Source organism: Tyto alba, unplaced genomic scaffold, assembly GCF_018691265.1.
Source record: "Tyto alba isolate M040663 unplaced genomic scaffold, T.alba_DEE_v4.0 Super-Scaffold_5, whole genome shotgun sequence".
NCBI lineage: Eukaryota > Metazoa > Chordata > Aves > Strigiformes > Tytonidae > Tyto > Tyto alba.
Genome location: NW_024881326.1, coordinates 13,216,625 through 13,359,045, shown reverse-complemented (window position 1 = coordinate 13,359,045; position 142,421 = coordinate 13,216,625). Strand labels below are relative to the sequence as shown.

The 142,421-nt window shown below is 48.0% G+C and overlaps 2 protein-coding genes and 1 long non-coding RNA gene across 4 annotated transcripts in view; 2 read left to right on the top strand and 1 right to left on the bottom strand.

The window, feature by feature from the left end:
• OPHN1 (oligophrenin 1) overlaps positions 1-47,235 on the top strand; it is a 67,314-nt gene extending 20,079 nt beyond the window's left edge. Inside the window, exons 2-24 of one of the 2 annotated variants that reach the window (XM_042807084.1) lie at positions 1,086-1,181; positions 5,537-5,598; positions 8,038-8,109; positions 17,023-17,124; positions 18,131-18,241; positions 18,977-19,081; positions 20,081-20,210; positions 21,588-21,688; positions 23,839-23,930; positions 24,054-24,132; positions 25,413-25,446; positions 27,140-27,202; positions 27,644-27,718; positions 30,038-30,122; positions 30,475-30,533; positions 31,616-31,721; positions 33,523-33,682; positions 37,807-37,954; positions 39,146-39,442; positions 41,932-42,097; positions 43,606-43,656; positions 44,464-44,514; positions 44,891-47,235. In XM_042807084.1, coding sequence (XP_042663018.1) covers positions 1,086-1,181; positions 5,537-5,598; positions 8,038-8,109; positions 17,023-17,124; positions 18,131-18,241; positions 18,977-19,081; positions 20,081-20,210; positions 21,588-21,688; positions 23,839-23,930; positions 24,054-24,132; positions 25,413-25,446; positions 27,140-27,202; positions 27,644-27,718; positions 30,038-30,122; positions 30,475-30,533; positions 31,616-31,721; positions 33,523-33,682; positions 37,807-37,954; positions 39,146-39,442; positions 41,932-42,097; positions 43,606-43,656; positions 44,464-44,506 — 2,237 coding nt within the window. In that variant the 3' untranslated portion in view covers positions 44,507-44,514; positions 44,891-47,235. Of the gene's footprint in view, positions 1-1,085; positions 1,182-5,536; positions 5,599-8,037; positions 8,110-17,022; positions 17,125-18,130; positions 18,242-18,976; positions 19,082-20,080; positions 20,211-21,587; positions 21,689-23,838; positions 23,931-24,053; positions 24,133-25,412; positions 25,447-27,139; positions 27,203-27,643; positions 27,719-30,037; positions 30,123-30,474; positions 30,534-31,615; positions 31,722-33,522; positions 33,683-37,806; positions 37,955-39,142; positions 39,443-41,931; positions 42,098-43,605; positions 43,657-44,463; positions 44,515-44,890 lie in introns of both variants that reach the window. The other variant, XM_032995913.2, reaches the window with a different exon arrangement.
• A 7,712-nt stretch (positions 47,236-54,947) lies between these two features.
• AR (androgen receptor) lies at positions 54,948-113,673 on the bottom strand. Its single transcript, XM_032996115.2, has 8 exons — positions 112,552-113,673; positions 89,359-89,510; positions 79,324-79,440; positions 71,846-72,133; positions 64,824-64,968; positions 63,827-63,957; positions 63,125-63,282; positions 54,948-62,113 (listed from the first exon to the last, which is right to left on the bottom strand). Exons 1-8 carry the CDS (start codon positions 113,553-113,555, stop codon positions 61,958-61,960), a joined length of 2,151 nt encoding a protein of 716 aa, XP_032852006.2. The 5' UTR covers positions 113,556-113,673; the 3' UTR covers positions 54,948-61,957.
• Positions 112,073-119,242, top strand: LOC122154840. The gene is made up of 2 exons (XR_006166969.1): positions 112,073-112,322; positions 115,636-119,242. It is a non-coding gene; the product is annotated as an uncharacterized LOC122154840 (long non-coding RNA).
• The last annotated feature ends 23,179 nt before the right edge of the window (positions 119,243-142,421 follow it).

Below are 142,421 nucleotides of genomic sequence, written 5' to 3'. Positions count from 1 at the left end.
ACTGACCTTCATAAAAAGCGTGTAACTTTGTGCAGGAAGATGTAGTTGATGTGAGGCTGACAAATCCAGCACATCTCCCTCTTTTGCTCTGCCAGCAAGAGAAGGACTTAGTTTCTCCTGAGGTGAAGTGTTATTACCTATGGCTGCCAAGACATGGGTGATTTTGGAGTTGGGGTCTGCTGCATTGCCTCTGCCTTGTCCCGGCTGCAGCTCCCCTGCCAGTGTCAGCAGACGCCTTCACAACAACGGAGCCACTGACCAAGCTGTGAAGCAGCCTCACAGGATGCAAAGAATCAAAGGATCCTTTTGGCTAGAAACTTCTCTGCAAAGTCCAAAAATAATTTGGGCTGAGCTACCAACCACTATCAGGAAGTGTCTTTGCTTCAAGACTGAAAGTTTCTTCACCAGCGGGCCAGGAGCAGGTCCCGGGGCCATCTGCAGACATTGTGATGAGCACAGCTTGAGCCCTCCGGCTTGCTGCACTCAGCTGCAGCACTCCTGTACTTCTTTTAGGGCCTGTTTGTGTCTGTGACCTCCTAAAGAAGGGCAGTTATTTTGAGTCTGATCTTTTCCCCCACATTTATTTTCTGACTCTACAGATTTTTCTCGATATAACGAAAAAATTACTTTGAACAGTGACAAGCCTGTCTGAAGGCCTTCGTGCTCTGAGGAGCTGTGCTGATGCATGCATGACAACAGGGGTATCTGCTTCTCTGAAAACATTCCTGCAGCGGTGGTGAATGCTGCGTTTGAAACTGCATACTTTCCTGCAGGGGAAATGTGTCAGTGTCCCTTCCTGTATGTAGCAGGACAGGAGGCTATTGATCCGTTGTCTGTACAGTTTGGTGCATCCATTAGTATTGCAGAAACATTTTCAACAACACTGAGAAAGAAAAAGAAAACAAGTGCGCTCTGCAGCCTCTAATAGTTATTAACATTTCTGAAGTGCTTAAATTCATGATGCCTATGGATTTTTCTAACAACCTCACTATAGTGTTGTTCCATTCAGGCTAAATTTCTAAGACTTACTGCTTCTGTGTAACAGTTGCAAAAATACACAGCCTTATTGCTCTGTCCTTTTCCAGGTTATTCATCGGCAGTACAGAAATTCTCCCAGACATTGCAGTCCTTTCAGTTTGACTTTATTGGTGACACACTAACGGATGATGAGATTAATATTGGTAAGTTTTCTTCTTTTTGTCACAAGCTTTCAGTAACTGAGAAAGTCTCTCCTTCTCTAGGAATTTGCCTGCACTGATGTTTTTCAAACAGCATCAGGAGCTGGGTTCCTCAGATGTCATTCAGCTTATTCCATAGTGTATTTTACAAAGTTGGACTATCATGGGTAGAGTTTCACATTCCCAGTTCAGTGGATAATTTGCAGAGGTTTCCCACAGCTCCAGCCCTGCTCTGTGCTGTCAGGCGCTGGGCAGGACGGTGGAGCGGTGCTGGCCTCCCAGCAAGTCCCACTTCCCCGTGCCACAGGTGGAGTGGGAGCACACGTGGCGCTGGGCATTGGCCACATCTCCCAATCCAGGCAGGCGCTGCTCCTACAGCTGCCTTTGCTCTGCTGAAAACACCTTACAGAAACAAAGCTGCCCCATGCTACCCTGAAAAAGGGGCCAGGCTGCAAACTGCTGGGAAAAATGAATTGCTGGATGTGTTGTCAAATGGAAAAAAATTGCCGGTCTCTGCCTTCGCAGCAGAGGAGCCTGTGGCATGAGTGTCATACTACTCCCTGTGCATCTGTTTCGGGATTAACAGTCTTGAAGCCATTTTACATCCCTGCCAGCCGGGTGCAACTGTGCAGGTTGCACAGCTGCCAGCTGCACCCCGGGAGCTAAACCAAGCAGCCTAAGTGCGCTAAACCCAGTGCTTTTCAAATTAATCCTGCTCTTGGCTTAGCTAGCACTGTTGAATGGCTGGTGCAGGGCTGTGGGTGCTGCGGTGGTGGCAGCCAGCAGGAGGGACAATGGGAGATCCTCCAGCTCCAGAGCATCTGACCCTGGTCCATGGGACAAAATCCTGGGGGTGCCTGCCTGGGCTGAGGGGATGGGGCTGCCCGTGGCGGGGGGCACAGGGCATTAGCCAGGCTGCTCCTGGGGGCTAAACATAGCAAAAAAGAACAGAAAAAAAAAGCTTTTGTCAGGCTGTTGTTGGAGAGCTGCTGCAAGCATGACATTGCTGATGTCAGGTCTCTTGGTGATTCCTGAAAGAGGAAGGAAGTAAAGCCTGTTCTTTGGGTTGTTTTACTTAAAGCAGTTTAAAGCAGATTACAGCTTGCCCTTCAAAATCTGATTTCCTTTATGGAAAGTTGCTAGTTGAAACCCACTGGAAATGAATCGGCCTCCAAATCTAATGACAATAGAAGTGCTGAATTTCCAAACGCATCTGAATAAGAGAGGGAAAAACATGGCTTGTAAATGCCCCTCCTGGAAGCAGAGGGATCTGAAGCAAACGGCTGCCCAAAGAAAGGAGTGTCCCTTCTCTGAGCTGGAAGGGACAAAGCTCTGACATCCTGTACCTCTGCGCTGCCTCTGCTCCTGCCTCTGGTCGTGGGAGGGGAACAGAGCCCAACAGCGGTGAGCTGGGGTGGTGGGGCCGCAGCACTCAGTGCTTGAAAAGGCAGAGGTTGAATGGGAGTGGATTGTGGGCAGAGGAGATCAAAAAGAGATCACAGCAAATGTAAAACACTCCATGGTGAAACAAGCATGTTTCCCTACTTCTGTTTTTGCTAGGGAATATTTGTTTTGCTTTTTCAAGAAGAGGTCCCTGGTTTCCCCTGTGAAAAAGCCTGAGCTGTGTTCCTCCTCCTACACCAAAGCCTGCAGTGCCTGCTGGGGCTGAGCCACTTTGCAAGGCTCTCTTATTCCTGAAGCAGCAGCAGGGCGTTGACATCTCCTTAGCAGCTTCCAGAGATCTGCGTAGGAGCTCATTTGATGTGCAGGATATGGGAATGAAGCAAAACATTCACAAGCACTTCTCATTGTACTTCAGGGAATGTATTTGATCTGTAAATATAACTAGTGGCACAATTCTTTCTTTTTATGCAGGCAGACAGCAGACTGACACCCCTGCACGTCAGGTGGTGGCTTTGAACGCTGCAAGTGTGAGTCAGGACACAGACGCTGGGTTGATGTTGTCTGTCGTGAGCAGCGCTTTTCCCTGGGGATGTTAATAGTTACAGATACACCCACGTTACACAGCGGCTGGGATCCTTCTGCCGCTCACCCATGCAGGACCTGAATCAGCAGCTCCTTCAGAGGTGAATGGAGCAATGAAATCAGATGGTGTGTTCTTCCCTCTCAGGCACAAGAACCTGAAATCCCCAGTTTTTAGGCAGCTGACGTTCCTGGTGTGCTTCTGGCGGTGGCCAGCTGAGTCACTCGCAGGCAGCTCCCAGGTGAGGCTTGGCAGGCAGCCTCCCTGCTCTGCAAGGGTTTGCAGGTGTCCACCCAGGCCAGTAGCGTGGGTCCACCCCAGTGCTCCTGGACACTGCTGGTCTGGCAGCGTGCTGTAGCCTGAGCCACGCGTTTGTAGTTCAGGGACAAATTCAGTGGGTTGCTCTCTGACTGCATCCAGGAAGTGTGTGCCTAGACTCTTCCTGTAGAACATGAAAAAAAGAAAATCCAGTGAAAATTTTAGGCACTGGTATTTTCCCTTTAAGTTCAAGGCTGGATTCTCTTTCTCCTCTTGATAATTCCTGGCTCAGGCTCCCGGTATCTGTGCCCACTTCAGGTTTCACATCGTCCTGAGTAACCACAGTGAAAGTCAGCATGTCAGCCCTGTGGTCGAGGACAGTAAACTATTAGGACGTTGCATGCACCAGGCTCTGAAACCCTCACTCTGGAAGAGAACTCAGAAGTTACTGACTCATCAATAAGGTTATGTTTTGATGATGCCAGCTGAGGGACTGTGTCATGAGACTGTGGGTTTTCCCCTTTGTGTCTGTCTCAGCAACTGCAGAGTGAATCCTCTAACACTGGAAGCTCGTACTCGCTGGCTGTGCAGCAGCATTACAGCTGGTTTTTAGCAGGACAGGTGCTTCTCCTGAGGTACTGCCTATGGATGAGGGGGGAGGGCTCTCACCTTGCAGATAGAGCACAAATGCATCTTCTCCCCTTATCCGTGGGATGAGCTATTCCTGTATGTGCCTCGCTGTAGGACACGTTTGTTCCCTCATGTGTTACCCTTGCCAAGCCAGGCATGCCAGAGCTCTGGATGCCGCCCTGCTCAAGAGCTCTGGTGTCAGCCAGGCACTTCTGAGGTTCTTTGGGTCATTCTCAGACAGTCTTTAAATTGCTCAGCAATCGTCAAGTGCCTCCGTGTGCTCTGCAGTGAATGCAGGGTCTGAACTGCAAACACAAGAACTCCTGTAGGTTTTACAACACAAACCATTCTGTGCTTTACACACGGGGAGCACGAGGCCTGCCCGCCCTGTCCCCAGTGCTGCTCCCACAGCTGCAAAGTGGCACCCGGGGAACCTTTCCCAGCCAACTCCCAGGTAGTTCCCAGGTACACAGGAGCAATCAGATTATTCCCTGCAGACATTCAGCACACAGCCAAGCTGTGTGCGTAGGCAGATGTTTGCCCAGCCTTGTCTTACAGCCTCATGGAGAACCGAGATTTTTGCAGTGGTTCCCGTTTCAGTGCTGTGAGTGCTCTTGTGAGAGAGATTTTATCCCTTGCTACAAATTCAGCTCTTTCCCTTGTTCTTATCCGGTGGGCAGAGAGAAGGGCTGTGTTCCCTCTTGGTGATAACCCTGTTGGTGTGGGGAAAATCAACTACTACCTAGTCTCTTTTTTATTCCCCAGACTGACTAAAAAAACCTTATTGTTTCAGTTTGTTAAAGGAAAAGTTTCATGTTATTTTTGTTGTAGTTAGGCTCCAAGAAAAGTGCTCATTAATGAGATTTTTGTTTAATTTTTAACATTTTGGGGAGTGATGTCAATGTCTATGGCAGTTTCTACACCTGCTGCCTTTCCTTCATAGTTACATGGACTTTGTGCTTCTTGTCGCTGAAGGTAATCTTTGTCATTTCAGGTGGTTTTCATTTTGCAGGCTTGTCTTGGCCCTGGAAAGCACCTGCAGCTCTTCCCAGCTCAGACCGAGGTGCCGGGCCCGTGGCAGGACATGCAGCCCCATCCTGCCCGCACCCCCACACTGTGGCAGAGCCCGTCCCGCTGCCATCCCTGCTGACAGTGGCAGCCCCTTCCCTGCTGCCTGCCTTACCTGCTTTGCAGTACAATTCCTAATGAAAGCTAATTAATGTCATCTTCCCTTCCCAAGGTGTTATTTCCCTCATGCTCCAAGGAGGAGGCCTTCCTTTCTGGTGCAGAAATAAATACCCCTCATGTCCAGCCTTTACCGATGGCCTTGGCTAGCTCAGTTTCTGCCAAAAGGGTTTCTCTGTTTTTTGGCAAGTGTTTAAACAGCGGTGCTGGGGGTCCAGCCAGATTCAGGTACCCCAATGTCTGTCCTGTGCTCTGGTACCACATCCCAACTCCACCAACCAGCCTTTTCTTTTCTTTACAGCCGAGTCCTTTAAGGAGTTCGCAGAGCTGCTGCATGAGGTAGAGCTGGAGAGGTCCATGATGGTAAGATGATCTGAACTGTGCTCTGGTAATTGCTGCCTCATCTCAATGATTAAATGCTAAATCATGGCCAAACAGCACCACGTATCTTGGTGTGAAACTTCCCGTTGGAGGGAAGCCAGAAGCACAAGGAACATCATACTTTGTATCACGTCTGGTCCATGATGCCATCGCTGTGGGCCCTGAGCAGCAAAGGGGAGGTGCTGGGCAGGGAGGAGGAGAGGTTGTCCCACACAGTGTCCAAAACCTTTCCTGCGTGCCAGGCAGCCATGGAGCCCCAGGACCCTGCCATCTGCAGCAGGTTTGCTCTGCAGAGCCAGGTATGTCCAACCTGGTAACAAGCTGGTTTTGTGGTGAAACAAAGTGTTAAGGAAGCAAGATGTATTTTTAGATTCAATTTTGCTGGGTGTGAGCATGCAGGTCCCCCTGTGCCCCTGCCCTGGCCGGCACAGCTCCTGCAGAGCAATGCGCTGCCTTTGGTTTCCCGCTGCGTTGTGCCCTCTGCCTCTCCAGAGCTCCTCCAGAGCGAGCGCTGGCTTCCCGTTTCACTCCTAATTCCAGGAAAAACACGAAGGTTAGGCTCAGTAGAGTGCTTTTACAGCATGCCAGGAATGTGCTGCTTGGCTCTGCTTTCCTCTGCCTCGTGCAGCAGTGAGAGCTCGTGCCAGGCTGCTGGCTGGGACAGCACCGCAGGGGTGGCTGCGCCGGCGGGATGCCACCACCCGCTCTGCGGGTCCACAGGCAGGCAGGGAACGGGAAGAAACCCGTAAGAAGCTGGAGGAAAGCAGTAAGGTATTTCTTTATTCATTATATCCCAGGTACAATGGCTCCTTTGGCAGTAAGTGCATGGAACAGATTGTTTCAGGGATCATGGATGCTTTAAGAGATGCTGTCCAACTGTTCTAAATCTTTTTTTTTTCTTTGCCCTCCACTTGTAGGACCAGTCCTTTACTCAGAAGGTTTCATACTCTCACTATGTTCACTAGCTTTAAATTACCTGAAAGGGCTGTGGCAGTGTAGTGTCGTATCCCCTTCTCTTGTCCTCTATCCTTCTCTGGAGCTTGTGAGGTAGCCTGTCCCAGTAGAAGTGGGGGTGGGAAGAGATGGAAAGTTGAGTCCCAGTGCCAGGGTTGAGCTGGAACCAGTGATACAAACTAGGTTGAGTTTGCCTGTGGATTCATGGAGAGGGAGTGCAGTGCATTTCCCAGAAAAGCATCTTTCAGACATCCGACAGGACTGGAAGAGACACGGGCAGGCTTTCATTTTTCCCTAGCTATTGGTATTATTGTTATTCTCTCATTGTGACAGAGAACCTGCTGTCATTTATCTTCTGGCTGAATCTCAGGAGAAGGACAGTCTGTCATTTATTAGAAAGCCATGTTGTTAGAGCCATCAAGCCCAGCGCTGTCTGTGGTGAGAAATGCCAGACCATGAGAAAGCCGCGGCAGGGAGCCAGCCCCAGTCTGCCCCAGCCCTGCCTTCTGCTCACGTGAGCCTGGGGCCTTCATCACACCTTCTCTGAGAAGCAGCTGCTGCCTGCAGGGCCTTGCTGAGCTCTCATAGGTTGTTTCTCCTCCGAAAACAGCTCGTTTCAGGGCTGCAGCAGCCACTTTCCAGCAGCGCACTCACCAGTACGAGCGCCTGCTGTGTTCAGTGGGAGATGCTAGTGACTCGACATGTCCCTGCTTCTGGGGTCTTACCCATCATGGCTTTGCATTAAAGACTGGCATGGATGCTGTTGTGGAAAGCAGGGCTAGTGCACAGCATGCCTGGGTGGCAGGAGGGAGCTTGGCGAGCTTGTCCAGAGCAGAGGAGCTGATGGCAGCAGGGAAGCAACTGCAGCAGCACGTCTTCTCTGCTCCTTTCCCTCCTATTAGAGCAGGCAGAGCAGCTCACTGCAGGCAGGGACCGAGCTGAGATGAAGTAAGTAGCAGTCTCCAGTGTGCTTTGAGAATATATTTGTTCTGGTTTGCACTTCTGGGAGAGATAAACAAACAGCCTTGCCTCCTGGGGCTGCTCCTAGTTACAGCTCACCCAGCGGCCAGCATACTTTGAACATCCAGTTCTCCCAGCCTTTTCATGTCTGACAAGGAAAGCCGTTTTCTTAAAACATGACAGGTGGCGGGTGCTGTCACTGATGGGCTTGTCCTGCCTGAGCACAGCCTGTGTCACAGGGCTGGTGGCAGGCTGGGAGAAACCCATCTGTCATTTACAGGATGTTCCTGAAGCCTCATGTGCCGTGACTGGGGGTTTCTGTGTATTACAAGTGGGGAAACATGGATACAGATGGGTTAAGGGACTTCACTTATGGACAAAGAATAAGTTTGCAAGTCACAGACATTAAAATCTAAGAGTTCTTGGCTTCTAGCCCTGTTTAGCCTCTACTTAGGACAAAATGAATCCATCTCCTGTAACTAAACTGCTTCTTTCTTTGTGCTGTAGGTACAAAACGCTAGTGACTTGCTGATCAAACCTTTGGAAAACTTTCGGAAGGAGCAAATAGGATTCACCAAGGTAAGGCTTTATTGTTTGTTTATTTATTTAAAATTCAAACAGATTTGTTTTCTGTGTTTGAATTCAGCTTTTTTCTCCTGGTTTTCGTTGTCTTTAAGAAGTAGACAATCGTTGTACTCCATTTCAACTTCATGCTTTCAGAAACTTCCTCATCTAATCCTGGCTTTCAGCTGCTGGCGCAAGAGACTCCGTGCTGTGACTTTTAGTCTGATTTTTCAATCATAAGAGGCTCCAAAACCTTTTCCTGAATTCTTTGGGTTCTCTTCTGGCCTAATTCCAGCACTGTCTCTATCCTGAGCAAGGAGTGCTTGTTTCGACTGCTGATCAAGAAATACTCCTTGCTTCTTTCTCTCTTCTCCCATTTGTTCATTCAGTGCTGTTGAGAATAAAATACTTTCTTTGGATAAGCATATGTTAGAGCAGGAGGGATAGAGAGCAACAGAGGCCAGCAGTCAGAACTTGATTGTAGTCACAGGGCTTTTGTTATGAAGTATTTAAATAAAGCATCTAATGAGTCTTTCAGATGGACCAAACCTTTAAAGAAACAAACTATAAAAAGCAATCCTGCATATGTTGAGCAGAAAAGATTATTTTTCCCTTGTTTGCTGTCAAGAAGTCCAGGTTCTACTTTACTCAGCGGCAGTTTGAAATGGGGCTGGCTCTGAACCAGCTCAGAAATGGAGATGTTTTGGAGAGCGCTCAGGGCTTGGATTCAGCCCAGCCCATCTGGAGTCTTTGACGTTTAATAAATACAGGATTTCAGAAACGATACTTGATCACCATCCTGCCCTTCAGAATCCCCCTGTACCACGGTGTGTGTAGGACGCCTCTCTGAGACGCCACAGCAGCGTGAGCGTGGCGAAGGTGGCGGCTGTGGTCGTCAGTCCTGTGCTGGCAAAGTTGCCTGCGTTTCCCTGCCCGGTGCAGGGGGAAAGCTCCTCGCCTCCTTGCCAGCAGGTTTTGCAGCAGACCCCTGTGCTACAAGCATGTGGACGTGCCCAGGGCTGAGAGAAAACTCCCTCCTGATTGATCTGTCCACATTAACAATAGGACCAGCACATGTTTAGAGAAGAGTCATGGGGACAAGGTCAAGCTTATTTTTCCCTCTGTGTTTATGGAACACTTAAGTCAAGAGGGCAACGGTCTGCAAATGTTAACATGACAGCATTAAAGTGTCCTTCAGGCTGTTTTCTTCTCGGGTAGCCCTTAAGGTGTGTAAGCATTACTTTGTCTACAGCCTGGAGCGTGATCTGCTCTGTCAGCTGTGCTGCCTGCCGCCTGCATGTCCTGTACCCTGCCTCCTGTTTTGGAGCTGCCCAGTGCCATCTCAGTATAGTCGGTGCTGTAGCCCCAGCAGTGGGGAGCTCTGAGTACTGGCATCGATTCACCCAGCAGCTTACTCCGTCTGGAGGTGTCAGGCAGTGACCATGGCAGGACGCTGTTCTGAAGCAGTTAAGAGAGGTGGCAGGGGGTAGGGATTTGTTGCAGGTGGCTTGGAGGTCTTTGTGGTTTGGTTTTGTTTTTTGTTTCTTAGGAACACAAACTGCAAAGGTGTCAGGGGCACCTCGGTGGGAAGATGGCTCTGCCGTGGCTCAGCAGAAGTGCTCGCACACAGGAGCTTGCAGGGCAGCACTTTGCACCCCTCTGCATTTGCAGGTGCACCCACACTGTCAGGGGACACACAGGGAGGTGACACTTTCTCCGAGAACACCCTGCAGCCTTGAGTGGGTGTGAGCTTCAGAGCGAGCCCCAGCCTGCTCTACACCCTTGCCCTCACCTCCGATGCTTTCCTGACAGGAGCCTGGGTCCCGCTGGGCTGCATCCTCTGGGTATCACCTCGGCCACAAAGCCTTCCTTCACTTGCCAGCCTGCAGAGCTCCGGGTCATTCGCATCCCTCAGCAGAAGGCATGAAATACAAATGAGGACTCCTCACAATAGTGCTCTGTCAGTGAGAGGTCCCTCTCCATTTCTGCCGTGCCTCCACTGACTGGCATCACCCGAGTAGATCCTTCCTGATTTACACCATGGAGAGAAAGGCCAGGGCCAGGCTGTGGAGCAGACCGGAGACATGACACAGAGAATTTGTGCCCTCTGCTTCGTTTCCCATATTTTGGCAGAGTCGCCTTCTGTGAGATGTTTTCTGTTCTCTTCGCAAGATGCTGAAGCCAGATAGGAAGAGCCTTTGAATTGGGTCTTTGTGATGACTCTGGCTGGAGAGCAGCCAGTCAGTCTGACTAAGACATCTGAGTCTGCATTAACCCGTTTTCCCGGGGATGAATGGAGTCTCCTCGGTCAGATGGTGTGCTCCCACACAGGGGAGGCCCCAGGGTGTCACTAGGACCTGCCGCAGCCGCTCCCCTCCAGCCACCTTCCCCTGCTAGCCACAGACCCGTGGGATTGTTGCTTTTCCTGTGCCTTGTTGGTAAATGTTTGTGCGTGTAGACATCAAGAATAAAAGCAGAGGACCCAGGATCCCCTGAACTGACCCATTTTTCATCCTGGCCCTGGCACCTTACTCTGCTCTAAAGCTAAAGAGCTGGTGAGAGTTCAGGGCTGAGGGTGCAGCACTGATTCAGTGAGCGCATAAAGGGACCAGTGTAATCAAGACTGCTGCAAGCGCTGGGAGAGGCACGGATGGTATCGAGGAGGTGCAGGCGTTACTCAAGGGAGAGAATGCGTGGGGTGATCTGTTTTTTCATTTCATGCTAGATCATATTCAAGGAGGCTAGACTGTGTGCTCGGCCCACACAGGCTACAGACTCGGTGGATTTTGTGCCATGTGCCATCTCTGTTCTGTAGAAGCTGTCTGAGCCCCAGGTGTGCCTGGTGAAGCCCTGCCTGACCTGAGGCTTGAAGACAAGCAGAGTAGCACATGGGGTGGTGGAGTTCTTGATTAGCAGGGGAGGGAGGGGTAACTAATGGGATGTGTGAAGCAAGATGGTGGGGCTGGTTGTGGCTTGGAGCCCCAAATGAGTGTGGTGTTGCTTAGCACACATTCCTCTTGATCCACAGAGCTGTACAGCAGAGTAACATAAGTGTTTCGCAGCAGATGTGGATCTGCAGCAGCCTGAGGAAAGCAGCTCCTTGCCCTCACGCAGGGCAGATCCCCTCGGCATGGTGGGGCTGAGCTTAGGGTGCTGTGTGGGGGTCCTGCACACAGACAGTGCCTGTCGCTGCCAGCAGCCTCCCAGCAAAGCCTGGGCGCTCAGCTCACACGCTGGGGTGGGCTCTGTGCTGGGGTTGGGGCACTGTCATTAAAATCCTTGCTGCAGTCGTTAAGTTTAGGAGGATTTGAATAGAAAAATTTCCATTTCAATTCCACTTGGAAGGAGACAGCTTTTTTTTTTTTTTTAAAAAAAAAAAATGAAAACACAAAGCAAAGCAAAAAAGTCAGAGGGGAAAAACTTGTTTGGACTCATTGTAAGCTGCAGGAGGAATGTTTACTATGCTCTGAGATGCTGAATAAATCCTGTGTTTTTCAAAAAGTTCTTACATAGCAGATAACACATATTCCTAAAAGCACTTGGTTAATTCTTTTATTAATGTTTCATTAATAATAGTTTTAAAAGAAAGGGAGGACAGTAACTTCTACTTGTTTTCATCTCTGTGGGAGCAAGATGTAAGGAGCATTTGAGAGAGTGCTCTGGATGAGGGGATAAAAACAGGTTAAATTGAGTATGGTTTTACAGAAATGCTCTTTCTACACCATTCAAGAGCACTTTACTTTTTGGAAGTTATCTTTTTTTATATTAACTGCTGATGCATCATAAAAATTAGTTAAACTCAGGCATGAAGTATTTTTTTCCATATGAACATATTTCTCCTTTTCCTACTTCTCACCACCATTTGCCAGATGAGTCTGCAAGCTGAAGCAGAACCTGCTGCCCATCTCGCACCTTCAGCTGCTCTTCAGCAACAGCTTGCGACTTCCCCAAACCTATTTGGGGTTTGAATTTATTTAGTGCTCTCTTCTTTATCAAGTGATGATGAACACATCACCATTTATGTTGATTACTGGGCGTCCATGTCACGAGTGCAGTAGCTCTGCTGTGATTTCAGTAGGATTATTGTGGCCTTCATCAAAACAGGGCACACTGGGGCGGGAAGTGCAGCAGAAGCAGGCTCATTGAATTTTTGCAGGCTTTTGACTCGCAGTGTTTCCCAGGCTCTGCTCAGAGGCACACTGCAGTTTTGCGCTGAGGAGGCAGCAGGGACAGGGACGTGAGGGCGGGGGGGAGCCCGGGAGCACCCGGCGCTGGCTGTGCACCCATCTCCCATTCGTGGCCAGCTGCACGTCCTGCTGGGTGCCAGTCCTCCACCCGAACCTCTGCAGGTGTGGTCAGAGGTGGAGGCTCCCAGCAAGCAAAGTGTGTTTCGTTTCATTTTGTTTTGTTGTTCTTTATGAAGACAAGTAGCCACATGAGCTGGGCTCCTTGCTTGCAGCTTGTTCTGCCTCTTCTTGGATGGGAATTTCAGAGGATCCTAATTTGCAACTAATGGTTAAGGGATAGTTTTGGCAAGTCAGTTTGCCCCTTTATGCCCCTAGTAAAGGACCTAGGGCAGGACCCTGCACGCACAGGGCTAGCTGAAGTTAGTGGTGGATCCACCACTGGACTGGGCAGCCTGTGCTTTTCTGAGGACCCCTGTTCATTTCTGCTTAAAGCAGCATCTGCTGAAGCTTAGAGGGTGAAGCTTTCGAAGAGCACCCTCCTTCACTTCTGTGCAACTCTGCCAGCATTCAGGTGAAATCGCCTCGGTTTCTCTTGGTGAGCAAATAAATGGAAGTTGGGTGGCTTCTTGGACTTGGCAAATCTTAATGGGAAGGTAGTGCTGTCTTTCTCTGAATATTCATGAGGAACTAATTTGTGCTCATGTTTCCAGATTGTATTTCAGTCTGGGTGGTTTTTTTTGTTGTTTTTTGTCTTGGCTTGCTCTGTTCAGCAGCCAGCAAGCTGTTAGAAGCCTTGGCTTGACAATCAGGAGGGATCTGTAGTTCATCCTTCTGCTTTCCAGTTATATGTTAATTAGCCAGAGTGGGAAATGATTGGAAAGCCCCTTTTTAGTGGCCAAAAATGCCATTCTGTACTGCGCTCCTTTCCACACAGCAGCAGTTCTCTTGCAGGAGCGAGCCATGCTCTGTGCACCCGTGTCCTTCTCGGCCATTTGTCCCTGATCCCCTCAATCCCAGGGGACAGCTCGGTGCTCCGCACCCCTGGCGTGGCTGTGTGCCTCTGCCTGCCCGTGGGCGCTGGCGGAGGAGGATGCACTCCCTGAAGGAGTTGCTGTCAGGCCTCTGAGCTCCTGCTGCAGAAAAAAAGGTCTTCCATTGTTCCACCAGGCTTTTTCTTTCTTCTCACCTACCTTTTCTACTGCAGAGATGACCCTCTGCCGCAGAACAGGGGTCATGTCTTCCTGCAGGGTGCTGCCCGTGCAAGCTAGAGGCAGACCTGCTGTGTGGATCCCAGCTCGAGGTCTCCCCTGCAGCTGTGGTCCTGTGGCCATCTGCATGGGCACCACGGCCACCCACAGCTCGTGGTCTCCTCATGGGCTCTTGGTCTTGCAGCTGCCTGCACAGGCACCACGGCCGCCTGCAGCTCGTGTTCCCCCCATGGGCTCGTGGTCCTGTGGCCATCCACACAGGCACCATGGCCACACACAGCAACATCACCTCTCCTGGGGACAAGACGCTCATCTCGCCAGGAGTCAAGCTCTCCCAGGCTGCAGCATCCAGAGGTGTGTCCCCCTGCCCTGCCTGGCACCGCTCCCCTGCCCCTGGGCTGTGCCATGCCCGGCCGCGGCAGCACCCAGCTCCAGTGCTGTTCCCTGCTCCCTCGCCCTGCGCTTTCCTGCAGCTCCTGGGGCAGCCGAGCAGCCACCCAGCCGAAGGGCAGGAGAGGTTGGTCCCTGCTCTGTGCTGGAGCGTGGCTGCCATCCCTCGTGGGTGGCTCCACCGGGGTGGGGACAGCTGGGTCACCCTACATGTGCTGCTCGCCGGCATTGAGAGGCAGGTCAGGACACGGGGAGCGGCTCCTCGAGCGTGGGAGCACGCTTCAGCCCCTCTCCTGCTGCACCTTCACTGCTCACCTGTGGCTCCCCTAAGGAGTGGGGCTGGCACCATCCTTTGCTGTGTTGAGAGACCACCTCTGCGTGCCACATTCGTGGGGATAGCTGGGCTCTTGTTGGGTGGGTTTGGAGCTAGCTTACCATCACCGGGGGATTTGGGGACCTGCTGCCAGCGTGGCCATCCTCTCCGAGATGCAAGAAGGCGGCAGCAGGAGAGGTGTGAGCTGCAGACCCGCAGCTCTGCCAGCTGCCAGTGCTCTCAGTACAGCTGTGTTTCACTGCACTTCTATGGCCTTGGGGTTTGGTGACTCCTCATTACAGAAATGAAAACAAGCCTAGGTTCCTGGCTGCGTTACACTTGGCATCTAATGGCACAGACAGACCATCTAAAGTGTGACCTTACAGACATGGTAATTGCGGCTTCGCAAATGCTTTTGCTTCTCTGAGTTTGGGTTTACTTATCAAGGGTGTTAGTCACGAGGGTGGTGTTTTGTTTTGACAGTCCTTCCTGGCTTTGGCTTCGCAGCTGCAGTTCTGCTTAAATTAGGTTTCACCCTTGGAGGGCTCTCTGCTCCTCTGGATTTGATAGGGATCGCTTTTTATTCCAAGGCATGAATTTGCCAACAGAGTTACAGTATCCCTGATATTGCAGAGGATGATATCAGAAGACATACTTGTCTTCAGGGGTCTTGTAATTACAGGGTCTCTGTAGGGCAGTAAGTGTAATTAGTTGTAAAAAGGTCTGCTGGTCTAAGCCTGCCCCACTCCAGGCAGTTAAACGTAAGCAGGGATAGTAGAGTTGGTGCCTCTGGATTTTTCTGTAGTAACTGTGCTTTCACAATAGCAGTGTGCAAGGATTAGAGAAACTGGACTCTCTTGGAGGGTGAGAAATCCTTTTTATAGGAAGGCAGCTGGCAGTAACGCTTGTCTGCCCTTTGTCTGAGGTGTCTCCAAGGAACCAGTATCCACCAACACGTGCCCGGGTGCTGGTGGCAAGCTGCTCCTCCAGCAAAGGCTGGGATGGCTCTTGCCAGGAGATCACATGTAGCTGTTGAATGTGAGTGCCCTTGCCTTTCTCTGATAGATGCTACCCACGTTGGTAATGAGGGGAGCTGTGCAAGCTTCATGTGCTCCAGTAAACAACCTACAAGTGTCTCCCTGTGTGTGCCCACCAGAAAATAACCTTTCTTCTTCCAGATGCAATATGGCAATATCCGCTATGAGCAAGGGGCTGAGAAGAAACCAGACAGGTGGGGGCTAACTGTGCTGAGACAAGGTACCAGTTTTGGGAGCCTCTAGGCATCCTGTTGCACAGGACATCCCGTTAGACAGACTGAATGGTCCATGCAAGTGGAACAGAAGCAAAACTTCGTGGCAGGAGAACTGACTATAGAAAGAGAAAGGACTGTATTTAGGAAATGCAGCTTCAAACTTTGTGGTCACTACTGGATTCACAAGCAAAATAACTAATATCCACCAGTTTTGCAGAGTCCATCTGCTCTGTTCCACGGTGGCACTGGTGTGTGTTTGATCATCCATGAAATTCTGAATGGAGGCAAGAGAACAGGATTTCAGGGCTTTTAGGAGATAATTGTTGAAAGGTGCCATTAATTCCACAGAAGGCTGGGATTTCCAAACTCCGCTTTCTACTTTCTTGAGCTTTCAAAAGCTAGACAAGGGATTTGGGCATCCTATACATACCCCATAATATGTATGCGCTAGTTATTGCTGCTTGGATCTGGTATTGAGGCTGCTGACAGGCTGGAATTTCCTTACTTTAGCAATTTAACTGCCTCTCAGCAATCACCAATGGCTCAGTTACCATCTGATGTGGGTATTTGTCAACCTGGCTTCTACTCATGGTTGTTTCTTGATTGCCACAGTAATTGTAAGGCATAAACAAACAGCCTGGTCATTAGCTCAGATCCTCCCTGTGTTCTCTGGGTTTCATTCCTAAATGTCTCTTTTTGCTCTCGTTCTAGACTTTTACCCTTTCAGGTTTGCCAGTGCAAACAACTCTGTTATAGTAGTTCCTTCACAAAGTCTTCTTTTCTTAACAAACCAGTCCACATTTTGTGTTTGCATGCCTGTGGCAGGCATGTTTGAGATGCACACTAGGTCAGTAAGAACCAGACCATCTGCAGGGGACCCCTGAGAGCTGAAGTCTTCATGTTGTGTATTGTAAAACAGCTCTGTTTGAGGCAGCATTCTGCTGGGCTGTATTCAGGCTGGGCACTGTGCAGTAAAACTTGTGTAAGTTTTGATTGCAAGGTTTGTGATCTCCCTTTCCACCACTGCTAGTAAAGAGATGATGACTTCCCTCCCACGTTTTGCCCTTCCAAGTCTTCTGCTTTCATTCCAATACTTTTAAGAAACATGATAAAAGCTTCAAAACAGAAAATTGCCAAGCTCCTAACAAATCTTTTCTTATCTCAGACACGTCTTTGATGTTAAAGTGTTTGCCCAGTTGTTTCTGAATTATGCGAACAGCACATTAGCAAACGGTGAATAGGTTTTTGATGTATTAGTATGTCTCGAGTTTACTTGACATTTAAGAGATTGAGAGGGGGAACAATACATTTTCGCTGGGGCTTCTCCCACAATGCTAACATGACAGAATATTTCAAGTGCCACAAGGTATTGCCAGAGTCGGTCTTGAGGCGTAACTAAACCCAGTGTAGGCAATGGACTGTAAAAGCAGAGGAAATGGAAAGTGGCCTCCTGTTCTGGTGGGTCAACCAGAATTTTTCCATGTAAATACTGAATTGCAGAAAAGATCTTGGCGTTGTTGCATGTTGTGATCTGGAAAATGCCAATAACTGGTCCTGCTTCAACTCTTGCATCTACAGGAAAGAAAGAAAAAGTTTGAGAAAGATGGTGAGAAGTTTTATTCTATGCTGGATCGCCATTTGCATTTGTCTTCGAAAAAGAAGGAATCTCAATTACAGGAGGTGTGTATGGAGTTTTCTTCAGAGTTGGGTCCAGAAGCAATATCATCAACTGCTCTAGCTCTTTAAAAATGGGGGAAAATCATCCCTTTCAGTAACCAGTTGAAGTTGATAAGCAATTAAATCTACCTAAAGCCTAGATTCTCTGGATGAGACCAGAGAAATTGAGACTATATTTCTTCTTAGTATGTTGAACAGTAGTAGTGGCTTTATGCATTGTCATCGCTCGTTCTCACTTGTCATCTCTCTAGTATAGGGCTGTGACCAGTTATACTGGTACAGCTGGGGCTTGGCCACCCTTTCACCTGGCTTGGGGAACTGATCTGGCTGACAAATAACTGGTTATTATTATTTTTGCCAGCCTAGTTTCCTGCCTATCTCCTGATGTTTGCAGGGGTAGTTGTGGCAGTGAGCAGCAGACCAAGGGGGGTGCCCCTTTCAGTTCGTGCTGCTGCCAAATACATGGCAGCAAGAAAGGAAAGCCCCAGCTGCTCCAGCCCACATCAGAGTAGCTGGATCAAATCAAATCTGTCAAACCAGTTGTCAGATCAACCTACAAGCATATTTACGTAAGCTGTGGTAGCACGGCATGCCACGTTGTCCTGCCTGGTGCTGCAGCTCTGGGACTGTTGGTTTTGGGTTGCAGCTGGAGTCAGGCGAGAGGATCGTGACAGTGGCCTTGTCCTCACTAGTGCAGGGCTACGGGTGGAGAAGGAGCTTGTGCTAAAATAACAAGTACGCTTTGGGAAAGCCTTATCCTTGCAGAGTGGGTGAGGTTCTGGATATGTAAATAGAAGGGAGCCAGAAAAGGGCAGACCTGAGAAGGATGGCTGATTTTCCAGTCTTCTGTTTCTGCACAAAGTGTTCAAACCCTGGGCTGGACACCTTTGGCAGGCTTTTTCTTAAGTGAAGACAAAACTATTTGTGGGCTGACAGGCAAATGCTAGTCAAATATTGTCAAGCTAGATGTGATGTATTTTCTTTTTTCACCTCCCCCTCTTTCTTCCAGGCTGACCTTCAGGTTGACAAAGAGAGACACAATTTCTTTGAGTCCTCCCTCGAGTATGTGTACCAGATCCAGGAAGTACAAGAAAGCAAGAAATTCAGTATTGTTGAACCAGTAGGAGCTTCCTTTTCTTTTAGACCTTTTTGTTTGATGCTCAGATATCTTGACTTGGTGACAGTCACAGGAGGGGATGAGTTGCTAGGCTGGATTCAATCCTGGGGAGTGTTATGATGGGGCAGGAGTTAACCTTGCACACTTGGAATGCTGCAGCTTAACAGCCTTAGTGGTGTTTGCTGGAGCACCATGAAGCCACAGACATGCTTCTCACGTCTGTAAGTTGATCCTGAAGAACAGGCTGGACTCTATAGGTAGCTAGAGTTCTTGTTATGAATTATGTTGGGCACCTTGTGTTTGGTAAGCATTAGCTGTGTTCAGAGAGAAAGATTTGTTATCTGGCCCGCTTACCTGTCATGGCACAGACTGCAGTGGTACCAGCTCGTGGCTGTGTGTGGGGACCCTGCCCTGTGTGGGTGGCTCTGCCCTGGCGCCAGACATGGTTGAGCGTGGGATCGTGCAGGTCTCATGGACAAGGAATCTACAGATCTGCTCTTGTTCTCCCAGCAGGGTCTTTCATTTTGGGTATGTTTTAATAAGACAGATGTGTGGGTGGTAGACCTGGCCTTTAGGGACATTGTGGTGGATAAGTCATACAAAGACTTGCATCACTCCAAAAGTGTAAGAAAATAAAAATTGTATATGTATTTTATGAAACCCTGCTTCCTGTCTATCTTTCTTTTGATTAAAAATATAGAAGAGAAGTTTGATCTGTGTCCTTTCCCTCCTTTGCAGGTGCTGGCTTTTCTCCACAGCCTCTTTACTTACAACAACCTGACAGTTGAACTCACGCAGGATTTCCTTCCTTATAAACAGCAGCTTCAGCTCAGCCTGCAGAATGTGAGTTCCTGCCCAGCTGAAGTATTTTTTGCATGTGACTTCTATTCTCATCTGTATTTAAACGCCTCTGGTGGCAATGATTTTCCATGCAAAACAGACTGTCTATGTTTGCATTGTGGAAGCTGCAGATAAAGTTATTTCCTTCTCAGTTCACGTGTACTTTCCCCTTTCCTGCACAAGAAAGCGTGCAGGTGCTATTATAGTGGTTTTCTCTGTCTAGAAGGGACTATTGCAACTGTATCATTTAACTTTGTACATAAACAAGCCTGAGAATTTCTTCAATTTCATGAGATTGAAATTGTACACATCTTCTAAAAAGGCCTCCAATCTTGATCTTAATGGTATCAGCTTACTGCATTCTCTGGTAAGCTTCTCTGCTGACTAAGTATACTCATGGGGTAAAATACCTGTGTCCTGTTTCTTTTATACTCAGTCTTTCATGGCTGGCTCTCATTCCCGTGGAACAGCAGCCATAAATCTGTGCCAAGCTGAGTTTGCTGCTGGCTCATTAATTGGTCTAAGTGGTGTTCTATAAAAATGCCTTGATTTTTGTTACCCGTGTTGATGTGACTCTTTAAAAACTATTTCATGCCAAGCAGTATAGCATGATCTTTTGAGGAATCAATGTCTTAGTTTTGTAAGCGAATACGCCTGTTACCTAAACAATGGTACAGAGTGGAGTTACCGTGCTTCCTTCTGCTCCACCTAGCCTTAAAATGTGCTAAGTTCCTTTTATTGAAAGAACAAGTGTCCTCCCAGTCATGACTCCTCAGCACCATTTCCATATATGGTGTGTTAAACATTGCCCCTTCAATCATCTTTAAGAGTCCATTTGTTCTTATAGGTGGAGTTTTCGTGTGAATTTATGGAGTGGCTTCCGAATTTTGTGCATTGGGGATCTATTCATTTCTGCTAGAGCACCTAAAATTTAACCAGGAGTAGCTGAAGCTCACTCTTTGCTCATGTTCAAATGTGCTTCTTTTTGTTTTCTCTTAACAGACAAGGAATCATTTTTCCAGCACACGGGAGGAGCTGGAAGACCTAAAGAAGAGGATGAAGGAAGCCCCCCTAACCTGCAAGCTACCTGGACAGCCGACCATTGAGGGCTATCTGTACACTCAGGAGAAATGTAATGGCTTTCATATGTACCTGAATGCGCTAAGGAACGTGTAAGCTGGGGCTGCCCTGCTCAGAGCCCTGCTCTGTGGGCTGCGCTCGACTCCCGTGGCCAGGCCAGCTTCAGCCACGGTGTCACTGTGGGCTCTGCTGCACGGCCTGTCACTGCCTGCCCATGCCCGGGGAATCACCAGCAGCTTCAGCTGCCAGTTTTCTTGGGGGTGGCACAGAGCTTTCTCTGGTTTACATGATCTGTGTGAGCAAGGAACTAATTGCCCTGCAGTCAAATTAGATGAGATTTATTACCCTGTTGTAGCACTGGAGAGACCAGAGCTCTGGCAGATTGCACCTTGGCTGCATTTTATCGGAGTGAATCTGGTGTCCTGCCCAGTTTCCCTCTTGCAGCATCTCTGAGGGCATCTGAGCACAGCTGAAGCATTAACCAGCACTGAGAGTTAAGCTACTGAGAGTGAAACTTATTGTGATTCTGTGCAGAATCAAATCAAACCAAATTAATTCTTTTACAAATACTCACTGAAGCTTTCCACGGTCATGCAAGCATGAACACTCAGGAAACAAAAGAGCTGTAGCCTCTGAGTCTACAGACAACTTACTTTGTGAGCAGCTAATTTTTGGATTATATATACAAATGTATTGATACATATATTTGTATGTATGTTTATCAGGCTTTTGAAAGAAAACACATAGACAGTAATTTTAGACCACAAACAGATGTTGCATGTTTCTGCATACCAATAACTGTTTGCTGCCTCTATTTATGAGTATAAATTGAGTACAAAGAGAGTTGTTCCTTCTGACATTGCAACTTAAGTAAAATTACAGAATAAATATCAGTTGAAGTATTTCATATAAAGGGGTTCAGGTAAGACAACAAAGAAAAGTGATAATACATCTAGTGTGATATAAATAGGAACTTTAGAGTGTTTTAAAGTTGCTGTTGTCTTTACTGCCAAGTTTTCATCAAAAAGAAAAAATAGTGGTCTGTGTGTGAAACAAGTATTCAAGACACGTAGGATCCTGCCAGTGTAGGTCTTGGCTGGACTTGGCCAAACCAGCTTGGCTTGCAACCAGAGTCCCATAAACGCCCTTTCACCAGCAGCGTTTTGGGAGGGTACTGGAAGCAGCCGCTGCCCTGTGCTCTCCTCCTCCTCCTCTCCCTCCTCCTCCTCCTCTCCCTCCTCTTCCTCCTCTCCCTCCTCCTCCTCCTGGCTCTTGCCCATGGATACGCCGCCGAGGGAGGTGTCCCTGCCTGGCTAGCAGTGTCCATCCCCAGAGAAGCGCAGACATGTGGGAAACCCTGGCCATGCCTTGCTGGCCGCATCTAGCTAAGGCGCTGCCTCTGACTCCAGCTCCCCATGTGTTTCTGCAGGGGCGCTGGGCATCTCCTGGGTGAAATATTACTGCCAGTACGAAAAAGAGGCAAAAACCTTACGGATGACACCCATGGACCAGAAGCCTGGAGCCAAGCAAGTGAGTTGGTTTCTTGGAGAGTTGTCTGCAGACATTGACCCGGCCGTCAGGTCTCACCTTCAGTCCACCCATGTCATCTCTTTCCATAAGCAAATAGATGTCCAAATAGATGGCCAGCCCTACTGTCAGAAGCATTTGTCTGGCAGTGCCAGTCCCCAGGACTTTCCAGCAGTGGGCTGGGTCCTGTGGCTGCGGCTGTGGAAGGGCTCCTGGCCACGGAGCAGAGCGGTGGGCTTCATGTCCCCACCCTGTCTGGCCACGGAGGCAAGTGGTTTGGTGCGACCCGAAAGAAGCATCTTTGTGAAGAGAAGTTTCTCCTCCCTCTCTCCCAAATGACCCAAAGCCCTGCAGGCTTTGTCAACGGAGATGCAGGTTCATGTAACACAAGCGTTATTTGAGCAGTGGTGACTTGCAGGTTTGGTCTAGTGTGAAATTTCTGCCTTTCTAGACAAGCTAATTTTTATATTTATCTGTACAAATGGGCAGTGAACCTGCAGCCTGGTTTGCACGTATGCCTCTGGCAGTGATTGCAAGTACTTGAATTACTGGAGTTATTAGACATATGCTTCCAAAAGCAGCACTTCTCTGCGTTTGTATGTTCGCATAGTCACTGGTTTATGATTTTGATTTCTGTTCTCAGAACTGGTGTGATTGGGACCAGTGTGAGGAGAGGAGGAGAAGGCAGCAGTTGCAGCTCTAAACCATGCAATAAGGCAGTGATTTGGGGAACTGCTTCTTTCACAAAATGCTTTGGTTTTTACCAGTGAGTGATGTCTGGGAGTTCCGTGCAGTTCCTCAGAGTGACAAGAGGGCTAGGATGCAGGCGTGGATGATGGACTGTGGCTCAGAGTACAGCAAGTGCGTCCAGCTGAGTCCACCCGCCCTCCTCTGCCATGGAGCAACATCCCCTGGGGACTTCCCAGTCAGGCGTGCTGTTCTCCAGTTCCTGATCTCACGGTCTGTTCTTTGGCAGCCCTCTGCACACTGCAGCAATAAAATAAAATGTAATTTTTTGGAAGATCTTGGCAGAGACCTTGGCAAAGAAATGTCCAGAACATTGACTGGGGAGATCTATTGTCAACTCTGCCATAAACATGTCTAGTAAGGCAGATTCATGAAGGTAGTGGCTTGCACAAATGTAAATTAGTCCCCTTCCCAACCTCTTGCAGACTGATAATCTACACCTTTGGGTCCCAGCTGGCCACACAGCTTCAAATGCCACAATTACAAGGAGTGCTCTTAAAAGCCCCAAATGACCAGCACATGCACAAAGCACAGCCAGGAGTTTATCATCACGGCATGTAAACTGGACATAATCTTGGAGGAGGCTGTCCTTGCCACCGGGCTGTCCTGGATCTGCTTGATCCGCTTCTGCCAGAGGTCTTGCAGGTGCTGCGGCAGTGGCAGTCGGGGTGATGAATGCATTCCAGGTTTGCAGACTCAGCCCTAGGGTCTAGTTGGTTGTAAGTTCTCCTGGGTGTGTCTTCAGATTTCTTGCAAAGTTGTGGAGATTTCACGATCATGTTCCAAACTGACTCTGCTGTAGAATTAGTTAATGCCCCTTTATTAAGGGGCACGAGCGCAAAGGGCCAGAGCTCAGCCCCGCAGTGCTGGCCTTTCGTCAGAGTGCATCTACTCTGGATTTGGTCAGTTAACGTTCTTTTTCTACAAGGTATTTTGTGTAAAGCTGTTTAGACCACGAATGCTATGGACAATCGGTAGCACTGATCAGCCCTGATAAAAATTAGGACCCAACCGTGTCAGGTAAGACAAGCATGGTCCTGGCCTCAAAGACCAAGCAACTGCCTCAAGAGGTTTGTTTATAGCAGTCTTCCTTCTCTGCAGAGGCATATTGCTTGTTGCTGAGATATTCAGTGCTTGTTTGCAGGGTAGTGCCATAAAATCTAGAACATTTTCTGGCTGAGGGGAGGAAGCCTGGCTCCCAGAGCCTCTGATCTCCATCTTTGTTGATGGTGGGAAGGACTGTCAGTGCTTCTGGTACCGATGCCATCTGATTGGCATGGCATCCACTGGGAGCCTGGTGCCCTGTGAGCAGTGCCGGGCCGGGCTGCAGCCTAAGGGTGCTGAGGAACCCAAAATCTTCTCCTGCATTTCTTTCTGCTAACCTTGGCTTTCCTGTTCTCTCCTAGGGCACCTTAGACCTGACTCTGAAATCCTGCGTAAGGAGAAAGACTGACTCTATAGACAAAAGGTTTTGTTTTGACATTGAAACTAATGAAAGGTGAGATGCTTAGTGTACAGATGGCCTCCAAACCCTCTAAACCTGGATGAAATCTCTCTTTGTGTTTATTAAAAACAACTTTTGCTTCATTTTCCTGCCCGTCGCTGGGTGTATTCTGCACAGGTCTGGGACCATCACGCTGCAAGCACTCTCAGAAGCCAATCGAAGGCTGTGGATGGAAGCCATGGACGGGAAGGAGCCGGTAGGTGTTCCAGGAGCTGCTCCCCAGCCACGAATATGCTGCCGAGCAGTGTCCTCTGCCGGCAGCTCCTGGGAAAGAGCAGTGACATGGCCACTGTCAGGCTCCTTTTTACAGCTCTTGCTTCACTGCTGCTGCTTATCCGTAATTCAGGCATTGGCTCCACTCTGGTTTGGGGCTTTGTGCTGTTCCACTCGTAGCACAGCTTGAAATGGGGATTTTAGTTTTCCCCCTTTAAAGCTCTAGTGCATTCCCTAGTTGTGCCAGACTGCCTAAGGACCGTGGCATTGCTGCATCAGGAACGCTCCATATCTCTGTTGCTCACAACTTGCTTTCCAACCTGAGGGAGGTGATTTTTGTGTCCATCCCTGCTCTGAGCAGCGTTTGGAAAGTCTGTTCCATGAGAGCGGCCACCCTGCACCAGTGTTCACACACCTTTACGTGCCTGCTGGTGTTCCCTTCCTTCAATCTAAGCAAAGCCCAGGCTCCTGAACTTCACAGAATACCCTCTAAATGGGCAGCCTGATCTGTAGTGAGGGAAAATCCATTTATGGCAGCTCCCCTTGTCCTTGGAGAGCTGCCTTTCCCTCCATGGGCTCAGTGAAGGTTGGCAGTGAGCATGCTTGCTGACCTGCTTGGGGCTGTGTGGCTGCTAATGCGGAGGTGGGACGTGGGACATGGGCTCCCTCCGCAGCAATTTTCTCCTACTCATTTAAAGAGGAAAAGACATGGGATAGCGTGGAGGGTCAGTGTGCTTGTGCTGGGCAGCCAGTCGCTTAGGGGATGTCTGGGGCTCGCTCAGTTTGCATGACATTATTATGTATAAAGGATTTTTTATTTTCTATTAAGAATGGCACCTGGTGTTTACTATTAACAAAAAAATCAAAAATGTGTTGTTGTATGGGATGAAGGAATGTCTTGATACTTGGATTTTTAAAATCAAGCAAGCAAACAACAAAACCACACCCCTGTGTGCCAGCCTGTTCAGCTGCCGTTTTTACAGAGCACCTAAAGCACAAAGTTTCCTGTTCAGTTTTGGGAATACCTCTTTCATAAAAATAGGTGCTCTGGTGAAATGTAGGAAGTCAGCAAAAACTCATTTATTGTGTAAAAAATGGTATCTTGCTTAATTATAAAATGCTACTTCTTTGGGAGATTGACTTACTGTTTGTGATTGACTTTGGGTGATTTATGGTGTGCTGCATTTTCTCTTGAAAATAAATATCAAATCACGTTGCATGATGTTTTTATTTCTTCCTTTTCCATTCATTCTTCTTTTTCAGATCTACCACAGTCCCATCACGAAACAGGAAGAAAGTGAGTCATTTCTGTTGCTGTTCCTCTGAGCTGTCGAAGCTGTCTGGAGGTCGGGCAGTGTATTTCCTTGCAGATACACTCGTCCACAATTTCTGCTGAATAGACTGTGTATTCCCTCCGTGGCAGCAGTGTAACTTCTTTCCTTTCCATCACAGTGTCTGATACTGAGGCGAGATAAGAATGAGCTGCAAATGGTAAAAGTTATCGATTGCAATGTGCAGTTTTTATTTAGCCAGAACTAGGAAGATGCAGAGTTCAATTTGCACCTCTAAACCCCAAAATAACAAAGGGGAAAAAAGATCAGTGAGAGTTTTTGAGGACGTTTCCCTTTGCAAAGATTATAATAAGAAAGTAGAGGTGGCATTTAGTTCCTTGGAGCTCCCATCCCACCACCTTGTCCCATGTCTCCCCTTTCACAAGCAGCCCCAGCATGGCTGAGCGTGCTGCTGTGGAAAACTGGGGCTTCATTAGCTGGGTAAAAACTTGCATTCTGTATTTTAGAGCTTCCTCTTATCAGCACTTTAATGATCACAGAGGTAGCATTATGAGAGGGATAAGCATGAAACCTGTTGCTTGACTGTGTTTACGTTACACGCCTGGAAAGAACGTGGCTCAGTGTTTCACAAAAGTAAATGCACTTTATTTTTAATAGATTAGAGCTAGGAAAACTTCAGGTCATATCATACCACTTAGTACTTGTTGCTGAGTGGATCTGTCCTTAATTGTGTCTTTACTCCTTCCTATGTTAGATCTAAGATACATCTGAGTTTTTCATCGCCGTTGTGTTGTTATAAACGACCTGCTGAAAGTACAGTGTTTTCATAGGATTTGCCAACATGGCCTGTGCTGTGGCTGGAGTTGGTCCAGATGTGGCCGGTGGCTGTTTTTTCCAGTAAAACGTTGGTTTGCGTTAAAAAGATAAATAAAAAACCAAACACCCTCACTGCCCCCAAATAACCCAAACCCCCAAAATTCCAAACCAACAACAGTCATTTAGGAGAAATTCAATATAAAAGTTTGTACTGAACAGAAAGATATTTTACATTATAACTTGGACAATCCTTCCATATATCCCAGACAAAATAGCAGAAGTAGCAGTGTGATTACAGAAGTTGAAATATGTATATAGAAAAAAATCCCGACTTTCTACCTGCTTCATGATGCCTGCAAGACAGGCACAAAGATAGTCTGTGGTTAATTGCCTGGAAGAAAAACCTGTGTTCTGCTTCACTCAGCATATCAAACCGTATTGTTTTTGCTTTTTAATCTAGTCAAGTAGATAAGCAGAAATTACACGATCCTATGATGTGGAAGAGCTTTAACTGCAGATTTTGCAGTGCTCTGGAAATGATTAATCAACTCCTTATCAGACACAAATTCACATGTGGCAGGACTCTAATTTATGCTTTTATGATTAAAGACAGAAAGGCGGTAGGGGAGCAATGCTGTAACTCAAAATAAATTCAAGGGAAAATGGAGAACATATGGAACTAATAATTCCTTGTCAGGACTTAAAGAGTGCCTGTGTTTTCGTGGAGGGATGCAGATGCACATGTGAACCCGGCTGTGTGCTGGGGCACTGCAGCTTTGTGTGCCGAGCCGGGGCTGGGGCTGGGCCTTTCCCAGGAATTTTCCACAGGGAGCCGTGAGCTGGTGCTCAGGCAGCTAACGCCGCTTCCCTTGTTTGAAACAGTGGAGCTCAACGAGGTCGGCTTCAAGTTTGTACGGAAGTGCATCAACGCAGTGGAAACTAAAGGTAAAGTGCTCACCCTGGCGTCAGGAGGTGCTGCCGTCCTCGCGTTGCTTCCCACGGCCTTGAATTGTATTGTATTTTCAGCAGCGTAGTGTTGCTAGTCAATGAAACAAGACTGACTTTTAACTGAAGAACGCATGTCAGAGGAGCAGAAATCCTGTGTGGTCCAGAATGGTGTTATGCCAGATTTGGTTAGGACTGAATTTTCACCTTTATGTTGTTTTCATGCATCGGTTTCTCATCTTTGGCTCTGAGAAAACTCATTTTGGGGGAGGGGGGGGGACACACGGACGGGACAGAGGCCAGGGGTTGCCTGGGCAGAAGCATTTCTGTGAAACCAGCACCCTGGCAGCTGGGAGAGGAGTTCCACTAGATGGGGCTTTGGGGCTTCCCACCAGCCAGGCAGGGCTCTTGGCTGATGCTCTTTGGCTTTCTCCTCCTTAGGGATTGCTACGGAGGGCGTCTACCGGACAGTTGGCAGCAATATTCAGGTGCAGAAGTTGCTGAATGCCTTTTTTGGTAAGAATTAATTGTTCCATGCAACTAGATTGCCCTGGTTTTGTGTTGTTCAAGAGGGACAGAGAGGATCAGGTTTCACAGTGAGAAATCTCCAACGTGGTTTTTGGTCCCTGTGGCCACTACAAGGCACACCTTCTCCTTTTTTGGGCTTTGTTATGCAACCCGCTCTAGAGCTTTCCACCTTAAACTGCATTTATTAGTCGGTGGTGCAAACTGCATTTTAAGCTAAGTGAGCAGCAGCAAGATGAAGGGAGGCAGACGCTGGAGCAGTGGGGACAAGCCTTCTTCCACTGTGTGCTAAAAATATTCAGGCATTTTGGAGTCACGTGCTGGGGACACATTCCTGCCACCAGCCCAGGGTGCAGGATGTCAGCCAAGGGGACATGAGCCCTCACCCTCTCCTCCACTGCCTGTGTGGACAGCAGCTCCCAGCCCGGGTTTGCCAGCATCACCCGACAGTCAAGCAATGGCAAGAATCATTGCTCACCCAGCCATCGCGACTCCTTTCCCTTAATAACAGCCTGTGTCCAGATTATCACTTAGGCAGTGCCAGTAAGAACCAGACCTGAAGGTCAGTGCTCGTTAACTAGCGTGCAGGATCCCCAGGACCTTGGCGTTCAGGCAGCCCCTCCTGCAGCGCAGCTGCAGGATCTTACCTGGCCAATGCTCTTCATGGGGAGGTGCCTCGTCCCACAGGTCCAGCCACCTCCTAAACCAGTGCCCGCAGATGAGCTCAGGGGGACCCTTTTCCTCCGTGGGGTGTCACGGAGAGCTGTACCAGGAAGATGATCTCTGCGGGGAGGCCATTACCCTGGTGTAAGGTTTTCACCCAGAAGGACTGGGTTACCTCGCTGTATGCAGTGTGCACGTTGCTAAGTCAATGTATGCATTTCTGTTGTAAGCCTTTCTGTGCACTGGATCTTGTGTTTCCTACAAGCATGTAAATTGGTGGGTTGTCTTTATACAAGCAACAGTTGAATTCCCTGCAGCAGGGGCTGAGCGGGGCTCAGCAGCGTTGCTCTGTGCCAGGCTGGGCACTCGTGGGCTGGGAGCTGGCTGGGGCCATCGTGGCCCTGCCCTGTGGTATGCATGGGCCAAGGCAGGCTGCGAGCCCCGGAGGTGACTCCAAGAGTCGATCTCCCACATGCCCGACGGCTGAGCCCTTCTCACCGTCCCTGCCCGAGGGGCTGGAGCATGGGACAGAAAGTACACTGACATTGATGCCTACATGTTTCGAGCTCACACCAGCTTCCTGCACAGACATCTGATATTAATGTAGTATTCAAAGGCTTTTACTATTACTTTTTACTATTGTTTACTATTGCTTTTATTATTGTTATTGTTTATTAAAATAGCTGGTCTGTGCTGACGTATAGCTGTATCCAATTCCATGGAGCCACGACTTCAGACAGCTATCTGGTTACTCTTGCCTGATGACTAGTTACTTAGCCTAAGTTTTTATTGCTTCTTGATTCTCATCTGCCCTGTGAGTAGCTCTGTGGTTTTCTTCTCTGAATCCCACCAGTGAGTGGCTTTTTGTTTTGTTTATATGCATTGGTCTGCTTGACCACTTGCCACTCCACTGTGTATGAACTCACAATGGGAAGTACAACAACACGGAAATAACTGCTGCAGAAAGATTTCATCCTGAACTTCAGTAAGGAGATAGATTTTTTTTTACTATATATTATTTATTTATTTATTGTCTCTAGTCCTATTTCTTTTTTAAAATAAGTCATGCAGTTTATTTCTTTAGTCCAGCTGTCCCCCATCCTCCAACCGTGTCCTTTACATCATCATACCACAGAAATGCTGTGGCTGATCGGTGAGGGTAGGCAGGAGCAAAGTGTACTTCCACACTGCTGGGCCTCCTCCTCTGAGCTCCCTCCTCTACGTGCAGCAAGAGGGAGTGTTTCCTGAACAGCCTTCAGGGGAGTAGCTGCGAAGGAGGGATTGGAGCTGGACACTTAGATGACTTTGAGTATCAGAAAGTTTGTCTTGGATCTGTTGAAATGTGTCATTTCTGCCAGTCTTGGCTGTGCTGCGAAAAAACAAACTGTAGAGGACATACCCTCACTAACTTTTCATCACTGCTCAAATGTTACCTTCTCTTTTGTCCCTAGTCAGTACTGCGCCTCAGCCTTTCTAAAATACTGCCACTGGTACTGTTCTGCTTTGCCCAACCATGCTAATCAGCAACTTTCTTCATGTGCTGCTGTACCTTCCTTCGTCTCGAGAGCATACCCTCCCTGAGAGCGTGTTATTTATTAACAGACTCAAAATGGACCTTATTTTAAAGCCATTTTGTTCTTCCTCCAGATCCAAAATGTCCAGGGGATGTGGATCTTCAAAGCGGCGACTGGGACATCAAGACAATTACCAGCTCACTGAAGTTTTATCTCAGGTAGCACTGCAGGTCACACCTGCCCTGAGTGGGCCAAGGAGCTTGGGGCTGATCCAGGCGAAAAGCAAAGTGAACTACCAGATGTTAACATCTGGCTGTGGAAAAGGATAAAGACGTGATGAAGGCTTTGGGAAGAGGAATGGATTTTATTTTTTTTTGAAAAATGTTTCTGTTGTAGAAATCCCACATCCTATGGGGAAAGCAGTTTAAATAATACTGGCTGGGGTGGGAGATGCCGTCAGGAACCAGTGGTGCTGGAGAGCAAGCAAGTTTGCCCATTGGTCCTTCAAGATCAGTCATGAGTGGGTCATGCTGCCCTGCCAGAGCTCAATTTTCTTTCTGGTTATTGCAGGAACCTGTCTGAACCTGTCATGACGTACAAGCTCCACAAAGAGTTGGTCCTGGCTGCCAGTAAGTCCCACAGCTGCCCTGTTGACAGTCCCTCACCCTGCCCTCCCCAGCCAGTCTACATCAAAATTGCCTGACAGAGCTCTGCCAGCCTGACACTGGGGTGTCCGGCCGCTTCCCCCTGAATGCCCCCCTCTTCTGAGTGCTTAATTGTGCCATGGAGGTGGTGATATTTCTTCCCTTCTTCCCTTGGCTATTGCAGTGATCTTTGCTCTAACATGGTTTCATACTCTCTGAGGGTTTGGGGATGCCAACTAACCTGAAATCAGCACAGGTGTCCCAGAAGAATCATTCCTCAATAATATTAATACATTTATTTTAAAACCTGTGAGGGAATGGGATGCACTGTTGTCATGCAGATAGATAGATGCTCCCTTTAGGTTGTGAAGTTTGTCCTGGGATGTTGAATCCAAAGTGTCTATGAGTACATGAAAGGCATTTTTCTGCACAGCTCTTGGGACTTCATTAATTTTCAGAAATGGTTAAACCAGTGATGGCTGGGTATGTGCAAAACCATAATCCCTTCCCTACCCTCCCTCAGAAACTTGCACCATTCAACTTCCCAGCTATCAAGATCGCACACTATTCTTTTCACACTGAGTATTTTATTGTTTCTTGATTATTTATGCTTCTAAGGGTGACCTCTTTGGGTCAGGAACACAGTTTTTTTCACTGCATGACATCTTACCATGTTGTTCAGTGTTACAGCTATCTGGTCTGATAAGATACCCAGCAGAGGGGCTGGGAGTTCCCAAGATGTGCTGATGTGCAGGGCGAGGGTATGAAGGGGGGCACCCGACCATGCCCAGCCTGTTTCCCTGGCTGTGCTCAGAGACAGAGTGCGACCCTGAGCTCCCTTTCAAGCTTCGTTTCTTCCTCTTTCCACTTCATTTTGTTTCTCACAATGATTATCCTGTTGCTATGTAATCTCACTTTCCTTCTGCCTCCCATCGTCGGGTTTGGCCAGCCAGCCCTACGTTGCAGAAGGAACAGCTCCTACAGATTTTCTTTGGCTTTATCTTTCTTCTATGTATTTACTTAGAAAGTGATGGGCACAAACTTTTCTTTGTGTTACTTCTTTCCAGAATCTGAAAACCTGGATTACAGGCTGGGAGCCATTCATGCGCTGGTCTATAAACTACCTGACAAGAACAGAGAGATGTTAGAGCTCCTCATACAACACCTCGTCAAGTAAGCAGACTTTTTTTTCTGAAGCCAAAGTAAGGGGAATAATGGAATCATCAGAACAAGCTTGGTTTTTTGTGGCAGGTTTGCAAAATTGTATCCACCACAGTCACCCTAGGAATTTACATTTAGACTGCACAAATGGTATGATTATCCTTGCTACCCGCTGCATTAAGTAATACTTCTCTTTCTAATTGCCACTTTCATCCCCTTTCTGACAAGCACCAAGCAGGAAATAATTTTAAAAAGAAAATACGCTCTGACAGCAGAGCTATAAATTGTCACCTCTCACTCCAGTTAACAAGAACATTAAGTTTGGGGTTTGGTAACAGCTGTAGGATCAGTGCCCATGGGCTGAACATGAAGAGTGCTTTGGTTTTGTCTTCAGCTCTATGGATTCAGTGTTCTAAGCCTTTAGAGCAGCATGAAGGCTTGAGCATGTCAGTCTCTGCTCTCATAGAGGCAAGTTGGACGCTTGGTGGCAGTGAGCAGCGCTGCTTCCACGTGCTTCCACCAGTGAGCAACTTGGTGAAAACCTCTGTTACTTAATGACAAGGGCACCAGGACTCCATTAGGAAATGGGAATTTTCCTGCCTCCTTGTCACACCGAATGCGAAGGCTCAGTGTGGAAGCTCTGCCCTCTCCACCCCAGGGAGGAGCAGGGGCACAGCAGGGAGAGAGGCTTGTGATGAGCCATGCTGAAGCTCAAAAGCAAGGGATCAGTCTGTGTGCAGATCAGAAAGCACGAGGGCTTGCAGATGCAATGGCTTTTGCATGACAGGGTTTGCTTTGGGCCTTTGGAGAAGTCGTTTGCAGAACTGGACTGTTTCAGAAATAAGCAGGGCTGATCTGGGATTGTCATGCCCTGATACTCGAAGGCGAGTGCTTGGTCCTCAGTGCCATGTCCTCTCTTTGGGGTGAGGAGGCCTGGCTGGGGCATCCTGCCTGCAACTCAATTCCAGCCTTCCATGCACATGTTTGTGTGGTTTTTAGAAACCTTTCTGCCTAAGTGGCAGAGCTGAGAGTGTCTGGCGTGCAGTCTGATGAAGCTAATGCTGTACTTGTGGTCACTGTGTTTATTCCTTAAAGTGTTTATGCTTAAATTCTGTTCCCTCTCCGCTTCGTGCTGACAGAAACCTCTCTAACACCAGAGCTACAGGGCAAACCCAGAATTTATTACATGCCAGCATTGGCATCTCTCTCTTCTGGTCCATTTCTGGAAACAGTTAGTGCCCACCTAGGTAGTTAGTACTTCAGTCAGCAGTTGGTGCTTCTCCTCAGGCTTGCACATTCCTCCAAAGCTTGAAGTCTGCTGGAGAGAGAGCTCTCTGTTCCGTGAAAACGGCCATTCTTTCAGAAAGAAGATGCTGTGTAGAGATTTACTGAAAACCCCTGAAGTGTGGTCCCCATTCAGTCCTCCCGTTTCGGAGAGAGGGAAAATTAAAGCCAAAAGTCAGTTCTGGATAAATAGGATATTCTGATTTAAATGATTCCTTTTGTGTATAGCTTGTGCAAATGGCTTTTGATTGCAGAGTTAAAAGGGGAGCTGGAAGTGGGAAGGGATCAAATAAAAATGCTGTCAGCGTGTTGCTCTCCCAAACAGTTGTCCTAGCCAAACATGCGTGTTATACCACCTAGAGACATGTCTTATCTCTGGTAGGATAAGGAACAAATTCTCCTGAAACAAAATGAAGAAAATTGAATGACTGATTCTTACTGTATCCTTTTTTATTGATTGGAATAAGATCTGTTTGTAAAAAAACTAAACCAAACCAAAACCTATCCCTTCTTTCCCTCCTCTCCGCAGCGTATGTGAGCACAGCCGAGAGAATCTGATGTCACCATCTAACATGGGGGTGATATTTGGACCTACCCTCATGCGAGCACAGGAGGACACCGTGGCAGCAATGATGAACATCAAGTTCCAAAACATAGTAGTTGAGATCCTCATCGAGCACTTTGGGAAGGTACAGGTGGCAGCCCCGGGAGCACCTCCGTGCAGCTCCTGGCTGCTCCATCATGTTCGTGCAAACTGTTGCTGTGGCAACGATGTAGAGCTCTGGCTCCTTTTTCTAGAGTCTCCTTAGGGGCGTGAATTTTTTTTAATATGATATACTGTTCTGAAATGCTTGAGAAGGAAAGAAAAAGTGTAGCAGATATGTTCCTCGCTGTTGCCGTTAGCTAGTTCCAAAGGAAACCCTGGATCTAGGGATTTTTGCTTTTCTTTTTAGATAGGAGGAATGTTCATTGAAAAAAACCCCAATATTCTGTGCCTGGACATTACAGGACTTTATGTTTTCCTTTGCTGAAGACAGGAACTAGACCAGAGCATAACTGGTTTCAACAGGCACAGTCCAAGATGAGACACTATACAACTAATAATGCAAGGGAAAAAAGCCCAAAGCAGACAAGTATTGAAAGGCCGATGAAAATAATTCAGCTGTACATACAATCCATTCAGATCCAGGTGTAGGGATGGTGCGGGCAAGTCTGGAGAGGGAAGCTGCTGCCTGGGCTGGAACTGTCAGAGGAGACTTCAGGAGGCGGCCGGTGCCTGTCGTGTTGGGGCAGTGCTCTCCACAGGTCTGTGCACCCTGGCAAGGGCTCCATGGGATCTTTGCTGAATATTTTTGTCTGAGAACACTGAGTAAATGCACAGCCTGGGTTAGTCTGCTGTGGTGGGTACTGGAGATTCACATGTAGACAACAGTATTTTCTCATGGCATTTTGTCTCCTGATAGAAAGCAGAATATTCCACTGTCTTCTGTATTAGTGCTTTCTCCTTGTGATATCTGATACAATGGGTTAGGGTTTTCAGGGTGGCTGGAGGATGAAAGAGCTGTATGTTAATATTTAAAAGCTTGAGCAACATTTTCATTCAGATCAGTACACCAGGGACCAGATTGCTTTCCTGATAACAACGCTAGGGTTGAAGGAGTGAGTTTGGTCCTTCAGCTTTTCATAATAGTTTACATCACAGAGTGTCCAAACAGTCTCTGATGTAGAAGAGGGGAAAGTTTGAAGCCATCACTTAAAGGATGTTGCTTGGTGTAGGGAGGATGGGGTAGCACTCCCAGCTCACAGACAGTGCAGCACACATGCAGAAGTGAAGCTCCCTTTTCAGGAAAGGAAGAGGAGGCTGAAGCTGGAATAACAGGGTTCTTGCAAAATTGGATGTGGAGTTGGAGCAACTGAACAGGGGCCAGATGGGTGGTGTGGGAGTGGGTTATGGTGCTGAGGATTGAAACCAGAGAAATGTGATGAGAGATCTCAGAGGGACTTTTTGAGTACCTGCACAAGAAGCTCGTGGGTCTCTGTGAACACTTTTAATAAGTTCCCGCAGAAAAACAGTGTATCACTTGTGTGTTGGGATCCTTGCACAACTTGCTCCAGAACTGAGCCTCTGTTCTTGTACAGCCTGTAGTGCAGGCTGAGTCAACACACCATTTACACTGCCACCTCTAAGAGCTGGAATTAAATCTTTAATTAAGCCAGATATCTCTTTGCTTGCTTTTAATTTCTTCAGTGATAAGGTTGTTAGTAACATTTATTAGATTGAGCTTGTAAGTTCAGCATCAGCCTTCAGCTCACACATGAGCAAACACTTTAAATGAGTCTGGAGGAGGAGAGGGGTATGGTTTATATGGTGCAATATGAAGACTCTAAGAACAAAGTAACTATTCATGAAGTCTTTGTGGATAATTACTGTTTCCACAGCTTATATTTCAGTGCCATGGTTAAATAAGTTGATTGCTCTGGAAACACCTTCTTCACTGTACAAACTGTCTAAATATGAGGATCTGTCAATATCTTTGTTCCTTCAAGTTGTTTAACTTAGATTTTCATTTAGAAGGCAGAGGCAGAGGCTGCACCCACGTCTTAGCATGATTTTCAGATGTTGAAAAGCATCTTGCAAAAACAGCATTCTGTGGTTACCTGTATAAGCAGCCATGGGGAACGTAACACTTCTTTTTCTTTAAAAAACAGTATTGGATTCTTGTAAATATGTAGGAATGAGGTTGATGTTTCCAAAAATTTGGCCTGCTGCAGGTAATATTTTGCTATTTTAATACACATGAGTTGTTGCTTTTAATCACAGGCTGTTAATGTCACAGCAAATTCCTCTGAATCCAGGCAGGGGGAATGTACCGGACCTTGTATTCTGGAGTAGAGAAAATGTACTGCCCCTACAAAGGGCAGAGCATCTGTTGACATTAAGCATCAGCAGCCACGCCATGTCACTGAATCGGGGGAGCAAAGCAGCTGAAATGACCCGACTGGAGTTTGGAGCTTGTCTGGGTCTTTGCCCTGAATGTGTTGTTCCTCCTCTCTCTGTGCAGAGTAGGACAGGCTAAGTCAGGAGCAAAGCCCAAGCCTGAGCACATGGTATTTATGCTGAGCCTCCTGAGTGGAAGCCTGGGCAGACGAGGCTAGTGCAGTTCAGGTCCGACCTTGCCCCTGTGCTGCCCAGGTAAGGGAGGTGTGGGGAAGCTCGGCTGCCAGTGCCCACCCTCGCTGTGGTACACACTACCTGGTCTTTGGGAGTCAGGAGGTTAAAGTGGGGTCATTTGTCTCTCTCATCCCCCCATCTTGATTTCCCAGAACTGCTCTTTGGCTCGGAGAAGACAGAATATGTTTTTGGTTTGAATTATAAAAATGACGTACTTAATCAAATCAGAATGTTAAATTTCTTCATTTAAAAATTTTTCTGGGTAACACAATAAAATTGTTCTTCCATAACAACGTGTGTACCGAGGGAGCAGTGACTCTGCTCGTCGATGGGTCTGGCACCAGCTCTCATCCTCTGGGCTTGAGCTGTCTCGTGCCGACAGCCGTGAAGGGCCAGATCCGCGTTCCCCCAGGTCGAGCAGCACAGTCTCGGGTCTCAGCAACTTGTGCCACCCTGCCCATAGTAACTCACTCTTTAAAGCCTGATATAAATTCAATTACTACCCACAGGGAAAACACAAGAGTTTTGGTTCTTAATGCGGTGTTTCAGATCTTCAAGAGACTGCCTGGAAGCTTAATTCTTTTTCAGCTCTTTAAAAAAAAACCACTGATATAAATAAGAACCTCTAAATTAAAGCCAACCAAATAGGTGCCGTATGACCAGTGAGAAAAGGAGATACAACTCCTTAGCAGCATTGTTTTTATGCCAGTATTTCATCCAAGATAATTTCACAGTGCCACACACTTCATTGTAAGCCAAGAGGTGAAGCATTTTTTAATGTTCAATCTAAAACAATGCTGTGGTTTGTTCGGCTGCTTTCTGTAGATTGTATCGCCTCGCTGGTGTGGAAAACTTTATGTTTCTCATAAACTGTCAGTTTCAAAGCTTCCTTCATCTGCTCCAGGATAATTTGCTTGTACATATTTTATCTGTATTTGCGGTTTTGCTGCATTAAATAGTTTCGTGCGTGGGTGTGCAAAGTGCAGAGCAGGCAGCCTGTCCGTAGGAAAGCCCGTGGCAGGACACATCTGCAGAGCCAGAGCTCAAGCACCGGCCCTGCTCCAGCCCCGGCAGCCGGGGCTTTCCCGGGTGCTGCCAACCCTTGAGAGCAGCTGGTGGGCACCGTCCGCCCCTCTCCAGAGAGGCTGGAGGAGCCGGGGTTGAGGGCTGGAGCAAACAGCTGCAAGGGCTCTGCCCTCTGGTCTGGGTGGTTTTGGAGCAGCCCTGGCTTTTCCAGCACCTCCTGCGTCAGTCTGAGGTGACTTGGGCCGTGGACGGTTTCTGTGCCTGCCAGAGAGCGGAGAGGAGCGGGGCAGCCCTTGGCAAAGGCAGTGAGTGGGTGGCCACTTGCCACGCAGGAGCTGAGCCTTTGCTCCTGGCGTGGCTCAACCCCCAAACCCCTTCCCAGAGCCGAGGAACCTGACGGCTGCGAGCACAGCCGTGGCAGGCTGTCCTCAGGGGGCTGCCCGCCATGTCGGCATGGCGCCTGGCCTGCTGGGGGCTGGGCAGGGCCCTGGGGAAGGTGGCGGTGGCGGCCACCATCCACCCACCTCTGTGCTGGGCGGGTGGACCTTCGGCTGGAGGTGAGGCAGCAGCCTCTTCGTGTCGGGCTGGGCCGTCTAAATGTGTCTGCCTTTACAGATCTACTCCGGCCCTCCAGAAGACACCACACCCCCACCGGTGCCTCCTCCCAGGGTGGCTGCCCGGCGGCACAAACCCATCACCATTTCCAAACGTCCTCTGAGGGAAAGACCCGTCTTCTTTGGCGCTTCTGTGGAAGAAAGTGGAGGTCAGTCCAGCTGTTCACCTGCCTCTCACCCCTCCTGTTTCTTTTAACACCTTTCCAGGAGTAATGCAGATAACAACGGCAGGACTGTACTTCCCAGGCTGCGAGCATGGCAGACAGTGAGGTCTTTTGTTCAGTGAGGAAGGAAAGCAAAAAAATACTCGCGCATAGGTTGCATCACCTCACAACTCACACTCCGTGGGGCATTTCTTTTTTTGTAGTGTTTTCCATTAGATAAGCTAAGACCAATTCTTGCGCATGAGAAGCCCAGTGGAAAGGTTTTGCGGCTTCAGAGGCAAAAATGCAAAGTGATGGAAATAAACTGAGTAGCAGAGTTGGTGGGATGGGAGTGAATGTGCCTGGGCTGGGGGTGGGCTGCACACTGCTGGAGTCTTGTCCCCCCAGAGTGCATCAGTCCCAAGAGGGTCTGCAGGGCTGGCTCAGCCACTGGTGATTCTGCATCCACAGGAAGAACACTGGAGCACTTTTTCAGATCTCAGAGATAGTATTTTCTAGGCCAACTACAACTCTGCTGTTAAATTAATTTGATTGTAGGGAAATTCTAAGGCCCTTATTACCATGTTGAAGGGCACATCAATTTAAAATCATGTTTCTCTCTGCACCCAATTTGCTCTAATTGTTGTTGCAAGCTGTGCCCTAGATCACCAAAGAGATGAAAAGTCTTTTTCTCTGTTACGATTTTCAGAGCTTTGATGATGTTTTAGGCTTAATACTACAGGTATACATTTTGGCACTGGGAAAACATGAAATTGCTCTTTAAAATCACAAGACTGCTTGTGTAGTTAGAGAGGGCCTTGCATTTAAATGTTTCTCTGAACTCAAAGCAGAAGCAGTAGCTTTTGACCGCACCAAGGTTGCAGGGTGCAACTAGTTTCATAGGAGTGCTTCTGCATCCTGTGCCTGGGTCTCTAGAACAGCAAGAGGGATGAGGCCAAAGATTTTATCAGTTTTCTTTCTTCCTCAGCATTTGCCCGTGCCACCTGCTATTTGTGTTTTGCTCAGGGTGAGGGTCTGTCGATCCCCCGCTGCACCCCGCAGGCATGCTTGTCCCTCGGTACCGCAGGAGCGGTGCAGCTCTGGGGCAGAGCTCCGCACTGCCGCGGGGCAGAGACCACCACACCTCTGCGATGCTTCCTAACCCGGTGGCTGTCTGTCCCCTTGGCTCCGCAGCAGACCGGCACGCCCAGACCCCCAACGGCAGCGGCGGCACGGAGGCCCCCAAGCCGCTGCACCGCAGCCGCCTGCCCGCACCCCGGCCAGGGGGGGACGAGCCGGGGCGTCCCCCCACCGAGGGCCGGCCTGACCCACGTGCCGAGGCAGAGGTGGGGAAGCTGGTGGCCAGGATGCAGGATGGAGGAGTGAAGCCGGCCAGCAAGGCTGCCAACGGGGTGGTGGCCAGCCCTGCCCTGAGGAACGCCACGCTTCAGGCCAGGAGACCGGCTCCCCGGCCAGGGATCTACAGCAGGGAGGGTGAGTGTGCGCCGGGGTCCCAGCTGAAGCGAGGCAGAGGAGTGCCATTTCCCTGGGGAAGGCTCAAGGTGCCCAAGCCAGCCCTCCCCACTGCGCATCGTGCACTGGGACGGTGGGAGCAGGTGGTGGGCTTCTCACCTCAGTCCTGATGTAGCTCAGCAAGAGGAGCTGGGAGGCCAGAATAGCTGGAGATGTGGGCATGGGCCAGCAGCCCGAGGGTTTGATCCAGCCTTGACTTCCCGAGTTGCCCCTTTTTATTTCAGTGGCTACTTTTGGTCGGTGGCTTCCTGGGGGTGTGGCTGCTGCAGGGTTTTGGAGCAGCCTGCAGAGCCCAGTGCTGGTGCCAGTGCTGCCTCTCCTCTGCTGAGCCAGGCAGGTGCCACAGGTGTCCGATGAAGCAGGCTTTCCGTGCGGTAGCTGAGCCTTTGCATCTGCAGAGCTCGACCTAGCACAGTGGACTCATAAAATACAGGCTCGAGAAGCAATATATAAAGAACATTAAACCTGAAGCAATTTGTACCCAGTCTAAGCAGCTGTAAGCACTCTGGATTGTCAGCGTTCTCCTCATCAGAGACAAGGAAAATGGCACGAGTCACTTATACATTTTAATTTCTGATCATTTTATCTGTCAGGCTGACTGTGACAGGTTCTGGCTTACCAAGGCTTTCCTGGGAACATTTATTTCAACAGTTCATCCGTTGCCATTAGATATAAATAATTGTTATTATTTGTATTCTCATAAGTGTTATACATAAATTTATAATATGTAGAAATAATTAGTTTGGGGCCTGATCTGAGTTGGCGTTGTCCATTTCAGTGGAGGAAGGCAGGTCTATGTGTCTGCAGACATTCTTCCCTACAACACCAGGGAGCAGGCTGCAGGGCAGCACTCGTTGCTGTAACAGCAGGTATTTGGTGCTGAGCTTTATAAAATACTCCAGACAATGGTCATAATAAAAGACATATTGCTTTCTGCAGTTTGCCAGCTTTTCCTATGTACTTTCCAGCACTTTTCACATGCTGTCATACCCTGATGGCTTCACAGTCCTGTATTTAGAAAATAAAAACCAGGCTGCATTCTTGACAAATGACTCCCGTGTGCAATGGAAAGAAGAAAGGCCCGGCTGGGTAGCACAAACATCAAATTAATCTGACTGGTACTACTGGCTTTAATTTAAATTTGTCACATAAATGGTAGGTGGAAATCTGCTTTTGGAAGAATAAGATAGCTTTTAAAATTGGCTTATACATTAACGGCATTTAGTGCTTCCAAGTTTTATGGTTTTGCATTATCACACATAGCGTGCTGACAGCATGTCCTAGAGACACAGCATAATAAAACTGGATGTGTTGATTCTTGGACACATGTATATAAAAGAACACCAAAGTAGTAATAAAGTTGTATTACATCTGTGTTGATACTTGCAAATTAGTGCTAGAACACTGTATTGAGGTTTAAGGTGCACAGTTTGGGGATAATTTGGAAAAACTGGAGAAACCACGAAGTAGCATAGGTGAAAGGATTAGAAAACAGGCCTTTTACTGAGAAATTCAAGTTATACTGCTTACCAGGGAGAAAATTTAGGATCAGAACTTACAAATACAAAATTACAAATTTACAAATTTACTGAAGAGGGTTGGTTAAGGACTAGTGTTTGAGCTAGCACACCAGGGTATAATAAGGTTCAGTAACTAAGGAGTTGACAAAGCCTTGGTTAAGTAGTTGCAGCAATTAATTATCTTACCAAATAGAGAAACATCTTTGACTTATTTCTAATCAGAAACAGGACTCCCTAGCAGTGGAAATGTCTAAACTGGAAGGGCAGGAACCAAGCCGTTAAGTTGGTTTTGAGCCATATAAATGGCCAGATGAGAGGATCACAAGGGTTGCTGTCCTGCAGAAATGCGCCCTGGAGGTCTGGGCACTGGTGGGAAGGTGCGGGGTCACCAAGGCTCGAGCAAGCAAAATCTTCATGGGTTAAGTGAACAGTGAGGTCAAATGGATCTTGGGGAAGAAAAGCAGCCAAGGCAGGAACTCCTGTGAGCAGAGCAGAAAGCTGGGGGAGAGGACAGGTAGTGCCATGGTCCAGGATAAAAGCTCAGAGAAGCAGCAGCCCCAGACTGCAGGGATCGCAAATTTGTGCTATGCCTCTAGCTTTTGAAGAGCAGCACTACACAGGCTTTGCTTAAGAAAACTTGTTGCCAGGCAATATCATCTTTGCAATCAGCAACTATGTCAAGTTTGTCATCCCAGGGTCCAGCATCAGCCCCTCTTTCTAGTGCCAGAAGGCTGTGCTGGAGCTGGCAGAATGGGAACTGCCTTTTCCTAGGACTCTTTCCCTACATTTTGGCTATTGGCCACTCTCAAAGACAGGATATTGGGGCAGACAGGCAGAACTTAGCCCACTAACTTGTTTAATGCCTCTTCCTAAACATCTAGCCCTCCATCGAAGCTTTGTACTCAGTGTTTGTAATCCTTAACTTTGCAGGCGAGTACGATGGTGTCCCTAAGCCACGATCCCATGGCGATAAGCCTGTGATCACGCGTCCCCCCGTGAGACCTCCAGACCCACCATGCAGGACTCCTGTCCCTCCGAGGCTGGAGCAGAGGCCAGACCTGATATCAGGAACAGCAGAAGAAATGCCTTCATCTGTGTAAGTCAGCAGCCCTCGGCGGGCTTGTGGTACCTGGGGTGGGCAGCTCGGCCTGAGGGAGCTGCTGGCACGCGGAGGCTTGGGGAACGTGTGGCGGGACAGGGCCAGCCTGGGTGGCAGGAGTAGGAGCTGGTGTCACCTGCTGGGAGTTTTGGAAGAGGAGGAGGAGAAGTAGCACGTTGGTTTCCCACACGAGTGGCATACAATGGCTGGAGCCCATGGACGTCCCCTTCGACACGGGTGCAAGCGCGGGTTGGAACGTCACACTGAAAAGCTGCTCAGAAGTCATGGCCTGGGAGGAGAGTGTGGCCATAGCAAAGGCAAACACACGCAGGAAAAGCAAAGCTCCAAACCTTCTCAAGTACAGCCCTGAGGCTGAGATTTGTCCCATCACCTTCTCTGTTATTTTTCATGTCAGTGGAGCTGGAGAGCCCCTCCCTGCCTGGCTCTGAGCAAGCCTCTCAAATGAAACACTTCCCAGGGAAGGACAAGATCCAGCTTGGATCTCTCTTAAGGAAACTGGATGGCGTTCAGCTTTATCATCAGATCTCTTTCAGATTTTAAAGAGACAGAAACCCTGCTGGCTTCAATGGGAATTCAAAATAAGAAAGAAAGGGTGACTGAATACACAGGGATCTCAGCCCAGCAGCCAGGGCGGATTGGTGGGGAGGCTGTAACCTGGGTGCTGCCGCGCAGCTCACTGCTGCTGCACATCCACCGAAGACGCGCCTTTCGTTCCCCTGCCCTCCTAGCAAGGCAGCACCCCAAGTCTGCGCTAACGCCCCTGGCCCGGTGCTTTGCCACTGCGCCGCAGCCCTGGGCTGTGCAGGGGCCACCCCCAGGGCCTCACCCTGCCCGTGTAGTGACACGAGGTGCAAAAACACTGGTCGTGAACTGAAGCGTTTCTGTGCTGTGGGAGCCCCACAGCCTGCGAGGGCCGGTGTCCAGCAGCAGTCCCGGGGGAAACGCCTGCCTGGGGGAGCTCCCGCGTTCACTCTGCGGAGAGCCCCCCATACAGCCACGCTGCGCAGCCGATCCACGTCCTGCGTGCTCACTCCTTAGTCCTTGAAAGGCGCCACAAGGTTCAGCTCTGTGCCTGCTGGGCAGGAGCAGGCCTTGCCTTTGCTTGCCTGAATCGCCTCTTAGAACTTTTCTTTCTGTGAGGACAGCTGGAAGCTAAATACGAAGCACATAAAAACTGAAGGAGAGGCCATAAAAAGTGACAGATGCAGGTTTATAAGCCAGCATGTAGGGTTATAAACAAGAGCATGGAAATAAGCAGCTTAGCTAAAAGCAACCAAGGGCTTCCTGGCCAGGGCAGTGTGAAGGCAGAGGGGAATGGAGCTGGCACTGCAAGGAGCACAGCTGCCTTGGCAGAAAAGGTATCATTCAAAAGTGTTTGTCTTCAGTATCTGCTAATGCTACTGCTCTTTTCCGTGGCACAGATGAGATCTAATTAGCAAATTGCCTTATCGGATAGCTGGAGTGACCTCTCGTTCTCTTTGCAGGGTGGCTTCTAGGACAAAGTTCTTTGAGACAGCTTCCCGAAGAACAAGCAAGTAAGTCTGGCACTGGGAAGTTGGCATGTGAATAACAGCAGCCCTGCTGCGTAGGGTGCTCCCTCTGAGGCAGAGCAAGTCACCTCGGGAAGCCCTGGCCCTGACCTTTCTTGCCTCTTGTACTCGTGGGCAGAAGATGGGTCTCAGCTGAAATGCTGGAACTAAACAAAGAGCACAAAGTGTAAAATGTGAATCCAGATACAAACTTGATAAGTTAAATGTAAATCTGCCAAGTACTAAATATATCTATGGATTCCTTTTATCTTGTGTGCGGATCTAAGACAGCGTAGTGCATGTTGTACTTCTCAGCCTTTGTGAAGAGCAGAGGTAAGATAGTGGGAGAGATGAGGAGGACTGGTTAGATCACAGCAGCTGATCAGAGCTGTGAGACCAGAAAGTGGAAGGTCCTACACACAGTGTATGTGGAGGCATAGCTCCTCCACAGAGAGGTACAGTGTGATGGAGTGATAGCTTGGGCACCAAAGCCTTTGGGCTGGGCTGGGATGACAGGGCTTTGAATTGCAAGCATTGTGCCTTGTGGCAGCAGATTTCAATTTTAATATCACCTGCGCAAATAAACTTCAGCTTCCTGCTTTTAAGGTTCACCAACCTCTGCCAAAAGTGCGAGCAGATTTGCATTAAGTCTGATAAATGTTGTCTGCTAGTGTTGACAGCGAGTTCACTTCTTACATTGAAAAATATGTCCCTCACCTGACTGTTACCCAGCCATCTATTTAGATTTGTGGATCTCAGCTTCTTAATGGCATTAATTTTTTTTTCTGTTTTCTTCTACTTCCTTATACACAGTTCTTCATCACCACAAGGCAGGATCCCAGGTGATGAGAGCTGAGGCTAAAGGTACGTGTTTACGACAATAAATCAAATAATAAACCAAAAGTACACATGTAACATAAATTCAGCGCCTATGGGGTGGTGGGTGTCCATTGGAGGCAATGGAAATCTCAAAAGAAAGATGAGGAGAAATGCCCTTCCTGTAGGAGACCCTTGCAGAAGGAATGGTAATGACTAGAGGTGGGCCATGCTCTTTGCTGGGGGTGGTAGTATGGCAGGGTGGAGTAAATCAGCCTGCTCTGCCCTTCCCGAGCCTTCTCAGGGTAAATGTGAGCGCTGTGCAGAGGGTGGTGCCGAGATCAGGGCTTGCTCTGGTGGTGGTTTTGCCATCACTGATGGTTTTACACTGCTGCACAGAGCATGCCTGGTTTTTTTCTTCCAGACTTTGTAACCACCTTTGTCAGCCCAGCCAGACCCAGGACATTTTCTGTGCTTGTGAAACAGACATGTCACAGCTAAGACTTTTCCAGTTCCAGTGTCCCTGGAGAGCAGCTATCTTACCGGACGATAATTTCAGAGCATGCTGTCGTAAGTGGCTCAAGAAATTAGAAGAGAGGGAGATAACAGTGGAGAGAAGACCCTACCCACACGTTTGTGTTGAACTGTCCTTCCGCCGCTCCTCTCTGCGCAGGCTGTGAAGGATGCTCGTGTGTGCCCTTGCAGGTGACCAGAAGCATTTGCAGGGCTGGGTGAGCACTGACAGGCTGTGGAAGGGACAACAGAGGACAGGAGTGGCTGTCTACCTGCTCACTTTTTGGGGTGACCTTGGACAGACATTGGAGTCAAAACACCAGGGGCTGACTCCCTGTGCTTGGATGCCAGGGTAGAGTGAGTCGAGTTTGGGTTGGCCCCCCTTGCCATGAGAAGCTTCTTCCTTTATGTTATGTTTTCCTCGCTCAGTAAGCTATATTGTGTTTTTCAGTGTGTAGGAGAGCAGTGTATGTTACTGGAAATGCTGCTTGTGCTAAGGCAGGCAGGACAGGAATTGGGGGGACCATTGTGCTTAGCTCTGCAGGACATCTCCTCATCTCCTCCCTGGCATCAGCGTGCCCCTGTGCTGGGAAACTGTGCTGGCAGAGGTGGCTGTGCCGGGAGCCGTGCCCGAGCGGGGATGCCCTGGCTGCGGGTCGCCTTCCCAGGCAGTGCCGGTCAGGTCAGCAACCTCTGAGAGTGTGGCTGGGAGAAGGAGGCGGCAAGCGCTCTTCCTCCTTCTCCTCCTCCTCCTCCTTCTCCCATGTGAGCTATCCTCCCACCAGATCCACTTCCCATAGGCCCACCAGAAAGTTTCTGTCCTGGGGTTTTTCTGGTGGACCAACACAGAGGTGGCGAGGAACTGAAACTCACTGAATATGGGTCGAAGCCCACCATTTTTCTAAGAGGCACCCAGTTTCTGGTTTGCTTGTTGCATTAATTTCCAATCCAAGAGATGTCCAGTCTCTTTCCTCAGCAGTGGCCATGTAGATGATGCCCTTTGGTCTGGAAGTTTTCTCCTAGCCAGGACCACCCCAGTACCCCTGATAACAATAGAGGCCTATTTGTGGTTTGAGCTGACACCAGGGCCCCGTTCCTTAGCTGTAAATAGTCAATGAGCAGCTTCCCTGCTTCCTCCCACCAGCCCAAAGGCAGCTTTCCTCTTTTGAATGATTTTCCTTGGGTGCTGGGAGCATTCCCAAACCAGTGACCAAACATCCCCTTTAGCTGCTTCCTGGGTGCTCCATCCTCTCGAGTGTGCTTTGTGTCCTGCCTGGTGCAGGTTTGCCGGCGGGGTGCTGTGGTCCTTCCCGTGCTGTCTCCTGATGCTTGCCTTGTGTGTGCATCCAGCGCCCGTCTGCTTTAGTGCTGAATGTAATTCTGGCGTTCGCTGGGCGCTCACGTGTCGTGTCAGTGGTGCTTCTGCTCCTTTGGGCTTTGGCGGTGCCCCAGCTGCTCGCTCCTGTACTCCTGCTTTGAACAGTGGCACATAAAAATCGCTTTAAAAAAAAAAAAAAAAAAAATTGAGTGATATCAACACCTAGACTGTATTACACACACCGGCATCTCAGGGCTTTTCAAAGCTACGGTGAGCCCTTTCTGCTGCACCCTCTTGTGAGCAACGGGGAGGTGTGAGCAGCACCGAAACAGAGTGCATCGCGTTTTTCTGATCAGGTATCGAAAAGAGCAGGTAAGAGGGAGCTGCGAGCCAGCGAGTCTGAAGGTAGGAGAGGGGTGCCCTGACCAGCCCAGAGTGGTTGGGAGGCCTCTCCCGCAGCCCCGCATGGAGCCGATTGCCTGCAGCACCCAGTCAGCCCCGGGTTCCTGCTGTGCCCACGCCTGCCCTTTGGTGGCCTCGTTACCTTTTGGGGTGGCTGCCCCAGAGGTGTCACACCAGCGGTTCCTCCACAGAAGGCCAACGTTTCCCAAAACGCCTTCCCCTCCCCGGGCTGGGCTTTGAGCACCCACCGAGGCTGTCGGTTTGGGGAGTGCCTGGGTTTGCGTGGACACGGGTGGCTGTGGTGGTGGCCCCCCAACACCGCCCATGGACACTGCGCAGCGCTGGCACCCGCAGCGCCCGTCCTGCAGGACACGGTGGCTGTGGCAGTGCACAGCCCACCTCGTGCTCGCTGCCCTGCGGGACAGAGCGGGGCTCCGTGGGCAGAAAAATCCAACGGGGTTTGGTTTTAAGTCTGACATTGTGAACAATGGAAGGAAGCAGCTTATTAGAAATATATTTCATTGTGTCCTTTTAAAGTCATTTGTCACATTTGTGTCTGTGCTGGGTTTTTTTTGTCCTCCCTGAGCGCAGCTGGGGACCAGCGGTGGAGCGGCGGTCCGGTGGTGGGTTGTGCTGGTGGAGGGCTGTGGGGCACAATCCTGCTGCAATGCCACAGGAGTGACGGCCAGGAACACGGGATTCACCCCGTGCAGTGTGGCAGGGCCCCCGGCATCAGCTGTCAGAGCTGTTTTGTCATGTAAAAGCATAGATTACTTCAAGTGTTTATAAAGTTTCCATGAAGTAAAAAAAAAAAAAGTCCAAGTGTGTTTTTTTCTTCTTTAAGCAATGCCCAGTGTTGCACATGCTGCAGCCATCCTCTCTCAGGTCCCACGGACAGTGCAGGATCCATCCCAGCACCCTGGGGACGCAGCCGACCCTCCTGGCCAGAGCACACGAGCATGGCTCAGGGCAACAGGTTGAGCACAAACTCCCTTGTTCTGCCTGCTACAGAGAGGCATGTTTGACAGTATGTGTTTTTTGAGTGTTTTCTTATTTTTAACTTCATCTGCCTCTGTCAGCATAAACACCATTCTACTTACTGCAGACATAGCACCAGCTTCTTTCCATCTATCTGGCATCTTTTTCCCCTCCTTATATCTGTTTTCCCATCCCTCTCAACTCTGATCTTGTGACATGCCTTAGCATTCTTTTCAGACTTCTTATTTTTATTTAACAAAAGGCCTCTCGCAGGTCTCTCTCTTAAATGAGTCTTGCAACCTGCTTTTGAGCCTGAATTTACAGAGAATTGCCCAGCCGAGGCGGCCACACGGGAGCCCGCAGCAGCGCGAGGTGCCAGGAGCAGGGGGGTGTTCCTGGAGGATGTGTGGGGTGGGCGAGTTGCCCCCACCGCTCGGCAGCCCGCACGCTGTGCAGGTGGATCATGCTGTGAGATTGTGTGCTGGCCCAAAGAGCCGTGGCAGGATTTACTGCAGCTCTGTGCATTTTGAGAGTCTTAGTTTTTCTTTTCTTACCAAAGAAGAAAATCACCCTCCTGGCAGGGAGCATGAGTGAAAGGCCGATTTCTTCATAGCTAGTGGTGGGCGAGCGCTGGCCGAATCGCACAGTTCATGCATGAGGCCCATGGCATGTGATGTGCAGTGCTTCCTTTGCTCCCTTTTTGATCTTCCTTGTCTCTTCGGCTGGAAAGACTAATCCCAATAACGTAAACTGGCAAGAGCCCATAGTCCCAATCAAATTACTCAGCGCACGACAGGCCAGAGAGCCTGGCAGGCAGCTCTTCCTCAGCTCCTCCAGCCTAACGTGAGTGCTCGCAGGGCTCGAGTGGAGAAACCACTCCCTCGCGAGGACTCAGATCAAATCCATCATTAGGGGAGCTTGGCATGTAGGCAGATGCTCAAACCAGGGGCTGTCAGCTTGGCTGTGGGGTGCCCGGTCTGGCACGGGGGCAGGAGAGGGGCCGGGGGGGTCAGGAGCGGGCAAGCGGCTCTGGCTGGTGCTGGGATTTCTCCTGGAGGTGCTCCATGGCCCCATGTGTCCTGCCTGACACCGGCACGGGCAAAGACATGACCGTGCATGTGTGTGTGACTTTATAAATTAACCTAATCCCATCTTAACCACAGCTAAATTTTGATTAACCTCACAAGCAAGAGTACAGACTGCAAAATCTCATTTCTCTCGTGATTAGAAACCTTCTCCCATTTTTCATCCCAAGAGTATTTGGGGCTGTTATTTCTGAGTTACCTTCGGGGTACTGAAGGACAGGGTGAAGGTCTGTCAGCAATAATTTGGGGAGGGAAATGGTGATAGTTAGCTGGGAACTGCTTACAGGACTGCAGTCGCAGCCAGGAGTGGGAGGTGAAGAGCGAGGCCAGGGCAGTGTGCTGGGAGTGGTGTGGGATGCAAGGAAAGGCTGGATAAAGTGGGCAGGGGCGGGTGGGCTCGGGAGCAGCCCCTGGCTGCCCTGCCATCACCAGACGAGCCGCTTGTCTGGGTCTCGCTGCCGCTGAGGTACCGACCTGCGCCCAAAGGGTCCGGCTGCGGCCGTGGCGGGTACCGTGGGGCCGGCAGACCGTCTCACAGCGTGATCCACCCAGAGTCACCCGGGCTCCGGGCTTGCTGGGTGAGCATAAAATGCTCCAGACCCAGAACTACCAAAAGAGCCTTGTTAAAACTGGAGAAAACCAAGGGCAGCGCTGCAGAGCAGCGGCCGCAGCCCCACGCGTGACATCCCCCTCCGGGAACCTGCCGGGGGGCCACATCCCACCCCCATCCCACCCCACTCCCGTGTCCCGGAGCATCCCCTGCCTGGGACGGACGCCAGGTCTCCATGCCCAGGTGGCACGAGCCGAAAAAGCAGCTTGAGGGCTTTTTTCTTTACATTCTGGCTCCTTGTTCCTCTGAAAAGTTTCCTTTTGGGACTGCAATTTTTCTAGGGATGGATGCCTTCAAAACAACTGTGTTTCAGGGAAAGAAACTGTTTTCTTTTCCCATTAGCCCTTGTATTAAACGATTACAAATTAGAATGATCACCAAGGCACTATCCCAACTATTCTGGTGTCCCAACCCACAGGTGCATGGTTTGCTTTCTCAAGGAAAACATTTTGATTTCATCTGACCGAGAAAAATATTTTCCAGCATAAGTAAAACCTTGTAGGTTCTTATACAGAGAAAAGATATCAAAACAAGAAGTTTCAAAGCTTAAGACTGGGCCTCACTGAAGACTTCCCAGAGGAAGAATTTGGAGAGGTTAAAGGCACACTTCAGTAGACACATCTATATGATAAATTTAGAATTGAAATATACTAAGTGGAGCACTGACATCTTAAATTTATGTGTTGCACAGAGACCCATAAAGGCGCAGGAATCCACCCACACAGGACTTCTTGCAAGATCAGAGTCTTAGTTTTAAGCTCTGTAATTCTCTCTGGCCCAACTCACTGCACAATTAACCAGCTGAATGCTCTGATTTAGGACCAGCTTTCTACACCGGACGTTTTCTTGGCAACTGTCAGCAGCATTACTCGGCCTATACCTCCATAAATCAAGAGTCGGGCCACCAAAAAATATCCTGCGATTGGCTTAAAAAATCAGGAGATGCTTTGAGCCAGTAAAAGCTGCAATGTTTTTTATTGTCATATTTTCAGAAGTTCAGGGAAGAAGCGCGTTCACAGCCTCTGTGAGAGGCAGAAGTTTTGAAGAGTTGTGAAATCATACATAAAATGTTGCCATTCTCGCCGAGGCTGAGAGAAACATACCCCCTTCACGTCCCCCCCAACACGTTGCTCCCCAGGACCTCCATCCTCCTGCGCGTCCGGCACCCTGTGCTCCGTGTCCTGCACACCCCGGTCCCCCCCCGGTGCCCCCGCCCCGCGGGCTCATCCCGGCACCGCTCTGCCGCTCTGCTCCGGCGGGGACGGGGCAGGCAGGGCCCTGCTCGCCCTCTCCTTGGCGTCTACCCGCCGGCAGCGATTTGGGGTAAGGCGCTCCTCATGTCAAGAGCGGACGAGTCGGCGTGACCCCGCTGAGGCCTGCGGCGGCTGCGCGGGGTGCCGGGGTCCGGCACACACAAGGTCTCGACGCTGCTGGCTCGAGCCAGGCGGGACACCAGAGGTGCTGAGTGTGCTGAGACACGAGCTTCAGCGTTCGCGAGGAAAAATCCACGCCAGTCGGTGAATGAGCGGGTTTCCGGCAGCTCTTGCATTACCCCCTCTCTGCCCCGGTGAAGCGGCAGCGCCTTCGCCACGCTGGCTGCTCCTCGGCTGGTGCGTCGCAGAAGGGATCTCCGGAGGGGTAACCTCACGGAAAGCAGCCCCTGCCCCCTCCCTGCTGCTCCCCGGGCAGGGATGGGGTGAGCTGCCCCGCGGAAGGGGCAGGTACAAAAGGGGAGCTGGTGAACGGAGCGCAGGCGTCCCCCCCGGAGCAGCGGGACTGGGCAGGTCACGCGTCTCCCCATTCACCTGGGTGAACCTGACGACTTTGCCCCGGCTCAGCAACACATGCTGACGATGCCTGCTGCCAGCCTCGTTACTCGTCACGCTCTTCCTGACATTAAGGATGAGTTCCGTGTGAAGCTGGTGTGTGTGCACGTGCTAAAAAAAAAGAACAAAACCACCACCCTAAAAGCCTTGGACCAGAGGCAGCGTTTTGCTGCACTCCCACTCCCGTGCTGGCTGTAAGCGGCTCTCCTGTTAAAACCTGCAGCTCAGAGCATTTCGTGGTGCTCCCGCAGGGGTTCGCTCAGGCTGGGCACTCAGTGAGCTGCAGGAGCCCAGCGGCACCTTCGCTGGGGCCAAACACAGCCCAGGTACCGGCGCGGGGGCAGCAGCAGCCAAACTCTCTGCGGGCTCCAGGTGAAGCCTGGAGTTCTAATTAGGCTGTCCCGGGGGGAGCTGCAAAAGCTTATGTCACACAAAGTGAAGAAACTAAACTAAATTTAAAAGACTTTCATAATAAACACCTAATCTGCTAGTTATCAGGCACTGTGGCCTCAGGCACATGGTCCACTCAGCTCCTCACAGCTGGGAGTCCTGTTGTATAAAAGGCAGTCTCTAGCCATTGTCTGCAATTGCTTTGTTTAAATAGTCTGTAGGCGTTTTTTGACCCATGGAAGGCCAGCATCCTGGTGGCTCCTGGTCCTGCTTCTGCTCTTTGACTGGAATAAGTAAGTGCTGTAAGATATTTTCAGCCACAGGACAGTCCAACAGCTGGATCCTGGCCGATGCAGAGACCCAGGCTGTGTGTGCAGGGGAATCCCCTGTCGATGTGGGGCTTCAGCAGCAGGTGGGGGTCCCTGCGGTTGGAATGGGTTTGGGCTGTGCTGCTGACTGAGGTCTGTCCCCATCTCCTGAAATAATCCAATGTGCAGAGCAAGTCCCTCCATTCTGGTGCAGCCAGAGAGGGTCAGTGCAGCCGAAACCCTGACAGGACTGGAAGGCAGACGAGCCGCCGGTTGTCAGTGCAGCTGTGTCGGTGTGTGCAGCGCTCCCAGGGCCCTTGGGGAGGTAAACCACTGCCGAAGGGTGTGTTTAAAGCAACTCATTATCGGTTTAGGAAATGGAACATTTTTTCTGTTTTCCCACTGGCTGTTCTAAGGAATAAAGCTAGCAAACTGTTTTAAACTTTAAAGCACGGAGCCATTTTAGGGCTGCTTGACATGAGATGTTTTCAGCAAAAAGAAAAAAAAAAAAAAAAAAAAAAAAAAGCAAGATTGATGCCTCACGATTTCTGCTGTCTGAGCCCGTCCTGCAGCCGACAGGCCCCCCTGCCAGGCTCAGCCTGCTGCACACTGTGCGCTGCCATCTCCCCGAGCAGCCCCGCGTGCTCAGCTGACAGAGCCCTTCAGAAAAGGTCCCACAGCATTTGTTATCACAGGGGGCCAGGAAGAGCACCCGGCAGCCTGCCTGGGACAGGGGCTGTTTGCTAACTGGGCCAGGAGGGTTAGGGCCATGAGTCTGCAGAGACCTACAGAAAAACGAACCTGGCAGCATGAAGTGAGGCTCTGCAGCCCTCTCAGACCTCCCAGTAAGTCCTCCTCCCTGCTGGGAAGTGTTGTTTTTTCTAAATTGAATGGTTATGGTGGATATTAAGTGGGTTTGTGCTCCAGAGCAAGACCACTGCCAAGAACAGAGCACTTGGCCTGGGCGTTTCTCCCTTCTGTCTGGAGGCTGGGCTGCACTGAGCCCCCCGAGCCCCCCGGCTCCACCGGGATGGAGGGCTGGGGTGGCTCTTGCGCGGGTCAGGGGAGTGTGGCTTTGCCGGGCAGGAGCTGCACATCCTGCATCCCTTTGGTGTGTCCAAGCCCTGGTTCTGCCCACACAATGCTCAAGGGGGAGTGGGGGTGGGGTGGGGGGCTTGGGCTTTGCCCGTGGTCCCTGGCCCCTGCTTGGCTCGCACAGAGCCTCCCAGCTTTGGCTGGAGGCGATGCCGTGGGGCAGAGCTGGGGCAGCTCTGCCAGCGCCAGTGGCGGGGAGCTCGCAGCCTCCCGACCAAGGGGCTGGGTGCCTTGCAGCCTCATCACCTCCCTGCCGGCCCCACTGGGAACGGGGCTGTGCTGTGGGCTGCAGAGAGTGTTGGTTTTGCATGACCATCTTCATGAGATTTCACAGGCATTCTTGTGTGTCTACGGGTTTCACCGTGTGTAGAAATGTTGCCCCAAGACACCCCTCACCAATATAAGTGGTCCTGGGCTCTTCACTTTCCTGCCCTGGAGCCCTTCCACGCCTGCAACCACCATGTGTCCCTTGCCTGGTCTTTTTCCTCTGGCTGGGGGATGATGAACCCATCAGAGCTGATGGGGCTATGTCCCCACAACCTGGTTAGGAGCTAAACAATCCCTGGAGCCCTTGCTTGTGTGTATGTGTCTGTGAGCAATCACAGGGACTTCCCAAAAGCCAAAGTGTCACCAAAGTGACACTAGCAGCTTCATCTGAACACCTTGTGCTCTGAAATCAGACCCAGAGCAGAGAGTTGACCAGTTCTACAGTTATTATTATCAGAAACTGTCCCTGCCAGACATTCACTGGTTCTGTATTACCCAGGTGTGCTTGGCTTTTGGCAGAGAGTAATGAGGTAAGAAGGAAGATGTTGACTGAACCTGTCCTGGACTTGAACACCATGATTACCACCTTCTTCCTTGGCTGAACCTAGCCGGGACTTGCACACCATTACCTTCACAGTAACTGGACTGGGTTTGGAGTGCTCGGTGCCGCTCAGCTGGAGATCAGAGGCTTCTCCAAGGGCTGCTCTGGAGCCTCCGGGCACCCGGCTCAGCACAAGCACTGGCACCGTGCCGTGCCGGCACGGCAGCAGTCACCAGCTCTGCCAGACTGCACGGCTTGCGCGCTGTTGGAAACGGTCAGGGGTATCAGCAATTTTGAAGTAATTGTAAGGTCATGGTGAACATCGTGGTGGATGGATGCTCGACGTGCAGCAGAAACGGCTGGAGTGTAACAGAGCAAGACTAGTTCAGATGAAGTGAAGTTGCCCTTCAGGCCAGACCCAACCCTCTACAGACACCCAGACTGACGTCCTTACTGTTCTCACATGGGCAGATATGTGCAAGCCACACAGGGAGGGCTGGAGCCCATTGCGAGGCCAGAGGCCGGCCCAAAAGCAGGAGATGCGCAGCCACATGAAAGACTGGGTCCAGCACCCCGTGATGTGTTGGACTGGTGGCTCCTGAATGTCCCAGGGGACTTTGGTGGCCAAGTCAAGGTCTGACAGGGGACACTGGGACTAACGTGTTGACAGGTATCTGAGCAGGTACCACAGCCCCTGAACAGCTGTGGATTTTTCAATGTCAATTAAGGGTGAATTTTGAAACACATTCATTTTTAACTGTGATGCCAAAAAGGGATGGGGCCAGATTTTCTGCAGATGACTAAACATGACACTGCTCTACCTGGGCAAGGCTTTTTGTGCTGCTAACTACATTTTACTTTCAGCTTGTGGGGTATTGGTACACGTACTGCTGCTGTGCAATTATACACCAGACATTGCCAGCTATTTATGGACTGATGAAGGATTATTTTTTTTTCCGAGCTCTTTGGTTTGTTTCACAGCGAATAAAATCTTGACCCTGTGCAGTATTCACATCTGTGCCTTGAATTAAAAAGTGCACCGATAAGCAGTCTTTTTTATTACTTAGAGATCACAGGTCAATTTTATAAAGAAGTTCCAGCAGAATGGATTTACAACTGCTCATAAAGATACTGAAAACAACAACAAAGAGAGGAGGACACTGGCCTTTATTAGCTCCTTGCTTTGAGAAATACATTAATCAAATGAAATTCAATTTAAAAGACCCAGAGAGGCATATATGAAAGGATTAGTCAATTGATGCCTAAATGAATTAACAGTTCAGACATTTGATTAATAGCAAAATCTGACTGTGGAAAATAGCCTATGAATGACCCAACATACAGCCTCATCCACTGAAAAACGACCCACTTATTCCTGGCATCGTCAATAGCTAATATTCATCACACTGGATAACATTTTTCATGCACATAACTGAAACAAAAGCCAATTACACGCCTAGAGCAGCGTTCCAACAAACAAGATTCTGCCTTTATTGTACTTAGAACAACAACAGGTTTTAAGATTACAAAAAAGAGCTGAACACCAAGCGTGAAGGTCTGCCCTGTGGCACAGCACAAGCTGAGGTCTTGCATGGGACACAAGCATGGACGAAAACAGTCAAAAAGTGAGTATTTTAATTTCCCCTAGTGTAGTGTCATTGATTTTGTCTTTATCCCAGATGTCAGACAGGCTTCTCTTTGTTTACGAGAATAAACGTCCCTCAGTCCCATATTGTGACTTCTGAGTCATGGATATCTCGTGTTCATCTTCCACTGCTTCTCGCTGGCCAAGGCAGCGGATGTCACTGCTCTCCAGTCTTGACGGCGTCACAACATTGTAGGTCTCTATTTTCCTTACTCAGTGTATTCAATTCCAATTCGGAAAAAAAAAAAAAAAAAAAAAAAAAAGGAGCAGTGCCAACAAACCAACTAATGTCCTTCTCTAGAAGCAGAATTTGGCCTCAGGTGTTATTAATTCAGGGAAAATGCTGCCATTTCTGAAAGGTGACTGAAAAAGCCTATAGCATTGCAACCGTAACACAATTGCAACCATAATAAAATTATATGTGTATGCTTTGACCTCATTGTACATCTTGCAGAGGATAAAGGTTCTCAACACAGCAGCAAAGTCCCACCGAGACAGGGCAAAGGATTTTCCCATGTCATGCGCAAGAAGTTGAAAGCTTGGCCCTCGCCTTGGAACCAGGCCTAGGGAAATAACCACATTATTGTACCTGAAAGTCTTTCTGTCCAGTCTGTAAGATACTTGTTCTTTTTCCTTTGGTCATCCTGCAGTGTTTGCTTTATGACTTTACTCAGCTGTGGTGAAACAAGCAATCGCAGAGACATTATGCATTGTTACTTTCATGAATATATCTGTGGGCTGGGAGTCTTCCACAGGCAAAAAGGCACCAGCAATGAGCTTTTTGGCTTATTACAAAGAAAATAAAATATATCAATATAGAGAACTCTTTTTATTACAGAGACATGTTAACAAATAAAAACAGCATTAAATTGCCACAGAACACAAAATACCCGGCACAGAGAGCAGCTTATTATAAATTTGCTGTGGTCTTACGTGTGGTGCAGATATTTACTTTTTGAGTCACAAGTGCAGGTTCCCCTGCCATTTTAAAAGGGAACAGAGCAAAAGTCCCTCCAGGTGAGCGGTCGTGGGTGGGCGCTGGGGGGGCTGCAGCCCAGGCCACTCTCCCCCCATCCCACGCCGTCCCCCCCCCAAACAGGCTGGAGACCCCCGCCTGTGGCGGGGCTGCCGGGCCATGCCCAGACCTGCAGCAGATTTCCATCCCCGCTGCCCCAGTGCCAGCCCCACCGGCGCCAGCACCCGCTGCCTGTGCCCCCACCCCACCGGCACCCCACGCAGCTGCCAGCTTCCAGGTACTCCGTCATTTGAGAGGGGGCACCGGGACGTGACAGGGCAGAGCGTGACTCGGCCAGTCAATACGGTACAAGAAGGGATTGCTGTGCCTCTAAAAGTCTGCTTTGAAACAGTTAGAAAACAGCTACCACGCTGTAATTCCAGGGTTCTGCCCTAAAGTGCAAGGACACTTTGTGCAGTCAAAGAGGGCAGAAATAAAGGACACTCTGTCATCCCCCCCAAGTGCAAATACTATCCCCGTCTAACCAGAAGCAGCTACAAGAAAGCTGGAGAAGCAGATCCTGACACCAGACTGTGTCAGCGTATGCTTCATTCATGCCATGAAAGAACGGACCTTTGAAAATTGGAAAGTACCTAACCAGAAAAAATTATTAAATCAAAAGTGTCCGTTAATATTGGCACATACTGACTCATCTCCCAAGGAATATTTAGTTGCAATCAGTGTGCAATCAGAAAAGAAACTCTCTTAGAGCATTAAATAGGTATCTTTAGCAATATAAATTGGGGCATGCCTTTTAAATTTTGTACATAACTATATACATGTTTAACATATGTTATTGAAACATCTACGGAGAGAGATCAGTAAGTGGAGCAACAGCCACACGTAGCAGGGAGCTGCAGGGACAGCCTGTGTTGGCAAGTGACTCAGCGAGGGAGGCCAGCTCTTCCAGTGGTGCTGCCGGCGACACCTCAGGTACCACCTCAGCATCCCTGCGGACCACGGCAGCGAGCCCACCAGCACTGCACAGGCCACAGCAAGTGTGAAACCAGCGCTGGTGGTACGGGCGGCGAGCGGGCCGCCCGCCCTCCGCAGGGCTGGCTCACTTGGTACCGGCCTCGCCGCGCGCCGTGTGCGGTGCCCGTGGCTCAAACTCCGGTTTTCCTGAAGCAAAGCGCAAAGGGCCTTTTGACTTCTACGGGAACAGTGCTCAGATGCTGCCAGGCTCTCCAGAACCATTCACACAGTCTCGCCAAGCGGAGTAGCTCTCGCCCTTGCTAAGTGGAGCTCCCTGGTGATGGTGGCCGGGGCTGGCTGGCGCCTGCTGGGGGAAGGTGGGCGATGGAAGGTCTGTGGCCACTGGCCCAGGAACGCTGCCTGCTTGGGCACACACCTGCGCTGCACCATCTGGCTCACTTCTTCTGGCATCACGTAGGATTAAGGGTTCCTTCTGCGCTAACTAAAAGCAACCTCATCTTGCACCCTTCATCTCACAAGATTGCACCCTTCTGTGCAAAAACGCTGCCTCCCAGGCTGACACCAATGCACATGTAGCTTGTTTCCCATGTGCTGCCTTGGGCAGGAGCTGACGGTCTGAGCTGTGACCCAGATTAAGTCAGCACAAAAGCCCACCCACTTCCTAGATAACCCAGAGAAGAGCCAGCGAGACCACAGGGGACGTGGAAGTGGTCTGCTCCCTGGCACCGCGAGTCAGCGACACCAAGGGTGTCCCCTCTCCTGGGGCTTGGCCGTCCCGAAGGAAGCCTCAGGGACAGCTTCTACATGACTGTGAAAATGGTGACATTCTCTTTGCTTTATTAAAGCAGACGTGGACAAGAAAACGCAGAAGAAAACACAAAGTACAAAGATATATGTCAGGACCTGGACTTTGGTATTTCTTAAGCCTCTTTTTTTCCCCAGTTCCTGCAGCAGCCCATGAAAATAAACAAGGAAACAGTGTTAACTCCTCCCCAGCAAAAACACACACAGGTGCTGGTGAACCCCCATCCTCCACTCATCCCTCTAATAACAACATAAAAAGTCAAATTATGAATTAAAAAGTCGCAGAAGTTTACTTTGAGGTGGAAAAGACAGTGACCATAACCCCACTGCCCCACTCATGTGCAGAGGGACTCGGGGGGCTTGTTGGCTGGGGGTACTTCACACAAGCTCCTAGTCCCTTCTGGAAGGATACGCCATTGGAAAGGCAACATACACGTGAGTGGCACACATCTGGCAGATGACACACAGGTAATATCCCCTTCTAAACCATTTTTCATTTGCACTATGCTTCCAGAAGCAAATCAGTGTATGCAAATCCCTATTAAGTTTGATTTCTTCTCAATCTCCCAGCAGAAAAGTACCCAGCAGGATACCTCCACACTCATTAACTAATAAAAACTTTACTGACATGAGCTTGTGCAAAATACAAAGCTCTCCAAGGAAGCTATTCAGCTTGCTCATAAACATCCTCCTGTTGATGACAGAGAACAGGGCATTACCCGCCCAGGCCATTGTACTCTTCTGCTAATAGCCAGAAAATGGTCAAGAAGAGAGGAATGCACCAGCAGGACTTCTTTGCTGGTTAATTTGCAAATACTAGTAGATCATATCAACACTTAAAATGCTTGCAGCCCTCTAAAATAGGAAAAGCTACTGAGAACACCATCCTGTTGGCTGGCATTCAGGAAGGATGTCTACGGATTCTGTTGCCACCTCCATGAGGGGATTTCAGGAGGAACAGCATGATCAGAGCCGAATGTAGCAGGGGAGGAAAACTCATCAAAAACAACTGTAAAGAAAGATCTCCCCCTTTGATAGTTTTGGGTTTTTTCCCTACTCCTTCCCTTAATGAAAATCCCATAGCATGACTGAAAAGTATCAAGAAATTAAGTGTTTGTTTTACTGAGAGTTGGCAAAGAACCCAATCGTACCATAAGGCCATTTGCCTGATGAGCTTACGGTGAGGCTCAGCTCATTAGCAGCAGCATTAGCACGCCTTCCTCCGTGACACGCACATGGCAATCAACTGGCCTAAACCTAATTCCCTTCACTTCTAAAGACATCTGACAGGCACGAGTCGCTGGTATTATTCAGGGGGAACACAGTGTGATGTGACGCATGTGTCTGATCAGGCTCAGCTCTCCAGACTCCAGCATCTGCTTTGTGCTTGTGGTGTCTCTGTGCCAGAGGCCACACCAGTGCCCTGGGTGGGCACAGCACCCTGAGTGGGCACAGCGCCCTGTGGGCGGGCACAGAGATCTGGGTGGGCACAGTGCCCTGGGTGGGCACACAGATCTGGGTGGGCACAGCGCCCTGGGTGGGCACACAGATCTGGGTGGATACAGTGCCCTGGGTGGGCACACAGATCTGGGTGGATACAGTGCCCTGGGTGGGCACACAGTTCTGGGTGGGCACAGTGCCCTGGGTGGGCACACAGATCTGGGTGGATACAGTGCCCTGGGTGGGCACACAGATCTGGGTGGGCACACAGATCTGGGTGGGCACAGTGCCCTGGGTGGGCACACAGATCTGGGTGGATACAGTGCCCTGGGTGGGCACACAGTTCTGGGTGGGCACAGTGCCCTGGGCGGGCACAGAGATCTGGGTGGGCACAGCGCCCTGGGTGGGCACACAGATCTGGGTGGGCACACAGATCTGGGTGGATACAGTGCCCTGGGTGGGCACACAGATCTGAGTGGGCACAGTGCCCTGGGTGGGCACAGCTCTGCCACAAGCTCCGCTCCGTACCACAGCAGCAAAGCCACCACCTGCCAACGAACCGCGTGTGGCAAGGCGCAGGCTTGCTGTTCACCTGCTCCAGCAGAAGGACCCCTTGTAGATGTCTGTGTGGGTAAAGCCGGATGGTGTCGCGGCCCCTGGTGAGAAGCATTACCTTGGCAAGAGCTTGTACGCACACCGTGCTCGCTGGCATCCCTGGCCGGGTCTGACCGGGTGGCTTTGGTGGGCTCGTGGCTGTGTGGGAAGGGGGGAACTAAAATACCACGGGGAGCACAGGCTCGGCCACTTTGTGGAAAGTGGAGCCCATCAAATAAATCTGAACACAGGTGTTGAGTGGGCCTGCATTTCTTTCTCAACTTGAGGTGTGAAACAGAGTCAAGCCAACACTTACGCCTGACAAACCAAGCCTGCTTTTCTCAGATATTCCTGACTGCTGGGGGCCATGCTGTTTGCTGGCCGTGGCTCGGGAGCCCCTGTTAGCCAGGGCCCGTTTATCCATCCTCACGGCAGAGCTGCAGCCTGTGCTGCGTCGGCCGGGGTGCGGGCTGTGCCACCGCCATGCTCCGTGGGGCTGCTGGGGGCAGGCACTGCGCCTGGGCTGCAATCAACCACTGCAATTAGCGGGAGCCACGCGCACCACTCGGGAGGGCAGAGGGTCTCCCAAAGGACGGGATTAACAGCGAGAACCCCGTGGCCTCGCAGGTCCTGCAGATCCCAGCCCCGCTGCTTCGCTCCCAGGGTTCTGCTGGCATCAGAAAGAATAGTTGGGACAAATGGAAAAATAAGTTGTGTAGCTGGAAACCTGGGGTCTGCGGGCACAGAGCAGAGCTGCTGAGGGGCTGGGCGGGAGGGTGCCTGTGGGAGGAGGGCAGAGCGTGAGGTCTGAGGGCGTCAGGCACTTGTGGAGGTGGGTACGGCTGTGTCGGAGGAGCAGCAGCTGCCAAGGACGGGAATGTAGCTGCTGAGCACCTGGCTGTCTGCGGGGCAGGCTGAGATCCAGCTTCACCGGCCGTACGAGAGACATCCCAGGTGGAAAACAGTAGCCATCCGCCATTTGGGGGGATTTCCGAAGGTCATCCTCCTCTCCAGCGCTTCTGGTGACAATCCTGTAATGCTCCACCAGCTAACACGAACACTCGCATGCTGTGGGACCAGGGGTGATGGTGGGGGGGTGCTGACGGGAGCAGACCCCTCAACGGCTGTGCGGCAGCTTTCTGACCCAGCAGCAGGACCCGTAAATTCATCAGGCTGCAAATTTGTCTCGTCCCCCCAACTCATCTCTGTTTCTCTACTGCAATATTTTAATTCATCTGCTTCCCAGCACCATAATGCAAATAAAAAGTCTCAAAGGAGGCCAGTAAAGTAACCCACACCCAGAATTATAGGTTCAACCAGCATCTTGTCTTGCTCTGTTTTTTTTTAAAAAAAAAAACTACTGAACAACTGCTGGCATTTCTCATGATCTCTCATGGCCATGGGCCACTAAAAGTCACTGCAGAAAACACACAAACGAGAGAGCGTAGATACGGTGCCACTGCCACCATGCCACAGTCCCCTGTCCCAGCACAGCAAGCCAGCCAAATCTAGGCAGAAGCCATGGCAGGTACGTCAGTTCAGAGGTACCTCAGGAAAAAGAGAAATCTCAGGAATCCCAGCAGGTAGTTGTTTGTAACTGTCCATCTTGGCACACCGCCTCTGTAGAGGGGATTCCCCAAGGCACTGCAGTACAGTAGTGCAGAAATAACAGGCAGGAGATGGCTGAAAAGGGGGTGACAGAACTGGGAGGTCCCTCTGGAAGATCACTGTGCGTGGAAGTAGATAGGCTTGACTTTTCCAGACAGGATCTTGGGAACCTGCACAGAGATGATCTCAGCCATCATTTCAGGGTAGTCCACACTCACCATATGAGCCTTAATTAAGAGGTCAAATGTAAACTGATGCAGATCCTTGGCAATCTGGGAAAGGAAGAAAGTTTGTTAAATGAGAAGTCCTTGGTCAGCAATTTCTCCAGGAAAATACCAAGCAGATGTTAGCAGGCACAGCAGGCCAGGGCTGGACCTTGCTGCAGTGGGACCTGCTTTGCTCTCTGGCCATCGCTGCCTTGCTGGCAGGTCTCAGATGGCAGGTATGCGTCCTGAGGATGAGCGAGGGAACTACCCAGCCTGGGAGCATGTAGGGTATCTTGCCATGGTCCTTCACACTCAGACATTAGAGTCCCACAAAAATGGGGATGTATAGAAAAAAAAAAGCACTTTCTTACCCCTACAGAAACTCATCTTACTGTGTACAGATCCTGCTGACTTCACTTACTAAGAATTACTTTTTGCCTGTAGATATACAACTGTATGAGCATAGAGCTGAGCCCCGGGAAAGACGAAAGGTCTAGCTCACGTTTCACCAGTACAACCTTAAGTCACAAACAGAATTTGTTTTCACTGCTGTAATCAGAGAAGACTCATAGGGGACACTGAAAATTTGAGCTGTTCTGCTAGGTTGATGATGGAAAAGTATTGTCTACAAAGAGCTTTTTATTGCTAAAAACGGAAACCCAAAAACCCAAGTACAAGAGTGGTTACTGCAGGGAGGGACAGACACTGATAACTTTCACTCCCTCAGTAGAGTTAGCATCTGTCTTTTCTCTGTCACTTCCCCTGGAAGCACACTGCAATAACTGTCCTTGCAAAGGTGTGCCAAGAGCTGAAAAACAAACCACAATCACAGGATCATCAAACAGCCCAGGCTGGAAGGGACCTTGAAAGGTCACCCAGACCAACCCTCCCTGGGAAAGGGAGCCTGGATGAGACTATCTAGTGTCCTGTCCAATCACATCTTGAAAACCTCCAGTGATGGGGACTACCAGGACCCTGGGGAGGTTGTTCCAGTGAATGATTGCTTTCACTGGAAAAAGTTTCTTTCTTACATCATTTCTTATGTGTATAGATAGATATTTCAGTGTCCTCTCTTACAGGATGCACGGAGTCCAGGACCTTGGTGAGCTGGTAAAATCGCCGAGAGCAGGAGGTAGGGTTCTTCCTCTTGCAAGCAATGATACGGTCAAGTTCCTTAATGTAATTCATCCGAAGTTCATCAAAGAGCTTCTGGTTCTTCAGGCCATCCACTGGAACTGGGTGGAATATGGGAAGGAAACAGTAAGAGTTGCCCAGAGAGTGGAGAGAATTAAAGAGGAAAGCTGAAGAAGTGGTCAGTGCAGACCTAGGAGGAAAGATCTGCCGACCAGCTCTGCTTCTGCTATGGCCCCCACTCTGATCAGCTTGTTGGAGTACTGCTAAACCAAGGACCCTTGTTCAGCACTCATTAAAAAGGAGAGGCAGCATAACAAACCGCAGCGCTACTTTCCTGCTCAGTAGCTGATGCTCGGAGGTCCCCACGATGACAGCAGTCAGGCTGAGGAGCAACCTGCCGCAGAAGCTGCATGGCAGAAATGCTGTGCTGGGCAGAGGTGGGGTGGGATAGCTGCAGCGGGGCTGGGTAGTCGCACCCTTATGCTTGGCAGCTGGTTGTCTGAGCAGCTCCAATCGAAGCTGCGAGGAGAACGGCCACAGCCATCCCTTGGGACGTAGGCACAGGGAAAGCACCAGATACCTCTAGGGAAATATGGTGTATAGCAACTGGAGGAGATCTGTTGAGGGAAGGATGTGAGTACTTACTAATACTGAAGAAGAGTAGAGCCTTCATACAGAGAAACTCCTGGGGTGTGATCTGAAGCCACCCGAACTCCTGAGAGAGGTGCCGCATCCTGACACACTGGCTGTACATTCGGGATTTGTGCATCCGGTACCTGGCAGGGCAAGACACATAAGCTACGGCAAGAAGACCACAGTGTCACCTCTGTGATGAGTGGGGGAGGACACACTGCCTGACCTAGAAATCCCAGCCTTGCTGGGCACATCCCCGCTGCCAGGAACCTCAGCTCTGTCTCGGGGGATGCTGGCAGCAATAGCCCAGCATGCAGGAGAGGAATGTTTTCCAAAATGTACGTGTGTAATCCTCTTTGTCTGGAAACGGATGACTATCTGGGATTTGCAGGGTTCATTTGACCCTTTGCCTTCCTGAAAAATGACTGCAATGATTCACCAAATGTGGCTATCTGTGAGGGATACAAAGCTGAGCTCGGGGCTTTCATAGAGAAGGTGTGGCTTTGATTCCTGCTGTGCTTACTCTTGGTTCTAAGTCTCCTACTTTAGTGTCAACAAACCATTCCCAACTCTAAGCTGAAGGTACATCAGAGAGAACCCATCAGGAACTTACAGTAAATGTTTGTTTCTGTTTTTGCTCAGTCCAACTGACCAATCAAGCTGAAAATACGAACTCAAATCCCTTAAAAAAAAAGCAGGTCTGTTTGGACCAGCCCCTCGCACCCAGCACCAGAACTTGCTGCTGCCCTAATGGAACTCGAACCCAAGGCTGAGGGAAAAGGAAGAAGGACCAGGAGAGACACAGCAGCTCTCCTTATTCTCCTGAAGATCACTGCAGAGCAATTAGAGGGGAAAAGCAGGGCCCTCCTATACTTTGTTGGTCTGAAAGCACAATTACCCAAGCTGTACATGAGCAGATGGGAAAGCAAATTCCTTGCCTTGTTCTCATTTCCCACCTAGTCTGACCCAGACAGAGCACAATATTAGATTGTTGACATTCCGCACTTACTCATTGAAGACCAAATCTGGAGCGAAGTAAAGCATCCTGGAATTTACATTGGTGAAAGATCTCCAACCCATAGCAAAAACCATAAGGCCCATCCAAGAGTACTGGATTATTGACATCTGGTCATCCACATGCAGATTGCGAAATCCTATTAAAAAATGAGAGAGGGATATCACAAATTAATATTGAATTCCTGCAGTTACCAGGACTGTTTTCATGCAGGCTCCAGCTCTCACAGATGCGCAGCCGGGTGACACGATTCGGTGACTCCCTGAAGTCCTGGCAGGATAATACATCCTACTCAGGGTGCTGAGCAGGTCCAGCTCCCCCAGCACCAGGCTGGCCCTGCCACTGCCCCCATTTCTAGCACTAATTAGACACCCTGACCGACCGAGTCTTACTGTGCTGCATGCTCTGCAGTCATGGCATAACCCTCAAGTCTCTGCTGCAAAGCATTCACAGTTACCATGAGACAGTATGTCAAAAGTGAGTGAAATAAACAGCCACTGAGGATCTGTTTCGTTTGTTTTGCTAACAGAAATAAATCTGCTGAAGGGAAGAAGGAGCCCAGCAGCAATACAATTAATCAGATAACATTCTCCAGACACTGAGACAGAAACAAGCTCTCATTAACCAACTACCTCCTTTGGTGTAATTCTGGCACTCAAGGAAATAAGCCAAAAAACTTCTTTCCTTTTCAACCCATTAGGACTTCACCAAATTTAAGTAAATGGATTTTAATGTATAATGCTCAGAACCAGCAAGTAACCCCAAGGCCTCAACACGCAGTTAAAAGAATGCTCCGGTTTCTGTGTTAAATATGCAATGCATTAATCTAATGACTACAAAAATTAATGTGAAAACCTCTGCTGAATCACAAGCTAAACAAAAATATCAATTACATTCAAATTAATACTCCCAGATGGTGGTTCACAGTTAAATCCCAGGCAAGTTTACAACACACGCAAAAACATCACTTCCAACACTATACTTTTTTCCATACACTTGTAAGTAGTCAAACGTAACCTGGTTTCAAGAAAATCATATGTTATTTCATTAAAATATTAAAGCGATTCTAACATCTCCAGTGTATAATTATAATCCATTGAGGCAAGCATGTGTCTCTTGCCTGAGAAGCTGTCAACTGCAAATGAGCACAAGCCATGTTTTATTGCTGACTAAACTTGCTTCACATTTGTACATTGTCCTTTCAGCTTGCATATCACCGGATTAAGAATCCAAAGCTTGCGCACAAGCAGTGTCATACTGAACCTGAACCAGTGATTTCCATCTGGAGGGCTCTGAGCTCTCAGCTGAACATGAACCTTCTTGCAGCCAGAGTGAAACTTCTTAACTGCACACAAGTACAGACAAGGCAACTCAAAGATGTAATAAAATCAGTCATACTCCTCTCTAGGACATGTCTAAGTTAGATTTTCATATTTAATTACAGTACTGCATGCTATAAAATAACTTTCTATTCAGTAAATTTGGTCACAGATTAATTCACCATCTAGAAAAACCTAAGTCATTCACAGTGACTTCTTCCTTGAATTTCTTCCTGTTCCATACTTGCTACTGTTCTCTTTGCTGGCCTAGACTTTCTGAAAAGATTGGAAAAAGTGGAGTTACTTGAAGAGGAGCCATGCTGCTGAACCCTGCAGTTGAAACTTTGCAGTGAGTTGCCAACGAGATGGTGCAGGGAACACTCCCACACTGGCACCAAGTGATGAGGAGGAACATTTCGTCTGTCTGCTACACACTCATCCACACACACCCCCCCCCCCCCCAAACCCATAAAGTTGGTTTTTTTCCCCTTACTTAAATTGCTTTTTGAAGGAAAAAAATGTATCTTGTCCTCTGTGGGAATTAGCAGATGAAGCTCTATTAAAAAACATAGCAAACACAAAAGACCAGATCAAACGGAAGACTGACGGCCAAAACTACTTCTGTAGTTTGAAGGAAGCTCTGGAGAAAGCTCAGCAGAGCCCTCCTGCCAGGACGGCAAGGATGCACACCCCACCATGCTCGAGCAAAGGAGGTCCCCTGGAAAGACACTCTTAACCACGCAGACAAGAAAATCCTGTGAATACAAACATATTTATGAGAGCAAATGCTTTGTCTTCAGAAGAGATGCAAGAATTTCCCAATGAGAAGTTGAGCCCAGGAGGTGTTTTAGGGCCAGAAATGAACTGCAGGCCAAGGCATGATGGAGAGGATGAGGTGAGGGAGGAAGAAAGCAAACCGGAGGTCTCTGACATTTGGCTTCCCTCGTGCCTATATCCTGGGAGTGAGGCCCAGATATCCCACCACTGAAGAGGAAAACCCATATCCTGTAAGTGGCTTGGAGACAGAAAACATACCCATGAGCAGTGAACGCTGTGAAATATAACCCTAATTCTCACAAGTGATTCACCCCCCTTTTGCTGGGCTCAGTATCAATAGGATGAAGCCCTTGGAAGCACCAACATCTATGGCAGCACCTCCTCATGCTCCACACCCCACTGCGATGCTCCAAGCACTGCCTGTACCCCCACAAACCAGAGCCCGTACCCCACAAACCAGCGCCAAGGCCGCCCATTCTCCTCTGGGACTGCCCTTCCCTTAACCACCCAGCATCAGCTTTTCAGTGCATTTCTGAAAGTGTTTGTTGCATCTAATCTTTGCTATGAGAAGGGGTTTGGTGCACTTATTCATTACCCTGTAATTATGTTCCCTAAAAAAATAATATTTGCACAAGGTTTATCAGTGTTTAAGGAAAGGTATTTGAATGCAACAGTTTTGCTGTTACAGGACTTAATGTTTGCTTTCTGCTTGTCCACAAAAAGTTCTAGAAACACAGTGGCTGGCTTTTCTAAAAGGATCGAATCACTGCTTCCAGTTTCCAAGCTGAAATGCCTTGAAAAAAAATTGATTTTCAGAAACCAGATACCTATCATTTCCTGGAAACCTTCCCACTCCAGGCATCTTAGATGATGCATGGCCACAATCACTGTAAAATAAAAGAAATACAAACCTAATGCCACAATATATTGTTAAATTTTTAGTATTGGTATTGTTTGAAGAGACTCAAATGAAGATACCTTCTACAAAAGGAAATCATAGCAAAAGTAAAATTAAATTTACTGATGACTTGAAAAAGATTAATGCGTAACATTTTTCTCGTGATTGATCTTAAAGCAGTATAGTTTGGAAATAAATTCTTTATCTTCTCTCTTGATGAACTGCTGTGCCAGAATGGTATCTTCCTAAGAGATCAGCAACAGAACACCTCACATGCAACCATAAAGTAGCAATTCTAATATAAACAAATATTTATTTTATATCTGGAAATTTTATTGTCCAGGGAATGGAAAAAGATGCACCATTAATTGTATCCTTACAGTCAAAGGGTGAGTTAGATATATCATAAAGCAGTATATTTGAAACAGAAAAACAAGCAAGCAAGCAATGGCCTGGAACAAACCCTAACTTAAGGGCAAGTACACAGGGATTTTGCAATAGCTCTAATAAATAGGTCCATCTCCCATGATACCAGGTGGAGCATTTGACCTGATCACATGGACACTGAGTTGCTAAAAACACAAAGGGTGTTCATCTGCCTTGCTGGCAGCAGAGCCGCAGCCTGCCCATGCCTCGCCACTGCTCTGCGGTGAAGCAGCCCTTCCCCCTACACTCACAGTCCCGTTATTTTTTATAGACTGATTTCCTAAAAGCTTCAGGAATGAACTGAAGACTTTTCATTTGGTGTCAGAGAAAATTATCTTTAAACTAACGTGTTTGAGTGCTGATCTAAATTAACTGTAACACCTTTACTGAATTTATGTATATGGAAAAGGGAAAATACATACTCCTTCCACTTACCCTGAAGTGGACAGATTTTATGGATTTAATCAGATTTTTTAATTCTGTGTTTCAGCAGCTTTCTTGGCAAGCTGTGGTGATTTAATCTTCCTTTTCCAGGGAAACCACAGTTTGATTCTACCTTTTCGTATACAGAATTTCAATTGCAAAATTTCTAAAGGGCCATACATTACATTTTCACCACTAGACAGAGGCTGGTATTGCTACTGCAGGCAAGCAGGATTCAGAAATGCTCATACCTGATGATGCAGTCTTGTTTCTAGGATATCACTGAAACCTCACTGGAAGAAGAGCAGCAATGCTTGCTACTTATTAATCACTCTTACAGGTGATGTTTAATGCATGATGCAAGGTTAATAATTGCCTATTAACCAATATTAATCTATTGCCAGTATGAACAGGCTGAGGCTACCTCTATTACAGGTGCAAGTTCCCCCTCCTCCCACCAGCAGCAGTCATTGGACAGTAAAACCTTTTCCCCTTTACATTGATATATATCTTAACTGACCTGCAGGGCTGCTTGCGCTTAGCTCGGCCAGTGCTTGTGCCAATGTGCTTCGTTAATGGGGAAAGCGGGAGAGGGATAACACTTCCAGCCTTGCTGTGCACCTCGTGTGGACCACACAGCAGTTCCAGCAGGCAGCTGGGGGACAGAGCCTGGTCTGCCTGCTCGGCACCTAACACCCGCAGGGATGCTCAGCCTCGGGCTCTGCTCCTCCTCGGCGGAGGAAGGCTCTGCTGCCGTGCGGCCACGGCCCGTCAAGCCCTCCAGTCTGCTCCCACCGCACCTCGCCAGCAACAGCACTCATTAAACAGCCCCCAGTCTCCCAACAGACCATGTTCAGATCTTTCTGTTTCGATAAAAACAACTGCATCCTGCTGTTTTAAATTGCTGGGGGTTTGTTTCCATTACTTGTCCCCCTGCATGCATTCGCCTACATCGCCCCTCTCCTGAGCTGCCTTGCCAACCTGCAGAGCCAGGAAATGAAAACACTTCTGCTTTATTAACCAAAAAATAATTTAAATAAATTATAGATAGCAAACTACCTCTGGCTATGGGGTAGAATTCTGCAAGTTTACCCAAAAAGTGAGGTGGCCGCGGTGCCTGCCTCTGCCCGGCTCCCGGGGGAGCAGCAGAGCAGGCAGAGCCCAGCGGTGGATGGGCCCCCACCTCGCTGCAGCACCTGGACCACAGCAGCACCAGTCCTGCAGTGTTTTATTCCTTCCCTGGAAAAAATAACAGGAGAATGACTAAGTGGTGAATTTGTGGCTACTGGTGTTGAACTCCAGCATTGGCGCATGTCAGGGAACCGCTGGAGAAAACTGGGGAAAACAAATTGGTTTGGCCTCTCTCTCCAGGCACAGTGATGCTACCGGTCAGGCCAGCACCAGCCCCATGCCAGCAGGATAGGGAAGGCAGCATCCCCCCACAGCACACCCACGCAGGAGATCTGGGCTCCGCGAGGGATCCCCTGCCCTGAGGAGGGGGTGCGGTTATACTGCAACTCCCCAGAGACCAGTGACTGCTCAGATGGAAGAAGATTAGAATTAGTTTTGCCCAGGAGCCGTCGCTGGCACAGCGGTGCAGCAGCCACCATGGGGTCAGCAACTGGGTGCAGGACAGGGGAGTAAAAGCCTTTGATAAGGGCGTGGTTACGATAAAAAATGTTTTTCAAAGCACTCTCCCTTTCCATTAGCACTACCGCAGTTTTACAACATCGGCCCCCGGATTGCTGGTCTGGTTTGATGGTGTCTCCGTGTACTTTTCTCAAGAAATCTTGATGTCTGATGCAGATAAGCTGGAAGAGAAAGTATGGTTTGTCCCTGGTTTCACAAGCTAGGTGAACCTTTCCTGACTCGAGAAGAGAAGAAACAGAAAGGGCTACTCTGCATTTAAGCATATTCAGATGAACCTTCCTCCTGGACCACTGGTCAATCTTCTTGCAGATGGACTGCTAAATTTCTGGGAACATCAAACAACTGACTACAGTTCATCACCAGGTTTTGGCATACAGTGGCAAATTTATTTTGCCTCAGTTCCCTCCTTTGGTGATATCACCCCACACACAAAGAGTAGGATCGCTCTTTTCTGTGGCGTTTCCCAAGGATCAGGGACGGGGTGAGGAAGGCAGCTTGGTATTGCCCCCACACCGCAGTCTCAGGGATGCTGGAAGGTGAACTGGACCCTGCTGCACCCAGAGTGATCTCAGTCTTCTGTAATTTCACTCATTCAGTTGGCAGGATTACGATAGGCAACAGGCAGTGTGTTACAGACTGGTAACCTCTGTGCTCAGAATCAAGGAGCATATTCAATGAAACACATATATCACCAGGATATATCAGGTGCTTTCATTTACAGCACCTGACAACTATTACCATTTGGAAACTTTCCAACCCTAATGTACTCCCACACCATGACTCTGAATGCATCATAAATACATTCTAGCAGCCTGCCACACAAGAGCAACCTAACTGCCAGGAAGAAGTCCTTTGAGATTTTGTATCTCTCTTCTGCTATTTTACAATTAATTGGCTTGTGAAATAAAAAAATGGCAAGAAAGGATCTCTCCCTTCTCTCAAGCCTCAGCTCCTTTCAGCCTAGCTTTCCCCATCTCACTTTCACATCACTAAGTGGCATGCTTCTGATTCACCTGGGGAATTTACCCTTTCACCACTTCATGTGGGTTTCAAGACAGGGCTAATACTTATTTAGAACGAATTCTGCAGGCCTGGTGGACACAGCTCTGCAAGCAGAGCAAAACCCCCGCTGGGAGAGTGGGAAGAGAGCAAGACCCTGAACCCCTGACCAGCAACAGCCCTTCTCGTGCAGGGAAGCAGACGCTTGCCTACACAATACTGTGTGCTGGGGGTTATCAGCAGGGACAGACCCAAAAGCACAAGTTTCTACATACTTTGTCACCCCCGCGTCACCTCTCCCATCAACCAGCCACCCAAAGGAGACAACCCCAATGCTCCTGCAGCCTGCTTTATGGAGATATTACACAGACAGGTGCCCCATGAAGATGCTCCCCCAAGGAACCGTGTGATGGTGGGACACAGGCTGCAGACCGCCTCCTTTGAACCAACCGCAGGCGATGCAAGCAGGGGGGCTTTAGGAATGTGACAGGGAAGGGATGGGATTTGTCTGTTTTCTTCCTCACCTGGCAAGGCTTTTGCCCATTTGACCACGTAGACCAGCTGCCTCTCTCCAAGCTCATTCAGGCTGGTCAGCAGGTTAGAGAAGGAATCTGGCTGGCTGTTGTCGTGGCCGGCACACACCACGCCGGGCTCAATGGCCTCCAGGACATTGAGGAAGATGGGCTGGCACTCATACCCATCAATGCGTGTCATCACCATCTTGGGAGCTTGCTCCTCTGTGGGGCTGGATGAGCTAGCTACCTCTGCGTCATCTTGCGTCTTCAGGTTACCCAGTTTCTTCAGTTTGCGAGCTGTGGAAATGACATATTTTAGTGTGATGATTAAAAATAAAAAAAAAAAAGGCTTGAGGTTTCTTGGCCTCCAGTCCCACCACTTATGAGCAAAGGAAAACTGATGACCAGCAGCAGCTACTTCAGCACACACTGCCCAACAAGTGCCCCAGCATCGCGAACCTCATGTAAGGACAAAAGGGAGCACACACTGCAAAAGGAAATCCATTTGCTCATCTTATATGGAAAAGAACAAGCACCATTTACATCCTCAGCTGTAACCGGTCTCACGTTAATTCCCACTTAGAAATGGAGAAGAAGGACTGGGGAAAAGAGAGAAGAGGTGACTGTTCGAACAACTACTCAAACGCAATTAAAAAGGGAAGCAACGCAAAAAAAATAAACGCATTAGATGATCACATTCCAGGAAAAAAAGCCATTGCACTTGGATACTCAAGTCAGATTGTTCCATCCTGGGCCAGAGTCGAAGCGGGATGCAACCAAGATAAAAGCCTTCTCCCTGCCCAGGGCTCCTGCAGGGCCTCCTGCCCCACAACCAAGTTCGCCCAGCCAGGTTGCTACTCTACAAACATATTATGGAAAACACATTTTTAAAAGCTATCAGGTGGTCCCATGGCTGTTTCCCTGGAGTGTCCCCAGCTAGTCCATCAACGAGAAGACTTGATCAGGGGTGGCCTTGGTCTGCTGGCCAGTTTTAAGAGCAACCTCAGCAGAGTGGGCTTGTGGGGCTGGGACTGCAGGTAGCCAACGCCTGTGTCCATGTCACCGTGACAAAGTGTCTCTCCTGTGCACCCGGCTCTTAATTACAGATGCTAGTCTGTTAGCAAGACACACTAGGAGCTTCAAATGCATGAATTCAAAATTCTTGGAGTCAGCGTTCACCTACTTTGATATCTACATTATGGTGTTCAGAACAACACGGGTTGGTAGGCTACTGCAGATTGGATCAGCTTTCACCCCTTACCAACTCCAAAAAACCCTAACTAATTAGAGGAAAAAAGCCGATAGTTTAATTCAAGCAGAGAATATAACATCAAACCAATTGTCCTTGGGGTTTTGGTTCCTTCATTACATGATACTTATCTCAAATCTCCTTTCAGCTGTAATTAGAAAAATAAACAGTGAAACATAAAAATGTCAAGTTAAAGTGCAGCTTTGTAAATCAATTCAAAATGTTGATCTTTAAGTAATGGACTTTGGATGATCTATTGTATGAGCAATTAAGACAGGCTGCTCTGTAAAAAAGGAGGAGAAAAGAGTAATAAAAATAAAAGAGACCAAGAGGAAAACAGGGCTGTGGTGCAGTGTGACATCCTTCAGCCCTCGTCTGCTCGGGGGGCAGGCCAGCTGGAGCATCGAGCCCCTCTCCCGCCCTTCCAGAAGCGCAGGCAGCACCAGGCTCTCGCCCCCAGGGAGCCGATCCCTGGGCACAGGTACAGCACCGCTCTCCCTGGAAGCTGCACTCGGGTTTTGCTCTCGACAAGCAGCATGGAAGGAGAGGAGTGCAAAACGCTGGTCCTGCATTTCCAAACAACCTCACATTATTTTGGGGAGGAGGCACCAGAGCGGACTCCACCTGGGGCAGAAGCCACGTCCCATGGTGATGCTGGGCACTGGGCCTTTAAAGGGGCATACTGCGAGGAAAGAAAAGCTCCCCGGCTTAAAAGAAGAAATAAAAACTGAACTGTATCTTTCAAAGTTCCCATCAGTTCCTGTGCGTAACTAGAGCCAAATCCACACTGTATAAAACCCACACGTTTGGTTTAAATGTTAGATTTTTTTTCCTCAAAATTGAATTATCTAGCACTAAAAGATATTGACTGAATTAAAAAGAGAGCTAGCAAGCAACCATGCTGACTTCAAGAGCCATAAACCAAACCCCTCCTTGTTGGAGAGCAGTGAGGGTGGATGATAACTGCTCTGACCAGAGGAGCCTTACATCTGTGTTTTCCAGGAGCAGTTGTTCCACAGATCACTGAAATACTGATGTTACTAGGTGGAGAAACGCTTCAGAGGTAATGAGTAGCTTACATTCAGTCACTTGTGCAAACGCCCTTTTTGGTGGTAGCTCCTACTCAGTGGCTACTGGGAAGAAAAAGGGAAATTTTTTAAAAAAATAGAAGCTACAGACATCTATTACACTTTTTTTTCTAGGATGAGCTAAGCTAGGCAGAAGTCTACACTGTACTTCTCCAGACTAAGGTGGGACGAACCCCAGCATGTGTGACTGAAATCAGGCGGTTTCCCAGCTCATCTGGCAGCAGGGACAGCAACGCTCTGGAAACCTCGAAATGCCACCACCCCTGTGTCACACCCACAGCGCCTCAGCAGGGTGGCTCGGGGTTAACAGAGAAAGTATCAGATGCATTTGAAAGAAAGCTTAGAGGACATAATTATTTGTAATCACGATAAAATATTCACCAGTGCAAGAATCCCTCGGGAGCACATTGCAGTGATTATGGAAGTCACATACATTTGAAGCAAATTAACCCACCAACCCTCTTGCCAGGCATCCCCAAAGCTGGTGGAGGAACGCTCTGGGCTCCAGCACAGATTTTTCATGCGTGCTGGGACTTGGGGAAGTTCTGGGGACCTGGAAGAAAACTGCTTTTGCACTAGCAGTGAAAGAGAAATCCTGCTAGCTCCAGGCACTGCATGCTGATTTCAGCTGCAGGCAAAATGTCAGAGAAGTTGAAACGGGACTTGACTTATATCTTGTTCTTTAAATTTTTTATTAACATCAGTATGTGGCTTGTCAAAACCAGATCCTGTCAAGCTATCAATCTTTTCTGACATGATAATTTTAGTTGATAATTATAACAGTACTGGTATAGCAGACATGTTTAAGAGATCTGAGTCAGTCTGGCCTACTGAACTAAAAAACTTAAACAATATCAAATCAGACAGTATTGCTAAATGATTTCAAATCACCCAGGCAACACATCTCAAAAGTAATTGTAAACATTGACACAACATCACACAGCTTTGTTTCTTACGAGTTTGTTCATGGCCCTTTACTAGTGAGCGTCTACATTCATTCCAAAAAGAAAACGAACTGTTTTCATTAAAAAGTCTGTATGGCAATGCATAGATGGGAAAACAGTAACAAATATTCAGGACTGATCATTGAACAGATTGATAAAGGTCTGCTGATAAGCACAGTCTATTAAAACAAAGTACATTTCACTGTAATTAGAAATGTCTTCCAGTACTGAAAGGGGCCTACAGGAAAGCTGGGGAAGGACTCTATCAGGAAGCGTAGGGATAGCCTGAAACTGACAGAGGGGAGATTTACATTAGATATAAGGCAGAAATTGTTCCCTGTGCGGGGGGTGAGGCGCTGGCCCAGGGTGCCCAGAGCAGCTGTGGCTGCCCCCTCCCTGGAAGGGTTCCAGGCCAGGTTGGACGGGGCTGGGAGCCCCCTGGGCTGGGGGAAGGGGGCCCCGCCCGGGGCAGGGGGGCTGGGACTGGATGGGCTTTGAGGTCCCTTCCAACCCAAACCAGTCTGGGATTCTGTGGTATCAAGCAACAGAAAAAGTGAGCCACAGACAATGAATGTCAAACTCCATCCTTGGCAGCCTGAACTTGCACCAAAAGCCGATGGACAAACACAAAGGCCTGAGCTGGCAGGATGGTTCAGTGGATCCAGGACTAACCGGATCCTGTGCCACATGGAGGAGGAAAACATTAACCTGCAGAGCATCTTACCATCAGCCATCACTGATGTTGCTGGCACTGGGAAACTATGATTAGAGATGTTCACCATACGAGGGAGGTGTTGGCAAGCTGCAGAAGCCATAAGAATAGTAAAGACTAGACAACATACCTTGGAGGAAGTAAGTAAAGAATTTTACTTAGGTAGCTATGCAGAAGGCTAAAGGGTTATTAAGTTACAGACAACAAATACCCACAGTAGGGACGGAAATTCAATAAAAGCAGATTTTTCAATCTAGCAAGCAAAGCCATAATAAAGACCCAGTTGCTGGAAACCACAGACAAACAAGATGAAAAATAAGGTGCATCTATCAGAACATTGAACGTAATTAACTACTGCAACTGTGTGGCAAAAAATGTGTTAGATTCTTCATTGCTGGCAATGCTTACATCAATATCAAACACTTGTGTAAGACACAAGCTCTATTTTAACCAGAGCAACTGGACCTGAATTAGAACTAAACACAGGTATGCCTCATGCTTTGGGCTTTCACAGGATATTGGTAGTTACTACAGTAGTTTTCTAGCCCTACCACCAGTGAAATATACTGTATTTTAGATGTCTGGGAGATTTTGCCCCAGGCCAGGACCCACATGGAGTGCAGCCATGAGGCTGAAGGTGCCCAGCCACCATCCTGCAGCACAGGTGGGCTGCCAGCTCCGGCCAAGGCGCTTGGTTCTCACAACGGGAACAGACTACGGGACCTCACGTTGCAATTAAAATGTGTTGGCAGCAAATGAACAGGAGATGCCTTAAATCCGGAGCTCTGCAGCAGGACAGAGGGGTCCAGGTGCCCCAGTGTGCAGGGGGGGCTGGCGAGATCCCTGGTGGGAGAGGCAGGACACTGCACCAGCAGAACCCAGCACGCAAAACTGACATTATCACTTCCCCCCCCCCCCCCCCCCCCTTTGGCTTTACAGTGTTGATCAGGAGAGAAGATTCTGTTTAATGGATTTCAGCTTGCAGGTCAGACTGATCTCAATCAATAATGAAGTGCTTCGACATACTGCCATTCTGTGCCAAAGCAGAGAGTTCTAAATAAGGTATCAGTGTGTCACCTCCTCCTTCCATTAAACATACTGAAAACTGCAGGTCTGCTGGTCACAAGCAACTCAATTATACACTACAAGTGACTGGTAATTAACAGGCAGTTAAAAACAACTGTTTGGAGCTTGGAAGCCTTTTCAAATGCTCTGCCTCTCAACTGTGGGAGAAATTACTGTGGACAAACTCATAGCATGCATGTTTTTAACAATTGCCTTTAAACTGACATTGAAAACAAATGTAAAACAGACCAGGCAGAACAGGTCAGAGTGACCCAAAGAGCTTAAGAAAAAAAAAGGGAGGGGGGGCTATCAGTATTAGCATTAATTTTGTCAGTGTGTCCTGCAGAAGAAGGTTACACTGATGTATGTCTTCTCTTACTTAAGGAAATTTCACCAGAAAAAAACACTTAAAAATAAGAACATGATTGTTTTGGATGGCATTACAAAGCCCTTCTGCTGGCTGCGGACCAGGTTGCTGGTTAGGCTGCTCACCCCCCTCCCAGGGCTCGGGAAGCCCAGCAATCCCACGGGCAGGGTGGTGGCAGCGTCCCGGTCCTGATCTTCCCAGGCAGACAAGGGAAGGCTCTCAGCAGCCTCCCTGCTTCCCCGGGGAAGCCATGGCTATGAATGGCCACCACCGGCCATAAAAATGACTGTCACTGGGAACTCCTGCAAGAAGGCGTGTGAACAGGCACGGCTCCGGGACAGGCTCCTCTGCCCTTGCATCCTCCCAGCTGGGCTGGATGACCGGGGCTGGGGGCAGAACCAGGGAAGCAGATACCAAGGACTGAGATGAAGAGAGCCACCTGGCAACTTCAGCAAGCAAACCGTCTGCTTGGTCACTGCAGGTGGATCGGGGACCCCCCTGGAGCTCCGAAATGCCAGTGTGCTTTTGCGTGCGCCCATGCCCACGGCTCCCATAGTGCTGCAGCAGCAGCACCCCCGCCGTTCGCTGACAGCTCACCGGGCGTGAGTGAAGAGTGGTCAGAGCCAGCGCTTGGGGTTGATGTCGTGAGGCTTTAGGACTGCATTACCTTTTGGGATGTTTGTTTTTTGCGCTTACTACCAGGAGGAAAGGAGAGAGCTGCACATCTCTGCATCACTCCCCCGCCAAAGGCTGTGTCCCCACCGCTCAGATTTACCACCCACTGCTGCAGAAGCAGAGGGGACAGGCTGGCTCCAGCCCTGCCGACTGAACATGTTTGTTGGTACCTGAGCTGGAAGAACTGTTCAGGGGAGAAGTAAATTTAACACCACTGCTCCTCGATGAGGGACTCTTTATCAGGAAGTGTAGGGACAAGATGAGGGGTAACAATTTTAAACTGAAAGAGGGTAGATTTAGGTTAAATATAAGGAAGAAATTCTTCTCTGTGAGGGTGGTGAGACACTGGCCCAGGATGCCCAGAGCAGCTGTGGCTGCCCCCTCCCTGGAAGGGTTCAAGGCCAGGTTGGACGGGGCTGGGAGCACCCTGGGCTGGGGGAAGGGGGCCCTGCCCGGGGCAGGGGGGCTGGGACTAGATGGGCTTTAAGGTCCCTTCCAACCCAAACCATTCTGTGATTCTGTGATGAGCAATAAACCAGAACCATTTTGGTAGCAAGTTCTTCAAGACAACGTTCCAGCAGTCCACCAGCTCCAGAAGTCACTGCCCATCTCATCAATGGTGGAAGTATTTGAACTACAACGTTGGCACATCTAACTAGCCAGGGCTCCCCCACTTCCCTCTGCACTGTGCCTGACACTGCCAGTGGCTTTCCTTTCTGTATCACCCATGATTTCCCTCGCTTTGTCGTCAGGGGCCTTTTCATCATGGGTCAGTCCCATCAGCCCTGTTTTTCAGGGTATTTTCTTCCTCACTCTCACATCAAGTGAACTCAAAGATAAGCCATTCAGCGATCTACATTGTAGCTTCTAGATTTTGAGCAGAAAACCTCAGATTTTGGATATGGGCACACTGTCAGGTTTTGGTAGAGCTACAGGTTTTGGAACAGAGACAAACTGTAACAAGGAGCTTTACCAATGATACAGGAGCAACTTCCATTCAATGAAGAAAAATACTGGGGATGTAATTTTATAAAGAAAAATGCCCCTTTCTGCCTGGGAAAAATCATCTTAAAATGGGAGTGCCCTGTTCAAAGAGGCTTTGGTGTGAGAGAATCCAGCTTACCTGTTTGTTTACATTTTTTCTAATCAACAAGGTTTTAAATTAAGGAAAAGCATGTTTCCTGAAACTCAAACAAAAGTTTAATGAAATTCACAGTTTTGGTATTAAAAACTTGCAAATGTTTCCCAAAGCTCATTACGCTCCATCAGCCTCATTTTTTCAGCTATTTACTGACTATTAATATGCCAAGTACATTCATTATCTGCAGGATTAGCCTGGCTGCCCCAGCCCATCACAAGGACCCAGGGGATGTTATTCAGACAGTACCTCCGAGAGTCATCCCAGCTTCATAGCACTTCCGCAGGCGGCAGGATGGGCAGTTTTTCCTTCTGTACTTGTCGATGGTGCAGTCATTCCGGCTGGCACAGAGGTATTTCTGTTTACCTACAAACATCAGAGGAAACGGCAGATAGGTGGTGGGTACCAATCAGACCAGGTTTACAATGAGAGATGGACTCACACTTTCTCTGCATCACCAGGGTCACTGGCATCAAGAGAGGGAGGAAGAGGGGAAGGAGGGAGAGAGAAAGGAAAGGACGAGAGAAAGGACGAGAGAAAGGACGAGAGAAAGGACGAGAGAAAGGACGAGAGAAAGGACGAGAGAAAGGACGAGAGAAAGGACGAGAGAAAGGACGAGAGAAAGGACGAGAGAAAGGACGAGAGAAAGGACGAGAGAAAGGACGAGAGAAAGGACGAGAGAAAGGACGAGAGAAAGGACGAGAGAAAGGACGAGAGAAAGGACGAGAGAAAGGACGAGAGAAAGGACGAGAGAAAGGACGAGAGAAAGGACGAGAGAAAGGACGAGAGAAAGGACGAGAGAAAGGACGAGAGAAAGGACGAGAGAAAGGACGAGAGAAAGGACGAGAGAAAGGACGAGAGAAAGGACGAGAGAAAGGACGAGAGAAAGGACGAGAGAAAGGACGAGAGAAGAGAAAGGGAACCATATCAGTGCTGGTTACCCAGTTCACCTCAGCAGAAAATTTACGTTGGAAGTTAGGATCTTTTGGGAAAATAGCACAGTTCTTCCTCTGCTGCTACAAGAGTGGTTCATCACCAGATACACACACTTTGTATGAGAGCTGGCTACCCGGAATGCAGATGCGGGCAGTGCTGTTTCGCCACCCTTCAGCACGCGTCCTCTGCCTGTCCACCCTGCAGAGTCTCTTAGATCACCATCTCCCAGGAGAAAAATCACTGTGCAGCATGCAGCACAGCAGCAGTCAATAAACAGCATTTAAAAAGTAATGAAATACGGACAGTTAGGTTTTCATTTTTGAAATGTCATGCATATATTCCTTGGCTTTTTGCTGTGATGAGCTGCTCTTCTCCCAGAGCACCTTCAAAACACAGTTTGATCCTCCTGCCATGCTACTTACCCACAGTTTGTTGAATATAGTTCCCAGACAGTGGCCTTCCATCTACAACCATGACTCTCTTTACACTCTTTTTGTGGCTAAATTGTTTTTTGTTTTTTTTTTTTTTTTTTGCCACTCATTAATACTAATGGGGTTTGTTGTCTGCAGATTACAGACTCTGGGGTTGGGGCACTGACTGCATGTGAGGCTCTCCCGCGGTGGGTCCCATGCCAGGCTGGCACCAGTCCCCCTGTCACCTGGATGTACTCGCAGCCAGACAGAAGGAAACTGGGACCAGTGGTTCCCTGTAAGGAAGACCCTGTGCAGCAGCGGGTTTAAGGGGGCTTGCAAAAAATTCAGAAGCTACTTCTTGTCAGACTAACTGATATCCTAGACTCACCTACCCACTTGTTTAGAGAGCAGCCCTTAGAGGTCCAGATTTCAGCTCTTTTCTTTTTACTGCCTCATTTGCTAGACACGCCAAGAATGAACTTTCCTTCCTGACTCATCGTTTGTTTTCTTCTCAAGTCTAAACACATTTACTGGATCAGGATTTATCTGATGTTCTTCATACCATTCCAAACTAAACCAGTCTCAGTAAATAATAGAGCTGTGCACCTCAGACTCTGCATAAGTAGCCTACATGGGAAATCAGCCTATATCCAGCTTAACTTTTATTTATCATCCTGCAAGTGTGTGCTTTCTATATTCTTACAGGAAAAGCCCTTTGGAGTCATCAGAGATCCATTAACAGGAGGAGGCTGAATGTAACCGCTTAATGTACCAGTTTTGACAAGAGATGCACCGATTTTGGCACACTCATTTAACAACTCCCCACCTCCCACATGCACATCCACAACTTCTGAAGATACCAGAATCGGAAGAAGCGGCCAACTTTTATCAACCCAGTATCACAGACCTCACTGGCACCGTCTGGTGCTTCCCCACCGCCCTCCCAGCTCCAGCGAGCAGCTTTGTTTCTGCGCCCTTGGGCGGGAGGAGACCAAGCGAAGGTCCCATCGCCCCCCCCCCCCGCCCCGGCGCCAGCTGCCAGCACTGCACGGCTGCAGCTTCGCTGGCACGGCCGCTGCCGGCTGCAAAACCCCTCCTGCAGCCTCCCATCGCAGGGGCACGGGAAAGTCATGACAGGGCTGAGCGTATAAGCAACTCCTCTTCATGCTGCATCCGTGCGGGGCTACACCAAAGGGCTGCAAAAATACCGTACGTTTGAACTTCTGAGAATCGTCCTCATTAAAAGCTGATCATTACACCATCCCCACTGCCTCAGCTGTTAAGACTGGAGACATAATGGGGCAAGAATGCATTACCTGCAGCGTGTGATACCTTGCTAAATCCTTTTAACACCATTCTCATCAGCACCTCTTCTCACCCCACTCCTCTTGCTCATTACCACTGTTAAGGACGCTTAGGCAAGCCTCAGAAGCAGCGATTATGCCAAATCCCAGGGAACACAAGCACCATCCTCCCTTTTCAACAGTTCACGGTGGAGACTGAGTAATAAACAACTTCAGCTGAAACTGGGTTACTTCGAGTTATTTTTGTGCTATGGGAAACTTTGTGCTATGGGAAACAAGTGCCGAGGCCATACTCTCTCCACTCAACCTCTTTATGTGCATACATCAAACAAGAATGGATGCCCTACCTTCTCAGGCAAAGGCGTACAGAGCTGTTAGGTGATTTTGCTCTCCTTCCCCTTCAGTTGCACTGCAGGATTCCTGTCTGGTGACAACGTCTGACACTGTGATGCTCCAGAGCTCATCAAAACTACCGCGAGTATAAAATGGCTGGGGTTGGGCCTACCGGGAAAGCTCACGGGGCCAACTCAGCCTCTGGCCGAGGATGTCAGGCTGCCATGAACAGTGCTGCCTCCAGCTCTCTCCTCACACCTCGGCTCCTGCTCTTTCCCTATCTCGCCTCCCTAGTCTAAACTACAGCATTTTTGCAACAAAAATAGATCATTAAAAAGGTCAAGCCTTCCCTGTGAACGGCTTTAATACGGGAAGGCAGCACAGTCACTGACTGAGCCCCCCCAAGGACGCTCCAGGGTCAGGCACAGCTCCATCGTAATTCCCCTGCCAAAAGGAGGAACATCCACCAGCCCCAGCCCCCCCTTTCTTTCCCCCAAGCTCTGCGCAGCATCCCGACACATGGACTCATCGCCCACCCTGCTCTGTCCCCACAGGCACCCATGGGAGGGGAGCAGGGGGACGGATGAGATTTGGGAACCGGGTTCAAGCCTCGCTCGATGAGGCAGCCGTGCTGTTTCTCATCAGCTCTGCAGCAGCATCTGCCACCTCTGGCACTGCTGGGAAGGGACAGGGCACAGGAGCGATCTCCCAGCAGCCGAGGCCAGGCAGGGTGCCTCCGTGCCTGCCAGCCCTCCCGGGTCACTGTGCACAAAACAGGCACACTACAAGAGTCTCTATGACAACTTTACCTCCCTGACGATGAGCTTGGATGAACGCAAGCTTTTAAGTTGCAGTCAACAACTCACCCCACAGTCATGGTACAGGGATTGTGCTGAAATAGCAAGGACTTGCTTCCTGGTTCACAAAATAAATTATCTGGGGCAGGAACTGATTTTCTGTTAACTGTACATGCATAGTCTGGCACTGTTTATTTTAAGCTGTTAGCCATTAACAAAAAGGGAAACAAATGGTCATGCAATGGCTATTCATGAGTCTGGTCCTGCTCAGCATGAGAATAAACCACTTGCTCATCTTGTCCTAATTTCTAGGGATGTAGAGCTTCCCCTTTTAATTACTGGAGAAACCCAGTGACCTCATCACTGCTATACCCAGCTGCGGATACAGTTTGTGAAATGAACCCATGACCTGGGACAGGGACCGCACCGCGTCACTGCCCAGGCAAAGCCAACCGTCCTGAACCGCCTGCGCTCGCCCCACGGACCACGGGAGAACCGCGACGGCAGGGGTGCTTCTCGCCTCCAGAACGTGCCACCACACCACCGGGCCAAGCTTTGCCGGTGGATATGCCATCAACAGCAGCTCCTCTGCTCTGTCTGTGCCGGCATACACCAACCCTTTCCTCCAAGCAGGGAGCATGCACTACTTGGCACGGCCATGAGCAGTGGCATCACCTGGGCACAGCATATGGAGCAGAAGGTGCCACTGGCTTAAAAGCCCAGAGAACAAGGAAGGGTGGCTGGGATACTGACGGATTCCATCTCTCAAGTAACTTCTCATATACAGAGACTTGGTTTCAATTTCAGCATAATTTACTCTATTTAAGAACAAGCTGAGACATTTGCAATCAGCTGTCCTTTATTTAAAGATAAATGCACTGATTTTTTCTTTATTGAGTTTAGCACTGGAATGATTTTTTTTCTCCTTTTCTTTCCTGTAAACAATAGATATGCTTTCTCATGTTAGTCCAAAGCAGCGGCTCTTTTGCTTTGCAAACCTGTAAGTACAGGTCTAAACTTTAAATATAGTCTCCTATTTTACCCAGGGGTCCTGCTCTTTGCAAAGCCCATCACTCAGACTGTCTTTACAACAGGGATGTTGACAAGGCAGCAGCCTCAGATACAATTACGCAGTTGGCAACATGGCAGATGCATGCTTCTCCTTCCCTGCCAATCCAGATACTCTTTGACAGGCATGTGGGTGAGGAGTGAAGTTACAGAGGTACTCAGCACCCCTCCGCTATGTCAGACCAGCACAGGAAGCCCAGGAGATCAGTCTGTGCAACCGAGGCTCTTGCAGGCTGCTGCAGTTTCCCCCTTCAGCACACACCATGAATACGCTGCTGTCCCACCGCCCCCCTCGCCTGGGACAGCACCACCAGCTTAGGCTCCCCCCTGTGCCACCTCATGCCAGGCAGGAAGACAATTCTGCCACCACCCAGTCCTCCTGCTCATCACCTGGGGCTGCAATCAACATCAGGAGCATAGGGGAAGAGCAGTTCTCCAGTCTCGACTAAAAATAAAGATATATGGAGAAAGATGAGTTGCTCAATCCAGAGAAGTTATTTAACTAAAAGCCTGTTGACACATGAGTTGCTGTGCCTAGGGTAGCTTTCTCTTCCAGAAAGTAATCTATGTGAACGTCCGGAGTAAGATTTACGATTGTGAATGTGAAAACCCATTAAATGCCTTTTGGAAGAGAGCTATATCCTTGTATTTCAGGGCATAAACCACATTCTAACAGTTGGGGGAAAAGGCCAAGCTTTCTGAGAACACGAATCCCCCAGGGTCTCATGCAACTACAGGATCTCTAGGGCTCTTCTGTAAAAACTCTGGTCCCCATCACTGTTACCCAGCCTTTTGGTTTGGTGCTGTGACCACTCCAAAGCTCCCACTTTATGCTCCCATTAGAAATAATCAAAGGGCGCACAGCTCCAAAGCTCTCAGGAACCAACACTAAGCCACTATTAATAAACTATCTTTGCAAAGTAATTTTCTTAATAGTCACCTGCGTTTACCAGATGACTAAAGAAAACAAAAGGAAAGCATCCAGCCCCAGTAACACAATAACTTCAGCACCAGCCTCATCTTCCTTCTCGGGGCAGGAACCAGCAGCCTGCGATGGCTGGGAAGGCAGGCTGGCTCTGTGGGAAGAGCAAGGGAGGAGCTCTCCAGGGAACCAGAAATTACGGTCTGCGAGTGCAAACATTAGCTAGCCAGAGAAACGCAAGCATGGAAGTTACAGACGCTAGAGAACTAACAGCATGGGCAGGTAACAGCTCCGTACAGGAGACAATCTAGCAAGAAGACTGGAGCAAGCCAAGGCTAAATGATGAGCTTTAAAAGTAAACAGCTATAGGACTACGCAAATGGAAAAGGCTTTATTTTAAAGATGCTTAAATCCAACAAGCAAAAATGTTTTAATTGCTCAGCTCTCTAGTCAGAACTGTAATGTTTTAACTCCTGAGCCTCTCTGAAGTCAAACTGACTGCCTCAGCCTCCAACCAACGTCATGTCTGCCCATCCACTGCCTTGCTCAAGCACTGCCTGAAGCAGCAAGCAGCTGCCCGTCAGCAGCACAGCACAGAGAGCTGACACCCCCCAAGCACCCAGCGAGGCAGGGGCTGACATACCAGGTCACCCACTGAGCAGCACTGCCATGCCGGGCTGTGGGGAGATGCTCTGTGGACCTAAGGGGAGAGAAAAGTGATCCCGCCTGGCAGGCAGCACCAGAGACAGGCAGCTGCAGCACCACGGGAGTCTTTTGGAGACCTGACTCTTTTGCATACTGTCAGATCAGCCACAAGAAGGAGAAGAAAGCATTTTAAAACACGGTGATGGTCTTTGAAAATGGTTCACTTCAACTTGTCATCTTGAAAACTGGCAAGAAACTGTTGAGTTGGCCCAGAGACACTTCTCTGGTGCAAGGCTAATCCTCAGCAGGCCAGGAGGTAGAACAATAATCCATATGGAGAGTGACTGAAAGGGAACCAGAACAGACTGAACAGCAGTCTGGCTGTTAGCCCTCTAGGAAATTTGCCAAATACTGTGTTATTTTTTTTCTCTGCTATTTAGAGACAGTCCCATCAGGCATCCCAGTCCGGCGCTGCCAGGAACACTGCATGGAGGCAGCTCTGAACTGGCCAAGGTGGCCATCAGATCTCAGGCAATCTTGGAGGGATGAGGAAGTTATACCATTTTTCAGAGATGGATGCAGGGGACACAAAAAACCCTCCCTTCTTGGATGGGATGGGACAATAGGAACCCCTGTACTGGCAATTGATTTGGAAGCATGTCATGTTTGAAGCATTTTTCTGTTTCAGGGACAAGTGTGGTATCATGAGGACCAAACTCTAACGTCTTTAACTCATCCAAGCCATCCTAACCATGTGAAGTGATGCCCTGCCTACTTGTGTAGAGAAAAAACAAAATCTGTGCTGAGGTAGGTGCACCTTTTGTTTACCAAATCTTTGTTATTGCAGGAGAAAGAGGAATTAGGAGGAGGAGGAAGCCTCCTTCACAGGCTGTGAGTGTCTGGCTGCAGAGGAGCAGCAGCACTTCTCACTGGGGCAGCAAGCCCCAGCCCTCTGGATCCCTCAGAGCTTGGACACCAGAGCATGGTGACAGAAAGGGAGCGACAAACACCATGTTTGATTACAAAAATGAGGCTGGCCATCTTGCAAGTGAGGAAGTCAGCATCAGAGCCAAAGAACCTGCAGGGTGCATTTTAGAGCTGGCCTATATATGACCTGTACATCTTGAGAGAGTCTATAAATCGAGAGACCTGACAGAAAGAGATCAGGAAAATATTCACGTCTGTTCTGTTAACTCTTCCAGCATCTTTCTTGAAGAACTGGTTGGACCTGAGCTTGAAAAAAAACTCGCACCTGTCAAACATTTTATCAAAGCAGGAGTGATTTGCTCTACTGGAAACTGCACGAATCACTCAGCAGGTTTCAAAAGGGAAGAGGAATCAATGTTATAACTTGGGGTTTTTTTTTAAATCTTTCCCCTTTCTAATTCCCTAGAAGGCAGTGTATGTCTATAAAACCTTCTTAAATATCCCTGAATTACTGCCAAACAAATTCAGTATTATATTAGGCAAAGAATATGATAAAAGAAAAACTATGTGTCTAGCTATTCTCCACTCCCTCCGAGGTGATGTGTTTGTGCTGCTCTTCAGTCCCCAGTCCATTGCTTCTTCTACCTGACAGAGGCTGCTGGTTTACACCAGTACCAGGAAGGTAACAGAGGCAGAAGAAAAGGCTTTTCTCATTGGGGAAGCTTTCTGATCCACTATTGTAAAAAGTCTCCAAAGGTGACCTAAGGTTTTCAGAGATGCATTTTATGGACTTAAAAACATGAGAACACTCTGAAACGTCATATTTCAATATTGCTCCTCAACTTGAAGGAGGAAAGGTCTGGCTGGAAAATCACCAACAGCGGGGACAGAAATCACTACCTAGCACTACCCTGCATTCAATATTGATAAAGGAGTCTGATTTATTGTCTATTCCCCAAAATAAAGACTATCCATGTACCTCAAGGTAACATAAGATGAAACACTGACACTCAGGCATGTCCTCACTGCAGATGCACTTTGCTCCACTGTCTTGTCCAGGGAAAAGGCAAAGGGCTGCTGCTGGCTGATCATAAGCAACCAAACACTTTTAACCCTCTATGGTACTTTGAGGCTTAAAAACTAAGAAGAGGCATAAATATCATTTGAATTAATGATACAGCACAAACAGGAGAGGGAACACCACCACAGCATATGATTAAGAGCAGCACAAGCAGCCCAGGCTGCCTTCTCTGCCCCAGCAGCCATCTCACAGCCCTTGCTCACCCACACCCACACAGGACGGAGCCCACTGTGGTGTACGCAGAGGAGCACCACTCCGGGACTCACCAGCCGACATGGGGTATCTCATCAGCAGTTTATCCAACAGAGAAAGCCAAGACACCACTTACTATAAATCAACAATAACTTGCTGAATTAAACAAGCATCTGTTATTTACTCTGGCTGCACAAGCCAATCCTTTTGGCCTTATACAGAGTTGGTGTATAACAAAGAGACATATCTGTAAATTATTTACTTGGGAAAAATATGCCAAATTTGCTATCTATTAATGTTATTTGACTGTCCTATTATGGCAACAGGATGCTGCTGTTCTTTATGGCACAGCCCCAATTCCTCCCTGAACCAGTGCTGCCAAGTTCACTCCTGGCACGCACGGCCAACGAGGGAAAACCCGACTCAAAAAACGCGCAGAATAATTCCAGAATGAATCTGGAAGCAGTGCTCTGACAACGGCAGGTGAGCAGCCGTCAGCTGAGACCCCTGCTCGACAGAGGGGTGACGTAAGGCACAGGAGGAGGAGGTCACGGCAAGACAAGCCAGAGGCAGAGGCCTCCATCCCCATCGCTGGCTGCCAGCTGGGACCCGCGGTGCCTCCCTCTCCCGGGGGTGCCGTGGCCTGTGACACCAGCTGCCAATGGTGTGCCAGTGCACTGAATAAACCATGCTAGCACCGAGGAAAAATGATGATTTGTTATAGGTTCATCACTCCAGAAAATAAGTCCGATGTGTGATTTACATGCACATTGTGTTACTGGACAGTTGGGCTTCCACAACAGAGACTCATTCTGCTGCCAAGGAATCATGACTCTTAACTGCAGTTAGAAAAACAGACATTGCTGACCCACTGCCCAAGGAAACAGCTGGGCTAGGTCCTTCTACATGGTAAATACCAAGGAAAGATGGTGCAAAGACCTCGCTGTTAAGAGGGAACATCTGAGCTCACACTTATCTCTGGAAAGCCTGACACTACACAGCTGGACATGAAGGAAAAGTTGCTTTCTCAAGGGCTGGGGAGAAGGACCATGGACACCAAGGTCAGAGCACGGTTCTTGATGCACAGACGGTGCTGCCATTTGGCAGGTATTGAAAGAAATGACCCTCTGAAAGGAATACAAGAGAGGAAAAGCATCCCCTAAAATTGGAGTTGTGGGTCTGAGATTGCAGGAGGGCTGATGGGAACTTAAAGCACCCTTGAGAGTCAAGAGGAGAAGCAGGAACTGACTGCCCCAGGATCTCACTGGGCTAAGATCATCAGGCATTGAAAAGGATTGTGTTTTAGCAAACTGGTTTGGCTACTTTTTGACAGCAATCTGTAATGTTGAATGACAAACATAGGACAAATAAATCAATTTATCCTTGAATTTCCTCATTTTCTCCTGTACTAGTTTAAGAGACCTTAGAAATCTACCAAACTTTGTCCCTACCCCTCTTGGTTTGGCAGGCTCCCTGAAGCAAGGCTGCGTAAACTCTTTCAACAAGAGGAAAACATACCACGATGCTGCAAATGCCTCCAGCACTTCATGATTTGACTGCTGCCGAGAGAACTTGTGTCAGTAGCATTTGGCTCTCAGGCTACTTTGGTAGAGAAACCCAGCACTTGGAGGTGGGAGTGATTTTCCCTCCTCTCTGTATGCATTACCTTCAGCTGCCCGTTTGAAGAAGACTTTGCAGCTGCCACAAGTGAGGGCTCCATAGTGGCATCCAGATGCTTCATCTCCGCAGATCAGGCAAGACTTTTGAGGTGGAAAGTAATAGTCAATAGGCAAGACATGTTCACGGCCAGTCTCCAACCTGCAGTGTAAACCAGAAAGAAAACAAGAGAAAGGGTCAGCAAATGAGGTTAAAACGAGCTATGAGTGAGCACAGTCCATGGTGTTTGGGAGAACGTTCATGGCAAAACCCCAAATTTTGGTGATGGGACAAGCCAAGCACTGATCAGAAAGGAGGCAAGCAACAGCTATGCCAAACCTTGCTCTGACCACACAGAAGACCATGCTGGGGTGCCCCTCCTGACACTGCCCCCAGGTACAATGTGTGACAATTTGTGACAAAGTACAGGCATGGTGACAGCACAGCCTAGAAAGAGAAGATGACTGGGACTAGCTTTTGCACTGTTTGTGTAATTTTGGCTTCAATAGTGAGGCCTGTACATCAAAAAATGACTCTACATGCTCATTAAGCTATGTGATCTCATTCCATTACGGACATTGTTGCCACTTCACTGCAGATGAATTTATCCTTTTGATTCTTAATTTAAACAAATTAATTTTTCCTAAGCTATCAAACTGCCTTAAGCTATTTTTTTCTTCTTGCTTTTTTGTCTTGCTGGTTTTCTACCTATTCCCTCTTTCAATACCCAGCAACAGCTGAACTGAACCTTCTTCCAGGATGTCTTGCTCATCCACATGGCTACTAAATCCAGCCAGAAAGCTCCGGTGAAAACATAAAGCATTTGCTCTGAATGCATCCCACTAGAGTCTTGTTCGTACCCACCCCATGACCAAAGGCACTGCCTCTGCATCTCCCAGTCACACGGGGTATATTGAGACAGTGTCCATGAGGTCCCTGCCCTGGGATGGCCCCCTGGGCAGAGCACAGCACTGCCAACTACCAAAGGGTGGAAAAAACCCCGAGAGACAAAAATAAACGTTGCAGGGTCTGCCATATAATATTCATGATTAAATGCTGGAAGTGGGTCAGTGTGGATTACAGAGCTTTACATTTTCCACTTGCCAGCTCAGTAGTCCAAAAGATCCATTTTGGGTTTTCACTCTGGGCAGCTGGAAACAAGGATGGGTATGGAAACCAGCTACTAGCAGGGGCAGAGCATGGGCTTCCACAAAGAGCATCTTTGCCCATCGCTGCTTTCCCCAACCCCCAGTTTTGTCACCCAAGTCGTGCACCAAGAGCCTCCTGCAGCCCTGGCACAACCCGAGCAGGGGCCAAGCGCGACGAGAGGACCGCGGCGGTGCCGGGGTGCTCAGGAGGCAGAGCTCCACACCTCCACCCCTCCCACCACAGCCTGCAGCTCACATGGGGCTGCAGATGTGGGAGCTGGGGGGGGGACTTCACCCGGCAGTGCCAACCACCCGCGTTAACCACAGCACCAAGACGCTCTGAGAGCCGGGCCTCCTCTCCAACCGTGTACTCCCCATGCTTCCCTCCACCCATCTGCCCAAACCTCTACCTCTCAGCCCGTACCCATCCCGCCACCCGCCTCCTGACACACCTTGCCACACCCTTGTTCGATCAGATCTCTGGAAAAGGTGCTTTTTCGGAAGGCATGGCAGCAGGAGAGGTGCTTAGCAGAATCACAAGTCAACACATGTCCAGGCAGTATGGGGAGAAATAGGATTTTAAGTTATTTGCTAAAACTTGCTTTTTGTCAAAACACTGGATGAGGCTGTTAGCTTCTAACAGTCAGTAGGTCACCACAACTTTTTGGACAAAATTACATCTGATTTTGGTTTCTGGTATTGTTTGAATGCCTGCAGGCGAGCTCTTAGAAATCAAATTATATTAAAAGCGAATGTGACAATGTCAGGACTTCTTGGAAAAAATCTTTATACTAAGAAAAGCCCCATTTGGTCCCACAGTATGAATAAACCCAAAATCCACTAAAACAGCAAATAGCCCTGGGAGAGATGGGAGCTAGAACCTATACTGCAAATCTTCTGAAAAAAACTCTTGCAACTTTTAAAAAAAGGAGTCAGACACCAACACAGACCCCAGGGCAAGGAACACTGCCCTGCTTCTCAGCCCCTCTGCTCCAAACTGCCGCTCATGGCCAGCACCTCTCCATGTCCATGGGCAGCTCTGCCCATCCAGCTACTACACAAGCAAAGGGACATCTCACACACCAAAAGAGCAGCTGTCAGCATCAAAGTTTAATTAAGGAAAGATACACACAGCATCACTGCCCTGCGCTTGCCAGGCTGAGGCTGCAGCAGGTACAGGGGTAGGCGGTCCCACGCGGCCCCCCACCTTTCCCACCCCTCTCCCCCATCTCATTTCACTGCTCCCAAAACACAGGGAGGTCCTGAAACCTGCACTAGTACAAGCAGCAGTCCCAGGGACATCAGGACTTGAAACTACTCATAATGCACCAGCTTAAAGAGCACTCACTCTTAAGGAGGGCTGTGGGAAGCACAACGATGCACTCGTAGGGGAAGCAGCCTGGTTATCTTTTGCTCAGATATTTTCACTCTGATAATAAGAGTAGCTTCTTTAGTCCAGACTATACACTCCCTTTTGTTCCACTTCCCAAGAGACATAAATTAAACCGAGGAGAGAGAGGTTTTAAACAAATAAAAATGCTTCCTCAAGAACAGATGAGGAACCAATACTGGACTGGTTTAAATCATACCATAGGCTGAAAAATGCTTTCCAGTGCAGACAGGACTTAAGAAACTGTTGCTGTTGTTGTGTGAACAGCTAGCTGGGATGTTTAATTTCAACCAAAGTCTAACTCTGTTACCAGAGTACTGGCACAGTTTGCCTTTCATACAGGTCAGGGCTCGCTCTTTGCTGAAGTACGGCTGTCTCTTCTAAGGCCCTCATCCCTTGAGAGTAAAGCATGAAATGGGACAATTACTGATGAGATCAAAACTCAGGCTCACCTCTCTCCTCTGATCTTGCTGTCAGTTGTGTACTTCAAGAATGCTGCTATCTTCTATTCTTCATGAGAGCTATGCAGATCCTACTGAAATTGTAGGTTAATAACTGGAGCAGCAATTTTATCCTCTGTTTTTCAGGCAAGAAACATTTTGAGTGATTTCCCATCTTTTGAGCAGCAGCCATCAGAATCAATGATTCGTGTAGATGCCACTCCACTATCCTTCCCTGATAATCTCAATTTCCAAGGCTTTTTTTGAACACTGATTAAATGGAAGAGATAGTCAACTGCAACGTATCTGCCATAGTTAAGTCCTGATGCAACAAACATCTCCCTGTCTTGTCCTCCCCAGCACCCTGCCCGTCCTCCCGGCACAGTCCCACTGTCTCGTCCCCAGCAGAGCCCAGGGCACCCTCTGCTTCTCCCTGTGCCACGTCTGCATGGGTGCCCTGTGCTACAGAGCCTTGGCACTCAGTCTGAGGTGCTACTGTAGAGCAGACACTACTAAGAAATAACCAGCAGCAGATATAAAAGCTTTGCTAAAAATGTATTATTTATCCAGAAATTTTTTCAATTCCAGCAGAACCAGAGCTTTCCTCTAATGACCTGTTACCTTTTTTCTCCTCTCTACAGCCAGAAATCTGAAAAGGGCTAATTTGTCTTTCACATAAGGCCTTCCATACTGTGCTTTCCCTATTTTTCGCACTATGTATTTCAGATAGGAAATGAGCAAAAACGACTCCCACAGTAGCAGCTGCTTAGATGACAGAAGCAGGACCCCCAGAAGACCTTGGAGTATTTTTGAAGCATAATTATTTAAAGCTGCAAAGTAGGTTAGCAATTAAGGTAAGGCTTAAGTGGCTTTTTAGACAGCTTTTTGAATAGCTGTTTCTGCAATGAGAAGAGTTGTGCAAGTACAAATATACCTTCATGCATGTGCGGATCTAGTGTACCTATACATCTGCATCTACGTACAAACGGTGCTGAGCAAAGCCCTGGGTGCCCAGCCAATCTCACCCCCAGCTGCCCACTCACGATGGAAACCAGAGGGAGCTGGCAGACACTCAAGGTTAATCCTGGCTGTGAGACAGGCTCCTCCCGGGTGTAATGCTCCCGCCGTTGGGGTTTGCACGGGGCAGCATCCGGCCCCAGCGTCCCATCAGGTCGGAGGTTGGAGCTTCGCAGCTGGGGAGCAGCTTGGCTGCAGGCTTTCCAGCTAACTCCTGCATCTTTACCACCAGCAGCCACTGCCTGCAGTGTGGATTTGCCCAGGAAGGCCTTGATTTTAAAAAGATGCCAATTTCCCTTTTCTTTTTTAGAGGAAAAATTGTAAGAAAAACAAAACTTAAAATGTGAACATCTCGGAGTGAACTGTGATAATCGTACCTTTAACGATCTAATTTCCAGTTTCCACGAGACCTTTTAAGGGTGTTCTCAAAATACATCGGCAATAACACTGCAATGATCCAAAAAGACAGCTTGCGGAGGCTGTGGAGGTGCGTGGACCAGCAGCTTCCCAGGCAGAGCCCCCAACACCCACCTGCCTGGGGGTCCCAGCCACCAGCAGCACTTGCAGCTCCTCTGCCCCCGCACAAGGGGCAGGAGGGGTGATTCAGCTGCAGGCTCACCACAGGCTGCTCAAAAGCTTCCCTCCGAGCGGTACCTGCTGCCTGCGCCCACCCCACAGAGCCACAGGAATGCTGAGGTCTGCCAAAAACAAGCACTGAGCACCTTGCGGAGGGCTCCTGGATAGGCGGCCGTAGTTTGCCCAATATATGGCAAGTGTCACACCGCCTCAGAAACCCAAAGCAAGGAGATAGCGTGGCGCGGGCAGACACAACTGCTGCAGCAGTGACGTCGGGCAGAGATTCCAGCCCTGGCACACGGCTTGAAGGCCAAGGTCAGGGCTGCTCATACAGGAGCACAGCGGTTTTCAGGGGGGAGAAAAAACAACCTCAGTATCTCTCCTTATGGCTACAGGAAGAATGTTACTGTTGTTTCAGAAGGGTTCCTTAAGGAAATGGGGAGCCTGTTGGGCTCCTGCCACATTTAAGTATTTCTGTAGAGTAGGAACTATAATTTTGAAATGCAAGCACTTGTTTGTCAATAGTTAATTTCACCAAACCGCCCAGATTTCACAACATACCCAGAAAACCAAGGGCAATTGTGGATAAGAGAAAAGTCAACCACTTCTCATAACCCGCAAAGAAAGTTTTCATCTCAGCAAGACAGCACATACTACCCGAAAGGAGCCAAGGCACAACTGCCCCCGACACCCCACACCACCACCACCCCACTCCTCCCAACTTCTGACTCCAAAGACAGAACATGAAAAAGTATGTTTGGTGCTTTATCTGCACGGCTGCTGCAGTCCACGCCTACCTGCTCAAGTAAGATTAATTAGTTAAGCAAATCAGCGTGCTAATATAACATGATGCACATTTCTTACACTCTCTCTGTTTTCCATCAGTCTGAAGTAACTAAGCAAACAAAATTTCCACCTCCTTCACTCTTAAATTTGACTACACAACCCACCATCCTGAAGTGAAACATTGCAGCGTTCTTCCGACACGGCTGTACCAGGACAGCTGGCACGACCCCCTCATGGCATCACCTCACTGCAAGAACTGCTCAGTGTCAGCGTCTGCACCAGCAGGCTTGGAACCCGCTCCAGGATTTAGCTGCCTTGTCTAGAAACATGTCTACTAAAGCACAATGCAGTGGATTTGTAAACCCAGGAACTCAGCTGGACTGGCCTTTGGGCAATCCCTAACTGGGATTTGCCTGCCCGCCCACAGCAGCTGCCACGCACCCCAGCTCATCCTGGTCTGAGCAGCCATCAGCTGGGAATCCCCAGAGCAAAGCGCTTTCGGTCACACACCTTGCCCTTTGGGCAAAGCGGATGGTGGTTTTTCACCTTTACAATGCTGTATCTAAAAATCTGCCTGGCCATAATGTGCAAGCAGATGCTGAGCCATGAACTGAATAAGCATTTGCACACAAACTTGGATGACACAGAACCCTGTCTAGTCATTTCAAGTACTGTCATTTCTGAGATACTGTGATGTTATCAGTAGTAAATGTTGCCTTTACAATGGCATCGTCTGTGCATGACATTTTAAAAAACAGTATTAAAAATAACTGGCTTCCCATCAATGAAGTTGCATGGCTCATGCCTTGATAAAGGTCTATGACTCATGTTGAGGTGCAAGACTCACATTTAGCTAAGAGGACGACTGTTCATTTCAGGTACAAGGCTCATGTCCTCTTGCATATTCCCGTTTCACTGCCACTGGCTTCAGCCAGAGCTGAACTGAATCTGCAGCCCACAGTCACTAAGCCGCGCTGATTCAGATAACAAGGCCTGCACGGAAACTTTAAAGCATCCCATCTGTTAAAAGGCTTTGAGCAGTTTTATCTGTAAACTTGCAGCCTTGTACACTGAATTTATTTCCTTTTTTCTAAATAGCCTTGAATACGTTTCTAAACCGACCATGCCTTGTTTTCATGTGTAACTCCTGGAGGCAGAGAGGCAAGATAGCATCTCTGAGAGAGCAGAGCATGGTGCACAGCGTGCACAACAGGGGCGCGTCCATGGTAAACACATACAGGAACTTGATCTTCAATGGATTTAAATAAACGTTAGCAGATAACAACAGGTTTTCCAGACATCCCTGGCAGTGAGGGCAGGCAAAACTAGCACACCCTCAGGAGAAGGTCCCCCCACCAACAGCTCCCAGAAGCAGCGGCGTGGGGATCTCCAGCTGAGATGGCAGCAGGGATGGCAGCTAAGAGGGCACAAATAACAAGCACTGTTGCACAAATCCATTCTCCAATCTCCCAAAGTGAATCCTCTTTTTTCTTTCCAAATGCTCTATTTACTATTTATTTTTCACCCATTGGGTCCTAACTGCATCTGAAGCCCCACCTCTAACCAGCGCAGGCCCAGGCAAGCCCACAGCTCTTTTCCCTTTTGCTTTCCTTGGCTGCATGAGAAGGTGGCTCCAGCCTGGAGCTGCACCAAAACCAGCTGCCCCATGGGGCAGCCCTTGCCCTGGCACCCTGGGGACAGTCCCCAAGAGCCACCCCAACCAGCCAAGCCACCGGACACCTACTGACAGGGTGGATGGCAGAGGCCATGTCATACCCCAAACCCCTCGGGAGTCTCCTGATTTTAACAGTCATCATTGGCTCTCGCCTTCTAAGAAAGAAGAAGAAAATGAGCTTAAAAAGGCAGGTGTGCTATACCTGGGATGCAAAGCCACTCTGCAGCCTCTGTATCACACAGGTGGCCTCTGCGGTAGGCAGCTGCCCGCATTTTGGATACAACACTGAGACCAAAACTTCTGCCTCAAAATCTGATCTCCAGCCAGTGAGCTAGGGAGCAGCTTAAATAAATCAGCTCAGAGAAAATGAAACACTTGATTTCCCCAGACAGAGAACATATCTATGAAAAGAGATGGCACAAACGTAATGCAAGATTACTTAAGATGGCAACTTGCCTCATTATGAAGCATGAAGGGGACAAAAAGCAAAACAGGTGTAACTCAAGCAAGCTTCAGCCCTGACAAGCACCCCCGAGGTCAGCAGAACTGTACACTGCTGTAGTCCTGGTGACTGCAGAGTCACCTGGAGTCTCCAAGGACAAGACCTTGGTGTCCTTGGTGCCCAGAGATCCCTACTCATTTCCCAAGGAAACAGTCTGTCCTGGGTAATATTTTTTAAGTTAGTTTAACCCACACCATAATCTTCCATCTCAAATCCATCTCCTCTGCTGACAAAAAGAAAATGTGACTATAAAGAAAATTACAAGTAATGTGATACTCTTGATCCATATATTTCATGCTCCAGGAGACACTGCCATCACGCCAGACTTGGCGTACGGGCTTACAGTCCCCTAGAAAGCCTCCTGTACTTGGCCGGGTACCGCAGGCTTGTAGTACCATGTACTAACAGTCTGCTTCTATAGGAAGACATTTAGCTTTCCCTCTTTGAAAACTAAGCACAGCGATACTTCTTAAACACTTAGGAAGAGATGAAATGAGTTCTTTGGCACATTTTCACAACAGCCAGATCTGAAGTGCAAATCTCCAGCTGTAACAAAACTGCTCACAAAGCCTTTGTAGAACAGAACCTGCTCTGAGACTTTTCACTGGCAGGATTCAGGGATAAGGTGAGGCTTGCAAAGAGGCCAGGTGGTTGGCCAACACAAACAGACCTGCGTCCAGTGACACATGCCACCTCATGTGAACCAGCTGTTTGGTCCCCAGGGTACAGCCACAATCACTTGCCCAATAAACAAAGTGCTGTTGTGTCCCAAACGGAAAACAGAGGGAGAATCGACACGTGCGCATGGTACCGGCAGGACAGGGGGGGTTGACCAACGTCAACGCCCCAGTCACCTCCGTGCTTGGGCAAGGAGAGACCCCTCTCCAACCCACCAACATCTCTGCCACAGCCCAGCAGCAGGATGAGCACCGTGAGCCTCCTTCACCAGCCTTGGCTTCCTAATACCGGACGGGAAACCTCATTCCCCGTCACCTCCAGCCCACGGGCAGCAGATTTGAGGCAGCTGATGGCCGAGCATCATCTCAACCTCCCTGAGCCCCCCACTGGGACTCACCCCTGGTCATGCTGCCTCTTTCCACGAGCTGGGCTGACCCTCCAGCCATCTCCTGGCAGGGACCCGGGAGGGTCTCGCCTCCACCCGCACCCCAGAGAAGGATGCCTGCTGGGACAGAGCTTCCCTCCTGGTGCCCCAGGACCCACAGCATCTGATAAAGTACTGCAGAAACAAAACCAAGGTGGATTGATCAGCATCATACAGAACTTCAAATGGAATCATAATTTAATTTGGCAACAAAGATCCCTCAACTTCAGTAATCAATTTTCACCTTTTCATTCAGTAATGCATTCAGTAATGTTCCCTACCTTCACATTTTCTCTACGCAATGTGCAGAATGTGTTTATTTTAAATAGGGCCATTTTGGTGCCTCTGTAGAGGATGCGACAGTTCTTTTCGTTAGCAAGAGCCTTCTCCTGTTTATCAAATATGGGGGTTTTTTTTTGAAACAATTACACAACTTTTCACAATTGTCACAACTTTTCATTTCTCGTTCTATAACTTAGAAAATGGTGCATGACACATTTCATATTTATTAGATGCTGGGTTAATATTTTATTTGCTATATGTCAAGTTGCGTTCAAACGGATCCATAAATTTGATAGAAATGTGTACATTTGAAATTGCTCTTCTGGTAAGTCATAACTAAATTTATCAAAGCAGACTATTTCAAATCAATTGACTACTTAAGCCAAGCCAGGCTTATCTGTGAGCTGCAAACTCTGCTGACTGGCCTTTTTCTAAGGGATGTCCAAGTTTTAATAGCTGTTGGATACCACTATCCCATGCCTCATTCTCTACACGGATTGGAAGAAAACCTCTCACATTTTCTGGCTTTTTCAACTCTGAGCAGGTCTCCGTTTTGAATGACTAGCCTTTGAACTGACCTGGCGGAATAAATTGGACTTTCTCTACTTTCTGGAGCTGGTTTAGCAACGCAGCAAATTCCTGGTGCTGAGGTGCTGACTTCTGCTGGGAGCCTGACCTCCTCTGAGACACCCACAAAACCCATGAACCATCCACCATTATATTTTACTGATCTCCCTTGAGTTTCACAGACTCTAGTAAACACAGGTTTTCATATTCTTCCCTGATGAGAAAGTGCAAATATGGCTCCACACCTTGCCCCACTAGCAACATGGGCTTAACAGCATTCCTCTTGCTGGGGACAATGAACTTGCTTGGGGATAATGAACTGTCCCATCAGCTCTGCAGCCGGAGATGGCATCTGCCTCTGTTCCTGCACAAACTCATGGAAACCCATCTGATAATCCCATTCCACCGTTATAGCACGAAAAAAAACCAAGTTGGTGTACAGAGGGGCCACATTCAGACCTCAGACCACCAGTACAACTTCCACAACGGAGAGGCTCCAAGCCAGATTGCTGAGGTATGTCAGGATTCAGTTCCAGACTCAGATATTTAAAACACTAATATTTTCTTCACTTCATTTGGCACTGAAATTATTGCTAAGGAAACCAGTGCTGCAAATTCTGCATTTTTATTTCTCTATCGCATGAAGTATGAGTTCAAAACGGGCAAACAACAGAGGAATCCAGCAGGGAAAAATGAGAAGGCCACAAATACCACTTACATTGGAGACAGCCAACTGGGGAGGCACATCATGCGAGCGAGACCTGCTCGCACGGGCAGAAAAGCAAACGGCAGCATTGCTGCCTTTCAGAGGGCCACTGCTCTGGTCTCCCTCACCTCCCCGCTGCCAGGCGGGCCAGCACCCTCCTCCTCCCGCCCAAGCACGGCAGCCCCGGGGATGGCCGGGGAAGAGAGGAAGAAACAGCGAAATCCAGCTCAGGGAGCGGCGCCCACCTCCCGCCCGCGGCCCTGCAGCACCCCCTCTCACAGAAGCGGGGTGCTGGACTCGCCGTGGCGGCTGTGCCTCGCCAGCCGTGACAGCTCCCGTGCCGCTGTCGAGAGCCCACGGCAGGGCTTTCAGGCTGGCCTGGGTGGGAACTTCAGCTGGTGCCATAGCCTACGGGCAGAACTGCTTTATTTTTAGGGATGTTTATACGAAGACCAAACCTCTGCAGAGACACAGCTGCAGGGGCATAAAAATGCTTTTCTTTATTATGTCTGGAAACGGGTATAAGCTATATCTGTAAAATTTCTCTTCAGCTCTGCTGGCAAACCAGTTGTTTTCTAGAGGAAACTTCACAACTTACGCAACAGTATCATCTCCCCATGCCCTCAAAGCAGATGGTGCTTTGAGTCATCCCATAAAGAGTAAACACACAAATTACAAAGGTTTCACGTATCTATGTTCTTCTTGGCACTCTTAGCCCCCATCTCAGCAACAGAAGCAATGTTGAGGCAAATTCCTCATCATCCCGCAGCAACCAGCTAGCGTCCAGCCGGGACCTCCTGCCCTGTGGCCGTGCCTTCCCGTGGCTGCCCACACCCGCAGCTGTGGTGGCACTGGTATGAACACCAGCCGCACACTCGGCGAGTCCGGGGCATCCTAGCCTGGCACGGCGCTGGAAAACATTGCCCTGATGCCAGAACGTTCTTTTAGTGACACAAGGCACAGGCAACTGGACCGGTCATTTTGTGGGCTGAAAGCATTTCTTGGGAAATACAGAGGGCAGAAGCCTGCAGCAGCAGCAATCAGCAGATCCCAGGGGATCTGTGTGCAGGACAGGTACCCCCATAACCACAAACAGACACTGAAGTCTGCAGACACACCAGCTGTGCTGGGCAGCCATGTCCTGAGAGAGCCGAGGTGCTTTTGCAATCATTTATGAGCCCAGAACCCTGCCTCCTTCGCCTCTGCCTTGCTCTTCTGAGCAGGCGAAGAATGAAAGCAGCCAGGAATCATTTTCTTCTAAGCCCACCTGCAAACCAGAACATAGATGCCAGGTCTAATTTTAGGCCTCTTGGCCTTGAGAGTGTTCTCTTAATTCTCTTTTAAGCGAGCAGCAAGATAGTCATCTCAGGACAAAGACGCTGAAGCGGCCAAGCACCTGCCTTGACCCCAACTCTTGGAAAGCTGGAGGGTGGACAGGAGCAGAGCCCCATCCTCTCCTCCAGCCGTGAGGGTATGGCTCTGTCCTGCTGCCCACATGGTTGGGATCAAATGGATCCCCGCTGATCCCAGGGGATCCCCACAGGACACACAGAGCCCCCTCGCTTAACTGGAAACAGGCACACCAAGGGACCCAACCACTGCCCTGCTAGACTCAAGCTGCTACCTTATCCTGCTGGGACACGGATAACTGTTCCAACTCAGGCCATAATTCAAGTGTTTAAGCGCCAACATGGCAAAACGGAAGGTGAGCTGAACAAAGGGAGAACCGCTGCCCCCCAGGCCCCTCTCAGGTGCCACCACAACCCAGCCTCGTCCCACCCTCAGCTCAGCTATGGGGGGAGGATGCTCCATCCCCCAGGCGCCCGGCACTGCCGCACTCTGCTCCCCCTTCCAAGTCACCCTCTGAAACAGCCAGGAACCAAGGACCTAGCATTTGGCACGGCCTGTGCTGTAAATAAGAAAGGAAGAAAATCCCTGTGCTGCTATATTTCTTCTAACCATTTAAAGATGTTCCTGGGGATTCAGGGGCAGATCAGGAAGTAACAGATTTCTTTGTGAGTGGAAGATCATGTTACAGGGAAAGACTTCCTTGTCTGACCACCCGGGACGCGTAAAAACAAAGTGAGTAACTGAAAACCAGAAAGCTAAATTGATGTTGATGGGCTGAGCTAACTGGGATCACCTCACACGTTCTGAAGCGTACGAGCACACACAGGAGCAAAACCCAGAGCCAGCTGAGGAGGGGACACACTCCCTGCAGGACCCACGGCTCGAGGCTTCGGACCCAAACTGGGCACGTGCCACCCAGACCTGCCCTGCTAAATGGAGCTGGCACTTCCAGCCAGCGGGAGAAGGGGCAGGAGGTGGCCTGGAGGGGTAGTTCTCAAATTTGTGTCTGAGGACTGAGAAGAGGCAATGCCCATTTCATGCCAGCCCCTGTGACATCCCCACGCAGAAGCTCACGGACCCATCCAGGCAGGGGGGACCCGTGACCGACACTCCTTCCCACGGACAGGCACAGAGCAAAGCACCCATTTCTCCACATCTCCTCCACCGACAGTATCTGCAGACAGGTGCTGCAGGCACCAGGGCAAGGGATGGAGATGTTATTTATACAAAGAAGAGAATACACACAGAAAATCCATGCGTTGTGTCCACAGGTAGAAGACGACACATGCCCACAAATGCACACACACACACATACAACCTCCCAAGAAATGCAGATCATCCGAACAATATTTGCACGCGGTATTTCCTTTTCCAGTTAATCTACCTAATTGCCACACAGATGAAAGCAATTAACCTGATCTGCACACAAATTACTTTTCTCTCTTTTAAAAGACGGAAGAGGAGCTGCTGAGACAGCCTGTCCAAACCTTCCCCAATAGCATGTCAGAAAATGTGTGGACGCTGCTGCTGCTCACTCCAGATACGCGGAGAGGGGGAGGAGGCAGGAGCCTTTGCTAAGGAAATTACTGATACAAAAACTTGTGCCTGTACTCTGTTCTCAGCACACGGGCCAAGGTCAAAGCATTTTTTCTGCCATTTCTAACCAGCAAAGAAGCTAATGCAGCTAAAATATGTAACACCAGTCAAACTGCTGAAGGGTTGGTGAGAAAACACCAGAAAAAGAAGTAAAGGATCATCTTGGGAAAGTCAAGAAGCAGCCATCTAAGGCCCTTCCCAACCAGTGAGAACACAGGGTGAGAGGAAGCAAAGTCCAAGGTTTTCCCACCTCGTCCCAGGAACTGAACATGTCCCAGTGACTCTGTAAAATGTATTTTAGGAAATCTGCAGCCTTCCCTCTGGGATTGCTCCTGACAGCAGCAATTCTAGGAACACCCGGTGGAATGGTGGTCTGGTGGCACGGGTGAAGGTGCTGTTGTAATGCAGGATTTACTGCTGAGGCTCTGCCCACAGCCACTGGTTGTGGCCAGTTCCAGTTTTCAGTCCCCGCAGGAACACATTGGTGCGGAGGGAGAGGGCACCCACCAGCCTGCACCCACCCATCCTCAGACAAGTCGCCAGCACATCACACTCCCCCAGGCTCCAGCAAGAGCTTAACCCCAAGCTTTGCAGGCAGTGCTGGCACCCCAGAGCAGGCAGGCAGCACTCAGGGACATTCCTCCCAGTGCTGCCTCAAAGGCACCTGGCTATAGATGCTAAACAAGCCAAAGATAAATCCTTACAACTATGGCCATGCACAGCACGCGAGCAGCAGCTGGGACACTATGCAGCGTGTGCAAGTGGCTCTCCACACTCAGCACAGCAGGACCGGGGCTCTGCCAGCCCAGGCGCCCAGCGAGCACGTCCTGGAGGCCACCCAGCTCTCCGTGGCACAGACCTGCCAAAGTCCTCTACAGTTACGTACAATAAAACCCTCCTGGCTGCTCTCCCCAGCTTGCTCACAGGACGGCTGCCCGCAGCGCTCCCTCACTCTCGCAGCAAAGGATGCCCTGTACAAACATTACTGGTGTCCCAATATTGGTGGTTCTGCACTGACTTTCTAAGCCTTATTTAAGATATATCTCTTGCTCTTGGAGCTGTTTTGGAAGCAGCAGCCACCTTGCCTGCAATTTCAAGGAGCTCAGCATGGTCCATGGCATCACACAGCCCCTCAACAGTGTGATAGAGGCACCCAACCAGCCCCTCCAGCAAAAACACGGGCTTATCCACTGCTCTTCGCTGGGGATTGTTATTTATTTATTACAGTGTGCTCAATTCCACTTCTTGATTGCACAGGAAAGTCACCAGGAGACCTGCAGAGAGCTCAGGGTGTAACTCACCCTGTGTGGATAATATCCAAGATGCCTGGAGAGGGGCAGCATCCAATTCCCACCCCAGTGGGACAGGTGCCCGCTGCCCAGGGAAAGGGCAGCAGCTATAAATACCTGCAGAGTTGAGCTATATTTTTAAGATTATTTCTACTATTTCAAAACCACTTAAACTGCGGTCTGTGTCCTGACAAATCATTCTTACTGCTTCTGAGGACATGTCAGCATTTGACTCTCTTTGTTCTCATTATTTAAAAGGCCTCCCCAGATGGAGGGCTGGGGAGTTTCAAACCGCAGAGGAGCCTGGGTGACCTTCCTCTTTCTGGCTTCTGCTCAGATTGCATTAAACAAGGAAAAAGCAGCAACAAGAGAGCACCCCAAGACAAGCCTGCCCTCCTTGCCCGTGCAGGCACTCGAGGAGCATGGAGGCTCCCGCCCGGGTCCCCCAAGATGAGATACTGCACTCCCGTAACCCCTCTCTGCAAACACTGTCCTGGTGCCTGGGAGCTGGACAGGGTCAGACATCCCCAAGGCCAGCATTTGGGTCTGCTAAAGTAAATGGGACTGTTGACAGGGTGTAAAGTCCAGTGCACAAGTATGCTTCTGCAGGACTCTCTCCCAAAACAGAGGACAAAACCCAAGCCAGACCCCTGGAGCTCAGCTCTGACAGCTGCCAGGGCCCACGGCCGTTCATATGCTCCGAGGGACTGCTGCCAAAGCCACCAGATTGCATCTCCCCTCAGCTACAGAAAAAGAGTAATACCTGTTTTGCATTGTTGCCTGGAGGCTAAATGAATTGCTGCTCATAAGCACTTCAGAAGAAAAGTGCCATAAAAGCACTATTACTATTAAAGTAAAAGACTATTACTATTAGTATTTTTATTACTGTTAGTGGATACATTGAACTTCACTTAAAAATACTCACAAAAAGAATCAGGGTTGTAAACATTTTTAAAGCAGAATAAAACAAAACACACACTGCAATGACTGCCAGCGCTGCCTGTGGCAGGCACCCTGCCCCGGCGAGAAAGGCATCTCACCGCCCGGGTGCTCGTGGGGCTCACCCAGCACGGCTCCTCCTTCGCTCTGCCCCACATCCAGAGCCAGTACAAGGACTGAGCCGTACCTGGATGTGGATGAGTAACACAGGCAGAGCAGTGGAAAAGACAGAGACAGCAGCGGATACAGTGAGAGGGAATATGGATGAAGAACTTTGCCATGACAACTGGGTCAGTTCCTTTTTATTTTAATGAGCTCACTCATACCACTATTGCTGTTAAAAAACAGAGCCAGTTCTGGTCCACACAACGTGCAACGACTATCAATACCAGGACCGCCAGCCTGTCTGAGCTAAAATCCCAAACTGACCGAACTGCTTTCTTCCACCACAGGAAAACAAACAGAGCCCGGCTCTGGCGCAGCAATCAGGCTCAAATGCCAGGTCAGGGCTGGACGAGGTCACTCCAACCAACTCCAGGAACGCTCATCCCACACAGACGCAGCCAGGTCCCCTGTATAGCATACCCAAACCCACAGATAATTAGCAGTTACCCTCCACAGAGGTGCCCAGGGACCCACAGACTGACTGAAGGCTGCTGCCCAAAAGCTTTGGCGCGACACTTGCCGAGCCGTGCCAAGGCAGCTGGGGCTGGCAGAGCACGGCACCCCCAGCCCTGTAGCTCCCCCCTCACCCCCCCCATCTCCTTTTCCCACCCTCACTGCCAGCGCTGACTTCTTGGCCCTGTTGTCACAACCAGCATCTCAAAATACCAAGAGTCATTGAATGATGGAAAACGACCATCACCTCTACATTTTTCTCCCTTCTCTGCATCAATGTTTCCCTGTGACATGCAACTAAGAAAATTTCCAATACTTTCGAAAATTTTACAATTTATTCCTGCAATAAATGGCAACATCTCCAGCTTTCCTTCCAGTTCAGAAGCACACCTTTTTTTCCCCTCCCACTATGCACAGACTCTGACTGCTGAACAGCTCCAGTTTTCACTGTGCTTTTTCCTTGAACTGCCCATCTAAAGTCCGCTCTCAAAGTACTGCATGCCTTTATCTTTCATTCTCCTGAGAGATGCAATTCAAAGGTGCCACCCCAGCATGCACACAGAGCAAACTGTTGTCTCCAGCCTGGAGCTCAGCGCGGCCTTGGAGGGTCCTCGGCGCAGAGGCAAGGGGAGTTGCGCATCGCCCGGAGGGGCTGCCCGGGCAGGGGATGGAATCCAGCATTCACTGCCTCGCTACACTGTTTCTGCTTTAATTCTTGCTGGGATTGTCCCACACTTTCCTCGGCCTGAAGCAAGCAGCCGGAGGCAGAGACTTCCAGGAATCGCCTGCTCCGTTCCGCAGGGACACGCCGGCAGCAGCGGCACGCTGCCCACACGAGCACCCACAAACCCACCGGAGGCTCACGGGCTCCTCGGCACGGCCCCTGCCCTGCGACGATACCTTCCACGCCACGCCACGATGCCCGCAGGTGCTTTCAGTGGTGTGGTGACAGATCAGCACCACAGCAGTGATGCTGTCCCAGGGGCCGATGCCTGTCCCCGGAGACGTGATGCCTGTCCCTGGGGTGGTGGTGCCTGTCCCTGGGGCCTCCCGAGAAGAAAACATGGGTGGAATGGCACAGCTGTGCACCAGCACAGCTTTCTTTCAGGTATGGCAATATGCAAAGCCACAGGTCCCTACATGGGCTACAAAACATGCTTTATCTCTCATTCACAATCAGTATATTAAAATATATCAATTTTTTGATCTCAGAAAAAGCACCAAATCACTACCAATTTTTAACTGGCTCTCTTTGGCTGGAATGAAGTTCCCGGAACAGGAAAACCAATAAGTTATACTCCTCTCTGTCTGCAAGAAGTAAGGCAAAGCACAGCTATCATCTGCATAACAGAAAAAATACCAGTCAATACCGTAAGCAGCAAAAAAAAATGTAAAAGCCATACAAGTAGGAGAACAGCTTTTGTGGGCAAATCCCTTATAGCTTCCTGCTCTGAAGTCCTCAGTAATACAGGACAGAGTACACAAAATCCCTGTAGAACTCAAACACACCAATGCTCTTAAAGCTTTTTATGCATTATTTCTTTGGTGAAATTCTCTGAATTCTCAGCCACTGTCTTCTATGCCAAGTGTCACGGAGAGCTTATCCTGTCATTGCAACCAGCACTTAAGAGAAACAGGGGGAAAAATGTAATCACTGCTGATACCAAACATGAGACTTTAGAAGCAGTTTCCAGAGGGTGCAAGAGCTCAAAAATTCAAGACATGGAGAGAGGAAGACGTGGATGATGGGAAAGCACAGAAGAGGATGGGGCAAAGTCTGCCCCTGGACAGTTTTATAATGAATGGGTGAAAATGCAAAGAGATGTTTTGCATTATAAGAGCAGACGGGCAGGTCCCACACAAACACACTGTGTATGTCCTCCATAGCCCATCCCTTAACAAGGTGATGCATCTCCCCTTCCCGATGGTAAAGGGAGAGCTGGAGAGTCAGCAAGAGAGGGAGGGACAGATAGAAGGAAGAGACAGGGGGAAAGAACGGGACCATTTTATGATACTTGGCATATGCTATGAAAATATTAAGAAACCCCAGAACCAAAATCAATTCAGTGGAAGGAGCAAGTTGGAAAATAAAGAACACTGGAAACGGTTATTTTTCCTTCATTCAGTGCCATAGATCTAAACCCCAATTTAATGGCAAAGGGCTGTGCCAGCCCCTCTGACAGAGCCTTCACCACTCGGGCCGTTGCACTATCAAGCACAAACTGGACTGAGGATCAAGGGTACCAGTGTTTTTTTAATGTCTGTGGGCTCAGACAGTGTGTTAACACAAGAACCATGATCCTTCCAGTCTGGAGTGTTTTCTGGGTGGTTCTGGGCATCTTCAAAAGCAAGCAGCCCATCTCTCTGCATGTTACGCCACCAGGACCCAGGCTCCTGATATGGATTTCAGCGTGCACCCAGCATCAAGTCAAATACCCCGTCTTTGGAAAGGGCCACTTGCTGCCCTCATGCCACCGCTGAGGCTACATAACTAGCTGTGGAAAAGGATAATCTCATTTATCAGCTTAAATAAAAACTAACTCATGGGAAAGACTATATAAATCAGCACCTTCAAAACTGAAATGAAAACAAGTCAACTAGTTAAGCATGGAAGAAAATAAACGAGCTTTGGCTTGCATGTCACAGTTCTTCAGATAACAGCTCTCAGGACCAAGAAAAAGGAGCTGTTACTGCTGTGCACCCAGTAGGGCCGCAGGGAAGGTGACAGTGTCCATCTCTGCCACTCTCCCTGGATGCGAGGGGTTCCCTGCACCCCCTGCCATTCTGCAAGAACAAGGCTTGAGCAGAACATCCCGGCTATTCCAGTTATCCAGCCCCAGTGCATCACTTGTTTCCCAACCTTAATTCAAGCCGTGACAAACGAGCATCTTGTCCTAGCCTGGTAGCGTGCCAATTCACACTCAAAGGAGTCCCGAGTTCTCTAAACCAGACACAGCACTGCTGCAGGACTGGCGTTTTAGTCTGTGTTTAAAACAGCCTTCTCATGCCTGTCAGCAGGGACAAGAATTAAAAGATGATGAGGAAGAATTTTTAGAATTTTTTTTTTTTTATGCTTCTCCTTCTATCAGGAACCATCAAAAAGCTTTAGCACATCAATGACTTTCCCAGCCACCCAAGGTTCACTGTCCATGGATCCGTACCAGTCGCTGCGGACCACGAGTGTGCATTACGAAGCTGGCCAGAGGGACAGACCTCAGAAACAGCATTCTTCCACGCACGGCTTGTCTTCAAAAGAAATATTTACATAATACCGCCGTTCACCTGAGCAGAAAGGTCACACTGACAACAGCAAATGGGTGGGTCATCCCCTTCCCAAGGGCTTTGGAGTCCCGCCTGTGAAGAGCCGAGGGTCCCCAGATCTCTCCTGGGGATGGGGACACCAGAGCAGCACCCAGGCGGGCGCTGGCGGACGGCAGCTACGGGCTGGGAGCCAGGGCAGCTGGGAGAACAGCCTCCTGCCTCGTCTCATCTGTTAGTGTAATAACCCGCCCCTGATCTCCTTATCAGAATCTTATCTACTCCTATTGGGTAGAAATTATTACAGGTATTATCTGCAAGCAGTATCACAATTACATAGCTGGCCACAAAAAAAAGATTATACAGCCATTATGCCAGGTGATGCATAAACACATGGCACTCACCCAAGCCGATTACAGCCGAACCGAAGAAAGGAATCTGCAGGTAGGTGTGATCAGCAAACACAGGGATACCAAAGAGGTAACAGTAGTAATAGCAAATGCCACTTAAAAAAACATTTGAAACTACGTGGACAGCTAGATATTTTTCTGAGCCAATTACCCCTTATATTAATTTATCACCTTTGTTTCCATTGCTTCAGTAATAGCTCCTTTTTGATTCCATTTTTGCTTAAACCAAATAGGCATACACCACTTACTCATTGCCGTGTTTTGATCGGACAAGTCAGTTTGATGCCATAACCTTGGATTTATTCTATGAATGCTGTGTCTCACTCTTAAAACAGGTTATTTAGTCATCTGAGAGGCTGCTGGTAGTAATTATGCAATAACCAGAGCACAAAGATAAACAGCTACAAGTCCACAGTGTAACGAAAGCTTGGATTAATTTGCTAATTGCATGTAAGCATTACTGGCACAATCAGGTATGCTATATCAAAAGCTTTAATTTAAATCAAATTTGCTGATCCCTGCTTTGTTTCCTGTGTAACGTTTCAGTGCCTCTACACCCAGACAAATCCCCCCCCCTCTGCATAAGCCAAGGGGCAGGCAGCAGTTACGGACCTGCACTGGTCCCAGCAGCCATGCCCCCGCTGTGCCCCCCACCACACCATGAAACAGCGAGAGGGGCTCCTGCCAAGGGGGCACCTTAATTCGGTCCCATTGGGTCTGTTGGTTTCCGAGGCAATCCCCAGCAGCCGACAGCGTTTGCTCCAGGAGTGCACGTGCTGTGTTCCAGAGCAAGGGGGAGGCCAGTACCCCATTTTCCATTAATAATCCCTCTAGCAGACCAGCCCCCTTCTCTCAAGGCTTTAGAGGTAAACTCTTCTACGTGGAACCCCAGAACTCAAATTGATAGTAGTTTATATCAAGGGAAAATGTAAACAATCCCCCCAAAATATTAAGAAACTGTTCATGCTTTAGTGTCCTTTATGGGTTGGGGGGTGAAGGGGTGCCTCTGATTTAAAAAATGCCTACCTATACCTGACCCCGAACTGCACTAGCACAGAGCTGGGGTTTTGAAGAAAGGTTCATGTTGGATGGAAGAGATGTGATCCCGCTAGCGTAAAGCGGGACTGTTCAAAAAGGGAAAGAACTAGGAGCAACACACCTTAAAATGGTCCTTTACTCTTCAAAGGAGATTGGGCTGCGTCTGCAGCTGCCAGCACTGCAACGGCGTGAGGATCTGAAGTGGCTGATCTCTCACTGCCCGAAAAGCTGCAGTGAGCCCACAGAAGTGCCCTCCACGGCTCTCCAAGAAAATGCTGAGACCACATATTCTAGGGGTCAAGTGGGTAAAGTTTTCTGTGCAATGCCACCTTGGGCAAGAACTTAAACCTAGCACTAGAATCTAGCAGGGGGATACGGGTCCAAAACAGACCATCCTTCAGTGAGGGAACTTTACTATAAAGCATTTTAGCTCCCACGACCCTCCTTTCTCACCAGTGCTGCCGCCTGCGGAGCTGGTACATGATCCCCTGCCATCAGCTCCAGCTGCAGCAGGGGCTGCTCATCACACTGACACTGCTGCGTTTTGAGGAGAAAATTAAAAGCCACAGCAAATCGACAGGCAGCACCCTGTAAAGTTTATGGAGACTTTGCTAGGATGAAATATAAACCTGTCAGCAATTAACCCGTATGGCTTTAGCAAGATCAGGAACGTTCCGCTTTCCTTACAGCATTTTAAAATTGCATCTGAACACAGAGAGGGGTATAAATACGGTCAGTCTGCCATGCCCTTGCAGCAGTCAGGTAATGCTGTATGAGCAATGGAGTCCAAAGGACAAGCTAATGGTATTTTAGAAGCTCTCAGTGCTAGCTCTGACCCCACTAATCCCTGCAGAAGCCTGCCAGCGGGAGCCCAGGCCCCCCGGGAGCCGCCGTGCCGTGGAATCGGGACACAGATGCAGCACACTGAATGGAGACGCAAGGAAGAGCAGGACACAGCACTTCCCACAGAAATAAGGGAGGTGTCCTTTATCGCTCAGGCAAGACGTGGGCACACTTTGCCCGCTGCCCAGGTCCAGCCCACACAGCTGCCTGCTGACCACCACATCAGCCCAAACCTGTTTTCCCCACAGCAACACTCCCTGGCTGTGCGTGGTTCCACTGCACAGGCTTTGCTTCGCAGGCAAACAAGCCATCGCGAGGCTGAGCCTTCTGCTAACAAAAAACTGCACCATCCATTGCCAGAATTTGGACAATTGAACTTTTCCAACTTTATTCATCCCTACTCACTCTGCACTGATTTCGGCAGAGATTTATCCAGACTCCAGAGGAAGATACACAGGGAACGCACAACTCCTGCCACCGGTACAACTCACAGCTGGACTCGTTTTGACCTGTCCTTACTTTTTATCCCTTCTTTTTTGCCAAATGCTCAAGTATATTATTGTGTGGATGATAATTACTATACTGCCTGAATAAACCTGTGAGCATTTTAAAGCAACAAAACAAGCATAGAAGCACAGCAGTTACCCTGTGCTAATTTAAAGGGAAACTCTAATTGTTCATTTTAATCTTTGGTCCCAGCAGACACAGTACCACAGGGCGAGCATGTGAATGTGAAACTCCAACGATGCAAACTCAAGCTGAGGCCACACCAGCCACCTGTAGCTGGGGCTCCTCCTGAGCCAGCAGAGAAATCCTTTTGCAGTCACCTTCTTGCTCCTGTTTCAATCAGCTGCAGCGATTCTCTGACACCTGTAATGCGTTTTGCCATGATGAAAGGCGATGATGCAGTCAGTATGACTGCTTTAGATTTAGACGGGGTATACCTATTTTACAGGGACAGTTAATCTACTTTTTTAACGTTAATTCACCAGGAAAAGTTATTTTTGATTGAGTCCTTCTCAAAAAACCCTTTCTTCCTCTGCTATATTCCTAAATACTCTTCTGTCTCTACTTTAAAACACATTTTCTGTCTGTACTTAGAACGTTAAAGCACATGCATTATTTCTCTGCCTATACATTGAGCAGTTTCAGTTTGTTCTGCACAGCTCATTCCCCATTTGTCTAGCTCACAGCAGAGCAAGGCGCTGGCAGGATTTTAACTCAATCCCAAGATTGGACCGTGCTTCAAGCGCAGTGTCCCGATTCCCGCATGCTTACAGCGGCCAAGAGAAGGGGAATAACAGATGCTGAACAAAACGAGATAAAGGCAATCAACCTTAACGGGACAGCAGAGAATACCGGGAGGTTAGCTCAGTATTTCTGGCACAACAAGTCCCAAGTGACACCATTTCGGTGAACGGGAAGGCTCTGGCAGCGGAGAGGTGAATCAAGCCGGGGACAGCTGGACCCACGGTGTTTGCCGGGGCAGCTTATGGGAGGTGGCGGGGCTGCGTGGGGTGCCGAGACTAGTGGGATGAGGGGTGCGGGATGAGGGGTGCGGGATGAGGGGTGCGGGATGAGGGGTGCCGGCGGGATGAGGGATGTGCGAAGTGGGACGAGGGGTGCCGGTGCCGGCGGGGTGCGCGGTGCGGGAGGGACGCGGGTACTCACCGGACATCACCGTAGGCGCCGGCGTAGCCCTCGGCCCAGGGCCCCAGCTCGCTCTTGACACAGGCGGCGGGGGCGGCGAAGGGCGCCCGGCCCGCCGGGTACCAGCCGTCGGCGGGGAACTCGACGGTCTCGGCGGCCGGTCCCCGCCCGCAGCCCGGCGGCCCGGCGGGCGGCTCGGCGCAGGGCCCGTAGAGCTGCCCCTCCTCGGCGAAGAAGGCGGGCCAGGGCGGCGCGGGGCCCGGCGGGGCCAGCTCGGCGCCGTAGCGGCACGGAGCCCCCCAGCCGCCGCCCGCCGCCGGCCCCGCCGGCCCCTCCAGCTTGATGCGGGCGGGCGGCGGCGCCAGGCTGAAGCCCGGCGGTTGCCGCGCCGCGGGCCCCGGCGAGCCGCGGTAGAGCCCCGGCCCGGCGGGAGCGCCGACGGCCAGGGCGGCCTCGGTGCCCGCGAAGGCGGCCGGGGCGGGCGGCGGCTCCGGCGGGTCCCCGGCGGCCGGGCGCGGGGCGCGGGGGGGCCCGGCGGGCAGCGCGAACATGCAGTCCTCCCGGGGCAGGGGCTCGGCGGGAGCCTCCGGCGCCTCCAGCGCCAGCCCCATGGAGGCGGACACGGCCCGGCAGAGCTGCTTGGCGCTCTCGCCCAGCGGGTCCTCCTTGGGCGCCGGTTCGGCCTCGGGCGGCGGCAGCAGCGGCAGCGCTCCCGCCTCGCACAGCAGCTCCCGCAGCTCCCCGGCGCAGGCGAAGGGAGAGCCCATGGCCGGGCCGCCCGCCGGCAGCGCCTTCCCGGCGCCGCGGGGCTCCGGGGCCGGCAGGCAAGGGGGCGAGCCCGGGGGCGGCCGGGGGCTCGGCGGGCAGGGCGAGCACGCCGGCGGCTGCTGCTGGCTGCCGCCCTGCTCCTCCCGCGGCGCCTGGAAAGCCTCGCAGACGCTCTGGAAGAAGCTCTGAAAGGCCCCGCGGAAGGTCCTGCCCCCCGCCCGCGGGTAGACGCGCCCGACCCCCAGCTGCACCTCCATGCCCGCCGAGCGCGGGGTAGCGAGAACGGCAGCGGCAGGGGAGGCGAGGGCGGAGAGCCCCGGCGGGCGCCCCCGCAGCCGCCCGCCCGCCCGCCGGGCCGGTTAACGGCGGCGCTGCCCCGCGGTGCCCATCCCCGGCGGTGCGGGGCGGGCGGGACGCTCGGTGCGAGCAACAGGCAGGAAAAGTTGGAGCCGGGGGAGCGGCGGGGCGGGCGGGCTGCGGGGGAAGGGGACGCGCCGGGGGAGAGCGCCCCACGCCGCGGCCCCGGGGGCAAAGGGAGGGGGGGGCTCGGCAATGATTAAGCTGATTCCGCGGCGCGGAGGGAAGCGGCGCCCGCCCCGGGCCGGGCCGGGCTGGGCGGCGAGCGGAGCCCCGCGGGGCGGCCCCGGAGCGGAGCGGCGCGACCCGCCGAGCCGCAGCGCCTCCGCCGGCCGCAATTTCTGCGCTGGGCTCTTCACCGGCGCCGGCCCCCGCGGGCGGGACGGGACGGGGCCGCCCGACACGGCCCGCCGAGGGACATCGCCCCTCACCGCCGCCTCTGGGCGGGCGGAGCGGGGCGGGGCGGGGGCGCGGCCGCCGCGGCCCCGGTTCCCCTCGCGGCCCGGGCTGGCGGGTGTCTGGCTCCCGTCCCTCCTCCCCGGCAGAAGCGCTGCGCAGCCCCGGGCCTGGCGAGGGGCGTCCGCCCCGCTCGGTACCGCGCACCGGTCACGTCGCAGCCGCGGGAACCGGGCGCCCTCTCCCTACCGAGTGGGAGAGTTTGGTCCCACCTTCCTCTGCTCCTCGTCGTGCGATAACCCCCGCCCGCCATCGGCGGGGAACATCTGGTGTGTACCACCACTCTGGTCACGCACAAGGTTGAAAAAGACGTAGCTAGCAGCCATAATTAGTGTAGGACCTACCATAAACAAGGCTTGAGCTCCCCTCACTGGTCCTGTAATAACAATCCTAAAGCAACTTCTGGTAGGTACCATTCCCAGGCAACCTGGCAATGGCATCGTACTCATTTGAGATGGGTTAAAATAAACCCGTTAATTTCAACCCCTGTGGAGGCAAAGGGCAAAAGGTAGTGATCTGTTGCAAATGGAGAAGTGGAGCCAGTTGGGAAAACGAAGAATCATGTCCAGTCTTTTAAAAGCATTTTTACAAGCCATAGAAGATAAAAATAAAAAACTAAGTACAGCCAAGCAAAATTTGGCAGTGTCCTCCACTGGCCAAAGAACACTACCTCCTGCCAGAAGAGGAGCTTGGGGAAGTTGGTGCACAAAGTGAGGATGGCATCGCTGCCTGCCCCACAGACCTTAATTACTGACATTATCTGTAGTTAATTACAATAATTACCTCGCTGTTGGCTGGTACCCGGGGGGGGGGGGGGGGGGGGGGGCAGTGGGCAGGGGCTGCTGCTGCCCGGGTAGCATCAGGCTCAGGACTGTGACCAGCTCTTCCTGGCCTTCAGTGAGGAAGACTGTTTATGGAGAAACCTTGTAGATTTTTGATATGGATGAAGCACCAAGCTGTTTTTTGATGACAAGTAACATAGCTCCTAAGATAGTAAAGCAGCACAGCTAAAACCTGAAAAGGTAAAAATAGAGGGAGATACTGTAAAATGTGTGCAGAGCGCCTGTTTGAACAGTCGTGGGTCTCAGCAATCCCACCTGCATCACTGGGGACGGGCCTGGCTGACGCTCGGCGGGGCCCCCCCCTTCCACACGTGGCCCCGAGGCCCCAGCCCCACAGTAACACCGAGCTGCAGCCCCAGGTATGAGGAGAGGGAACATGGCGGGAGAGGATCAGAGAGGGGTTTCGGAGGGATTCAAAGAAACCCATGGGGACAAGGAGGATGCTTGTGTGACCAGATGTTAACTTGCATTACAAATTGTTCTTCACGTATCCACACGGGGAAAAGCCTGGGTGTAGGATGCCTTTTCAGGGGGTAGGCTTGTGAGAGAAGTGTCTCCTGCAGAAGTAAGGTTGCATGCATTGCTTTTCAGAAAGCTGGTATAAAGCCTTAATTGCATTGTCTGAAAGATTAGTACCATTAAGTCAAAGAATCTCTTTTTTTCCTTTTTTTCTTGGACACAGATGAGTAACAAACTCACTCTTCCTACCAGCTACACAGTAATAATGATGGCCTAGCTTTACTGCGGAGCTGCTCTGCACCTCAAAAACAACGGCAAAACCTTAGAGGCACAAACCCAGGATCCACAACTGAATCTTATTACAGTATCCCTGTAAGTGACGCAAAAAAACCCTGTTCCAGAAAATTAGCTGTTGCTGCAAATCTGTGCAGATACCTGCCAACTGGATGCGGATTCCAGTGTTTGCTCTTTCAGTCTCCAATGGTTGTCAAGCCTTTGGAGTAAAATATAGAGACTCTGGAAAACATCAAGGGGAGGATTCTCATGATTAGCATAAAGAAATTGATTGAAAAAAAGCTGAGGATTGGAGATGTGGTGTAGTACCACTTAAGAAACAGATGACTTTGCATTTTAAACAAAAAGTGAGTTATTCACCCGTGCGATTCTGACAAGCTGCGTAACAACTTTGTTGGACACCACCATTCCCACCAAGGAAGAAACATCCTCGGTTCGTCTGCGCTGAAAACACCACGAGCTGTGAAGCCCTCGGTGCAAGTCAGGCGTTTTGTGTTCAAGTAGCCTTGTCTGTCTGGGATCGGATATTTTTTGGCTTTTGCATGTGTCTCGAGGCCCTCAGGTTGGTGTTTGTCCTGCTGCTCTCGGTGTTCTATCTGCAACATCTGCGGGCGCACAGATTTTCCCACAATCTGTAGTTTGCTGCTTGGGTTTGTGAGATGCTAATCACAACTGACGCGCATACAGAAAGACTGCAAAATGGTTTATGTTCTTCTCAGTTTACAGAGACAACACTGTAGTTTTGACTGATTGTCTATGTGGTTAAGATGCATTATTTTAGAAGCAATTTTGTGATTAGATTGTCATAAATTTGAAAAAGCTGATAATTTTTCTTTTTTTCTTTTTTTTTTTTTTTAATTTATTCCTTGAAAGGTCATCTTGTGAGTGTTTTGTTTTCCTGGTAGTCACATGTTTCTTTTAAAAATTATTAAATGTTAATGGATTTTCTGGGTGCGTATGTTTATGGCTGCACATGCTGTTTTTTACAGGCTTCATGTATTTTAATCTTTATCCTTGGTCAATGAAGAAAAATCTGTACTGCTAATGTACAGTGGGTGTTTTACTTGCAGTTACTATCTTACAAGTATTAAAATGTAACTTTCTTTAGCATTTCAAAGTTCTTTTATGAGTTTCATTAAAGCCATGTTAAATCCTTTCCATAAAATCACTTTCTACAGTTTAGAAGTCAACCTCAATCTCCACGCACATCTTAAATCCTGAGAGCTGTATTTTAACAGGGTAACATAGGCATCATTTATGGAAAGACCAGGCAAAACCTATGCAAATGTTTATTTTTTCTGTATTCAAGCTAGACTGTAGTTTCAATTATCAAATTAGTGAAAAAGGAGCAGCAGCATGAGCCTACACGTTTCAGAAAAGTGACTTTCTCTTAAGTGAGTCTGTGCTTTTCTGTAGAACAAAGTTGAAGAATGTGTTACAGATTGTTTGCTCGGCTGTCAGTGGTTGAGGCTAAGGTATTCATGCATTTGATTGCATTTTATTGCTAAAACGTTAAGGCAGGCTGAAAGTATATTGTTTCGCTTTACTGTCTCCCAAATCCTGAAGCGTTCTTTTCTAATGTTCCTCTGGTATTTGGTTTTATTCATGAAATCTGAGTGTAAGAATTGCAATACATTGTTTTCTTTTATGTAAAATAACATTAAAATCAGTAGCCGGGGTGGACACCCGATCTAAAAGCAGCACCGTTTAGCTCAGATACAGAGGCTCGGGGGGACGCACGGGGGTGTGGGCTGTTTGGAGGGACCGCGGCCGAGCGTGGCGGGGCCGGTGGCTCCAGCGCGGTGCGGGGCCGAGCTGTGCCCGCGGCTCCCGGGGGGCTGCCAGCCCCGGCCCTGCCCCCCCTGCCGTCGCCCCGCTCCCCCTCGTTTCTCTCACCGGGTAATGCGTCGTGCAGATGGAAAATGAGCTGTGAGTGAAAATAGGTGTTTTTCCACAAACCGGTTTCATCCTAACTGAGGGACACGTGGCTTTGGTTAGACAACAACAACTCAAAGAAAAATCCAGCACGGTGGGCTTCCCTGACTACTCAGTGGCGTGTGTTCCTTCAGGTTATCCCGGCTTCGTGCTGAGAGAAGAAGGGGCAGGGGAGGGGGGGCGAAGCGGTAGGAGGAAGGTGTAGCTGCACCACGTTACCCCCCCAGGCAGCGTCTTCTGCGTGTGCGAAACACAGAAACACGCGTGGACAGGGGCGAGCGGGGAGCAGCACGGCCCCGCTGCCGGCAGCGCCGCTGCTGCCCGGCTCTTCTCGCCACAAAGATCTGCTGCCCCAGATTTCTTTTCTGTTTGGTCAGAAGCAGGCCCGGCCGTTAGCCGGCTGTGTTATTCTGCGGACATGAGTGGCGTACGGACATGGTAATACCTGGCATTCAAAGAGATGTGGAATTGTATAGCGGGAGGGGGGGAAGAGATGCAAATAAAGGAGATGTTTCAAAAATAAAATATGTAAAGTGCATAAAATGATTTTAAGAGAAGGATCACCTTATTTTATGACCAGATTACTGATGTAAACTAGATGTGTATTGATTAATTTTCTTAAAAAATTGAGACCTTAGATTCATGACTAAGCTTAATATAGTTTATAAAAATAAGTTCATTAAGCATTAAAACATAATTTTATTCTCTGCACTTGCTTCCAGGTTCATAAAGAAATTTTTGTCATTTGCCTGGTGGGAGTCACTACTCAAGCACCAAAAATTAAAGTTTATTGGAGAGTTAAACCATCATTTCCGAGTGTCTTATTAAGGGTCTAAGGGAGTTTTAAATTTTAGTTCACTCGACTAATCTAGTCCAGTAACTTCTGTGCTCAAAGCTGGGAAAGGCAGGAAAACCCTTCTGTTTCTATCCTACGGTCAAAATGAACAGATGAGATCCAGTACTTCTAAAATCAGCAAGGAGGCAGGGACTGTGTGCAGTTGATGCTATGCATTACATATGGATAGTACTTTATTTATCTAATAAAATAGTTTTTTACATTTAAATAATAAAGTTTTTACTTAGAATTCAATAGCATTTTCTTTAACTGTAAAAACAGTCCTAAAATTCTGCATGTATGTTTTAACTGATTTTAAATGCAGCTTGATACAGTACACAAATAAAAGGAAAAATCCCACTATAATTAAGAAATATTGAATTCACTTTCTTTAATGTAATAAATGTTAAGAAAAATGTGAAAAACACCATGCTGAACAAGATACAGTTAAATGTTTGTGTTTTGTTTCTCTTATCTAAATAGATAATTAAAACTCTTGATATTGATTAACTTTCTACTAGCCTGTCCTGTAGAGCAGAATACAAATTATTTACATAACCAGCAGCTTGATGTATGTGTATTGAATAGCAAGCAAAAAACAACCGAACAAGGTAACCATGTGCTTAGCTGTAAACCAAGATGTGAGTTTATGTTTATTTGGATGTTTGGGATGGGAAGAGCTTTAGTGCAGTGCACTATGTACACTTGCATGAATTGCCACACAAAATAAACATTTAATAAAGGAACCCATTTATAAAACCTTAAAGATATTTTTCTCTATTTTGTTAATTTTAAAAGTCAGTTTGTGTCTATTTTTAAATTTCAGCTATGCGTATCTTACCAGTAGTTTCTCCATTAAAAAAATTTTAAAAGAGCATTCTTGCCTTGAAGTTAGGCACATCTTAAAGATATCCAGGAAAATGTAAGCAAACTGTTAGTTCATTTACTTCATGTTAAAAACCTTTATGGTTATTGTACAGCTGGATCTGTTAAACTTGCTCCATAGAGACCAAGCAAAAAATTAGAACCTCTTTGGCTACAAGGCAGTATACCCTTTATGGTGCTAAAATTAAAAAGGATTTCACATAACCAATTACTTATTACTTATGTCAGATTAATGTAAAGTTTGCTCAAATAGAATACATGAAAATTTGACTTAGAAACCTTTGGGACTTTAAAACCAGCTCCATGTAGCTATATTGTATTCCTACAGCTTCTGTTTTGGTACTTATACAAACTTGTTTATCAATAAAAATGTCTAATATTTTCTTTCTAATGACCCTCATGCAAGACCAAATCATTTATGTTTTAGTCTATCACAGAGAATGTTAAAATATTTATTTATCACTCAGATACAGCAAAAAGCAATATGAGCAATTTTAGTTAACATTTGACCTGATAAGCCCGTCTAGCTTTTCAGTGATTTTTTTAGCTTGGTGTTTTATCTTTCCCAAGGGTGCTGCTACCTCTTGCCAGCCATCAGATTCCACCTTCTGTCCCTACGCTGATGCCTCTTTGGTTTCTGGCAGCGGTTGGCTCTTCTTGTTAGGAATCAGTTGGTGAAAGGAGTGAGAGCAGACCATGCAAGAGCACAGTGTGCATCTATAAAACATAATTTTTTGAGTGTACCATTGCTTCCTGACTGGTCCTTCCCCATCAGAGGGAGAAGGCACCACCTGGGCTCTGGCAGGACTTTCAGCGACATGTCCCTTTGCTTCTCCAAGGAAGGGCGATGTTTGCTCCCCGTGCCTTGGATGGAAACCCACGTGCAGCTTCCTCCGCTGCCAGAGCTGCTTGTGCATGAAGACACAGATGGAAGGGATTAAACATCTGGTTTCATTCCAAGCTTTTGAGAATGCTTTAGCCCAATCACCTGTGCATCTCCCAGTGTCCCTGTGGTGTGTACCACCCTGTGCTGGATGGGGGTTGGCTTTGGGTACCACACAGCCCCTGGGTGGAGTCAGGGGAGCCGCTGGAATTACCGCAAAACTCAGATTTGCTGGTCTCTCCCCTTCTGCTGAGAACCTACCCAAAGAAGGCTCAGATCTGAAGACTTTAGAAATTTCAACTCTTTGATCAAATAGGTATAAAACTGTCAGACATCTCTGCTTTTCCCATTTCTAAGGTTTCCCCACCTGTGAATATCGAAATGCTTTACAACGTTTGCCAAATTGAACCTCAGTGCAGATCTGGGAAGAGGGAGGCAGTGGCACCACTAACTGTCCCAGTTCCCCACCTGGGGAAATGCGAGGCGGCTGTGCAGCAGCATGACCTGGTGGCGACCAGACTGTGACTCAGTGGCAGGGCTGGGAACAGCACTCACAGCTTTTTTCTCTTTCTTATGCTCTGACTCCAAGCTTTTTCCACCCACGGCTTATTGTAAATCAGTTATGGTTAGAAAAGTTATTATCGCCTGGGTATTTCATACTTCTTCTTCCTCAGTCAGTCCCAGAGACAGCTTGCTTGATAAACAGAGCAGGAACTTCCAACTGACAGGACTGCCAGGTGAAAGAAGCATTAAAAAAAAGAATCCAGCTCTCTCTTCTCCCATATTCCCCGACCCTCACTGAAAGTGAAAGAAAAGAGCGTTCAAAAGCCTGCTTTCCTCTAGCTGTGTTGGTCTCTCTGCTTTCCAGAAGGCAGAGGAGGCAAACAAAACATCCTGAGAGAACAGTATGAAAATGAACTTGTTCCCTGCCCCTCCTTCTGTTTTAGGCATCCTGCAATGTTTTGGAGATGACCTATTCTCAACTTGAATTTGATAAGGCTTTGACTTGTATTTTCCCATTCTCTCAACAGCATGTATTCAGGTAATTTTTATCTGGTTGTAAATATTTTTTTAAAGTCCCCTACAGATATTTATAAGGGACCTTTACCATAGCCGTAAGCTTGATCTGGGGATGTCACTGACAGTTTTGTCTTTCAGTTCATAGAAAGGCAATTTAAATGCATGAGATTAAAAAAAAAAAAAAAAAAAAAAAAAAAAAAAAAAAGATGGACTTGATTCTGAGTTACTGAACACGCACTTTGTCTGACTTCATCACGAGCAGAACGAGATCTGATTAGGTTCAGGGGGAGATACTGAAGAGACCTGATCCAGCAAAACACTTCAACACATTTTCATCTTTAAGTATACAAATAATCCCACTGAAATCTAGGAAATCCTTATGTGGTTAATGTTAAGTATTCACTTAAGTGCTTTGCTGGATCAGTACCAAAATGATTATTTATGAAGTGCTGTCAAATACATCAGACACCAAGAAAATTATTTTTCTGATAAGATCCTTTGGCTCAGAATATCCTATGTGACTGATCAGAATTGCAGCAAATAACATTTTTTTTTGAGAGATAGGGGACATTTCATTAAAAACTTTCTCTCTGGACTCAAAATTAACAGCTGTTCTTTTGTTTTGTTTCCTGAAGAAAATGCAACACAAGGTGATCTTTAAAAGCACAAATCTACAGCCATTGAGGGCTCAGATGTTACCATAGTCCTGTGGAGCTTGCCAGGAGCAAAATCAATCATTTTTTTTTGCCATTAATCTCTAGTAAAATAAGGCAGATAGCACACAGTTCAACAGTTTTGCTTCCACTCATTTGAGGCAAGTTGCAGACATAATTCATTAGCCTGTTGCTTACAGTATTATCTTGAGTGTACTACTTCTTTTCCGTTATCACAGCTTGAAGTGATTAACCTATTTAAGATAAGATATAGCTGCAGATGACCTGCCTTATTAATGTCCCATAAATGTTGAAATAATTAAGTCCTTTCCAACCACAGTAGCCTGTATAGGAAAATTAAGAGTCATTCTTGCGGTACATTTAAAATAACAGCAAATATGCAGAAAGAATCTAGAGCACAAGCAGCATCCCACTCTCTGCTGGGGGCAGAGGCAGTGTGATTTGACAAAGGCACTTCCAGCCTTGGTGTGAGTGCCTGTGCATGTTTGTATTTGAACTTGGTAGTGTTCTCATCTGATTATGACAGGGAAGCAAGGATTCAGCAGCAACGAAGACCATGTAATTTGGGAGAAAGAAACATGCAAGTGCGTGAGAGACATCTTCTTTGTACCTCTTCTGGATGCTGTTGCTGAGGGAACTGTGGATGTGAGCTGGTGGGTTGTTAGGCTCCAGAGAGGGGCTACAGCAGACAGCCCCAGAGACCTCCCACCAGTCAGCACCTACAGACAGTAACAAGGCAGAAGACTGTAGGAAATCAGGCTTCGTTACTTCTACCTCCCACAGCTTTTCCTCATTATTTGATTGAGTCTGCTAGTCTTAGATTGCCTAATGCTACACAGAAGTAGTATGTTTCTTAAAATTTTAAATATTTTGGCCATCTTTGTCAATCCTCGACCACTAACTTTGCCTTGTCTTGTCAGATAGACGTGTGAGTTCACATGGGTGGATTAAGAGGTTTTAAAAGTTGTCTTTGCAGATGGGTGTAGAAAATCTTTTCACTTTCATCTAATTCTGAACAGTAAGAATGTCTTACATCTCTTGTTCCTCAATATGTTTCATCCTTCTGATTTAGGACCACAGGTTGCTTAACTCTCTCCTGTACTTCTCCTTGATGTCCAATGCTCACACTGCTTTTACCCAAGAAATCCCAAACCTTGCGTGCTCCTGGGAGAGAGAGGAATTGCCTGGATCCTTGCCACTGCCTTCAGTGAGTTTTGATCAAGCTTGTGGCACAGATTAGTGAGAGGACCCTGCTCTGTTCATCAGTCACCCTGCTTGCCTTGTCCCAGCGAGGGCAGATAATTGATTGAGCATCATTGCCACTCAAGAGGAAAGCACTTAGAAGAAGATGAGTTTGATCAGTTCTTGGCATGCAGCAGGATTCACCAGCCCGTCCCTGCCCAGGAGCCGCATCAGTCCAGCACCAGGTTGCTGAGCAACCAGCAACATCTTTTCATAGAAAGTGGCAGACCTGTATGGTGGCTTTCAAACGCCTTTGTTTTGAAACAAAACTTGCTTTAAATACAGGATTAAGCAGATGTCTTAGGTAATACTTCTGGAACAGTTACAATCACCTGAAATGTTATTCTTCTCTTTGCCCAAATTCAACCCTGTCACCTCCAAAGAATCACTAACATATTTTCCTGATCTTACAAATTGGAGACAGATTTTCAGAACAGCCTGTTCATGCACCTGAATGAAATGACCAAAGTGCTTGGTACATTTGATCAAATATAATCATTGCAGTGCCGAGAACTTTAAGAAAATTAATTCCTAATGAAATACATATTTGCACTATTTATTGTGTCTTACACAATGGCATTTTGGGCAGAGTTTGAAGTTCCTCAGGAGCTGGGGAGGTAATACATGGGGTTGTGGCTTCTAGGTTCCTGTATGAAATCTGGCTGAAGGCAGTAATGCTGAAAGATCCATTTTCCAAGTGTACAGTTGGGAGAAGCCTGGGACAAGGCCACTTCCCATGCTGGACAGGGATGATCACCTAAAGTGAGACACCACAGGTTGATGAATATTCATTGGCTCCACTGAAGTTCATGAGCACTTTGCTGCTGCCTTCAGCAGGCCAGCACTTCACATGGGCTTAAATACATAGCTGATGTTGGGTTGTTGCTTCTTGTTTGAGTACTCTGAGGATCCCAAGGAAACATCAGAACATCTTCTTTTATCTGAATTTTCTAGCTTTACTGGTCTTTGTTCCACCTTAGCAGGCACAGCTCTTCCTCTGTACACCCTGGAGGTCGTTTTAAGTTCTTATTTCCAACTCTGCTATTTAAAGACCCTGTAAAGTATCTAAACAATATCATAGAGAAAAGATGTGTCATGGCTCAGCTGAGAGTGTGATGGAAGGGATTAAGTTGAGTGGATAGTAGTATGAGCTGCTGTGGGAAGGAAACTGCCCCTTGGAAACTTCAGTAAAACTACATCTGCATGATGTTATTACAATACAGGTCATAAAAACTCTCATACAACATCCTAGAGGTGTAAGACTGCACAGTTTACTTCATAAGCATATTTTCACTGCTAATTAGACACTGAGGAGTCCATTCTTTCATCAGGTAAATATATTGTGTGACTGAAGAAGTAGTTTAACGCATCCTAGATTTTTATTAAAACTTGAGGCAGTGTGATACACTTACTCCTGCACTGACATATTTTGTCTTTCCTGAAACTCTGAACAGCAGCGCACACAGACTGGAGCACTGGAAGCAAAACCCTGCTCAGCAGGGCACTGATCACAGCTCCAGGCAACTGGAATGTTTCTAAGGAGGAGCGGCGACTGAGGACAGCTATACAGATCCACCATCACAGAGCTTGCTGAGAACACAACTGTTAGTCAGCAAGAGACTGTAAATCTCCCAAACGCTATGACAATGTACTTAAGCTGCATGAGAACTGATTTTTCCAATTTTTTCCCTTTAGTCCCCTTATCCATCCTTCTTGCTGAAAAATCATTGCCCGGGCAATTTGTGATCCAGATGCCAGTAAACCAGCGCCCAGATGTGCGAATGCAAAGTGCCCAGTTGTGTAATCTATCCATGCACACTGCACTGAGATAACCTGTATCACTCCCATGCCAGCTTTAAGTCGTTCCTCTTGACTCTTGAGTTCTCTCTACAGTCTCCCCACCTACTGTCTTTTCTGAGCTTCTTGCCTCCCTTAACTGAGCACAGACCTTCCTGCAGAGCATTGCATGGGCCGATGTGAAATGTACCCTTTGTCCCTTACAGAACAAGGCAAGCTTCTGAAGTGGATAGTTTCTGTCTTTTCTGGGTAAGTGGCTCCTTTGCTGACTAACACACACCGTGGGCACTGACTGGAGGCAGCTGCAAGGTGGCTGGAGCAGCTGAGCAGCCGCCGCTGTATTCCACACTGCAGGGCACACAGCCTCCTGGAATAACAGGCAGAGTGGAGCAGATGTGTCCTTGGGATTGCCCCTGGCCAGGTAATCCAGGCCTGGCTGGTGCGTGCTGCTTATGTGCACTTTCTGAGGAACAGCCCTGACTCTCTGGAATAAGGAAGAAGCATGTTTATGCAATAAATTAAAAGGAAAACTAGAATAGCACATCCCCAGGGAAGACAGTAGAGGTGAAATACATTTTGGTGAGGGACACCTCACTTAGATGACCTGGAAAAGAAAGCCGTAAATAGTAAAACGGGTGTAACACACAGGTGTAGAGAGTTGTCTCCCTCTTCCCCTCTTTTGTTCTTTTATAGCTACTAAGCACAATGGTGGGGGAAATGCCAGCTAGTCTTCAAGAGAGCTATTTACACACAGTACGGGCAACAGCTATGTCAACTTTCTCACCCCACTCCACCTATTCTGACAGGACACCCCACTGAGGGTGATGTGACAGTGCAGCCCACCACAGCTGGCCTGAATCCAGCTTTGCATGGAAAGTTAAAATGACAGTGGTGGTTAATTAGGTCCACTTGTGATGATGAGTTTGTTGTGGGGTATCTCTTCACCAGAAACAGTACTCGCAGTTGTCTGTCTCCACTGACCAGGGGACTGGGTGGTCAGCATCCCAGTGAATACCTCAGGTTTCACCTGATTTGACAGAAAAAAAAGCATGTTGTGCTCATGTACAAAAGGGAACCGTCTCTGGGTCGTGCACTGCACTGATGCTGTAGCAGTCACTTGCTGTAGGTAACAACCTCCTTGAAGTTCCTACTGGCCTCAAGTCATAATTTTTTAAATTTTCTGTAGCATAAGAAATACCAGAATGCAGCAGGGTAACATGCTTCTCGTGGATTGAGGGTCCACATCTTAAAGATTGAAATTGAATTCTTCTCATGCTGCACAGAAAATTGTGCAGCCTACAACATAGGTATTCTCAAGTGATACTGCATAGAAAGAATGAAAAAAAATTAAGGATAGTAAATATCAGTGAGTTCAGATGCAGATAGATAGATAGCCATAAAAAGTTATAATAGATTTTGTACTGCTGTTAGTAATATATTACTACCCACTATATGGGTAGTATAGTGTCTCCAAAGTGTCTCCAGTGAATCAAAATAAAGAAATCCTTTGGTGCAGGAATCTGAAGTGACTAGGACAGATGTAGCATAATTTCTTCTCCTTAACCGAGGTGGGAATAAATTAAAGAAAACTCTGAGAGGCTGGATGGGTTCATGCTCACCGAGTGTTCTGCAGTACAAAAGTAACCTGCTGGTGAAACAGGTTTTTGGTGATTTCCCTCCTACTGCCCTTCAATTAGTATTGAAAAGTTTTGGTTTATAGTACAAAAAATTGTTATGACATCATTACAGGGCAGTAAATCTTGGCATAAAGAGGCAACAGAGACTTCTAGCCTTTCTGCATCCTGAGCAGCATTTCTAGAATACTGCTCCCAGGGGGAGAGGTGCCTTGTATTTATTTCTTAGGCTTTATCTTTGCTGCTCCAGTTCCAGCCTTAACAGCACACATAGGTGCACACACACACACAGGCACACGTGCTGGAGTTCTTTCAGCCCCTGTGAATGACATGAACCCAGAAAGTGAAGGAGATGTGTGCATATGGATGCATTACAGGAAATAGCTGGATCAGACAAAGCAATTTGTTTCCAGGTTTCTGTTTATCAGTAAATCTCATACAGTCTATACAGAATCTAAATCTGGGGACTCAGTAGCACTTTCCATCCCTTGAGTCTAGCTGCTCTGTTTAGCAATGTCCTAACCCCACAGCAGGACAAGGCTGATGCACGCAGTGCCCTACTGCCAGCACCCTTTTGCCCCAGAAAGGCAACTTGGGCACAGGAGCCAGGTGGGAGCCCCACCACATTTCAGACAGATTCCTGCTCAGAGCAATAAGAAAAATGTAATGCCAGGCACTGTAGGGCACACCTGCCTTGTGCACAGAGCAATGGATGTAGCAGGAGCTAGATGATTAGCAGGACTGTGCAATCAACTCTTGCTCCGATATATGGTTGAGATAAATGTTATTGGGCTTTAAAATGTTGTGAAATCTCAGGAAAGCTTTTAACAGTCAAAAGCAACGTTCTCAAATTCAAGTCTTCAATGTGAGGTTTGCATTTGGATGGCCACAGTCTTGTCCCATACTGGAAATGGAGGTAAGGAAAGCTGTTAATGATTACAACCCTTCTCTTACCCTTTGGTGGACTGAACAGAGAACAGAAATGTTTCAAAGTGGAGTGTTGATCTGTGCCTTGCTCAACCAGTAACTGACATTTATTGACTTTAAAATTTTACAGAAATGTATCTGGAACTGTATTGTCCAAAGCCTCCTTTTTAGAGCTGATTATTGTTCATTATGTGATGTTTTGGATACTTTCATAAACTGTTGCAAGTTCATTTGGGGAGTCTTTTTGTGCTTGTAAATCGGCAGATGTCTTGTTTTTCTGAAACATCAAGAAACTGCCAGCTTTACTAATAAAAATAAATAATGATAAAAAAGAACATTTTTGTTGCTGTTACTGTAGTTCCCTAATAAACAATAAAAGTCTTAAGTACTTGCATGTATTTGTATTCTGTTGTTTTTCAGTTTTGCCCCTGAGGAATCCATCCTTTTGATATCAAGCCCTATTTTGAAATTAGAGACTAGAAACACCACCTCTGTCCAGTCAGGTCTTGGAATCCTGACCTGTCCTCACTGCAGACTTCACTAGCCTACTGTCCACCTCTCTCCAGAAAGACTTGCTCATTATCAGATTCATTCTATAATTGCCACGCTTGTGACCAGCCAGCCACCGGTTTGCAATCCCTCTCCTCTGTAGATGCAGCAAGCTGCTGACTGAAGGGAGGCCCAATGCTATTTTTTCTTGTTCCTTTGCATCTGGAATCCAAGCACCAGATTTCATTCCTTGTGTCTGGTCTCCTCTCCTTCCCCTGAATCTGGGACCATGTTGGCCATAGATGGCTGGAAGGGGTGGTGGTGGGTAAGCCATGCCTTTGTAGCTCTGTTAGTTCCTGCAGATCTACACCTTGCTTATTTGGAAGTTTCATGATTTTTATTCCATCTAGACAAAGTTGTAACCCTTCAGAAATAAACTGATGCAGTGTCATGTTCTAACCTACACAGAGTCAGCCTGAAATACTAACTTTCCAATCTTGTTTGTGCCAAACAGGCAACTGTCACTGAGCCACAGGAGAATATAAAACTGATAGATGATTTTCCTTGAAGCAGTTCAGCCCAGGCGTATAAAAAAGCTGGTCTAGTATATCAACACACACTCGACATTTCTTTCAAGCTGGTACATTCTGTGATCCCTTGAAGCACATACTCTACAGTGTCCATCAGTTTTGCTGAAAGCACAGGCTTTCAGATGTGTTAAAAATGTAAAGCCAGCTACACGGATTTAGAAGAGCTGTCTTGCTGGAGGGTGAATATTGTGCCTGTAAATCTGCAGCTGAAAGCTAGGCAAAACATCCATGTTCTAGAAACCACAGTTTAAAAGGAAAATGGGTTCCCTTGCGTCAGAATCTGTCAGTTGTCTGACAACCTTGTTTATAATATTTTCTGGGAAGCCAAAAGTTTCAACCAATTATTTAGTGCTTCCTTCCTCTTTACTAGTGCTGCTCACATCAGCTTATTGGGGGCATCTGTTTTTCTGCTCTTTTAGACAAAATCCTATTTGGTGTTAACAAAATAAAGTAAAGTAGAAACAAACAAAATGAGTAAGTCTATTTCAAATTGATTACCATTATTCAGGCTTTGCCTCACAACTGATCTTTGAGTACCACAAAATCTGTACTGTCTGCTGAACATGACCTGAACTGAGTTCATCATCACATCATAACAAAAAAAACAAAAAACCAAACCAAAACAACAACAACAACAAAAAACAAAAACAAAAAAACCAAACCAGAACACCCAAAATGTTTTCAGCCTTTTCAGCCTGGGAGAAACAAGTTTAGATGAAATGCAAAAAGTGCATGTCCCAAGGACCACAGAAAAGCCAGGAGGTGATTTTCCCCCTTGATGTCCACAGCTTTACCACAGGAGAAGGGAAAAGCAAATGGCTGTACAGTTTTTGTCAGGGAAAGAACTGAGAGATAAACTAGCAGGCTGCTTTCCTTCTTTTTCTTTTAGTGGGGGTTAGTCCTTCCTTTCCCTTTTTTGATCTTCCCACAGCATGAAATGAGACTGTAATCCCTCAATGGCCTCAGTGCCTTCAGGGCATTGTGCTTTTTATAAGACAAGACAGTTCTGCACAGTTATCCTGGTGCACGCAGTCCATCTGCTGTCCTTGTACTCTGCACTGTGCTCACGTGTCTGATGCTTTTGTCTCACAGGCACAGAAGTGTGATCATCCTGCTGTGTATCCAATGGAGCTTGTAAGATTCTCCAGCCCCAAAACTTAGTTGTTGCTAAATTGGACTCAAGTGCAATGAGAAAACTGATCTGAACAAACAAAATAAGGCTGGTTTATGTAGAAATAATCGTGTTAGGCCAACACATCTAGTATTAGATCAATTACCTGCATGGCAAACAACAAGGGAATTTGAATTGGCTGGTTTTACTCTCCAGTGTAACTGATACGCAAAAAGACAACAAAGGCCAGAAAGGGAAGTCTGAGAATGAGATTTCTGTGAGTGTTTCAGCCTCCACAATCTTTTGGACTCTGAGGTTTGTGTAAAGTCCAAACCATCTGTACTTTTTGGTGGAATCTAGCCAGGCCTGAAGAATCAGAGACATGATTCAAAGAAGAGGGAATAAGACTGTGTAATAGTGCTGCAGATAAGGTTGAAGTCTTAGCCATGATCTTCTTGGGAAAAAGAATTAAGAGCTCAGGAAAACAGTGATGTAAAGGAATCAGTTGCTTTCATCAATGCAAGAGAAAATATTTGAAGTCTCATTGAAAAATCCCAGTGTGTCTCAAAGGTATTGGGTGGGCCAGCGTAGTATTTCCAATTCATCTTTTTCTCCGCCAAGAAAGTCTATTTTCAACAAACTATCTGCTCTTGTTCCAGACCTGAGTAGTGACACTGAAAATCCATATTAGCTGCCTATTGTGTAATATGGGACATGTCACCTCCATACTGTCTTATCTATCTGTCTGAAGGTGCCAGGTTCTGCCTCATGTTTATTGACTGATTGCTGCCTTCACTGTGTCAACTAATGTGGCAAAGTGAAATACAGTTCCTTATCCAGCTCCATCTTCTTCTCAGCCACGCAAGAACGTTTTGCATGCAATCAGTTTCAGGGAACGTTTCCAGTCATTTTTAAGGGTGGGACCTTATTGATTTTGGATGAAATTGTACACTTTGAGAGGAAAATGGGGGACCAACAGCTGCAGAGACTACAATGTAATAGTAAATAAAACAAAAAAATAAATTGATGAATGAATCACAACCACCCAACAGAGAAAAGAGAACTTCCATGTCAGCTCTGCCCTTAGAATGGTTAGGGTGTTGCTATGTTGAAAAAGCTGTCTTTTCAAGTAGAAACAAAATTCCTTTTCCTCTGTGTAAGGTCACTGGTTTAAAAAACAGAATTCCCTCTATGAAGTTCCCTCGTCCTTCTGAGCAGGCCAGTCCGTCTGCCTCTGTCAACAACTCTTCCCCTGGAACCAAACTCTGGCAACAGTCAGGCTGGAAGACACAAGCCCTTTCTCTGGCCAAGCACCAGGTCCTGGCCAACTTCCACTTGCTCAGTAAGACAGGAGAGTCCAAGGCTGTGTATGAGTTCTTCCCAAAACCAGAGTCACTCTTGCATTTATGTCCATGGTCTTGGGTATCTAATTTAATAGCTTTCTGTTTTGAACTTAAATATTTTGCACACTTCAGTGACACACTGACCAGACAGCCCATCACGGTGCTGTTTTCATGCAATTTTCAGCCGCCTGACTTCCTCCTCTCTTGACAAAACCAGCTCCTTTGTTTTCTTGACATTTGTAAAAGGTCCTGGCAGTGCTGCTGGTATTTGCTTCTTGCATCTGAGCAGGTGAAGGAATAAAAAGGGCAAAAATTTAGTCTCTGTGATGGCTTTCTACATTTGCTGCTCATTTGGACAATACGTGGCTAATGGATCATTGCTTGTTATTCCTGTCACTACATCTACCTCAAATGTTGTGGTGGCTAATGAGGCTAATAAGGCTTTCACCCTCACTAGAAGAATGGGGAAACAGTAATTGTAAATTAATTCAGAAATATAAGATCCTTTAGACAGGCTGCCAGCCAACAGGTAGGTAGGCAGGTAGCTTTCATATGTAGACAGATAAAGAGATAGACAGATAGATGGGTAGATAAATAGACAGATGGGATTTTAGCATCAAGGGGCTTCCCACCCTTTTCTGTAAAGCACTCTGAGACATAGATAGAAAAATGCTCATGTAGAGATTATTTTTATTTCAGCAGATGGATCCTGGAATCTGCAGCTAGACGTGCTGCAGTGGAGGTTTCTCCATTTATGCAAATGTCTAGCCACTGAGCTAAAGTAATATGTATTTAGGTATCTGATTCTATGCATGTAATGTGTTGGAAATAATGATCCGTTTTCCTTGAGATTTTCAAAACCACACTAAAGATACAGTTTCTTGTGAAATAAACAAGAGTTCTTCAGCATTTGCAGGATTTAAATGAAATACATCCTGAAATAAGTATCGGTTTATTTTCAGTCTAATTAAGTTATTGGGGTGTAGCCAATGGAAGAATTTATTGGACTCTGATTTTGTTTTAATTTTTAAAAAGAAATAAAGACAGGTTAGAAATATGGTTTGTCTCAGTTAAATCCATTAATTTGAAGTAAGTTCTTCTGTCTGACTGTATTCAAAGTCTATAAAGATGATTTTGCATGAATGTTGTTTAAAGATACATTATAAATACCTGGAATACAACTCTAGTGCAGAAAATAATGATTATTTTAGAATGAACATGTAGGAATACTTTTAATTCCCTCATAAATTGCTGGCCTGTGTAGACTGGAGACAGCAGGGAACGAGCAGGCAGCTCTGAGCCGTGATTGTGGTGGCTGCTAGAACTTCCCGACCAGGACCCGGTCCTGTCTCCTTCACAGCCAGTCGCACCCAGCTCTGCCCGAGAGACAGAGCTCAACGTGTCCCATGCAGGCCCCCACCCTGCTGTCTCAGAGATATTAATTCTGAAAATGGCATAATAATACCTAATATGTTATGTCTTAATTTTAATTTAGACTCGTGCTGAGTTCCTATGCCCAGAATTTGCATGTGCTTTAAAGTCCCAGTTTTGTTCACTACCACTTTATATTTTTGTTTATACTGTCTCTTACACATCCAAACACTTATTTTTCTGCTGCTGATATGGCTGGAGGACATTACACAGTGTTACTTGTTCAGTCCATCTTACAGGCACAATGTGGGAGCAGTTCAACAGTCAGTGTGCAGCCATGGTGAAGAAATAAGGGGGGAAATCCATTTTTGCAGACTGTGTTCAATAAAAACACCCCTCAGCCTGTCCATTTGGGTTCCTTGAAAGAGAAGTGTTGAAAAGTCATATTTGAACTGATCTCATAAAGCCTTCTGGAAGAAAGGTCTTGCTATTGCCACAACCCTGAGTGAAAGGCAAAGGTGCTTCTTAAATATAATTAAGGAGTTGGGTATAAAGCAAGATTGCCTCTTAAGGCACTCAGATTAGAGAGAACTTCCAAAGTAAACCCAAATGGTCTCTGATTCTCTCTAGTGTTTTGACATAATTACAGATCATCTGTGAGAGATATGGAATCTGGTGGACTCTCCTCTGCCACTACATGATTCAGCAATATGTACTTTGCCAGAACAACACTTCAGCATCAATCTAACGCAGATCTGCTGTAAGTGTCTGAGCTCAGGCCAGCACTCTTTAAGCCACTACAGTCAACCTGCATTGTTGGAGAAAAGAAATCTGAGTATGATGTAGGTGGGAAAGGGAAAAGAATAAGACTTTTCTATTTCCTCCACCCTCTGATCTCAATCAAAGATCAAGTATGCAGCTTAGGCTAAACAGGATCTGAGCAACTTCTTGTTTCAGAAAAATTCCAGGAAGGGTTTGCATCAACTAGCTAAGGAGTTCCTTGCTCTATGGGATGGACAATTTCTGGAGAGAGTTCAAGCAGCTAAAAAAGATTACCAGCTTGCTAATGGTAATTCAGAAAAAGCCAGCTTGTATAATGCGACAAGATGGGATTTCTATTGTCATGGAAAATCAGTTTAGACTATAATTACAAGGAGGAAACTTCTCTGAGATTAGTGAATTTCAAGGCTCTAGGAATACAAGTTCAAGAACTATTAATAGTATCATGTAGTTTTGGTAATTAACAAATAATAATGAAAATAATTTACAGCCAAGCAGATATTTTTAAAATACATTCACAAAAAATCCAAAGGTACTTCTAGGGTTTGACATAACAAGAGAATTTATATCACCAACATTTTAATCAAAATCAACAAGAACTACAGGGATTTTTAGTTTGATAAGAATAGTTGTTTCACTAATATTTTCTGGGTCAATATTGATTACAGAGGGGATGAAAAATTAGATATTTTTCAAAAGTTCTCGAGTTCCCCACCTCCCCACCCCCCCCACCCCCCCATTTCTTAAGAAAAGCTACTTTCCTTTGCATGAAAGCTTTCAATCAGAAGAAAAGTAATCATTGCAGTTGCTTCAGCAATGGCCATAACTGACATAATTATTTTAGAGTTAGCTCTTAAACATTTGTTTATTTATTGCATGAATTATGCCTCACTCATAAACTAGAGAGGGGTGTACAACTTATCAGAGATCCTCCCCCTTCTAGGCACCACATGTCACTTAATGAAGCAAGCAGAGCACGGAGAGCTTTTCCTGTACATTTCGAATCCTCTGCACAACAGCAAGCAAAACATCGCAGTTCTCTGCCCTCTTCTAGGACCCCATCTCACCCATATCTAACATGTAATCCTTTCTTTTGGGGAGCTCTCTGAGAATCAGGTGATCTGCAACCTCAACCATACCCTATGGTACACAGGTACAAGGCATAAAGTAGTGAAAGGAATCCCAACAATAAATAAAGAGGGAGGGTAAATTATCTGCCTTGTGGCTTCCAGTCCTGCGTTGAGAACTTGCCTGGGAATCCATACGTCACACTGTGAGTGTGTACAGAAGAGTTTTCTGTCTCTCTGCAGCGAGCCAGCTAGCAAAGTGCTTGCAGTACTCTATGATATGGTAATTCTGACTCCATAATCTCTATTTATTTTGTTTCCAGCACTTGAAACACTTCTGCTGGAAAAAAAAAAATACTAAATTCATTTTTCTTTTTAGTTTGTTTTAGCCTCCTAATTCTTTTGCACTCTTAATGCTAGCAAGTGCAAATGGTTCAGTAGTCAGCCTTTACTACCTTCTAAAATAGCTTGGTGGGCATCTTCTGCCTAGCTAAAGTAAATAGCCTTGAAGCAGCTTTCTTTATGCTCCTTCCCAAATAAACAATTTTCATTTATTTTTACATGTATCTTGGCAATTTGCCTTATTTCTATAGACAAATGTTGGCTCTAGGGAAAACAGATTTCCATATCTTCTGCAAACCCTTCCCCTTACTGATTTTAATGGTGCTGGACTTGGCTTTTGAAGAACATAAAGCAAAATTTTCCCCATGAGTAACACTTCTCCTAGGTCGTACAATGTATCTCTTCCGATTTACTTCTGAGCTGTGTTGGCTTTCAACACCTGAGAAGTATTTCCTGTTCCTTTTGCTTTCCTTAAAGGTAGAGTACTCTTATTCATCTTACAAGGCAAAAAGAACCATGCAGAATGCCCACTCCTGAAAAAAGAAATCATCGCCACTCAAAAATACAAGGCAGCTTCAGGACATAGGCAACCCACAGAAAGCTGGGTTGCTAGCAGGTCCTTGAAGCACTCCGAAAAGAAAGTTCAAGGGGACCAGAAACACTCATTTTGTCAGATTTCTGAGCAGATGTGACTGTACAGGCAACAGCAGCATGTAATATACCTGCATCTTAGTTGGCAAAATAGGCAGAGCTGTTTAATGGGATTGGGTGTAGGGCCTGGAATAGGAAAATCTGAAAAGCTCCAGGATTAGAGTTAGAGCTGTCAGCTGCAGACAGGTCTGAGCTGCCAGGATGCTGCAGAATGTTTTTCCCCTCCTTTGTGATGGACATGAACATTTTCACTACTTGAAGTTTGCTTTCTTTCTCACTAAAGTAGCAGAATGGAGGCCTGTCTGCAAGAGGGAGGGAGAGATTTTTTAGTTTAAGTGGGCTGTTCTGGCTTCTTACTTCACACATTCTTACAGCTTTCTTCCTCCTGTTACCAGGCGAGGAAGATTGTTGCCTGGTTTTTATTTGTCAGTGAGTATTTCTGCAGTCACAGCTCTTCTTTCTCTTTCTTTTTTTTTTTTTTTTTCATTGTATACCTCTGCAAAAAGAATGTGTTGAACTTCTATTAAACACCAGTCCTTGAGGAAATCCAGCCTAACAAAAGTGATCTTTTCTCCCTTGTCTCTACTCAAAGACAAGTCCATCAGGTCCTCGCTGAGTAAAACTCCATGGTATATGTTTTAAAGTTTGTGGGTCATGTCCCCAGACCAGCTGGAAGATTCTCCCCTGAGCTTTTCCTTCCATATTATCTCCAGAGGCACATTGCCTCTGCTGTGCTCTCAGTCATGTAGTGCTGGAACTGTAAAACTGACCTGAAGGTTTTCACCTGTGAAGCTGTCTCTGTGGCATCACTTGGGTCAAGCCATAATGTTTGAAATTAGCTATGGGCATTCTTTATATGTAATGAGGCATCAGACATGGGTAGGAGTGTGCAGTGTGTTGAAGGGGATCTCTGTGTATTCTTGCTGGGCCTCAGTCTTATTCTAAGCAATGATTCATTACTTCAATTTCAGCCTTTTTAGCAATTTTTACTGTGAACTTAGCTGAGTGCTAGGACTGACAACTGACAGTCACAGTAGAGCTGCTAGAAACAAACCTAGGACCTAAGCATCTTGAGGTTCAGAACATTCTTCATAGTTACAAGTTTGCTGAGAGCAGCTCCTTTCTCAGCTTTTACACCAGGCAATGAACTGTTTCCAAACTTCCTGACAGCTCTTGCCTGAGATAGCATTTGAATGTGCAAAGCTGTAGCAGATTTCAACAGTTGGAAAGATGGAAGGAAAGCATCCACATGCAGGCAGGATCTTAGGTTCACCCTGAATAAACTGACACCACTGTGTTCCACGTCCTTGACAAATCCTGTGAACACGACTCCTCCTCAGCCTTAAGCTTCTTCATATGGCTCTTCCAGTGACTCTGCGTGACTACAGTATTTGTCCTGTGCCAATGCATATAAAGACAGTTTCACCGTCTAGTTTGTTTCCTTTTACACCTGAACTTCTATTCAGTGATTATTTCTGAGAACCACTAGATTGATATCAATCTTATTTTCATCTTTCATTCTTCACCAAGGCATAATTAAGCTCATTCACCACTGTTCAGTTTAAATCTAGATTCAAGTATCAGGCACTGGTTGCACAGTATTCTTGGAAGTCCATTTGGTAATTATCTGTCAGCCTTAAGAATTCATCTTGTCAGTGGTGGAAGCGAATGCTCTAACACTATCACTCTTCGGCCGCCCCATGACCTACAGAGGTATGGTATTTAGAAACTGGAAACTGAGTTGGCTTTCTATACTATTCCCATTCCTTTCTTGTATCTGAACCATTCCTGTTGCTTCCACTGAATTTGTGACAAATATTTTATAGCTTTCTCAGCTGTGGTTTGATTTGTGTCCTTTTGTAAATTTTCTTATCAGGTGTATCTCTCAGCATGTAACATTCACATGCACAGCAATATGAAAATAAACCCTAATAAACCTGCAAAACTTCCTTGTAAGGTTGGTGAGCTTTTGGATCCATCATCTATCTACGGGGAAGTTCTGTGTTTTCCCCAAGCTCATAAAAAAGTCAGTGTCAAAATCAAGGTTAAAACTCATAAATCTTTAGCTCCTGTTCCTGGGAGTGAGGTCAGAACCTCACTCCACTTGCAGAAAACCTCCCCATTCATTGTACAACTGACACACTGCACGATCCATTCCTGCCCACAATAACAACTACCAGGAACCTTTAAACCCTTCCTATCCCCACCACATCAAGGAAAAGTCTGCAGGTATGCAGCAATGATAGGTACAGACCATTCCTGCCTGAGAAGATGGGAGTTTTCCTCAAATGTCAGAGAGAGCTCTTCAGCTTAGTATGAAATGTCTTTGTTTAACTTTACATACTTTGGTGTGGGCATCTCTTATTTGCATTAAGAGTCAGGGTAATTGGCCTCCCTGTAAACAAAGAGTTTAATACACTGAAGAGAATTTACTTAACTTGTTCCATAGCAGATTTATAGCTTTTAAATGGAGTGCCAGAAGGTTGTTGGCACTTAGGGAATCCTGGTTTGTTATTTCATAATCACATATTTATGGTTCCCACAGCATATTGTTTTTGTCTTGCTGTTCATTTATTGCAGGTCTATTAAGCTGTCACTGCTTCGCTTCAAGGCACCGTACTGTAATTCTATCCATCGCTGCGATTGTACTTTCATTCTTCTGGGACTGTTTTGATGGAGATCAATATCAGTGCCACAGAGAATATGTAAGGAGCGTGTTCTGCCCTATGAAGCAGGCACAGAAAAAACAAAGTTTGTGAATGACCTATTGTCTGAAGAACACACTCCTTACAAGAAGTATTAATTATCAGCAAGCCCAGGTGTTGGCTCTTTGGGTGTACTTGCTGATGAACAGGATCCCATGTCTCAGGACCCCCCCGCACAGCTACTTACTATTTCTGTTGGCAATTTTAGCAGAGAAGCCAGGGTTAAAGTAGGTCACTGATATTTAGCTCCCCTGGGGAAAAAAAAAACCAAACAAATCAGAAACCAAACACTTGGAAACCTTTCTGTGTTTCTTGCCTAGGCCAGGATTTTGCAGCCTGTTCTTGTCCTTGATTTTTTCTCCTCTGAATGGGCGGGCGCTCACAGTCTTCCCTCAGTTTCAGAAACGTAGCTGTCTGGTTGTTCCTGTGAATATAAAGGTAAACCAGAATCCCACGCTGGGATGCTTGCTGCATGTGAAAACACCTACCTGAGAGTGGAGTGAAATGATTTGTTTAATAAAAGGTTAAGTGTGTGTAGTGATGAATCAGAAAAACCTGAGCTTGGGAGTGCTTCCAGTGGCAGCTCTCAACATGGGCAGAGGTGAGGTGTTGATGGCACCATCTCCTGACAGGGGAGTGCAGACGAGGTCACTGGGAAATGTGCTGGAGTGACCATATGGCTCCTAAAATGCTCATGGGGCTCCCTTTGACTTTGAGGCAGGAGCTGCTAGTAAGAAGGGTGGAGAAGTGGCTGATTGTTTGCCTTTTGGCATCTGGACCTGGCCCCAAGCCTGCAGTTTCCAGACTGGTGAGCTGAACACTGAGTGGGTTACAGGGCCCTTGAGTGGTGTGAGCAGACCCTTATACCTGCTGACAACTGCCCTTACATGCAGAAACTTCACAGGTTTTCTTACCCAGCACTGCCAACACATGTCCAGAACCACTCTTCTACCTTCCCCAGCTCTTTTTAGGTCTTTCAGTCCAAACTTGCAGGGCGCAGTTCTTTTAGGGTTTTTTCCTCTCCCTGCCCTGCCCTCCTTCTCCTTTTCTGTTTCCATCAAGGTCTGGGGTGTCTGTGAAGCTTTGCCAGAATACCCAACCCCAGAACAGAGTAATTTCAGAGTGTCACCAGCCCATGTTCTGGGCAAGCTTTTTCATCCACTTTCCCCCTCTGTGATCTGCGTTTCCCAGTCACTACAGCAAACCCAGTCCAATGGCTGAGCACCAGCAAGTCTCTGGCAGTTCCCAAAGTAATTTTCTCCTCATGAGCTCATTGCTAATCAGTCCCTACACATCTATCTGCCATATGGAAGTGGATCTCTTACTCCTCCCCTTCTGCTAGAGCATTTCTGCTGCCTTCTAATCCCCTTCTGTAAATGCTCTAAATGCTCCAGTCAGCCCTCCAAGGTCTGCCTGGCTCTGCTTCTCTCCAGATCTCATTTCGTGCTCCTCCCTTCCTGCATCAGGCTTGCCCTCAGCTTTAGGCACTTTGCCAACCCACTGGTTGTCCTCCTGTAGCTTTTCTCTTGTTTGTCCATACCTCAAACCTCTTTCTCAGTCTACTGAGGCAGCCACCTTCTACTGCCAGCCCTTTTTCACAACAGACGTATGCACTTATATCTACATATGTATACACTTATAGATGCATAATTTTACCAATAGTGATTAAAAATACTAGCTTTTTTTTTTTTTTTCTTAAAATTACACCCCATTGGTGCTGTCTTAAAATACCCATTTAGAAACAGAGAGAGCCTGATATGTGTGTGTCCCCTGAATCAAATGTTCTCCAATACCTACTGTGATAGATATCATATCCCTGAAAAAAATCAAATAGAAATTTTAAACAGCTATCTTTTGTTCCCTCCTTTACATCTCTATAATGCATGGTCATGGCAGCTCTCCTCCACACACAACATCATTTTTTCCCAAACTAAAGTGAGGAGGAAGTTCAGGTCTTTGGCCATGATGAACACGTTTCAGTATTTCATTTGTGCCTTCTCCAAAATCAATATAATCCATTTTTGGTAGAAATTCAAGCAATCAGTTGTGCTCTAACTCAGTCTGAGCATTAGGACAATATGATGATTTGATTGGTAGACAGTTGCCCAGAGAGAGTCTATGGATTACAGTCTGGACTATCAAGATGAACCAGGCACAACCTGGTAGGCAGTTTCCTTCTGCAGTATCTCATAATTTCATAATTATTTACATCTGGAATGCTGCTAATATCACTGATATCTATTATAGGCAGCCCAGAAAATACTCATTTTATCAAGAATATAGATGCCAGGAGAATTTTTCATACACCTATTTTTGAAAAAGGCAGCCTTGAATCTTGGTCTTGGTCTTGGTGCATTGGCATGGCAATGATAATCCATGACACTTTTCTTCTGGAATACCACTTTAGAATAAATAAATACCTGTTTGTCACAAAGTATTTTCAACCTATCTTTAGTGAAACAGAAGGGAATGGGAGAATGTGTTCATATGCATTGTTTTTTCCTAGCTCTACTGTGGGTTCCAGATGCTACTTTCATTCCAGGGGTGAACTACATACTGAGGGACCCTCCAAGGTGTCACCTGGCATTAAGCTGTTATCAGAAAGACAATTACAACCCTCTGCTGCAGAACCTTCCTGCAGTCCCACTCTGGCTCTTGCCAACATCAGGGCTTGAAGGCAGTGCCTCTTCTACTCACTGCTTTTGAAGTCAAGGATACTTCTTTGAGCTCAGGCTAAATTGGCTAAGTTTCTTTTTTGGAGGAAGATAAGAGCCCTACTGCGCTCCCCAAAAGTTAGGGAATTAGGTGAAAGGAGATGAATTTATAAACAGCTAGAATTTGAAGGGGCCTTAAAGAGGTAGTCTTATCTCAAAGGCAATTCTAGTTCAGGAACTATCTCAAATTCAGGCTGCCAATGTGCAACTGCTCTTCAATGAGGACAGTGTTTAGGTCAGACTTCAGGAATAAACTGCAGTACCCACAGAAGGCTCTGCAGGAGATCCCCGCACTGCACCTATTCTGGAGACAAACAGGGGCTGCAATTGTCTGAGATTGATACCCCAGCACATTTTATCAGCCATAAATTCATTAAAGATACAAACAAAGAATTCATGCTTCCAATAGAGTTTTTTTCTTTACTTCTCATCTTTTTCTTTAGTAGTAAGAGATTCAGCTGATGCACTGAAAAATCCTTGTCCAAATTTCAAATTATTTTAAAAACCTTTTAAATACAGGACCTTGTGCTGTGTAGTAGCTGAAATTTTGCAGATGACTCATTCCCACTCAGGGAATAACCTGGATAGTGCTCTTTTGCTTTTCTCTTTAATATCTCTGTCCTTTCTTTAGAAATAACAGTTTTGAAGTTAATGGATAATCTCAAACTCTACAGCTCCTCAGTAAAGTTTGAAAAGCAAACATACCAAAAGAAACCCAAAATTTCCACTTTTGTTTTGTACCCAAAATATAAAAAAGAAAGTAAAGTACTTCATTACGGTTTGAATTTGACAGCCAAGAGACATACATGTTCACAAGGACAAACAGACATTTCTGAGCCTGTTTGTGATCTGATGTGACTGCAACTCACAGAGCTCCCCTTGCTTAGCCAGGCATTTCTTACTATTCCAGCTCCTTTCTTTGCCTTCTAGTTTCTTTCTGGTGTGAATACAGGAACTGCTCTGTGTGTATGTGTGCAAAAGATAACAATCCATTCAGATACTTACAAAAGGTTTAAAACTACTTCTTCGTGCTTAAAAATTAATAGATGCAATTGAAATTCTGCTCAAGAATCCAGTTAAACAGAGAAAATAATGAATATTGTGCTTGTATGAAGGAAGGGTAGCAAATAACTGAGAGTGTTTATCAATTACTGATTTGAATTTTCAGTATTTTGAGGTTTTATCCACTCTGGAAGTTTCTTTCTGAAGCCTGGAGTTTTTAGAGAGACTTTTCTGTGCCAGCAAATAAGCATTACTGGTGCTGCACACTGTCCCTGGCCCTTACCATATTAGGATCAGGATCTTCTTTATCTGTCATCGATGGATGGAAATACCTCCCAGGGCTTTCTATCACGAGGCAAAGCATTTGCTACTAAATGCTGGGTCAGTTCTGGGCTCTCGTTAGACAGGCCTGGCCTCACCCAAGCCCTCCTTTCAGTGCCTAGGTCAGCTCTAGTCTCTGTCGGCATGTGGTGGGCTGGCTGCGGGTCTCTGGCAGGCGGGGAGCCCTGTCCAGCCTCATTAAAACTGAATGAGCTTCATCTCCTTTCCAGCTCCAAACACTGCTGCTCTTGCCTTGACCTTTTGCAAAAGCAGCCTTTCGTCAAACCCAAGGGGTACCCCTGGGAGTGCTCCCATGACCCCCTTCTTACCTCTTCTTTCTTTTTGGTCAGCTAAAGCAGTTTGAGTTTGCTGAGGTCATTCCTGGTTTTGTGTTGGC

Coding starts and splice junctions, on each gene's coding strand:
- AR (XM_032996115.2), bottom strand. CDS start 113,555: ATGGAGGTGCAGCTGGGGGTCGGGCGCGTCTACCCGCGGGCGGGGGGC. Junction 89,511..112,551: donor GGCGCCTACGGTGATGTCCG/GTGAGTACCCGC, acceptor TTTACACTGCAG/GTTGGAGACTGGCCGTGAAC. Junction 62,114..63,124: donor TCCTGGACTCCGTGCATCCT/GTAAGAGAGGAC, acceptor TTCCTTTCCCAG/ATTGCCAAGGATCTGCATCA.